A 144179-nucleotide genomic window follows, 5' to 3' on the forward strand; every position below is an offset into this window, starting at 1 on the left:
GGTAATGCATAATATTGAAGATCTGTTATTCATCTTAAAATTTAAGAGGCATTCTGTTGTGGAGGGATGTCCCTCTTATTACCTGTTAGGGGGACTATGAATTACTTTAGTCTTTATCACAGAAAGTAAACCAGTTGTTTACAGAAAACACAGATATATATAAATAAAATTGTATACAAATGTATATTTGTTATTCTTCCTGACTTTGTCAGGGCTACCTGCAGTAGTGATTTATATCCAATTGCTTGATATGGTTTATTTTTAAAATACGGACTTTTGAATAAAAAAAATTTGAAGTGGGAAAATTGTATGAATATGAAAAAAGTGAGTATTCTAAACGAAAATTAGTTTCTATGCTAAATTTTGGAAACCGGGACTTAATACTGTATGCACAACCTTTCAGTCAATATTGGAAAATGGAAGAGGGGGTTGTGTTCATCAAAAAGTTTTCCAAAGCAGTTCAAATAAGGTGATAGCTGGTGGCAACGGATGTGTGCTTTGGTTCCTGTGTCCATCCTGGTTTTTTGTTTGTTTTTAATGGATAGATAGCTTTTCTGCAGGACAAAGCACAAGCTAAGCTTTAGAATGTAGATTTCTTTCATTTTTTATGGCTAACCATCTATACATGTAAACACTTACCCTCATATTTGTTTGTCCAATCTTCTGGAAGAAATGGATTTCTTAGCTCAAAAGGAAGTTGGCCTGAAAAAGCAAATTTTTTCAATTGGATGACTTGATTGTTTCTCTGTTTTGAGAACAGTATATTCTCCTCAAAGCTCTCCTCAAAATATTTTTGTTTTACTCGAAAGCTGTTCCAAGATGCCAGTTTATAACTAAGTTATTCTGTAAACTTTGAGACACAAAAAACCTGCATTGATTGGAAAGCACTTTGTTTCTTTAGTACTTTGAAAGGCTTCAAAAGCATACAGTATTATCCCACTCAGGAAGTGACTGACAATTCCTAGGAGTAGCACTTTTTTCTCCCTGCCTCAGCAGTCAAAACAATATAATAACTCAAAACTAGAAAAAAAATCCAATGAAATACTGTAGTTTGCTGTTGTGATCTGTTAATGTCTGAAAGCCCTTCTTCAAACAGGAAAAGTCCTGGAATCTTCGCTCTTCAAATTGTATCTGGAAAGCACCTGTATGCACACCCCTCTTCTCCTGCTAGAGAATACGCAGCTACTAGTCTTGAAATAAATAGATGATTTTGAAAAAGGAAGCATGTCTGTCTAGCTGATGTCCCACACAGCAGTAACCATGACTGTGCAGATTAAACTTCTTCACTCTAACTATGCCTGTCTTACTGGGCTGTCTGTGCTTCTGTTACCTAGACACTGATTTGGTGGAGATGGCTGCTCTGTGCACACTTAGTCTGTTTCTAAATCATTGTTATCCGTGATATCATGTGATGTGAGGGAGATCAGCAGATGAAAGGAAATTAAAGGTAATTAGAAATAATATTCACATCTAGCTCTATAGTTGCTACATAGCAAACTTAATATTTTTTTGAAAAAAAGATGTAAAAACAGTATAACCAAATTGTTTTTAAATGATCCATTTTGCCTTTAGTAGTTCAGTCTCTTAAATGAAAGGTAGAAAGTAACGCCAATTTGAAATAAGAATAGAGAACACTGTTTTTTACACACACGTATGTATACAGTTGGGGTGTACATCTCCTTGTAAGAGGAAGAGAGCTTCAGTCTTAATGCCAGATTAATTCATGCTGCTCACTTGACTAGACTACATGCTTACACATGTTGATGCTTTTGATAGGTATTTAAGATTTTTGAGAAGAACCACCTGTGATACGGATCATAGGTACTTCTGGTGAAGAAAGTTTCAGTTTTATCACAACTTTTTGGGAACATCCATCTGTCCTTAAAAGCAAGTCTCTTTTCTAGTAAGAGCAGTTATTTAGTTTTTCTCTAAGACTTCATTCAAGCTACCCTTTAAAGGAGCCTAAGGAATGCTAATGACTATATGTAAAATACAGGATGCAGTGGGTCCTTCGTACATTTAAAAAAAAAAAAAAAAAAACTGACAAAGCTCTATAGGAAAGGTCAGCACTACTTAAAAATAGATGTTTTCCAAGCCTTCAGAATAAGGGGATGCTTTGCTAAATGTAAATGTGTGAAACAGCAGTATTTCATTCCTGTTGTCAGCACTATCTAGGAACATGTTTATATATAGATATAAATAAATTTTGCAGGAGCTCCCTTCTTCACTTTGGTAACAGAGTACCATGAATTTTAATCTTTTGTAGAGTGACATTAAGCCAAATATCGTCACTACAGGCAATTAAAAAAAAAAAAAAAAAAGACTGTTCCATAAGCTACATTGACTACTTCTAGTGTTTTGCTAGTACTGCAAAATCAAAAACATGAAAATAGTATGAAAACTGCATTAGAGAAACTTCAGGAAGTAGTAGGGGAGGAATCAATGATGACTGAAGGGTTTGCATTTTCCCAAGCCTGAAGGTAGAGACTAATCTTTGGTAAATAGATATAAAAGGGATGTGCTTTCATAAAGATAACTATCCCTATATAGCTGAGAAATGTACTGAGGTTTTAACTGTAGACAGTTTGTCTTCACCAGACAAAGTTAGCATGTTTTTAAATGTACAGAATAGAAGGAATTATCAGGTCAATATTGTGAAGATGAAGGAAAGTTACGGGCATATTTTAACTCAGTCAGGATAGTAGGCATGATGCTGACCACAGCTTCCACAGTGTCTCTGATGATCAGGCTGTTGAGTGCTTGCATTATTTCATTTCGTTTTCATGGCAGCTTTTTGTATCTGTCAGCAGTTACACAATGTTTCCAAACTTTTAAAGAAACAACCTGAATCTGTTTTTCTGGCAATACTTGCTTCCTTCAATATGGCGAAAACTTTCCTGAGGAAAAAAAGTTAGGTTTTAATCTGCTTTTATATTAGGATTGGAGGGGGGTAAGCTGTTTCCACTTAGAGGTTTTCTCTAAGAATAAAGTTAATTCTAAGACCGAAGACCTAGTTTGACAAAGGAATGCAGTATTTACCAATAAACGTGGATGTAAAGGGAAACAACGTGCATCAGTATCACAATGCTAGCTATTAGTTGAGAAGAGAGCTAATGCTCTAAGATGGTAAGAAAAAAGCTTCAGTTTTCTAAACTATAATTAATTAGGTAAGTAGTTCTCCTTAAAGCTCTGTAAAGATATTTAGAGAGAATTATCATTTTTAATTGCTAAATTTGTCGTTTAAAGTTTCAGGGGACTTCAGTTTCACCTAAATTGAAAACTACAAGCTTAGGATTTATGGTTTTGTGGGGTTTGGTTTTCCTGCTTTACTGATGAGATGAATCTAAGAGCTGAATGAGAAGAGTAGTAATGGTAGTGGATGCATATGTATGTATGCTGTGTGTAATGCATATATAAGACTGTGATTCTTCTGAAATGCTGAAGCTGAGAACATAGGAAGATTTTTAAAACAAAGTAAGGCCCCATCTCTGTTTTGTGCTTTGTGTTATCTATTATTATGATGTAAGTAAGAGATGAAGAAGCTCTGCTTCTACCTTGAAATATTCATCACTTTTTTGCTACCTTTGTTTGCTGGTCATGAATAATGCTTTAAAAAAAAAAAAGTTTGCAAAGCATTTTTGGTGCTTTGCTGGAAAGTCTTTGTTCTGTTGAGGAGGTAAATTTTGGAAAAGGAAATGAAAATCAGTGTTGTCTAAGTAGGAGGTTAATCTGAATTCAAAACCCAGGAGCTCCGCAACAGTGGAATCCACCACCAACAGGAAACGTCCACAGACAATGGAAGATCAATCCACATAACCAGTGTGATTAAAGTACAAAGTAAAGAATTAGTGTAAACAATTTATATGAATTGATTTCCTCTAGTAATAATAGATTAAATCATTGCTATAGTGGCTGTGAACTGAGTGAAGTTACTGATCTTGTCCTTCTAATTTAAGGACCCTAAAGCTTTATATGATTAGTTGATAAGACAGTTTGATATTAAAGGGCAGTCTCATACAAGCATAAATTTTGATTAGTTGCAGTGTTCCCAGTGATGCACTGTGTATAAAAGCAGCTTCTCTAGAACTACTTGAAGTCATTTGATTAGAAATAATGCCACTGATAATAGGACCTGCTTTTGACAAGTCAGGATGGGAGGGAGGTGTATGCATTAGCAGTTTGGGGCTTTTATTCAAGGGGATATTGGTTGATATTACAAAGTTGAGAGTCAGGACAATGAGCCAAAACCAGTAGGTAGCGTATCTCAATTCATCTACCAAATTTACAATAAAAATAATAAAAAATTCTAGCTAAACACAAATTTCTTGTCCTACAAGTTTGTTGTATGTATAAAAATTACTTGCCTTCAAAACATTCCTTCATGTGTGTTTCTCATAAACTTCCTCTAACTGAAAATATTTTCTCAGTGTATTTATCAGAAACTTGTTTGATCACCAAAGTTTTTGTTTCAGAATAAAAGAAACCACTTTCTAATTAGTATCAATGTTTAACTATTTTGCTTCAAAGTGTTTTGGAGGTGGGAAGTCTTGAAAATTATGTAGCTGTTCATGGCAATAAAGTGAAATACTTCCTCTTTCTTCTTTGAAATAGCCTTTAATTTAGAAATATAGCCTTTAATTTAAAAAGAGGCAAAATATTGTGGCAAAAATCCAACCACCCATTTGTCTTCATCTTCAGTAGGAAAACCAACAGCTATATTCGAAGTTGACTCTATTAAAGTTTGTTTTTTTTTTTTTCTCCCAAACTCATCAGTGCAGCCACCAAACCAGATCATTAGGACTCAGCTTGTTTTCTGCTTAGAATTGTGATATCTGGGATATCACCTGAACAATGCCCTGGAGTTTTATAGTGTGTCCTAACTGAGCTTCATGCTACAGTCCATTATAGTGCAAGGCAGAGGTAGAAGTTTATTTAGGACAAAGATCTGAGTGGAGTTATTACCTGACTCAGTTTCTGTATTGCAGAAGACTTCCCGGTATACATCTGTCAACAGGTAGAGAATACAGATAGCTACCAAAGTTACTGTTAAACAGTAGTTTGTCTTTACCGTGTTATGATGGCCATAGCTCATCTGCTATAGTCTGTTAGAAAAAGCAAATTATTTCTAATGTTAGTTTCTAAAAAGTCTTTCCAAACATTGATTCTTTTTGTGCATGTGTATATATTTCCTTTTTTGTTGTCTTGCACATTCTTTAGGAAGAAAGCTTCCTAAAACAAGAATGCCATTTAGTTTTCATTGCTCCTTTTCATAAAGCAAAGCTGTAACTTTACATTTTACAGTAGAAGCATATCTTTTTAAGTTATTTCTTGAAAAAAGTATCATAATTACATCCAACGGTTGTTTTCTTCTCTATTATATAAGTATTATATAAGGACACTTGTGCCAAAGAATACTTTTCAAATATAACTGTCAAATTGCTATGAAAAACTATTCCTACACCTGATATCAATACCTACACATAGATAAATCCTGAACAGTTAGTGTAAATAGAATACAGGAGGGAGATGTTTGAAGCATTTGGTGAGATGTCATTAGAACTGGGTTCAATACAACAAGAACTAGGATCAACAGTAACAAATTTGTTTTGTGACCATGCCCAAACCTCTCTGTATTTCACATGTCAGTTGAAAAGCTCTTTTCTTTCCTTCATTTTTTATTTGTGCACTTGGCCTGTAAACTGACTGAAGGATTATCTCTCAGGACCTGACACACCTTAAAGTTTTTTGTGTTTTCAGTCAGTATCAGTAACCTCCTCAAAAGCACAGAAGGGCTTATTTAAAGAGAGAAGTGAAACAGATGGGAAGCACACCAACTTCTAATGTCAGAGGTTTAAAAGGTAAGAACAAAACTCAACCTTATAAATTAATAAAATTTCTGAAGATAGATTTAAATATTTACAAAGCTATATTAAATGGTAACTTGAAAGAAAATAAAACCTACACAATAAGGTTGTATAACCTGTACACTTAAGGAGGTGCTTCTAAGGCTGTGTTCTCACTTTAAACAGCTGGGTACAAATTGGCTGTTCTCTCATCTGATTAAAAATAAATAAATAAAACTGGCACTTAACAGATGGTTGCTTTGGGGGAATGGAATTCCCTTGATCCCAATTTGCAAAACTTGGAGGTTGAGGGTTTTTGTTTGGTTGGTTTTGTTTTGTTTTAATTGCTGTCAGAAGTGAAATTTACGGAGGTATACAGAGTGAAACGTACTGTAAATTAATGTCAGTCTCTCTGAGTAGTTTCTAAAGATCACATTTGGCCAGGCTCATTCATTCCCCACATGTCCAACTTGTAACGTGCTCTCATCTTCATCTTCCCTTCCTTAATGTTCAGCTTTCTAAAGCTGTAGTTTGACCCCATAAAAGATGCCATATAAAGAGGAATGGAAGTATCAAAATCACGGGATAAAAGACTTAGGAGAAATGAAGTGCAATAAAGACTGTTTCAATCCTATCTCCTTGCTACTACAGGCTAAATCTTCCCATTAAATGTTTCTGTAATTTATCCCATTTATGTTTTATCAGATGCTTCATTTACTTGCTGTTCTTCCTCTTCGCATCAGGTGCACAGCAAAGAGCTGTGTTATAGCGCTGGAACAAATTGATTTACTTTCCACTTGTTTTTCCCAAACACTACTGAAAGACCAGGTGGTTTCAAAATTCAGCAGTATTGGTGGTGCCAGAGATCCTTGGTGCCATCCTGAAGCAATTTGAATGTAATACAGGTGTTTTCACCTGGATATTGTTTGAGGCCTGGATGGCCTTTTGACTACTTTTCTCCTAATCCTACAAGTTGATAGGCAGCTCTTCCTAAAAGAGGAGAGGGAGGGAAAAAAAAAAGAAAAAAAAGGGGGGGGGGGGAGAAAGGGAACATTTTATAATCAACAGTTCACTGTTCAACTCTTGTCTTTTTCAAACCCATCAAAAACATGAATTTTCAGTGTTTTTTTGACAATGATTGTAGAGGCATTTTTTCTCCTGTTTATAGAAAAATTTACAGAAAGTTTAAAGCATTCTACTAAAAGATTTATTTTGTCTAGGAATGCAGCAGACACTATCTAATGGGAAAGGCTGAAGGAAATAAAAATATGAAGTCATAAATGAGAAAGTGATTGGCCAGTTTAAAAAGAGTCTATAGTTTGGAGTATATGGTTTGGAGATACTTAGAATCATCTGTATTACCAAATACAGAGGAGAAGGAAGGGAAGAAAAAAAAAAAAGAAACAGAATGAACTTTTTAGAAGATTATGAACCAATGCGTTGGTGGTATAGTGGTGAGCATAGCTGCCTTCCAAGCAGTTGACTCGGGTTCCATTCCCGGCCAACGCATGTCAGTTTTTATGTCAGGGGGATTGGATTTAGATGATCTCTAAGGTCGTTCCAACTCCAGCCGTTCTATGATTCCATGAGATAACTGCTGAACCTTGTGTGCAAGAAGTGCTTGTCTGAAAAATAATTGCCATGTCACATCTAAACCCCCAAATACTGGTATCATTTGAATTTATCTTTGTTGGTAAATGCTGCTTAGCTTCTACATGTGGACCCAACTCTCACTCAGTTTAAGAAGCATTCTGGGCAAATACCCATCCTTGCTGATGGATACAAGGAAATACCGAAGTCCATTCTTTCTGCTTTGCTCTGCTACTTGGAAAGCTATCTCATGTTACTGGAGGGAAAGGTGGAACATAGTATACTGGAGTTTTATGTTTTGGAAAAACACAAGCAAACCATTATGAGGAATTTCACTGTTCAGTCTTGGGTTAGCATTGAAATCAGAAATAACTTCATCATGAGCTGACCCTCTTTTCCAGGCATATATGTTTGCTCAATTCCACTTTGAAACCAGCCTAATTCACTGGGACTCAGAGCTTGGTGCTATCTTCCAATTTTATGAGCTGCTTTTATAAAAGATACTGCCCCTTATTTACAAACCTGGCTTCGCTTGTAGCCATAATGGCTTAAAGATACATTACATGGTGTAAATTAAAAAGTCATCTCAGCCCTTCCTCCTGAGCTTCAATAAATACTATTAGTACTGATGTGATTCCTGCTACTGCAGATCACTGTTTTAAGTCTAAGATTTAAAATAAGGATATAAGATATGTCCCATGCTACTAAATGTATTCTCCTGACATTCATTAAATTTGATTGTCTCAAAAACTGCCAAGATCCTATGCATCTGCCACATCTGTGTGTGAAAGAGCCTTCCCTGCATAACTACAGTTAATGCACAACCTATTTTGCCATTGTTCACAACATTTTACAAAAATATGCAATTGTAACCCCAATATTCAAATGATCACCATATGCATTCTGTGGTTCGGTTGAGCTTTGTGCTACTGTGCATGTTTTCTGAAACAGAAATTGTAGCTTTGGCTGCTTTAGTAAGCATACTTCATAATGACAAACAATTTTTGCTAATCTTAGCTCAATGAACTTTGAGTAAAACTTGTTGAACAGGTGTAACATGCTTATTTATAGAATCATCTAAGTTGGAAAAGAACTTCAAGATCACCAAGTCCAAATATCAACCTTACTTACTGAGTCCCATCATTAAAATTTGTCCCTTACTGCCATGTCCACAAACCTCTTAAATACCTCCAGGGGTGGGGTTTCCACTACTTCCCTGGGCAGTCCATTCCAATGCTCGACTACCTTCTCTGTAAAGACATTCTTCCTAAAATCTAGTCTAAACCTCCCCTGACACAACTTGAGACCATTAAAAGATTTCAAAATATAATTTAATTCAAAATATACCTGGGCAGATGCAGGCTTCCAGGACCAAACATTTTAATGAGCAGGATGAGTCAGCAACGGACATCTTATTTTTAATTAACTGGGCAAAATAGCATAGTAAAATGAAAACAGTATTTAAAAGATTGTCCATGAAGCAGAAGGTTAAAATGATGGACGTAGAAGCCAGGCAGGAGTGTGAGTAGGCTTTGCAGTATTTTAACACTTTGTACCAGCAGACTAGAGAGGCAAGTAAAGGATATGAAAATAACACAATAGTTAAGTAGTTTTTCATGGTCTATTTTCTATTTAGAGTTCAGTTCCTCACACTTATCATTATTCATAAACACCTGAGCTTTGGGAGGGGGCGGGGGGGGGGGGGGGGTGAAGGAGGTGTCGAGGGGGATAAGGCAGAGTAAAGAATTGCATTAAGTTTTTGTGTTTAACAAGCCATCTTATTTTCCAGAACATTTAGAATTTTAATGAGCAAGCTTTGCTTGTGCATTTATGAGATATAGTCCATTATCCCAATGAATGAAACATCTTGTTTTTTCTTATCATTAGTATTTTGACTTAAAGTGTTCTGTAACACATTTTTATGTTCATGTTGAAGGCAGTGTTTATTGCATTCCTGTTCTGAAATGATAGATGAAAGATGCTGTATGCATTTTTTTTTCCAGAAAATCTTAGGTGTCCTTTGTTCCTCAGCCATTTAGACTGAGAAATGTTGCTCTGTTGAGATGGAGGTTTGCTACAAAGCAGAGGCCCATGTAAGGACAGCGCTGTCTGATGCATTTACAAGCATTTTCACTGCAGAGAGCAGCTGCAATGAGTTGTGGAATTCCAAACATATTTTTCCCCACTGGTGGCTGTGAAAACCAATCATTAGGTGTTTAGGCAGAAATGTGTCACATAATAAATAAATAAATAAATAAAATAATTAAAATAATGATAATAATAATAAAAAAAAAGTAGTGACCACTTGCTAGAATGAGGTAATGATGATTTGAAAGAGGTAATATGAGCTTGACCTGTCCAATATACACCTTCTATAGAAAACTGTGTATTCTACTAGATCCTCTCCCAATGAAATGTTAAAACCATTACCAGGCAGGTGGTATATGTGCTAGGATGCACCTGCCAACTGGTCATGTTATCTCATCTATTTACTGAGGATTCAGAATGTCTGTTCAAATGTTCTGCATTTCGCTGTTAAAAAAAATGATGAGTGAAACCAGAAGTCTAAACCTACCTTTGTCACTTGACAGCAGTGGTATTAAGAAAAGCAATAGTACTCATTGAGGGATGCATGGGGATGCTGGGGTAGCAGGGTTTTTTTTAAGTTTTATTTAATGTAAGAACAACAGTAAGAAAGACTAATAGCTAGTATGGGAGTTGACCTATTAAGGTATTTAACAAAATAAAAATACAAAGCTTTTCTTATAGAGGACTTGAAATTTCACTGAACATATTTTCAGAACAAGTTAATAGTAGGGACCATGGGTGTCCCTTTTTAATGTGTTATTAACACTTTCTTTTTTCCAGGCTTACATTTGTCTTAATGAGAAGTTCAGTCAGCCTTCTCCTTGTGTTCACAATTTCATCTACCTATAAGGGCAGTTTATTGGTTATTCTGTCTTTCAGTTCTCTGATTAAAAACTGGGGTATATGTTTTATATGTTATTTGGATTAAAAATAACAATAATTTAAAAATCCTTGTAACCTGGGGAAATGTATATATATAAATGTATTTTTTTTAAATGTACAGAGTAATATTCATCATAGAAACTGTTGTTTTTTTGTTTTGTTTCGTTTGTTTGTTTTTAAGTTACTTTGCTTTCTTTTCAGAGAGGGAGAGAGAGAGTAATTTATCTTACTCAAGGACCATTGATCACAAAGTAATAAGGGGTAGGAATTTCCCTGATCTATGGACTTTGGTACAGTTTTCTGATCAAAAATTGATACCTTCTTCATCAAGATGTCTTTGGCAGGATTAGTGCATCAACAAGACCTGATGAATTTTTTCAGTTTAATTCGATATAAATGGATCATGTCATGGATCGGTTTGTTATAACATCTGGTAGCTAATATGTAAGAATTTCCTCTTGAGAGTTGAAGAATTCAGGGCAATTTGTTCCAAGCACTTTCTTTATAATGAGGAGTTAAATTAATGTATTTGGTTTTGAGTGGCAGCTAATAAGCAGGCATGGAAATACCTGTGGGAATCTTCCACTTCCTTTGCAAATGTCTGACTAGAAGTGTTGCTAGAAAACTTAAAAAGCAGAATGAACAACTAAAAAGAAAGACGTAGTTCTGTGCTCCTGTCTGGGCGAGCTGGAAGATTAGTATTTTGTCCACCAAAGTTACAGATCTCATTGTCTTTCTACCTGTGCCAAGAGTGGCAGCTTCTTAAAGAAGTTGCCATAACATTGTGTGACTACACAAGAAAAACATGGGATATCGGTCCTTAAAGGTCTGTATATTAGCGATCTGCTTGCCATTTCCAGAGTGTCTTCAGACGAAATTTTTCATACAGCATTGTTTCCATTGTTAGTCAGGCCAAGAGTCTACAGGGAGGCCAGAGCTTCTCAAAAACTTTGATGTTTTCTATTTTGTTACTGCGAGATGTGGGGCTTCCCTTTCTCGAGAAATATTAGGAAAAAAATATTAGGGATAGAGCTGAATATTTTATCTGTTTTCATCTGTTGTGTTTAGCTTTTGCAAAGCCAAAGTTGAGTTTTGAATGTTGTTCCTATTGCATTTATTTATTAAAGGAACTTGGATTGAAATAAAATAGATAAGAGTATGGCAAAATAGGAAGAAAATGTTGAATTTTGTTGATTTTTGTTTTTCCAAGATATAAATAAACTATGTCTCCAGAAAGTACTTGCTGCCTTCTGGATCATAGTTATTTAGCAAATCAATCCTTTAAAACATTGTTTTGGCCTTGTCAATTATAAGTTTTCCTCTGGATATAGTTGATTGAAAGTAGTTTAAGCACAGTTAACATGTGTAAAGCTGCACAAAGATGCCTCTTCCAAGTTGGAGAACTCTGAATTTACCCTGCTTGCATGACAAGAAAAGGTATTTGGATGGGGAAAATTAAAAAAAAATAAAATAAAAAAAGAGTGGAGCAGGGTGGGGAATATTTTGTATTGATGAATTTATTTTTTTTTTTCAATTTTTGTAGGATGGGGAATATTTTGTATTGGTGAATTTGAATCCTTAACTTTAAACTGATTAATTTGGGAGAAAATTACATTGGAATATGACAGCTTCAACACTATCTCTAATGATAATATATAAGCAAAGTAGGAACTTTCTAGTGATTTTAGTGAAAACGGAAAATTATCAAGCAACATACAAGCAAAAAGAACGTGAAGTATGTATCGCAACAGCAGTAGGAAAAAAATAGAGAATGGCAAAATATAGCCAGCATAGGAGAGGAAAGCAATGAGTATCAATCCTGTTTATCACAATGCATTCAATAATAAACGTCAGGTTTACACAGTCCAAAGAGTTATGCTCCAGAGGATATTAGCTCAGTATGGTGAGACAAGAGTTGAAAACTCTTATTATAGCATATTTTTATGCTATAATTTGGGGGAAAGAGAAAAAAAGAAGTCTAAACTTGAGGGCAGTCATTAGAATCTATTTTCAAATGGAATAATTATGTCTTTTCATTTATTTTGCATTTTGTTTTCTCTTAGTTGTGACTTTAAATAAATACATGAAAGCTGAGTAAGTGAAAGTTGCAGCTTTGAAGTTCTTTGGCTCGATGTTTAATTTCTAAATGGTGTTATTTAGTCCTGAACTGTAAGGCCACTGTATTCTACAGGGTTGAAATTGTGAAATACACTGTTGCAAGAAGCACAGGAAAGCAGTTGTAATGTTTATTGCTGAAACAGACAAAACCAGCAACCTCTCTAAAATGCAAGTGTGTTTAAATTTGCAGTATGTAAGTGAATAACCCTCTCCAAGCCCTGCTTTCCATAGGCTTTCTACACACGCATACTGTGACTCTCTTCTCATTGGGAATGACCAAGCTGCAGTTATTTGTAGCTGGTTGGAAGCTGTGAAACTTTCTTCTGTTTTAACAAAGATTCTTTATACATTAAAGTTTGAGGACCTGTCACCAATCCAATAATCCTTAATAGAGAAATAATGAAGATAAATGTATAGTTCAACAGAACAAACCCACGCAAAACTTTTCTCTTTTGTAATAAGCAGTCCCAATAGACATTGGGAAGTACAAATCTATTTGTCAGTCTGGCATGACAAAGCTTTGGTTCTCCTGCCAGGGTCCTGTCCTTGGTGCAACTCCCTCTCTTCTAGCTAGCAGTGGCAGGAGTACCGGTGTACATTGGCTACAAATTACTTCATTTTTCACAGCCATCACCTCCAGGCTTGCTGTAAGCAGTGTTAAATGCCTTGTTAGAATATAATATTGCAGGCCTTGGCTGATGTGTTTCCGTGAACTATAGCAGAGGAAGAAGAAAATCACTACTCAAAGGCTAATATATTGGGGACTCGTGTAAAGGATTCTCAGGCAACTGGTAAGAGATAGAGTGCTGTGAATTGTCACAGATTTTTCAGGTGTGTTGTCATCATTGCAGCAGTGGTGGGAGAATTACAGATAACAAAGTACAGAAAGACAAAGTGGACAGCCTGATGTTGCTGGTCATTGCCTTCCTCTGCTGAGAAGGATGTTCCAAGTGACAAAGTGGCTGTCCCAGATTCAGGAGGGCGGAATTCCTCATATAACAGATTTTGCTTGTTCTTTGGACAGATAATTTGTGATGCAGTTTGATGGAGCAGTTAAAGTAGCAAATGCTGCTGAACAGGCAAATCTTGTCCCCTGCCTTAGGCCAAAGCCCAGACTCTTTTCTTGCATTAGCACTAATGTTCACCTGGTCCTGAGGAGAGCTGAAACAGCAGAAAATATTGCCTAACAGCAACAACAAAAATATGATAAGCCTAAAACAATATTTCAGCTGTCATTAGGGAGCAGAAGCAAATTTTCTTTCTTAATTTATAGTAGTGACAAAAATCATATATAGCTATCTGTGGATACATTGCATCTGGCACATTCCCCAGGTATACTACGTCTTTCCAAAGTTTCTTCTAATTCTCACTGGCCACAATAATATACTGTAATCAAGGGGATATAGTCACCTTGCTGCTCACCTCTTCCAGTTCATTAATACGTAGGTGGAATGTCCTCGGTCCAGTCCTCATCATGGTGCCAAGGTCACTCTAGTATTAACCTCTGTCAACAGTGAGAAATAGCTACTTATATCTACTTCTCTGCCACATTTTACACCACATTATGAATTTAGCCCATGCTGGTTGCTGAGTTTCTCCAATCACTTCTTGTGAAGGAGGTTTAAAAAGTCTTTGGAAAGTTTAAACATTTTCTATCTACAGTTTGGTGTATTTAAAATCAATCAGATATTGTGTAGGAAGTGGCAATAGAGAAGAAATAGCATGGGCTTTTTTTGGGTTCCTTAACAATCAATAATTACCTTGCAACTTTAAAGTTCTTCAGCTCCTTCAACTCTAACTTCAAAGGAAATAAGGGATGCAAGTATCCTTAACAAGTGGATAGATGAGCAATTAAAATCTGGCCAGAAGTTTGATTTTTCCCCAAAGACCTATTTTCCCGCAGAGTAAGCATCATAGTTTTTAAACTGTTCTTTACAAGGGTAAACTTATGCTTAGGGTAGTGATCGATACCTTTTCTAAATGAATGAATTGATTCCCTTCCCCCTACCTCTTGTAGCAAGAAACAAATGATCAGCTGCTGTTAAGGCAACTTCAATACATGACTACATCGCCATCTGACCTAAGTTTGGACAGATCATTGATATTGCAAACCCAGGAACAGAGTGAACTAGCATCTCTGCAATATTTTTAAGTTCTTTGCAATTGAAAATCCAATTTTTGCCAACAGTCTGACAGTTCAAATTGCATGGGACAAGCCACCAGGATGTCTTATATATCAATAATTTATCATTATTCTGTGAATATACTAGACAGTCATTTAAAAGTTAAACATACACTTTGAATGACGCGTAATCTTTGCTTGAGTTCACCACTACCATGATATCATGGGCAAACAGCTGAAAGCTATAATTAGTAATGCATGGTTCTTGTACACCATTTTGCGTGTGGGAGGTTTATAGAGGAAGCAGACACTTAGAGATAAAAATCTCACGGTCAAGGACAGAAATAAGTTCACATCCCCAAATTCTCAGCCTGATTTGCTGTTACCAAATCAAGTTAACTCTTTATAGTGGAGTCCAGAAGCCCCAGCTAAAGGCTGGTATCTCTTTTATTCTGTGATACAGTGCAAACAGGTAAAATAAATTTATAAGAAGACAATGTTTTACACTTACTGCTATTTCAGATAACTCTGACAGACCAAAAAGTCCTGAATTTCAGTAAGAACTCTGAACATGCCTTCACACACAGAGGAAAGCAACAAGAGTGATCAGAGGTCAAGAAAACATGACTGACACAGACAGACTTTCAGATATGTAAAACATGCCCCTGACTGTGGTAGGTAAGATAAAACAGATATAAACTTCAGTGAAGAGTCTGACATGAAGAATTAGATAATGAAGTTCTGAAACTGGTATTTGAGAAAGGTTTCTGGATGTTTTATTTCAATATTTGAATTTTAAATAATGTAACATTTAATGGTGTCAATATTAATAAACAGTAAAACAATATAAAAAAGTTAATCCACATACAAATCTACTCATTTTCTGATATATATACACCAGACTTTTATTAAGTTAAAACAACAAAAAAAAGGAAATATAAATGCACTTACATACAGATCTGAGAATACCTGGAAACATAATAAGGCTTTCCTTCTCTAAGACTTTTAAGTGTAGTTAATTTTAAAGTTCTCACTTTGCTTGTCAACTGATAACACATGAAATAGTTGTTTCCACACTTAACAACATCATTACCATAACATATTCTTCGTAGAATAATGATCCTCTGGGCTGTACTTGCCTCTGACAATCACAATCTCTGGATGCGATAAAATGCAGTTTCTCAATGTGCGTGTCCCATGCCACACGATTCCGATTCTGAATCATGTAGCTCTCAGTGTCATTTTTATAACATATTTTGTCTCATTCTGAGGCTGACAGAGGACATGAGAATCAATAGAAATACAGGAAAATAGAGAGGAAAAGAGAACTAGGAAAAATGGTTATGAAGCACTAGAGATATACATAATCTTCAGTGAGATGAAAACATTTTGGCCAGATAATTTTGACAGATAGCACACCCCCAGCCAGTGGTTGATCTGTGTAAGAGAATGTTTGTTGGTGATGTTATTTTCTTGTTTGTTTTTCCCTAGAGATCTTGTGTCAGTATCTTGAGAAGTTATTTCATCATTTATTGAAATGTTCCATATATCCTCATAATAAATAGTTAATGCTGTGATATTAAATGTCTGATGTCTGACATGAAAGGTCTCAGTTGCAGTTGTTGAGAGATGTGCACTTCACTTTTCATTTTTAGAGTGTTCCCTTAAAGATACATATAAAAATTCTCAAAGGTACTGTACGTCTCGTTTACCCTAAGCTAATATATATATATATATATACATATACATATATATATATATATTTCCCCTCCTGCTATTTTGGATATATTTAGTTGTTCTGTTTTGTTTTGTTTTGTTGTCAAACAGACTGTGTAGTTGATGGAGGTACTAAAATGCATCACATAAGACTGAAACTGAAGAAAGATGTGCCTATACCTCAGGGAGAAAAACTTTAGTTGCTTAACAGGTTTAAGGAAGGAACATAACAAGAGGATAAACAGTCTAGCCTGATGAAAAGTACCTTTCTGATATAACTAACATTAAAAGAAACAAGTTTAAAAAAAAAAAAAAAAAAAAAAAAAAGACAAGAGAAAGCCTTAGAGTACCTCAAAGATTTAGGACTTCTTGCCTTTAAAAAGATAAAATATTGAATAGTTGTTGTTGGTTTTGTTATTTTCTGTGTGTTCCTTTAATTACTTTTATTCTCATATGTAAAGAAAATTGGGATTACTTCCCAAAAATTCTGAGAGATCTCAGGTCCTAGGTTACCAAACTTAAAAGACTGGGTTTGAGATTTGTCTTTATTTCTACAACTTTTTTAGATGTCTGGAAAAAAATATGTGGAGTCTATAAACAGCTTATATTTAAACCAACCCATATTGTGATTTGGAGGGGAATCTATACTTACAGTCCCAGATATTTATGTAAGGTAGATCTTGGTTTATCCTTTACCAAAGCTTTACTGCTGGTAAGGTTTTCAGCTGAATATCTGACAATGACAAAACTTAGTTAGATTTGGAGATTTCATTTGAATGAAATTCCCAAAAGTTGAATCTGATTTTAAGCTGTATCTGAACTTATTGAAAACAGTGTTCCTTGGTAAGCTTTGATTTACAGGTATTTCTAGCTTAGCTAGAAATGAACATAGCTTATTTTGTGCCAGCCAATGTTGGAAATAAGCAGCAGAGGAGCCAACAGCAATGGCCACAAAATTATGTAAAAACAAACCAGCTTTATTTTGCTTTGTTTTTTGTAATAGTGGAGAAAGTTCCTTTTGAGTGTAGCCGTTGTCATCAGTTACAATATTAAATGTGAATTACTTAAAAGCCAGTTTCAACACATTTTAGGTAGCCTGACTACCCCATTCCATGAGTCAGTGATATCTAAGAGCCTTGTGACATATCATGCCAGACTTAAATTGAAGAAGGCAGAACTTTCTAAGGTAAAACCCTAAAGTAGGGCTCCAGTAATTCTGCTCCTCTCCCTGCCCTGAGTTTTCTAGCCCTGCTCCCTTCTCTGGCCAGACATTATGTGACTGATTGAGGAGGGACAAGAAAGCAGCTGAGCAGCTGAGCCCATGAAAATTCTTGAATTCTAGGGGAGGGTGCCAGGCAGAACTGCTGGCCTCTGATGGCCCAGACAAAAGGGCTGTTGCAAAGGAGTGGGTGAGAATATGTCTCTGTGTGACAGCTCAAAAATGGATCATGTGAAGTCTCCATGCAGCTGCACAATTATTTATTTAAGTATTATTATTAAAGTTGTTGCAAGCTGAGTATGGGCAAGAGACAATGTTTGGGTTCAACGAACAGGCATGACACTGAGATTCTGAATCAGACTGCCTAAACTTACACTTAAAGAACATTTTTACAGCACTTAAAATTTAGGAAAAATAAGGATTAAAATGCACCTTGACTTCAGTTTCCTCTTGCATTATTTTGTAGTGTTTGCCTAAAATAATCAATCTGGAGTAACACAAAGTCCTGGAGTAGTTCAGACAACAGCCACAACCTTGTGACCTCATTCAGGGGATTTTTTTTTCTTATTTTTATTTATTTTTTTATTTATTTTTCCTAATCTCATTTGATTGGGCACAAAGCTCTTTTTTTTTTTTTTTTTTTTTCAGAGAGAGCCTTAGTCTTAGCAAAGGCCTTCCCTTGGACAGCTCTGTGAATGACACCATTTATTACTCCAGTGAAGATTTCACCAAGTGGAACACTTTTCAAAGGCAGGGGCCCTCAGGCAGAATCCCAGCACTGAGCAACTCTTTCAGGTCACAGGTTGCATGCTCTTTTCATGGCTCTGTGGCTGACAGCATGTGCCTTCTCCCCAGTGAATCATCAATGACAAGGGAGAGCAAGAGGGTGCTTCTCTGTGCACTTTACATCTGACGTTTGGAAGGGCCATGACCAGGGAGCTAATACACTGGCTGCTGGAGGGCTCTAGTCACTTTATTGTGACTTATAGACAGGGAAAGTGAATCACATTAAAGACCTAACCTGCAGATGAATACAAATTTGGTCTCTCATTATAAATGACATCTGCAAAATGCAGCTCTGCTTCCTAGCAGGAGAAGGAACAATCAAACTTAATGCTAATGCAGCAGCCCCATCCTGTCCTGTGACGCATGGTGATCAATTGCTTGTTCTTCTGCTGTGGATGTAACACATCTTCAAGCAGGGAAACATTTTAGTCTAAGGTGTGGATTTAATTTGCCTATAATTCTTGCTGCTCTGTAGGATATGTTTCTGAGTATGGCAAAGAATATATTTATTTATTTATTTATTTCCAGAGACATTGGTTGGAAGTAATTTTTGATAAGTGTACAGCTTGAAAGACTTCATAACATTAATTGTTTTGTGTCCTGTTCAAGCTGCTCTTTCTGATGGTCAGTGACATATAAGTTTTATTTCTGCATTATGAAGTCACGGGCTGGGTGCAACATGGAATACCCTTTTTCTCTTGATTCGGAATATTTTATGTACAGACTGGAATTAGTGGGGGTTAGATCAAACTATGACTGCCAAATTTCCTTTTTCCTTCAGGATAGCTTCTTCCTCCCTAACATGCTGATTTGGTAAATTATGAGTCACATTTGCCTATTACTCTCTCTGGAGATGGCTTTGTTGGTGTGGTTTTTTGTTGCTGTTTTCTTTTTGAAAATGCCAGACAAGAGTTTCTCTACTGTACAATAAACAACTCTGTGATTTGGTTAGTTAGAGTCATCTGAAGGAAAGAGAGAAATAGATGTGTTGAAAAGCACAGCTCTACTAATTGAGTTTTATGAGGACCAATGAAAGCTTGCTTCTAAACTTCTAAACTAAAGTTTCAGTATTACTCAGAAGAGAGTTTGCACAGGCTTGCAGAAGACAGCTTGACTTTCTGAAAGCCTGTCAAAATTGCCTTACACAGGGGAGTGGTGTCTTTTAAGAGAAAAAAAAAAATTGTCCTCAGCATTAGAAGTGAAGCATGCAGGTGGGGTTTCCTTTGTGGTCACATATCTTGCTCGTTTGATCTAAAAATAAGAAATCTAACAGTAGATTTTACTGCAGTTTCCAACTTGTTCTCAAGTTCAGTCAATTTGCTTAAGCTTTGGAAGTGATAGGACAATTTGAACTGGAGCAACTAGCATCTGTCTTGCAAGCACATTCTCTGTTTGGGATGAAAAGCTGAGCAGAAATTGAAAGCAAGGGTTAATTATGAACAAAAGGGTAATTACCTGGATTTGGGGTTTTCTTTTTCTTTTTTATTTTCCTATTGCAACCTTTACTGTCCTATAGCTACTGTTAGTTCACTTTCCATTCTGCACTGATACCTCTATGCATTCCAAATGGCTTTGCCCGTTGTCTTTCTGCTTAAATAAAACCCTGGGGATTCTTCAGCCATTAAATAAAATTACAAAAGCCTTTGCATATTGTGCAATTACCTCTTATTTTGCTTTCCTAAAAAATGCATTAGACACCTCCCTGTCAGGACACCATAATTAGCACATCAATATTAACACATCTCCATATATAACATTCCAGTCCAAGGTTATATGTTGATAGGCAAAGTCACATTAAAAAGAGTTGTTTGCACCAGTACCTTCAGGGGAAATAAACAGGTAGTAGTCTCTTCATTCCTGTCATGACTGCAGAATCTATTACAGGCAGAAAAACATTTGTGATTTAGAACAAGAGGTTTCAGAGTAGGCAACCTCATTTCCTGTCCTGCACCCCACACCGTCCTTCTGATTCCCAAAGTCCTTCCACATAAGAGACACCCTCATCTGCACATTGCCATTGCCTGGAAACTGATATCCCTCTTCCAGCCTGGCTTTAAACAGTGGAGCTCTAATGATGGCATTCTCCACTCATTTTTTATCATGTTCATTTTCACTAATGAATATTTTTCCTGTCATACCTAAGGTGCAGATAGTGAACCCCTTCTGAGAAAATAAATAAATACACATATATGTGACTTCAAAAACAGATGTAATTCTGGGAAATTATAAGTCTTTCATGTGATGGTGTTTATGAAGGTTAAATATTCTAATTCAAACCCAGCTTTAGTTCTGGAACAACTAATTTGCTCTAGAAGTCAGAAATGTATCAGTATTTTTAAGCTTGCATACCAGAAAGAAGAAGAAAAAAAAAAGAGAGAGAGAGAGAGAGAGAGAGGGAGAAAACACTTTTTAAAAGCTCTGATCCTCCTTATACATCTACATCTACTGCCAGAGTAGATTGCAGTAGATAAGAGGTAGATGAAACCAAACAGCCAGTATAAGAGGGATCAGCAATACCCAGAGTCTGGTGAGAGTTTTCACTAAGAAGCCTTCCACGTCCAACCTCCCCACCATGACTCTGCAGAAAAGTCACGGCAAGCCTGGGAATTCCTAAATTCATAACGCTGCTGCAGACTGAAATCATGGACAAGACAAAAACGCCTTGCCTTCCAATCTTTTTGCAATCATAACAGGTAACTCTTAGCAGGGTTGTGCTCTGCCCCTTCTCAGCTGTTGTAAAAGCAATGGTCCTGTCTGTTTCTGACCAGGCTGAAAATTTGTATGTCCCAGGTCTTACCTTTTTTTCTTTTTTCAATGCATTCAATTGATTTTATAAAGCGTTTGACCTGTCCCTTCAAACCTTACTTCTCTGAAAAGATTAGCAGTACCGAGGACATTGCAGTTTTTGATGCTGACAAGCCATTTGAAGGGAGTTGGGGATGTATGTGTCTAATCCTGAGCAGCAGCAGTCTCTCTTTGGTTCGTGTGACAGAACAGATGTAATTTGGGCATACTTACAGCTGGATGGGGCTGCATCTTCCTCATGTTCCTTCAGTGCCATCATGCTCACTCAGAACTGGATACAAATTTCAGTGGAACAGATAAATACATGAAGTTTAGAGTGGTTAAAAGTGCCAGACTGGAAATGTGGATGCCTGTATTCCTGGTTATGCCACTAATACACCTGCAGTCTTGGCCCAGTCCTTGTGCCTTCCTCCTTGTGCCTCAGTTTCCTCATCTGTAAATTGTGAATAGTAATGTTAACATTCTCTTCACAGTAACATGAAGAAAAAAAATACAGAGGGCTGCTGAGCTCACTGTGGTCTGTAGGAGAAATCCTAGCACCTGGTTCAGAAGTCTACTCGGGGAGCACCACAGTTACTTTTTGGTTCCCCAAACATTTTTCTTGGCCTAGGTTTGCATGTTATCAGGAGATCTCAGTATTTTATCTACTTCAGGTGGTCTTGATCCACTTGTTCATTCCTCTTTCTTCCCTGCATGTGAAAATGTGAAGATTGTGAAGTTGTGAACTTGTGAAGATGAAAGACCATTTATTCCTAAATATGTTTTTTTTTTCTTTTTTCCTGTGCATAAGCAACATCCCACTGCTGCAGCTGCTGCACTTTCTGCTGCTGCTGCTAAAGGGTACCAGAATATTCAAACAAATATGTACTAGTGTAGTTACAGCAGAGAGAGAGGGCCTCTGACTGTTGCTAGACATGAATAATGTGCAGAATGAGAGCATGGATGTCCCTGCTCCTAGACATTTACAGCCTACCCAGGCAAATCAAATCACATGAAGAAAGAAGTGTGCTAGTCACCATCTCCAGAGAGCAGACAGAGCAGAATAAAAATAAAGGGATTTGCCAAAAACAGAGACGGGAAATGGAGGAAGAGCCTGGGACTTGGTTTGGTTTCCCAAGGAGCAGTCCAGCTCCCTTCCTTGCTCTGGCTTTCTGTCCTGCTTCCCTTTGCAGTATTGTTTGAGTATATCCAGTCATAGCATCATACCTCCTGGGGAGGAGCTGCTTATGTGCAGACAGAAGAACCATGTAAGTTATTTCTGGATGAACAGATAATTGGATTCCGAAGTGAATAAAGTTTTTGTTGTTGTTGTTGTTTTTTGTTTATTTTTAATTTATTTATTTTATTTAGCCTCATCCCCACCCCCCCTTTCAGTCTCTCTATCTTATTCTGTCTTTCTGTTTATTTTTTCAGGTCTGCCTTTCATATCCTTGTATTTGATAATGTTGTCCAGGGGTAAGTGTTTCTTCTTTGCACAACACCTGCTGCTTTTTTTTTGGGAAATGAGTGGAAGATAAAAATGTAGCAAGGCAGAAACACGAGGCAACCAAGCCCCAAGGATTATAGCCAAGCTCCCAAACAGGGCTCGGGCACTTGCACACCTTGCACCTTCCCAGCTTTGCTCTGCAGCTTTCAAAGTACATTTGCCAATTACAATTTGCCACTCTTTGTCTCCTGTGAAGTTATCAGGTGAAATCTGTCACCAACTAGCTGAACTCTGGTTACCCTGCAAAAGTGCTTGCAGAGTGTTGGTGCCAATTCTTTTTTCTACAGTGATAAGTGATTCCTTGTGATACAGTCTGCCTGAGCTGTAATTTTGCTCTTGCCAGAATAACTTGACACTGCTAGTAGCTGGAAACAAAACTTACATGTTTACGTTTGTATGCCTCCTCTCAGTGTTTGCTGCTGTTTGTTGTTCCCCGTGTTCTCACTTGTCTGGCAGTGCTCTGGCCGCTTCATCAGCCTTCCTGCCCTGCACCCCAGAGGCTGCACATTTCCCAGAGGAGAAGTAATCCTGAACAAAGAGATAAGGTGTGGGAGTATGGGCAGTAGTGCCGAGCAATTTATCAACAGCACTATCCCTGCTGGAAACAAGTCATCAGCAATAAGAAAGGGGCATGATAGTCCCTTCTCCAGAGCAGCCGGATAGCCCCGTGCTGAATGCTAATGGCTTCATGAAGGTCTCCTTGTCCTCCGTGTTTGCTCTGAAGCACAAGAAGAAAGCTGCTTCCACAGAGTAGCACTTTCAGCAAGGCCCATAGAGGTGTTTTTACATCCCCACTAAGGGTCTACAGAACTCCTTCGGCATTTTGGAGCTATTGAGGAGTTTCCACCAAAAGAACTCCAGCCTAAAAAACGCCTTCATGTACCAGCAGCCAGCTGTTTCAGTCTCACTGCATTGTGCAGTCATAGGCTCACTCTAGCTGTGGCCAAACACCTCTTTGCTGTTGCAGTACCGAGGACCACAGCACATGTGTTTGTGAACTACATCTCTGAGCCTGCATTTGAATCACAGCTGTCCAGGTTTCTGTTTTAGTCATAAAAGAAACAGAGAGTTTAGTTAAGATATTTTTCTTGCAAAGGGCGTGGGGGTGGAAGAACCTGCTCCTATCCTCTTGCCAGAAGTGCATTTCTGCAGAATTGTGCTGTTGATAAATTGTCACTACTGGTCTTCTAATCCATGCTATTCCTCTCCCATAAATCCCACACACATATGTCAGAGTGTCCCACTCCATTGCAGTGTGGGGCCTAGAGACCTTTCCTGTAAGGTCTGAGTCCTATGCTTTTGTGGATACATTGGCTTTACATTCCATAACACTTGATACTAAAAGTTTTTCCCTTGATTCCCCAAATCTCTAATTGACTGGACTTGAGCTGTCTCAGAGACATGTACTGCTTCAATGGCCAAAAACCACCTTATTGACTACAAGCCAGAACAGCAACGTATATATATATATATATATATATATATACACACATTTTATTTTTCAGATAGAGAGAGAGGTGTGGGACTGCAATGCTTCAAACCCTATTATCTGTGGCCCAAGAGCTAAAAACAGTCTCAAACATTTGGATGAAAATTTGCAGCTCATCTTGCAACTGTTTCTTCTTTAGCAGTAAGAAAAACAGTCACTTTTAACAGGGCTTATCTATCTAAATTTTTCTCTGTCTGTAACAGGGAAGAAGCTAAAAAACCTCAGTGGGATCACAGATTTAGACTAGCTACCAGATTTACAGTCCTGAGAAATGTTCTCATAACCAAGTGATGTATCACTCAAATATGTAAATAAGTTTTCCGTGGGGAGCTCTCAGTCTCTGCCTCAGAGGAAGAGTTTTGCTTAAATAAGCACAGAACAGCTCTGTTGTTGCAACTTTATGGAGCTTATCCCTTCAGGCTGCTAGTCCCAGAAACTGTGCAAGTCCTGGCCAGGCTCTCTGACAATCTAGCAGATGTGTTCAGCTGCAGACACTACCTTTCTTGCTCTGCCAGCACTCCTCTCACTGCTCTGTCAGAGGCTGCTGCTGCTGTGCTTTACAAGTAATGTAAAGTATTTTCCTTTTTTTTTTTTTTTTCCCCCCACAGGAGGGCATAGGACATCTGGGCTGTGCACAGTGAGAGACATTCTCAAAGAAAGTTTTCATGGGACTAAATTATAATAATTCAGCCTTTGGTTTGCTTTGAACTTGTGCAGTCACACTATAGCAGTTGTGGTTCATTTTCTTACCGAAAATACAATGTGAGTTGTCCCTTAAAATGACAATTCTTGCATGATCCCCTTTCCTGACAGAGAACAGTGGCATTGTTTTGTCATTATGTATGATAGAATTCCCACTTCTCCCTTTGTCTTTAAAACAGGGAGATTTGGAGACCTCCTGTGCCAGCATCAAGAAATAGATTCAAATGTAGAATTCAAAATTTCACATAAATTGTTTTCAGAAGATTTTAGAGGCAGATTCAGCTCAAGAGATGCAGAGAAAACAGGAAGGAAAAGCTATTCGTGCATGGAAGAAAAGGGAGGAGAAGGCATACAAAGCAGCAGAGGAGATAGAAGCCAAAGAGATGGAACAGAAACTGAATCAAACCTGGATTTAAGAAAAAAATTACATCTCTTTATTTTAGTGTACAAAAGTACCAAATCCCAAAATAGGACACTTTAATGACAATGATCACATTATTATGAAACTTGTCTTTGGGGCAAAAGGGATGAATATGTTCAGTGGCATTATTCCAGCCTTGTACTTAAGATAGCTTTTCTTCTACTCCCATTTCAAGCAAGTGCTATTACAAGCCACATTTAGGCACAAACAAAGCAACTAAGAAAACAGAAATAGGCATTATTTCAGGCCATGAAAACAGAACAAGATGCAGATGGCCTTCTTCAAAATCTGGCTTTCTTTCAATGCATGTCAGCACAGCTATATATCTTTCTGAGCTACTGTGACAAGAACTGAGAATAGATGGATGGCTGTTTTACTGCAGGTTTTGATAGCAGTTTTGAGAGATTAGGGCTGTTTTGGAAAGACAAGTTTCAGAGTCTGCTTTCTGAAGGTGCTTGAGATTAGCAAGTAACTTTAGCAACTCTGATATCTCCTTCAGAGACGATTGAAGGTTGAAGGAAAATCAGTCATGAAAGAGAATTTAACTAAGTTTCTTATCCCCTCATGTTTGTTTAGGGAGGGCATTTTCAGAGGACTGGCAGAGCCAACTTCATAGGATGCATTTCAACAATGAGAAAGGGCTGTGATCAAAGGGAATTAATATACTCTTAAACGTGAAACATCTACACTGACTTAGCATGTGGCCTCTTGCATTGGCTGGAAAGAAATGGAATCAGCAGCCAACAAAGCAGGCAAGTTTTCTTTGATTGTTCTTATACTTTTTTTTTTTTCATTGAACCTTGTGTGGTTCTTGTTGGGTTGCTGGTGTGCTAGGTTAACCTTCTACTCTCAGTCATTAGTCTCCTTGTCTCGATGGCAGTCACTTCCTTCAGCCAATGTGGTAAATTTTGTGGGGGTGATTTCACAGAAGAATTATGATGAATGCTGCTAGTATTAATCACTGTCTTCCTGAATTAAGGCACTTGAAGTAAAGCACTGTCTGGTGAAAGGAGAAGAACCATCATATCTGTGTGATAAACTGCTAGTGCTCTATTAATGCCCAGAGAGAGGAGCTGCTTAGTTCTGTAATGACTGGAGTCTCTTATTTCATTTAAGAATATATTTCTCTTCCTTCTGACATTCATGTCTGCTTATTCATATTAGTATACTAAGTAAAATTATGCTTTCTGTCATATTTGCATTACATCCACTGAATACAGTGGTAAACGAGGGTGTCAGACTATAAAATATGTGTTCCTTAAACACTGCTGAGAAGGGAAATATTAATGTGTCCATCAGCAGTTTTTCTTTTTCACTTGTGCTATTCATGAGTGATACAGCAACTTCCCCTGGCCTCACTCTTCAGATAATTAAATTGTGCTGTAACTCCTTATGGTGGGTGACTACAGAACTGTACTTCTGGGAAATCAATTGGTAGGGAGAGGCACCATCTTTTACTAGAAAAAAAAAAAAAAAAAAGTGCTATCGGGTTCCTCTAGATGACTCTGTGCTTGAAAATATTCTATATCCAGCCTAGTAATGGATGTGAGCTCTGTTCTAAGTCTTACTTTCTCTGGCTGTCACACCTACAACAACACTATTATAAAGCACACAGAAAATTGTACTTTCCTTCCTGGATTTCCATAGGCCAGAAGAATGACAATTCTATGTCCCATAAGATGTTGGGAGGGAAGAATCAATGCCTTTTGTATCAATGGGCAATGATTTTTCTCCAGCTGGTGCCTGGCATTTTCTTCTGATCACTCCAGTTCTCACTTGGTTCTGGATACTGCCCCCACACAACCCACCATCAGGCCAACAGCTTCTGCTCTATTTAGACCAACAACTCAGACACACATTTCATAGCCATCAGCTTCTGGTATCAGTTTTATAGACATGCAAAATAGCTTTCCTTCCCCCAGCAACCATATGCTGAACTGCCAGATTATACAGATGCTTTTTTGTTTGTTTGTTTTAATTTGCAAAGTCTCATTAAATTGAGAATTAATTGTGAGTTTTGAGTTAAATCACTTCTCTGGCTGAATCAATGGTACACTGCTAAATAAACCCTTTTCTGGGATTTGGACAAGTTGTTTTAAGACCTGGCTAATGCTAGTTGTGAAGCTGTAGATCCTTGACCCAACATTCCCTCTTCAGCTACGTGGAGCTAAATACCTAAATGCAATTTCAGAGAAACCATTGTGCTTAACATCTGTACCTATGTAATCAACCTTACATGTTGAAAAGAAACAGAAGTCAGGAGAGAAAATGGTGGCCACCAAAAGAAAACAGGTTGTCTGAGGTCAAGCAGAGGGTTGGAGCCAGGGCAGAGCTGTTCCAGCCCAGCTCAGGTCTTGTGCCCCAGATGTTGCTCATGAGCTGCCTCACTCCTTCATATTTTCAGACACCAATTTATTATGGCTTCACAAGTTGGTTTCCTGTGCTTCTGTGGGACAAGGATATTGGTAAACAAGAATACAGGACCGTGTGATTTTCTCACTATAAACTAGAAGAATAGAGTTTGTGCTTGGACTTACATTTATTCATGACAATTTTGCCAGTATGACGTAACATATTAAATGTAAGTATTTATACTAATGCACTTTCATAGTCCCACTTGGGCCATGAAGATGAAGAATGTTTAGCAAATCTGTTAGCTACTTATGGCTGCTATTTTTCTCTCAGGGTTTTAGTAGTGATTTGTAATGTTCATTTAAATAACAACAACTTCCCATCTAAGACAGGCTGGCATCCTGACTTCAACGACCTCCTGTTCACAGAGAAATCAGTTGGGTTATATAGTCTTTGCTATATATGCACTTAACCTAAATACACTTACAATGTTGGAAGAGAATTGTGACACAGCTTAAAATGTTTTGGGCCCGTGTTATACAAGCTGTTTCAGCAACCATATCACATACGTATGCCTTCCTAATGTTTTGGTCAGTATGCTTATAGCTACTCCAGATCTTTTTTTAGCAAAAAAATCATAAAAAAAAATCACACCTGTAAGTACAAAATTACCTAAACTAATAACTGTAAGAAACAGGTTTCACATTCAGTTTTATGCTTTTTTTTTTCCATTTGTATTTTCAGAAGAAAAAGTAGGTAGCATCTATGAACAACCCATTGTTTTGCTAACTTTGTCTTCATCCCAAATTGAGAAGCGTTTCAACCAATTGGCCACCATAGTTCTATGTTTGGAGTTAATACATCCAGTTAGGGCAGAGTCATAGCCTTAATCAAGAGTGTCTCCTGATAGAGTCTTCTCTTTTCAGGTTGCAAGATTTCAAAAATTAAAATGTATTCATGCCTGAGTACTCCTTGGATGCCATTTTGTGGTAGCTTTATAAAAAGCATGACTCAGAGCATATAATTAATCCCTAAAGCATTTCATACTTTTTCAAGTTATTCAACAAATGAGACTTCGCAATAATGGTGAAATAATTTTATTTCCAAAATGTAAGACTGAGTTCAGCTCTAACAATTCTTCTGGGTGTATAGAAATTTATTTATTTCTTTGATCAGGAAAGAACACAATAAAGATGGATATATTCCACTTTAAAACAAGGAAAGAATTATGAGATATAAGAATATGTATATATATATAGTTTATTATACACTTCTATAGTTAATTTTATTTGTGATTTGTTAAACAGGGAGAAGAGCTGAAGATCTTACTGAAGAACTTACCAAAGATCTTAAACTGAACATTAATGATTTCTTAATGGACAAAGACTGTTGAAGCTCTGGGACAGTGGTCACAATATTACCTACCCTGCTAGAAAGTAAGTATCCATATTGCTTTCAAAGTCTTGTTCACTGAACATAAGAATGACAGTACAGCACCAGAATAAAGATTAATCTAGGTAATTTGCTGTCTGGGATAGTAGCAGATGCTTAGAGATGAGCACGAGCTTATGGTTTCATAATACATAGAGCCAAGATAACAGCTAGGTACTGCCAAGAGAGAAAGGTCCTGCTCTTTCAGCTTCTGCACCCCCAGCTCCTGGATTCATAAACTTGCCTGTGCAGTTCTGATGCTTGTCCAGTCACACAACACACCAATTCACTCCAAATGACTGACTGAAAGGGTAGAGAATGCACTTAAAAACAGAAGGAAAAAAAAAAAGTGCATTTGTATTTGGTGTGTTGAGCTGGCTAGCCCTATGATCAGTCAGGTACCAGAGCCAGACTGAGGTGTCAGGCATCTGGGGTCAGCTAATGTGAGAGGAAAGAGCAAGGAAGGCTGGATAGGAGGAGGAATTGAAGTAAATCTCTTTCCTGAATGGAAATAGCTAATTTAGAATTTATAATCTATACTACATATATCTTTTTTTTCTTTACCTAAGTGCATTACTTACAATGTATTGCATTTGATTTTCAATTTTTTTTTTCATTGGCCATTTTATTATTTGGTCACTCAATGTCATGCAGTCTTTCTGTGGCAGTTCACTGTAGCTGTCACTGTAGGCAGCATTAGGTCTTAGTATTCAGAACCTAGGAGGACCATGACAGTAACTGCTTTCCATCGTCAAAACTGACCATATAGTTGAATGCTCTCTTTCCTACTTTTTAAGCAGTCATCAGTCTTTGAGAGAAACTTTCTTTCCAGCCTGAGAGGTCTGAAGGGCTTTTGATAAGGAGAGCTGTTGCCACCTTTTCTGGAAGATGGCAGATTGACCACTTGGGCACTGATTCTGTCCATATGATGGATGACTTGCCTGAGCAAAAGTCATGTTAATACACTTATTTACTATTCATTCACTTCTTTGTTTCTCTCACTGTCTCTTACAACAGCTGGGATTTTTTTTCTATGAGTTTCATGCAGGGACAGGGAGCCTTTGTTAAAGATTGGTGCCATACTGCCACCTTCTACTCCTCAAGCACTTTGTTGGTGCTATGCTATAGATCACACCTCATGGCAGTTCCATAGCTGAGATGCTTTAAGCTCTTGAATAAATATCATCTGTTCCTGGTAATTTTTCATTGTTCAGTTTCTCAATTTGTTCCAAGCCATCTAATATTGATTCTTTAAGTTGAGGCCATTCTTTCTGGTGAAAAATGTCTCCATTGTAGGAAATTCATGGACACTTTTAGGGCCGTTACATACTTCTGAAAATCTTTGAGGTTCTTTTATAGCTTAGTGATATGTCCAAATATAAACATTTAAAAAATAGTCATTATGGTAGGCAAAAAACTCCTCTAAACTGGCAGCAGATAATTGCATGTATGCACATATGTGCAGGATGAATATCTAAACATCCTGGCTGCAGGAATATCGTGGAAATAGGGGAGATTTATAGCTTGAGAATTGGGACCACCTGAACCTGATGAGGTTCAACAAGTCAGAATGAAAGTTGCTGCGCCTGGGCTGGGGCAATCCCAGACGTGAGTACGGACTGGGATTAAAACTCATTGAGAGAAGCCCTGCTGAGAAGGACCTGCGGGTTCTTATGGATGAAAAGCTTGACATGAGCCAGCAGTGCGTACCTGCAGCCCAGAAGGCCATCTGCATCCTGGGCTGCATCAAAAGAGCGGCCAGCAGGGTGAGGGAGGTGATTGTCCCCCTCTGCTCTGTTCTTCCGAGGCCCCACCTGCAGTGCTGTGTGCAGGCCCAGGGCCCCCAGCACAAGAAGGATGTGGACCTGTTAGAATGGGTCCAGAGGAGGGCCACGAAGATGATCAAGGGGCTGGAGCACCTCTCCTACAAAGAAAGGCTGAGATAGCTGGGGCTGTTCAGCCTAAAGAAGAGAAGGCTCTGGGGTGACCTCATTACATCTTTTCAGTACTTAAAGGGAACTTATAAAAAAGATGGAGAGTGACACTTTGCTTAATCAAATAATGACAGAACTATTTCTATTTATTTATTTATTTATTTTTCTTTTATTTTCATTACAACAGACAACAGTAAGTTGAGGCTTCTTTTTTTCCTTTATGCTCAGTCTTGAAGTGCACTTTCAATGTTTTGAAATATTGCTTTTAAATTAGAAATACAAGAAACCTATTATTTTGAGAAAGGCTGTATATTCCCCTATTTACCTGATTCCCATAACTGGATAATAAATGAAAACCTTCATTAACACATATCTTGCCCTAAAATTTGAAGAACTGTCAGTACTGGACAATGAATAAAACTGTAAATGTAATCAGAGCTGGTGCTGCAACTATTTAAGCTGAAAATGATTTTCTAGGGTAGGAGTACATCTAATTGAGCTGTATTTTAAATTCAGTATGTTTTATTCTGTTCCATTAAATCACAATTTGTAAGCCAAACTTATATTTATTCTACTGCAAAATTAATCTTTAGAAAACCAGTAAAATTTTTTCCAGACCAGAACTATATAACAGACTACAGATTGAAGTTTAATATACTGACTTGTTGGTTTGTGTTTTTGTTTGTTTTTTAACTAACATTTCATTTTGTGGAATGGTTATAAAGCATAATTCATGGTCTTTTTCCTATTCAAAAAAAAAAAAGGCATTTCTGAAAATTGGGACCATCAATGCTTATTTAGGTACACAACTAGGCTACATGACATTCAAAAGTGATGAACATTTTCAGCTTTTTTGCTGTCACTCAAGGTCTATTTCTTGTACTAGAACAGACGGGCAGTCTCTTGTTTTACTCTGTCATATTTTTGAGTCTCCTGTCCTGAAAGCAGGACAGGAGCTATTTCATTACACCTGAGTTGGGTGCTGGCAGTGGTCAGTCCTTAACCCTGCTATCCAGCACATCAGTGAAGGTAGGTTCCATTCCCTAGCCACCTCACTTCAATGCAACGAGTCTCATACCCCAGAAGCCTTCACTTTGAATTCAGCTCCTGGGGCTGACTGATAGGCATCTGACTTTCTTGTGGGCACACAGAGCTATAGGCAGATTCAGAACATCAGCTATTTGTTCTGATAAAGCTAATCTGGAATGTCAATTTGATTTGTTAGTTAATTACCAGCATTCTGCTTTTTTTCTTGGAACAATTTTAGTTTTGTTCACACTGACCTGCAGAAACTGCCTACTTACTCATTTATGTCTTCCAGTCAGCAACATAGAATCACAGAATCATAGAATATCCTGAGTTGGAAGGGACCCATAAGGATCATCAAGTCCAACTCCTGGCACCGCACAGGTCTGCCCAAAAGTTTAGACCATGTGACTAAGTACACAGTCCAATCTCTTCTTAAATTCAGACAGGCTTGGTGCAGTGACTACTTCACTGGGGAGACTGTTCCAGTTTGCGGCCACCCTTTCGGTGAAGAACCTCTTCCTGATGTCCAGCCTAAACTTCACCTGCCTCAGCTTGACACCATTCCCGCGGGTCCTGTCGCTGGTGATAACAGAGAATAGGTCACCTGCCTCTCCACTCCCCCTCACGAGGAAGTTGTAGACTGCGATGATGTCCCCCCTCAGCCTCCTCTTCTCCAGGCTGAACAGGCCAAGTGACCTCAGCCGCTCCTCATATGTCTTCCCCTCTAGGCCGTTCACCATCTTCGTCGCCCTCTTCTGGACACTCTCCAACAGTTTAATGTCCTTTCTGTACTGTGGTGCCCAGAACTGCACACATTACTCGAGGTGAGGCCACACCAGCGTAGAGTAGAGCGGGACAATCACTTCCCTCGACCGACTAGCAATGCCGTGCTTGATGCATCCCAGGATACGGTTGGCCCTCCTGGCTGCCAGGGCACACTGCTGGCTCATATTCAACTTGCTGTCAACCACAACCCTCAGATCCCTCTCTGCGGGGCTGCTCTCCAGCGTCTCGTCGCCCAGTCTGTACGTATAGCCAGGGTTGCCCCGTCCCAGGTGCAGGACCCAGCACTTGCTCTTATTAAACTTCATATGGTTGGTGATCACCCAGCTCTCCAATCTGTCCAGATCTCTCTGCAAGGCCTTTCCACCCTCAGCCGAGTCTACAACTCCTCCAAGTTTGGTGTCGTCAGCAAATTTGCTCAAAACACCTTCTAGTCCTACATCCAAATCATTTATAAAGACATTGAAGAGGACTGGCCCTAAAATGGAGCCTTGAGGGACCCCACTAGTGACCATCTGCCAGCTGGATGTGGACCCATTTACCACAACCCTTTGAGCCCTGCCCGTCAGCCAATTGCTCACCCATCGTATGATATTTTTGTTTAGCTGTATGCTGGACATTTTGTCCAGTAGGATCCTATGGGAAACCGTGTCAAAAGCTTTGCTGAAGTCCAAAAAGATCACGTCAGCTGGTTTCCCTTGATCGACTAGATGGGTGATATAAAAAGAAATCAGATTTGTTAGGCAGGACCTACCCCTCATGAACTCATGTTGGCTGGGACCAATGACTGCATTGTCCGCCAGGTGCGCTTCAATAACTTCAAGGATCATCTTCTCCATAATTTTACCACGCACTGATGTAAGACTGACGGGCCTGTAATTGCTAGGGTCTTCTTTCTTACCCTTCTTGAAAATTGGCACATTTGCCAGCTTCCAGTCTACTGGGACCTCTCCAGATGCCCAAGATTTCTGAAAAATAATTGAGAGAAGTCCCACAATGACATCAGCCAGCTCTTTAAGCACCCTAGGATGAATCCCATCTGGACCCATGGACTTGTATGGATCCAGGTGGAGCAGCAAATCCCGCACACGTTCAAGGTCGGTTGGGAGTTTGTCCTTCCCACCATCATGGTCCTCCAGCTCAGGGCACCCTGGGTCCCGAAGCCCATTATCAGTGTTTAAGACAGAGGCGAAGAAGGCGTTAAACGTCTCTGCTTTGCCTGTGTCATTGTCTGTGAGGAGACCTTTCCCATCTAGTAGCGGACCTATGTTTTCTTTGGTTCTCCTTTTTCTGTTCACGTATCTAAAAAAACCTTTTTTATTGTCTCCCACAGACACAGCCAGCTTCAACTCTAGTTGGGCTTTGGCCACACGAATTTTCTCCCTACAAACACGAACAGCATCCCTGTATTCCTTCCTTCTCGCCTGACCCTCCTTCCAGCTGCCGTACACTTTCTTTTTTTGCCTAAGCTCCAGTAGAAGTTCCCTGGTCAGCTAGGCTGGCCTTCTGCCCCGCTTGCCTGACTTCCAATATTTTGAAATCGCCTGATCTTGTTCTTTTAGGAGGCAGTGCTTAAAGACTGACCAGCACGGATGGACGCCAATGCCTTCAAAAGCAGTTTCCCAGGGGACCTTGCTGACTAGTTCCCTGAACAGCCTGAAGTCTGCTTTCCCCATATCCAGGGCTGAAGTTTTGGTGACAGTTTTCCTTCTGTCACCATAAATTCTAAAATCAACCACTTCATGGTCACTATGACCGAGACGGCCGCCAATTGCCACGTCTCCCACAAGACCCTCTCTGTTCTCCAGCAACAGATCTAGGAGGGCACCTTTCCTAGTTGGCTCTCTTAGCACCTGCACCAAGAAGTTATCATCTAGGTGCTTTATGAACCTCCTGGACTTGCTCGTGTCAGCCATGTGGTAATCCCAGTTGACATCTGGCAAGTTGAAATCCCCCATTAGGACAAGGGGAGTTGATCTTGAGGCATCTCTTAGTTCTGCAAAGAATAATTCATCTGTGTTGTTGTCCTGCGTTTGCCAGGTCCTCTGTAATAGACTCCCACAACGACATCCCCTTTATTTGTTCGTCCCTTAATCCTTACCCAGAGGCTCTCAACTTTGCCATCGCCAAGTTGAAGTTCCACACAGTCCAGCCCATGCTTCACATACATCACCACCCCACCATGCCGCCTACCCTGCCTGTCCCTCCTGAAGAGCCTGTAACCATCTATTGCAACACACCAGCCACAGGACTCATCCCACCAGGTTTCGCTTATGCCAATGATGTCATAGCTGCGGGACTGGGCCAAGACTTCTAGCTCATCCATTTTATTCCTCATACTTCATGCGTTTGTGTAGAAGCACTTCAAATGCGCCTCCCTACAAGCAGCACCTTGTGTAGCCGACCGAAGGGCCTCACTAACACACAGTCCGTCTGATTCTACGCACCATCCCTTAGGTCATCACTGGCATGCCTGGTTTTATCCCCTCCCCCCTTCGATTCTAGTTTAAAGCCCTATCTATCAGCCCTGCCAACTCCTGAGCAAAAATCCTCACCCCTCTCTGAGAGAGTCGCATCCCATCTGGTGCCAGCAGGCCCGGTGTCGCGTAGACCTTCCCGTGATCAAAAAGCCTGGAATTCTGCCAGTTGCACCAGTCCCGAAGCCACGTGTTAATGTGATGAGTCTGTCAGCATCGATTCCCCCTGTCGGAAGGACGGAGGCAAACACAACCTGTGCCCTTGATCCTTTAAGTAGTCTCCCCAAAACCCTAAAGTCCCTTTTGATTGCTCTCGGACTTCCCATTGCTATGTCGTCATTACCAGCCTGAAAGACCAGTAGCGGGTAGTAATCGGTGGGCCGTACCAGGCGCTTGACTTTCTTCGCAAAGTCTCTCACCTGAGCCCCAGGGAGGCAACAGACTTCCCTGTGGGTTGGGTCTCGTCGGCATATTGGGCCCTCTGTCCCTTTCAAAAGGGAGTCCCCCATGACAATAACACTTCTTTCTTTTTTGACAGTTGATGTAGCAATGCGGGGGATAGGTTGCCTTGACTTAGGCATCCTCTCCAAAATAATGAATAGCAGCCAACATCATTGTAAGGGTATTGCAGATATTTTCAAACTTTATAGTAAGCCATATACTGAGATTTTTCAGTGGAATTCAGAAGTTGATAAGAATAACAATACATACCTGGGATTTAAATCCAGGCTAGTGATAACATAGTGATTTTAACTGTGAGAATGCTTGATCATTGAAACAAATTATCTGTTGATTAGAATGGATTCCTTGTAAACTAAAAATGCTCATATCAAGATTGCACAGGCTTTTAGAAGTATGTACTGGCTTCAGTCTCAACAAAATGTTTATAGGAAAGAGTGGTGGTAGGAATCAGATTATTTTATTGCAGGATTTTTTTTTCTTTTGGTCTTAAAACTATTAATTTTATTTCTTAGAATGGAAATGTTTTTCTTCTGAATTATTTACCGGTGTACATTTTTTAGCATCTTTCCTCACATCTTCACGAGCATAGTAAAAGAATAAATAAACAAAATATTTGTACCTTTGAATCCAGAGGGCAGAAAAAATCCCCATTGTTCAAGCCATGCTCAGCCTCCCCCTTTCTTTCACCTCGTATGAATCACTGATGTGCATAGATGTATGTTCCTCTCCTTCTCCCTAAACACGTGCTGAGCTCAAATAGTCCATGTCTCAATGTGTCATAGTTACCTCTGGAGATAACTGTTATATGCCCGAGTGCTCGGGAGAAAGGACTGGGTTTATATGGGATTGGATATATATATTTTTTCTGCCTAGAAGGATGGGTAGGAAGGGTAGAAAATCAAACAAAATTAGTATGAACCCTACAGTGGAAAAAAACTCATCCAGCAGACTGAACGTCTTTGCCATAATAAAAAGATTTTCTTGCCAAAGTCCAAATAAGAGCTCTGGGATTTTTATCATGCTCAGACAGTTTTACCTCTTTGTCATTTATTTGAACCTGTGATTAGTTCAGCAATTCACTTAAGGAAATGCTAGTTTCTGTTCAGTTCCTCGTAAAAGGAGGGTATTCACCTCACACCACCAGCTATCACAATGGGTTAGCACCTTCACCTTTGATCTTTCCAAAACCACTGAACTCTTGCAGTTCTGTTGAAAGCTTTGATTTCACGCAGAAAAGTGACCTTTATAAGGATTTACATGAACATACAGGATACTGCTTCTGTACTTGTTCTTTGATTTTTTTTTTTAATACCATCAAATGTTTCATTTCACACTAATTTTATGTTCATAGTGGTCAACACTTTCCCTTCCAGCCAAAGTTCCTGGAAGGCAGCACACAGTATGGCAAATGCCACCTTAACACTTTAGCTTGGTTCTTGATCAAGTGAAGAGGGTCTAAGTTACCACTGGAATTCTCTAAAGAGCTCTAGTTTCCTTTAACAGCAATAATCAGTGTAATTTGATTGACTCTAATTAAAATTACACCTTAAAACTTTATTGTTTCAAGCAAGTGCTCCTGGTCAGAATGCAAGATTTAATCAATAGTTTCAGTGTTAATAAGATGCAGCCTTCCTTAGCCTTTTGCCCTGAGAGACTAATCAGACGACATGCCACTCTGTGCTTCCAATGGCAATGAATGTTTTTTTCTTATGCTGAATAAAAAGTGAGGAAATTTGTACTCACATTTTCTTGCAGGTAGTTTCCAACAGCCTATTTGTCTAACCAGCTGTTTTCTCAGTTCCCCTCTCGTGGCTTTTGTAGCAAATGTGTTGTTTTGAAGATTAAGATTTTGATGATGGAAAACGGGAAGTCCCTAAGTCATTGTTTTCCCGCAGTCTGCACTGCTGTCTAGGGAGCATAAGATGTGCCTACTTGACAATTTAGTGTAAGGGGTTAGAACGAACCAATTTATTTTCCACTGACAGCTGAAAACTTCTACTTTCTCTCCCTTTCCTGCCTTCCCTGTCTTTGCTTCTGATTGCAAGAGTCACTGCAAACTATCTAACAGCTGTGCTGTTAATTACTTTATTGGCTATCCCAAACTACCCCAGTAGATAACATTTTTGCTTGATTTCCCACCTCTCTTTATGTTTGCCCTTGTCCCTCAAGTGGGAATCAACAACTTTCCCAATGCAAGAAGTGAATGTTTAAAATAATAAATATATGTTTTTTTAATTGCAAAGGGAGGTTTGAAGTGAAACAAAGTACAGTGATGTCAGACATACTTTGGTACTTTCTCTTTTTGATTTACAACCTAAAGGAAGTCATTTCTCTACCTATGACCTCTAAAAAGCACCATAGTCAGAGAGTGAGATCATGGTGATCTGAAATTGTCAGTTGTATACTGATTACTGTCTTCCATCCCCTAGAAAGCCAAATTTTATAGGGCTATATGGCAATAAAGTCAAATATTACAGGCTTGTTATAGGGATGTATTTATGAATTATAGAAAATATACAGTATAAAAGCAGATACAAAGTAAGATTATAGTTTTAAGACTTCATTCACTCAAATAGATCTGATAAAATACAGAATTGTCAGGGCTTGCACTAAACATGCCTACATTGTGTGGTTAGACCAAATACCACACTGATTTTCTCCCCAGTTCTACTACCTATATAAAAAATCTTGTGCCGATGAATCAGTTCATTCCTCTCCGGGAAGGCTGTGGGGCTGGGGGTGGCCACCTTCTGGGTTCCTGGTGGATGCTCTCTAGAAACTGATTACAAAGCAACAAGGACACAATTCTTCAATGCTCTTCCTGCAAGTTCCTCAGAAATACAGGTAGCTTTTCATCCAATTAGTAACCATTATATCTGCACCTGGGGTTGTAGGAGCAGTCTTTGGAGGCAGAAAGGACAGCTACTTAAGTGGGATTTTGCTATGTGTGTTTCTTGCCTGTATTCTACTACAGAGGCTGTCAAACATCTGTGTTAACACAGGTATTAGGTTTTTGCTTGAGATACCAGCCCTTTCCTAAAGCTTTTGTTCTGTTCTCTAGAAGCATGTAATCTTTTAATTTAGACAACAGTTTGCAAAATAAAGCCAAGGAAGATTTAGAGTTAAATTAAATTTAAAAGAGAAGGAGAGAAGTACAATATTCATTAGTAAATAACTGAAACCAATATCTCAGAGTGGCTGCCACCCTCTTCTGGTAAAACTCCTTCCCCCCAAAAAAAGAAAAAGAGTACCAGTGAGGAAACAAAGAGAGCCCCCTGGTATGTCCATGCCCTTCTGAAGTCAAGTTCAAGTTTTCTAGAAAAGATAAAGGGGAAGTGAAATTATGTTTCATGAGTGAGGGTGTTTCTTAAATTTAACTTTAATTGCACTGAGAAGAATGATGATAAAGATTCCAACCTCTTTATTGCTGAAATATACGTATATATATTGTTAAAAGTTTAATAAAACATATGAATAATTTGCCTGGGGGAAGTTCTGCTGTGTCCATTATCAGTGGCTTTTAATAATACATTAGACTCAGATAAACCATCTGTCAATGTTGCTGTAGTACAGTAGATCCCGCCTTGGGGCAGATGAAAAAACTGGTTGATTTACTGAGGTCACTCCCAACCCTTATTTTCTATGATTGCACAAGGAAAATGTTTGCTGTGCTCATCACCCAGGTGAAGTACTTGGGGCTCTTCTACATGTCTGAAGCCTTTTTATGTGCCTAATACAATGAGACAGTATGGAGCTGAATGCTCTGCTGGTTGTAGTGGTTGACAAAACTAATGCAATTCTGTCCCCAGCAATTGGCTGAGCCTAGGCTGCAGTGTAGATGGTAAACCACTGGCAACTTCTTGATAGGCAGGGAAGTTGAGAAGGCAGACATTTCGTGGGACATCCATAGTAGCAATTTCACTGTTCGTTCTGTGGAAAAATGCCATAAATTTGAGGGAATATATCTGCAGTATTGTATACTGCTACACTACCTATTTATTTTTCTGGTATCACAGAATTGCTCAGAGACTTAATTCATATTTTTAATTAACTTTGTGGTAGTTACCAGCAGGTCCAAGAAAATCCATTCGTTTTCTGTTTAAAAACTCTGTAGTTTATAGAATGTAAAATCACTGGGAAAAAAATAAATCTTTTAAATAGTTAAAATAGAAGGTAAGTTAGATTTTCATAGGGTATTACATTTTTCTTCTATTTTAAATTTGACTTATTTTTGAGTTCCCTATACACATTGCATACCCATACTAAAAGCTTCTTAAGTGTGTGAAATGCTCTGCCTATATTTCTGAGACGAAGAATGGGTAGATGCTGCTAGCAGCTGATAAAGAACATTTCACTTAAGGTTCATTTGTATTGTTTTGTGTCATTCTAACAAATTGCTTGGCATCCACTACAAAATTTGTACTGGAAGACAAATCTAGTGCAAATGTAGCAGTAATGATAATTAAGCTTTCTTAGTATATAAAACTTAGTGTGTCAAAAAACAAAAAACAAAAAAACTATAACTGGATGGACTCAAAGCAGAAATTTATTCATGTAATTCTTTCAAATGTAACATTTTATTGAAAGAAGTGGAGTCAAATGAAATTTAATTTAAAAAGTGTTTCAGTTTGAGAAGATTACTGTAATTCCCTCCATTTACATAGGACTGTTCATCTGGAAGAATTGTTTCCTATACTGGTTTGCATTCTATTCACTTTGCATACATACCAAAATGCTAATATAAGTTGCAGATAAAATGTTTTAAGAGTTAGACTTCTACTACTGCACAAAAGGAGTAGAAAGCTAAAGAACTACCTGGAAAATAATTGTAGGTACATGAAATTCATTGATAGTCTTCTGTTGTCAGTTAGGATCTCCTTGTGACCATTGCTTCAGAGATTAATATCCCTTTACTCTCTAAGTGTCTTTAACACTCAATCAGCTAACCTAGCCAGTCAGGAGCCCTCTGTAATGTACAGAAGGCCAGGGATGTGTCTGGGAGGTGATGTACCTCATATGTCTGGGCTGCTATCACAGAATAAAGTATGGTCCAGGAGAACCTCTCTTCCCTCCCCACTGCTGGTTATTTGTGACTTAGACCAGGCCACCTAGGTTTTGGAGGGCTAAGAGGTAGTCGAAGTGACCCAAATCCTGACTGGTTCACAGACAAATAAATCTTGTCTATTTCCACACTTTTAATTTAGACTCCTTATATACCTGAAAGCCTTTATCAAAGCAGGGAAAATCAGAGCATGTGGAAGTTGCATTGGTCAAAGTAATTCCTAGAAGCTTATTACAGAAAAAAAAAAAAAGTTCTCTAAAAAGTCAAGTATAAATTTTAGTGCCCAGCAGGCCTATTTTCAAGAGCAGCAGAACTTAAGGACAAAATTTCCCTATGTATTTTTCTTGGTTTTACTGCAAATGTCAGCCACCAGACACTGACACATAAATAAAGAGAAAAAAAAAAGTGAGGTACATTGCCTGATGTGCTTGTATTTCCTGCTGATGTAGGTGAACCATGTAACAACCACAATCTGTGCTGGCTCCTTTTCTGCCTTAGGGAAATAGTTACTGAAACCAGTCATTTGCTAGAAAAATTAGATGATTGAGCTTTGAAGTCTCTGTCTTCTCTGCTTCCCTCTCACTTGTTTTTCTATTCTTCTCTACTTCCCTCTCTGCTTTTCTATGAAGTGCACGTAGAGCTTTGTGTTGGAGAGTCCATACAACCCACAAAAGGAAATAAGGAAGCATATTGATAGCATTGCTGAAATAACATCTCTCAAGGCATGAGGACCATTGTAGGAACAGAGAGGATGATGATGGAGAGGACAGTCATTCTCTTTTTAAATTTAATTTTACTAGGTACTTTAACAAATATTGAACTTCAAATGTGAAATAGCCCATTTAAGCCAAAGTAGAATCCTGAGATGGGACCTTTGTCAACAGAGTTTTTTATGTAAGAAAACTTCCAGAGAGTGCAGTGAATTACCGCATGTACTAAAACAGATGAGCTGGTAGCCTCTGGCTCCCAGAGGGGAATAGCTTGCAATCATTGCATGAGTCATGGAGACAGGCAGATACAAATATTCTTGTTAGCTCAAAGGAAAAAAGAAGTTCTGCACTGGAGATCAGCATTCCCATCAGGCCACCACCCTGCCACATCTTGTATACATTCCTTGCTCAATGCCAATAAATAGGTAATTTGGGAACAATGTACTCCAAAGAATTATAAAACTGTAGTAAAGGGTATTAACTGCCACACTACTAATTTTTCTAATTATTTTCAAAGATACTGCTCAAAGGTTTGGGTTTAGATTTAAACATACTATGTCTAATTCAAAGTAGAAATTCTAAGGTAATGTGATTGCAGCTTTGAAAAGGTTTGCACATCCTTTCACAGATTGACTGTAGAATAGACAGCCCTTTAGAATAGAAGTTGGTTGCTTTTTTTTTTTTTCTGTTGTTCTCTAAAAAGAAGTCTTTTGGCTTCTCAGAATGAAGGTTTATAATGCTACCAGGGGGAAGAGCAGAGAGAAGGAACAGGAAAAGACTGATGGACCTTTCTTCCATGAATTTTTCTCCTTGCTTCTGAACTCTACATATTTCTTTGACCTCCTCAGCTTCCAAGACAAGGATTTCTACAGCGTAAAAGTTCTTCCTTTTGTGGTTCTTCCTTTATCTGTTGTCGTCTGACTGCCTGTCCCAACCTGCACCCCGCCTCCCCCCCCCCCCCCCCCCAAAAAAAAAAAAAAGACCTTTTAAAGGCTGGGGAGATGTGTTTGGTTTTGCTAATGTTCATGCATGTTACATAGCTGTTGTTTAACAATGGATGGATTCAACTTTTTGGACATTTGAAATGATAAGTAATGAATCATTCTGGCTGGTTACCTGAGTTACATATCCATGAACACTTGAAATATAATGCATACAGAGAAGAGGAATGATACAAAGCACAACAGTACAGCCAGAGGCAGGCAAATTGGAGGAAACTAAGTTTTGTCTAACTGCTTGGCAATTATTTAAATAAAAACATAGAATTAACTAACAAGGTACAATAGTAGTTTGAACTAAGAGGTTGTCTTTCTCTTGTCATGTTTCTCTTTCTTTGGTTGTTTACATTTTTGAAACTTAGAGACATAAAATTAGATCTCTTTCAAGAACCAGAATACAGCCCTTTTCTTCCAATCCCTTTGTTCTTTAGGGACAAAAGCACTGACTGATTGCAGATTCAGATCAAACAAAAACAAGGTACAGTAACATAACAGAAAGAGCCTCTTTTACTGTGCAGTTTACTATGTAATCCCTTGAGTACCATGCAGAATATCTCAAATAGGCTGGCTTGCATTCTCACTCTTCCAGTATGCCACACATGCCCTACAAATGTTATTGTGAAATTTATTGTTATATCACTGATGATGAGAAATGCACCAGAAGCTTGACTTCTAGAGACTTAATATTACTGAATTGATTTTTCTCTTTATAACATTTCCTATCTTTTTAAGGGATCTTCTTGACATTTCAGAGTTCTCAAAAAATGTGTGGCACCTTCTTGACTGAAATAAACAGGGTTTCTGTCACTGATAATGGCAAAATGAAATAAAAATACAACAGAACCTGGATTTATGGCCACCCTGAGTGAAAACTTTCTTTGTACGGTTTTCATGTGCTTTTCATGGAACATAGTGAAGAAGTGACAGTCAAAAAAACATAGCATCATTGACTGTCATTAAATTCTAAGAAAAAATATCCCCATTTGCTTATCCTGACCAATAAATTTTAAATCTTACCAATGTTCATTTGTCTTTGTCTTTGCTGAACTGGCTGTAAGGAGAAGTGGATTTTTGAGACTTATTGAGACACTTATCTCAGCCTGAGCCAGTCAGATGTTACTGACTCTTTGAAATACCTTCCATCAGACATGAATTCTAATCAGCCACAGATGTTTATTTTCATTCACTGAAGACTTGAAACCAAAAGCTAGAGGTGGCAAAGCTCAGTCTTGCTAATCTCCTAGGTGTCCTCACTTTGCTAAATTTAATCAGTGGCTGCTGGTACTGACCTTTCTTTCCTTGACATCAGGAAGAGGATGGACCTACTGAATTCATCTCATCCAGCCTGATGAGGAGGCCTACAGTTCCAGAGTAGTACACTCCAGAGAGTGTAGTATGTAGATAATGACATTAATTCCTTCTCTAATGATCAAACACAAATGACTCCATTGACGCTGTGATTGTGAGGTGGACAAAAATCCACAATGGAAATGCTGGAGTAGAAAAAAAGTGAATGCAGCACTAGTGCAGATCCTTCCCTGCAAGTGAAGAAAAGTGGAAAAAAAAAATTGTGCATGGATACAGAAAAAAATTACATCCTGGAAATTATGGATATTATTTTCTCTTTTTCAAGACTAACTGGAATGCATGTATTTTTACACATGAAGTAATACAGAATGTTATAATAAAGTGTATAATTGGAATCGGTCTGACTGTCTGAAAAATGAATTAGAACATGATACAAAACTCTGAGGTCCATATTCATTCATATGAGACTCTCAAATAAACATGATATTTTTTTTTCCCTTCTCTTAGATGCCTGACAACTCCACAAAAGACCACAATATTTGATGATTATGGAAGTAATAAGGGAGAGGAACAAGAGAGAGGAAAAGTTGAAACAGGCTTTGATATACGTTTGTGTTCTAGAGGAAGCAAATTAGCTCCAAAATATGGAAATGAAGACACAGGGGTAAGACTTCACTCTCTAAGGATGTATCTTGGAGAAACAGCACTTTTGTTTGGGAGCTGGATCTGAATCAAGCTCAGTCTCTCTCTTCTTCCCCTGCCTCTCCTCCTCCCCCCCCGCCCCCCCCCCCCCCCCCCCGATATAAAAGCAAGCTGGATAGGGATTTAAACTATGTTCCGAGTATGATTGTTAGTGTTTGTTGGTTATTGTTTGTTTGTTTGTTTCCTTTTAAATGTAGTTTTAGCTTTCTAAACAAGAACATCGAGATTATGACTTCATAGTGACAGTAACTCTAAACAAAGACTTGTTGCACACAAAATAGTTGAGAAGCTTAGCAAGCCAAGACAACTTTTGTGATCCCAGATTAGAAACCATTTTCTTCAGCTTGGTTTGGTAGCTGGTTTTACCAGGACTTGGGAACAGTTTTTCTGACAAGCAGTATTCATATCCCTTCAGCCCAGGAGCACTTGAGACAAGGTACCAACAGCTGCAGGAATAACCCTTATTGATGTATCATGTTTCTGTCACATCCAGAAAGCTTTTGTAGGGTTTCACTTAACTCGAGTTATTTTCCCCATGGACACCTATGTCTGCATTCTTTTGTATAACTTCCCTGTGAATAAGAGAAAAAGACATCAACCAATTCACTTAAACTCAAAGGGACATGACAATCAAATCATGACAATTTAACCACTAAAAATGTTTGGTTTCATTCTTCAAGTACAAAGGGAGCCTAGCCAAACATCTAGAGCTAAGCAAAATTAATCTCAGCCTCCAGCAGGAGGTACATACATTAATAGATGACAGACTTAACATTAATCAGATCATGTGCCCCACATACCTCCAAACATGCTTGAGTGGCAAAACAGTGAAAACATTATTGAATTGTTCAAGTATATGCCAAAAAAACCCCTTCTGCAGATGTAGCTATGATATGGCTTGCTGTTTCTCCAGAAGAAGAATTCAGTGGTTGCTGGATGTTAGCTGGGTTCTGTGTTTTTTGCTTGTGGCAGCTAACCAAGTGGAACACACAAAACACAACAGGCCTTTTAGGCCTGGTGTCAGGCTATGAAATGACCCTATAAACTGGGCTGTGGCTAACTCTTCTCATGCCAGGGTGAAGAAATCAGTCTGGCATAAAACTTTTTTTTTTTTTTTGTCTTATCTATTCTCATCCTCTCAAACCAAGACACTGCCCTGCATCTGTTTGTTTCCCATAAATATACATGTCCTTTCTCAAATGTAGCAATCTGAGTATTATTAGCATAGAAATGATATCAAGAAGTATATGTAAAAGCCATTTCCTTTACTCTCTCCTTGAAATTATGATTTAACTGCTTCAATAAACAGCAAAATCATTTCTTGCACACATCATTACCATTGAAAAGATTAAGATAGTCTGGCGATCAGAAAGAGATAAATCTCCCGCACAGAAGAGCAACTTCTGCATGCACCCATCCACCCCAAATTCCAACATGTTGCCCCTCCTTGCTAAGAAATGTCTATAGCTTTCCAGAAGCTGTCTTTTGGATGGTGTCTCCCTGCTTCTGGCCAAGCAGCCCTGGGTATGGAAAGAAAAGGCAAAACCAGGTCATTAAAAACCCACCATCAACACACACACATAACTGGGAAAGTGCTCTGCTTGTAAACTGCCCAGAGCTCAGGAAAATAAAGAAGTCTCTCATATGATTTCCACAACCAGGGAAGAGGCTGAGAAGGGCCAATATTTCAGTGTCTAGTCCATTTTTTATTTCAGCTGTGCCTGTTTTATTACACAGAAGAATGTGTTAGGATTTGCAATGGGTAGTGATAGTTTATTATCCCAAAGAATGTATTGGACAGCTTCATTACACAGACAATAGATTCATTTAGCTGGTGCCTATCTTTTGTGAGACAAGTTTTAAGAGCAGTCTATTGCTTCCTGTGCATTTGATGAAAATATGTTTAGACTGTTTTCTCTAAACATAAGTTCATTTGATAGGTTCCATGTCCTAATTATAACATTTCACTGCACATAATATTGAACTCAAGAAAGAGCTATTATCCCTTCTCTGCTCAACGCTCAGTACAGTGAGGTCATTTTCCTGATTGAGGTCTCACCACTCTGTTATGATGCAAATTATTTTAGAATAATAATAGAAAAAATATTTCTCATTGATTATGAAGTTTAAGCTACTTTGTAAGGAATATACGGTAGTTTGCACTGTGTCTTATACATCTACGCAGAGCAAAATTGCAATGATCCCTATCTTATGCATAATGCTATATATGAGGTGTAATGTTTTTCTTGAGCCTGCTGTGTCTTTGTCTGTAAGTCTACATTGCATTACAAACACTCATTTGCTAAAATAACTTTAGGTATGTCATCCAGAGCTATGTACTTGGCAATCTCACATTACTGCTGAAAGCTCAGAGTCTATTCTGGCAATCTTTGATTTCACTTAGTGAGCTCCTAAGCTTGCAGTGATGTTGGTAGCTAGCTGGCAAATGAGCTCCAGCAGTATTAACCAGAAAATCCAGGCTGCACACAAATACTCTTCTGCTGTGCACATCTGACCTTCACTGGTCAAAGCCACACAGGCACAAACTATTGGGTAATCTCTGCTGTTTCTCACATTTTGTCTGCCTCTTTTTCTTTTCTTCCTTTAAAGGCAGGAAAGTAGTGCAAAGAGAAGGCATTTTTTCCCTGACCTCATTTAGATATCAAGGACAACTCCTATATCCTTAGGGAATAGACAAGTATGTGGGTTGAACATGCTGCTTGACATAATTTGTCTTCATGAAAACACTTGACTTGTCAAAAGTAAACACCTGCAAAAAATGTTTGGGCCTACTATAATTCTGTTGCTAGATTGGCCTTATTAATTACTTCTTAAGAAATTTATGTTGTCTCTCGTAACTGCACACTGCTTTGTTTTTGTAGTTTATATCTTTCTTATGCTGTTGTCCCAGTGTAGTCACAAAACCTGCAGTATTCAAAAACCCAACTATTACTGTGCTAGGCTAGGCTAGGGTAGAAGACAAGTTTCAAGGCTGCTTGAATTAGTTGGTAGTTTCTTTAGACTTGGAGGTTTGAGGGTTTCTTTTTTCAGCATGTTGGTAACTTAACACCTTTTTCTATATTCAGAATGGGCTTGGAAAGTGATGAGCCACAAACAAATTGAAAGATTTGTTTCCCAGCTTAAACATCATGATCAGATTTGTTTACTCTTGTGACTGCAGCATCTCCTATTATGGGTGTGTACACCAAAATGCTATTTGAATTTTATATCCCAGGGTAACTAGGGATTACTTCAGAGACAATAACTGCACAATGCTATGTTTTTGTTGCTCTGTAGCTTTAGATATGTTGGATTGATATGGAGGACAGACAATATAATTGGATCATTCAGAATTTAAGGTTATTGTTTATCATCAGTGGTGATAAACGCCACAAATTATGTTTAGAGTTTTAATATTTGTGCTTCTGTAGGGTAGAAAAATATTTTCCTAAAAGTAATTCCTGGGGAAATACTATATTTTCCCTGGATAATAGTTCTATACAGTTGTTTGAGTTAAAGTTGTTTAAATGTCTTGCTTGTATTTCTTTATCATAATATGCTTTAATGATTTATTTCTTAGCATTTTGTTACCAGCCCACACATTCAATTTTAAGTGAAATGTTATTCCACCAGGTTTTAAAAATAAAATATTTATATTTGAGCACTCTAAATAGCGTGACAATATACATTTAACATGTTAAATATGACAGATACCTTTCAGTATTTCTAAGGATCTGTTGATAGTTATGTTCATTTTTAAATCTTTTAATTAATCATTTTTAATTCTTTTAAATTCTCTTCTGAGAGTGGAAGCCCCAAGGCAGTGCAAGGACAATGGCACATGGTGGACAGTGAAAGCAAGTTCACAGCAATATCAAGTCACATGGGAAGCATGAGGCAGCCAGTGGTGAAGCCCTTGTGTAATTTGCAGTTGCTTTGCTGTCTGGTATGAGTAGGGTATGTTGTGGGGTGTGATAACAGAGTCATTTCAGGAATAGCTGCAGAGGTGTAAGAAATGACCCTGTCTGTGCTCTTTAGCCACTCAAAATGAAGTTACCTCCTCCATCACAAAGAAGGTTTCTAATCCAATTCACTGCAAAGTCACCTGGGTTATGACTTACCCTTGCTCATGGTCTACCTGCTGTTACTCTGAAATGGAATGGGAGCGTGTGTGTGATTCTTCACAGTGTATTGCAATCTCCAGCCTGGTAGTGTCTTAAACCATTCTGTCTAGACCCAGAAAAGCTCCATTAGTGAGACTATGCTATATAAAGGAGGTCAAAAAACCCATGTCCCAAACAACTCTGTACTTAAAAACTTCACTGTTCCTAACTTAGTTCTGGCAGTTCTACCTTATGCAACCAAATACCAGTTACTGGAAAACCTGTGGTAGAATTGCAAAAGCTACCAGAACTCTGAGATGAGCTTTTGTACTGGTAACAATGAACAACACTGACATTGAACTATTCTTTTTTCTGTTTGGGAAAAAATAACAGCTCAGCATAGACACTCTTGGAAAGAACAAGCCTCCTCTGTGTCTAGCTTGGGGCAATCAAAGTTGCTTACATACCCTCTCTGTCCTGGCGTAGGAGGCAGATGCATCAACGCAGTTAATCCTCTTCTGCATCACTTTTCTTAGTGTCTCCTGCTTCTGTTAGATCTGGAAGATGGAGGGGAGACATGAGTACAGGTGTATTTATAGAGTCTCAAATGTAAGAGACTTGCCCTGTGAGTGGATATTCATGTTTTACTATGAACAAATCTCAATTTATCAATATATTAGCAACCAATTCACTACTAAATACTTTCTTGCAATCTTACCTTCAGCCTCTGCAAGAACTGAGGACAGTACAAAAGACATCTAAGGATGATATATCATCAGCATGCCTATCACCTGGAAAATTTGCTGTTTGATCCCATGGACTTTGAGTAAAAGCTTTTAAGATGTTCCCAAGATCTAATAATTCCTCAGTCTCCTCTGTCATAAAGACTGAGAGACGTACCAGTAATCACAATATAAAATGTCACTTGCCTTTGAAGGTTCAGTTGCTTAGACTTGGTATCCTCAAGTGTTAATGTAACATCACTACAAAACAAAGCCTTCTATATACCCAGTTACTGGCAGAAGAAAATAGTGGGGAAATGTTTCTTCTTTTTCTCTCCAGCCCTTAACTGTACAAAAGCAATTGGGACAGCTATAAGCAGCCTCCCAAGAGTAAGACAAAACAAAATGCCAGCTATGCTCAAGATCTTCTTGAGAAATATGTGCTGGTTCCCAAAGATTCACACATGGCTTTAAAGTCAACTGCTGCTGCTGTGACAATTGGTGAGTGACCAGCAGCCTTGGGTTGCATGGTGCTGTTAGCTCAGGACAGTGACTGAAACCCTTGTGTCTTAAAGAAGAGATGGCTGTGGTTCTTAAGGTTAGTTTGTCTCTATCCCATCTTCTCCTCAGTGAAGATCCAGCAACATGGAGCCTGGCTCTCCCCACCTCTTTCCTTTTCTTATTGCCTACACATAAGCATTTTGCTTTGGGGAAGATGGGAACATCCCATCTCCACTGCTGTGGAGACAACAATGAGGAAAGGTAAATGCAGGTTGGAAGTTTCCTGGAGCTTCTCACCTTCCATCTCTCCAATGCCCTGCATGCATATTGGACTGCTCTTCTTGCTTATTTTACCAGTGCTGATCCATCCCTTCCAGCCCCTGACTTAATGCTTCCAATTTCTTTAAAGATAAGCTCTGTCAGAAGTTTGAGTCTCACGGTGGATTCCCCTCTGACAATGCCTGTAAGTTAGGTTTTCCCTGTCTTTCTGCTATCTCACTCCTCTTATATGCACCATATATCAACACTGGGCCCCAAAACAAGCACAAGGTGATAAGAGAAGGAAAAATGATGAAACTAACGCTAATAAATAAATAAATAATAAAAAATGTAGGGTTTATCTATTTCTTTAAATAGCTTGACTTTCTAAGACCTCCTGGTATGTAATTACCACAAGATAAGCTCTGCAGAAATCCACTCAAGCCTCATCCCAGCAACATATAGGTTTGTCTGCAACTGCTCACTCTAGCAGATTCTGGCTTTGTTTACCTCTGGGCAGGATGACTGGACAGATTAATGGACTGAAGATGTGTGACTGAGATACAAATCAGCTTATGTAGCACATCCTAACATTCTGCTCCCTTCAAGGAGCAGATGTTATATGTCACAGCAAGATAGAATTTTGGTGTAAAAACAGAATCCTGGCCTCTGCCCTTTGTAGAAGAGGGATTTTCCTTAACCAAGTTTGGAAACAACAAGTGCAATGAGGCAGTGCTCTTTTGCCCTCCCAAAAGTAAGAGAGAAACAGAATTGTGACTTTGCATCCTTCGTTTCTAATTTAACCACTTTTTTTTTTTTTTTGGAAATTACTGTAATGATTTGCGTATACTGGGTTGTGTCTCTTAATTTTATATTGCTTTCAAGTCTACTGCCTTTAAGTCACTGTGCATAGTCTCAGCTGTGTGTACCTGTATTGGGAGACTTACCCAATAAATAAGTAAAGTGATAGGCTTACTAGATGTGCTACACAATTCATACCTACATCAGTGTATTCACAATTTTATCTGTGTTTCCCAGTGCAGCTAGTTTCTTCTTTAGTTTATAATAGTGTGATAGTGATTGCTGAAGTTCAAAGTCCTATGCACTTTTTCTCCTGTGTCAGCCAATCTATCACTCATTTTTTAAGGTATGAGAATAACAGAAGTTAAAATCAAATTATTTTTAATGCTCACTGATAGCAGATTTAATCTTATCTCCTTTTAGAGATAGAAGCATAAAGGTCATACGGTAAAACATTCTAGAAACAGCTAGAAAAAGCTTTTCTTTGTCTTTGTAGACCTAATTGTGTGATTTCTTCTCTCATTCAGACTGATAACTTAAGAGAAAATAATAATAATAATAATGATTAAAACAAACAAACAACAATTCAGCTCTGTGGCATGGGATTCTCTTATACTGAAGAGGCTGAGACCTCATTGAAGATGTTCATTCTCATTGGTAGCACTATAGGAAGGTATCACTGACAAAGAGCCAGAAATTCTTACCCCTGTGAATAACAACACCTCAACAGATTTTCCCACTGTTAATTTGCTGTAGGTCCTTAGAACAACTTCTGTCTATGTTCATTGTCATTTAGTTTGTCTCCACCCATGCAGAGCTGTGTCTTACAGTCAGGACAGGCTGTAGAACTTTGAATAGTCATTTCACAGTATTCTATATATGTTTTTTTCCTACGAGATACTTAACATGTGACAAATGATGTAAAATAAAATCCTTGTAAAACATTTGTCTGTAGGTTCCATTTGAGTTAGTAGATTAATATTGATAGTTGGTAGGGAAAGACATAGTTTAAACCAGCCTACTAATTTTTGTGGGAATTACACACTGATTTGTCTTCACCTGAACTTTTATCTAATATTAATTCCCATAGTACAGGTAAGAAGATTGTGTGGATCTTGTTTCTTCTCTTTCTTTCTGAGAAGAAGACCTTATATTCTCCTTGAAGAATTGTATGAGCCCATCCATGCATTAGGTCAACAACTAAGTTAGAGGTTATTTGTCTTGATTTCTTCTGGAATATTCACCAGACTTGCTCAAAACATATTAAAGTGGGCAGCTTTTCTTTTAGAGATATCATAAGATCAGAGAGCAAGCTGTACAAGCTAGAGAGTGATCAAGCCATTGGTTGGTGGCAGATGGCCTTCCTGATTCCTGAAAACCTCAGTGACTGCTGTTTTCTGCAGTGGTCTCATTCATTGTGCTTACTACCCACTCTCTTCACCTTGAATCTGTTTGCTCAGCACCCTTTTCCTATAGGCTGCTGACTCCAAAACATCCAAACTCTTATGCACTGGGGTAGCTTGCTTATTTCAGGAAAAACATGTCTGTTCTGGAAGTTATGACTCTACTTGACAGCTTTACCAGATTGAGACCAAAATACTCAACCCCTTTGAGAGTGGGATTGTCCTGGTGGAATCCATGTGGTTGCCAATTAAATTAAGGCTCTGTTGCATTTATAATAAAGAATCAAATCCTGATTTTGTACATGGAAAGGTGGGAGTTGAACAACTATATAATAAACAATAAGGAGTCACAAACTTGCCTTGGAACTAATTCCTGTTTTAAGTAAACTCTGTAAAATGCCGGCTTTCAGTTCCAGTTTATACATCTCCAAGAAGTACAACTGTTGCTGTCAATACCACAGAGCCAGAAGAAGTTCTGTTTCCCCTCCTGCCCTATTACTCAGCAAAGGACTATTCATAACTGCCCAAAATAAATATGACTTTATAACATAAGGCCTTTACTATGTCTTGCCATCCATCTATCTTTTTGAAATATTTCACTATTTATTTTTATGCATTTATTCTCCCTCTTCTAGCATACCGCTTTTTAAGTAACATTGTCTAGCGCTATGAATTCATGTATAAAGGAAAACATTTAAGGACTTCTTCTTATTTTCTTTAAGTGAATGAGAAAATGCACGGTTAATGCAAGCAAAAAAACATCACCAACACAAACCAAAACAACAACAACAAACAGACCAAAACACTGGTATACTTTTCCATCTCTTGCTAACAGCACCATTATTAGTCTTTGACCATATTGGCAAAAGAAGGTAAGGGGTACATCAAGGAACAAGAAAATACAGTCCTGCAGGTCAAAAGTTGGCTTTCAGGAATGGTGTCAGAGGCAAACTGCAGTACCTGTTCTCTTTCCTCTAGTGTTTGCTCTGCAACAGAGCTCAGACCTTGACTTCAGTCCTATTCCAAAACAAAAAACATTGATTATTTCTCTATAATTAAAAGAAATTTCCTCTTTCACACAAAACATCAGGATGCATTTTGTTATGTAGCTTTGTATGCTCATTTTTTTTAATAAACTTTTTTTTTTTTCCACCATTTATAAATCATGAAACATAAAGGTGTTCATTTCTTTCTTATTCTCAGACGTAGTACTGACCTGAGTTCAGGAACAAGAGAGTTGCAGGCAGGATATTGATATATTCTGATATTGCATCTTACAGCAGCAAAGGGAGAGAAACTGTTGCAGTATTTTGGATATTTCTAATATAAAATAAATAAATAAATAAATAAATAAATAAGAGAGAGCAACAATTTCAAAGCTCAGAGAATCTTACCTTCCTCAGCACATATGATATTCTCCCTTGCATAAAATTTCTAATGTTTTCTGCAATATAGAAATCTCCCTTGATTTTTTTTTTTTCCCACTGGGGGAGTAAAAGACTGGATTAGTATTTGGGCTGTGTTCTAGGTCACTAAATTAGTGATATTACAATGCAATGCATCTGATGCTACATGCTACACCAAACCATTTTTTAGTTTGGTTTAGTTGTAAAAAGATAACCTGGGGAAAAAAAAAAAAACACAGGTGGAATATATCCTCCAATGTAAAACTTAATTTGACTCTACTATAACTCTAGTTAGCGCACCTCTCTGATTATATTCCTCACCTCAGAGGGAAAGCAAAATCAGAATTGTGTACTCTTCAAAGGTAAAATCCACAGAGAGAAATGTTAACATTTATATTATTCCACTGCCCTTTAATTCAGATCCAGATTTAACATTCTAAATTACCATCTTTAGGTGATCTATTCTCTGAAAGTCAGAAAGTCCTATTATGTATGCTCATTTCAGTGTTGTTCAGCCACTAATGCTCACAACAATATCATGAAGTTATGATATGGTTCTTTATTTGCCAAGATTTTAGCCTTCTTCCACTCAAAGTTGGAGTCACATTGGAAAAATCAGCATGGCACTTGGGTGTGGTTTCCTTCAGTATTCAAATGCCCAATAATAAACTTTTTATAATGTCAGCTATACACAACTCCATGAAGCACAACTGGCTTTTGTAAAAAATCCTTGACCATGTATAACAACATCTTCTTTCCAGAGAAACATAGCATTTATAATAACCAACAACCAGCAGTAATGTGACATAGTACTCTAAATGTGGATCAACATTTCAGTGCTCCAATAAGATTTGATTTGCCTCTGAGGTGCTGCTGTGTCAGTGTGGATCTGGAGCTTTTCCCTTGGGGTACGAGTTCCTGCTCTGGCAAGTGAACACTCCTCCACTACATCCATTCTTTTCCAAGAGCAGTTCCCAAATGTGCCTACAAATGATTTGTCTGAGTGAAGGGTGCTTGTAGACACTTGAAAGTCAGGTAAAGGGAAGTCATCCAGTGAGGTCTTCCCAACTGTAAAATTAAGTTATTAATCTAGTCACCATATTGGATGATGTTTTGGGATACCCGAAACCAGGTCTTGCATTCCTTTCTGCCCTGGAAATGTCCCCTGCCATCCACCGTGTTGGATGAAACCATACAGCCCTGTGTTTGGTATCCCTGAGTGCAGAGGTTAGTGGCTCTTCTCACCGCATTCCTCCTCTCAATCTCACTGGCTCATTTCACCCACTGTTTCCTCTTCCTGCTCAAGCTGGCATTAGTGATTTGTCAGGAAAAGGTTTAGACTAGCTCTGCTTCCCTGGACATGGTGCAAACCAACCCATTGAGGTGAAACAGACTCTCTGGTGATGATGAGGGTCTTCTTCTTGTAGACACCTTGGATGGTCAAGTGTTCACTCGAGAGGATTAGGTGTGCCTGTGAAAGAAAATGAAATCTCTCCCTATCCTTCCCCCTGAAAATGATAACCTTGCACAGGAGGAAACTCAATGCTTATGCTTGAGACACAGGAGACACAATATTGAAATCATTTTCACTCTTTTAATTCTTCACAAATTGAATACAATTTGAATCCCAAATGATTAGAATGAAGAAAAGCAGGAAGGAAAGACTGTAGAAGAAGACTAAATGGGAGAAAAAAAAAATGCACACACACACTGCTAAAAACAAACAAACAAAAACAAGCAAACACCTCTCCCTTAAATTTAAGTACTTAAAAGGAAAGTTAAAATGACATCTATCCCCTCCACAGGCACATTTCTTCTCTAGGGCTTGCTGGGAAAAATGTAGTGGCAGGAAGGTAACTACTGATTCACATAGACTTGCCACAGATGTCAAGCAGGTCACCATTTTTTTTACTGATGCCTGTATTAGGAGTTTTATCCCACTATTTACGTTTCATTACAGAGAAGAAAGAAAAAAAAAAAGTTATTTGGTGGTATAAAGGTGGCTTTACATGCTCTGGTTTCCATAAGATGTCACTGCTTATTCATATACCTCTCTGTGGGTCTTGAAAGAAGGTGGGATTGAAGCAGTAGGTGAGGGGTGATAGTGTTCCTGAAATTACCTGTACAGTAGATTCAAAAGCATTATTTGAAATGCCCTTTTATTTAACTGACAGCAAAAAGTAGTTTTAAAGGGACATTTTCTCACCCCTACCTCTCTCCAAATGAAGTAGTCGGAGGGCTCTGACCTCTGGAGACCTGATTTGAATACCTAGCTTTGACTAAGAGTGTTCTGGGGTATGCTCATACTGTTTCATCTGAGGATCTTTGTCCCATGCTCAGCCATAGTGCATACAAACTTGTTCTCTCCCTGGATAACAGCTGGACTGAGCCAACTTGCTTCTTTCAGAAAGAAGGCAAGGTGCCAGCAGCAGGATCATTTGCTTTAGGTCCTTTCCAGATTAGAAAGATCAGACGTGATCCAGAACAAGTTTGTTTCCCTCCCCCAGCTCCTTCTCCATAGATATCTGTGTCCTTACATACGCCATGCCATACATCAAGATAGACTACACACCTTGAGCATTCTGTAACAAAGAACCTGTTGGAGGCTGCATTACCACCCTTTCATCACTTTGGACACAGAAAACTTACAAGCACACAAGGCCAACAGGGACAGCAAAGAGTAGAGGCAATATAGACCAAGGCTTAGGCTGTAAGCCCGTAGCCGGTGCACTCTAGAAGCTGTGAGCTTCTAGTCTTTGACAGCTTGGAAATGAACCACTCCACAGTATTGTTTTAGGGTCTGTGGTCATCCTCAGATGACCAGGCCCAGTTTGGTGATGTTCCCCTGTCTATAAAGATGTCTGTGCTCTCCTGAAGAAAAAAAGCATGGTTGGCCTGTGAATTCAATAGCATTGCTGGGTCTGTTACAGTCACCCAAAGACTAAAGACAAATGCACCAACACACCAAGTTAGGAAAATCTATAAAATCCCGCCAACCCCCCACCTCCCCGCCCCCCCCCAAAAAAAAAAAAAAAAAAAGCATTGAGTCAGAAGGTGACAATGTAGCAAGAACAAGAGTAAGAACAAGGGTTAGACTGTTCCATCCATAGAAGCCAACGCTTCCCTGTTTGACTGACTTCTGCCTGACAGACGTGAGGCTAAGGGTGGGGTGTGTGTATCTCTTCTAGGCTGCTCAATAATTACCATTCACCTGAGAAAGAATATTCAGAGGGTTGTGTGTTAGTGGCTCATGCTTATGTAAGTGACAGAAATTATTAAAACCTGGACTCCTGACAGCATCTTACCATGTGGCTTTATGTGCAATCAGCTCGTGGCTTTGACATTGTCTCATGTGTTTCACTATCAGTAGTTGATGACTTGAAGAACAGGGTTATTTAAATATTCCTTCCTTTAATTTTGCTCATTCACATAGTGATTCCCCTTGCCGATAGACGAGACTAGGCTGTGAATCTGTGAATCAGAATTTCCATCCCAGAGGGATTGGTGATATCTATATATTTTTTTTAATAATAATAATATTTTGGAAAGTTAAAATGTTTTGTTTTGACATTTTTGACTGAACTGAATAGTTTTTGTGTTCCCAAATTAGAATGTTTTGTTTGCTGAACTCAGCCAAAGCTTTTTTATTTGAAGTTCATTCAAAATTAACATACCTCTTCCAATGGTGATGCAGATTGCTGGCTTGCCAGTTGTTTTGAGAGGAAGCTGCAAAGTGTGAAGGGAAATAGAGGGTGGGATAAAGGAGATTGGCCTGTAATGGAGCGTGAGAAATAAGTCATGTGAATTCTGACATAATAGAATTTAAAGTGTTCAAGAAGAACATGTTTCTGAACAGAATATTATGCCCTATAGTCATTGTGTCTGGGAGACAGGATCCACTGACATAGCAGAGGCAAAGGAGTGGGACATTCTGACCCAGCCAGGAACAGCACTAAGTCTCCAGGAGTGCTGTCTTCACAGAGGTAAAACTTCTTGCAGTAGGTCCTCATGTGTTTTGTGCCAAAAGGCAGTCATAACAACCTTTAAAAAACAAAAGGTAATTTTATGGCGTAGGAAAGGGGAAGTGGAAGGGGGAGGGGGAGGGGGAGGGGGAGGGGGAGGGGAGGGGAGGGGAGGGGAGGGGAGGGGAGGGGAGGGGAGGGGAGGGAAGGGAAGGGAAGGGAAGGGAAGGGAAGGGAAGGGAAGGGAAGGGAAGGGAAGGGAAGGGAAGGGAAGGGAAGGGAAGGGAAGGGAAGGGAAGGGAAGGGAAGGGAAGGGAAGGGAAGGGAAGGGAAGGGAAGGGAAGGGAAGGGAAGGGAAGGGAAGGGAAGGGAAGGGAAGGGAAGGGAAGGGAAGGGAAGGGAAGGGAAGGGAAGGGAAGGGAAGGGAAGGGAAGGGAAGGGAAGGGAAGGGAAGGGAAGGGAAGGGAAGGGAAGGGAAGGGAAGGGAAGGGAAGGGAAGGGAAGGGAAGGGAAGGGAAGGAAAAATTAGTGATGCAAATTAGTGATTGCAGAGTTCTCTATTTACCATAATAGAAAATATTTACCATATTACTATTTACCATAATAGAAAAACTCAATACTTAAGACTTTGGTTACTAACTTTTCCAGATCACTGGCAAATGCTCTTTATCCTAAGAAACCCTCAGACTATTTTTTATCCTATTCCAACAGGAAAAATAGTTTTTGAAATTTCCTGTAGGCATTTCCTTGTTAATAGCACAATGCTTATTTTTGACATTTTTTAAACTAAGCTAAGTCCCAGATTTCAGGCTGTTAAATTCCTTCCTTGACCACAACCCCTAGGACATCTAAGTTGTCTTGCAACTGGAGCACTGGGAGTTGAGATTCCCAGGCTCTGTGGCTCTACAGCCTAGCAGCTAATTGAGTCTGTTACAACTTTCACTTCCTCCCTGTATTGACAAACTCTTCTTTTTACTGTATTTAGCCTGAAGTTTCTGAGTGCTTTGACTCACACTGGGCATCCCAGCATTTCAAGCCTCTGCTGTGGAGCTTGGAGACCAGCAATGACTAGAATCTCTTCTAAAACCCTCCACCAACAAGGTACAAACAGTCCAACAGATTAAAAACCCTATTTAATTGGTGGAGAACTAAGACACCTAGCAGAGAGTCTCAGGTGATACTGAAAGCCTTTGGTGGAGCTTAGCCTTTAATGTAACCTGTGAAGTAGAGCACTGTAGGACTCTTTCTCTCACTGAAATAACTACTAGCTATATGTCAAAAACTTCCATACATAAATTACTCGTTATACAGTAAGAATAATATCATCTGTCACTGGAAGGAGGTGTTCAATGCCTTTATACAGTATGAAATTCTCATGATCAAAACCAGCAGAATCACATGGAATAGAGAACAAGTTTCATCATTCCACTGACTTCTCCTAAGTACGTTTCATACTAAATTGGGATTTTCCCTCTGTCTTTGAAGATCACGTTTGATAATTGTTTTTATTGAAGAATGGGCCACAGAGCACCTTTCAAGTCTCTAGGCATGTCTATGAATCAAGGATGGTCACTCAAATGGATTACTAGGATGACAGTGGAAATATTTATAGATACTCATCAACAAAATATTATTTACCAATGCTGGCAAACTTCCAAAGACCAGATTCTAAGTCATGCTGTTCATACACAGTACAGGCTAGAGTTGGGTGGTATAAAGAGCTCAAAATTGTGAATGTAATTTGAGCTACTAACCAAGGAAAATTGACTGAAGATTTGGTACATTTATCCACAATATCCAAATATTTATGTAGGACCATACATTATAAGTTTTGTTCTTGGGTTGGTTCAGAGAGTACAATGCCAGAAAGAAACAACTGCAATGGATGCTTAACAGCAGAAACTAAAAGACATTTCAAATATACTTTTGCTTAAAGTAGAGCCTACCTTGAAATAAATAAACACAGCAAAACATAGCTCATCCTTTACATACAGGATGAAGTGCTCACCTAAGGAGCACAGTTCTCAAAATGTGTTCTTCAAGCATCACACAGTAAGTCCATAGAAACCCTACCTAATGGTGATATGGACACGGGTTCTCTGAGGGCTGGGAAAGTGATGGAGGAAGTACAAGAGGTTATGCAAGTTTTTCTAAGGGTAAATCCAGGTAAATCAACTAATTAAGAGTGAAATAAAACAATGGAATTCTACAAAGTAAGTTAATTTGCTGTATTACTGTCACATGCTGAAGGCTTTATGTGTTTTAGCATACAGTGTACAGTTATCATATGAAAAGTGTGCCATCTTGTGGGAAAATACAAAAAATATCAAACTATGTCCTCGCATTCTGTATACATTATGCAAAATAAAGATTGTGAACACATGTTTGAAGGAATATTCAGGTTGTCGTTATTGAAGTCCCCAGGCTGAAAACTAAAGGAACAAAACCTTCAATAGACAGGTTCAACTTTCTGACCTAAAGACTTACCTGGGTTTTGTAATTCTCAGATTGAGATGATGAACTCAGACAGAATATTTATTACTGAAAATTCCAGACTGGCAGACTTTTCACAGTCAGCTGTGGACTCCCACAACAGGCTAATTCTTACCCAAAACAAATCAACATAACCCAGCTAATTCATACCATCCTAAGCTGTCAGCTTTTTAAGAAAAGAGTATGTGTACATGTTGATCAAAAGAGACAGAAATAAAAGTTAAGGGAAAAGGAGGAAAACATAAATACTTGCAGAAAAAAAACTTATATCACCAGGGCCTCAGTCTCTGTGATTCTTGGAAAGAACAGGCTGGAAAGATTTCATATCCAAAAGACTCTGAAGATATTAGCAGAACAAAATGAAAACTAAACAATAGCAATGAATGTCTTGGTTAGAGATCAAATGCTCTACATCTTATCCTTGGATTGATGTAGTTTGGATAAGTGATGCTTTTCAAAAAGATGTTTGGATGTAAGTATTGCTGGACTACTGTTGCTAAGGAGTCTTGCTGTGAGAAGCATCATGAGGCAGTGAAGATGAGAGAACAGCAACATCCATGTGCGGGGTCAGGGCAAACAGGCAAAGAAGAAAGGTAGCGGAAGGTTGTTCTTTAGCAAAGAAAATAATAAATAGTAGATATCTGTGAGAAAAAAAAAAAAAATCTATGTTGCATTCTTTTTCATCCCAGCTGCTAGAGTGTTTTCTCCTCTGGCGGAGTCTGCCCATGGCCCATGCTTGCATGGAGGGAACTCTAGGCCACTGCTTATCTCCTCTCCTCACAGCTGGCTCAATAGCTTTGGCACAGAGCTTCTAAAATATGAGGTTAATCAGCATTTTTACAACTCAGGTTGCTCAAGCCTCAGAGTGGGGCTTACCCTTTGACATGAAAAAGTGTCAGATGGGTCTCATTAGCTGTTCTACATTCTCATAGCCTTTAAAAAAATATATGAAAGAAAATTCCACTGAAATGAATATAAAAGGGAAATAAAACAACAAACAAAAACACAGGTTAGGACAAAAAGCATTGCTATAAAATGATATTTGGGACACACATGCTTCAAATTGAAACATGACTGAGAGATGCTAAATAGTGGAAAGAAAAAAAGATACTACCAACGACTGTCAGAAAACAAGACTGTCAGAAGTGTTAACAATGAATAGAAAAGGTATTTTTTTTATTTTTTTTTATTTTTATTCTTAAGTCTCTTCAGACACAACAGTGTCTGATGTACCAAGAGAGATTTTTTGGTCTGTTTTTTTATTTTTGCATTAAGCATGCTAGTTACAAAATAAGGAGAAGGTCCAACATCTAAACAATCAGAGAATTCATGTGATATGTCCAAAGTATTGGCAGAACTTAATCTGAGTGAGTGTAGATCCATAAAATGGAGCAAGATTCATAGAAATGTACTTTAAGTCCAGATGCCAAAGTATGGAGCTTAATTGCTCTCAGTTCCCTGGAAGTCAATAAAGAGAGATAGGCTCCAGAGATTTCCAAAGAATTTTAGTTAGTCTGAATTGCTCTGAAAGGAGCCTAACTCTCCTGACAGATCACAGATGTAAATTAGATACTTCATTTAAATGTCTGAAGTTAAGCATATTGAATCAGGACTTCCCTGTGTCCGTGTTCACAGTAGGGATGTTTTGTTCAGGTAACAAGACTATATCTAGTCCAAATTAAAACTATGTAGCAGTTAGAGGGCATCCAGCAACATAGTCTTCAACCTATTGATCTGCCCTGATTGTGAAAAATTATCACCCATGTAGATGTTAACACGTGTTTGCTGATGCAGCCACTCAACAGAGAAAGTCAGCCTGGACCGAAAGCTGAGTAGGCAGAGTTACACTGTCCCCAGGCTGAGTCATGCAGAGAAAGTTCAGAAAATACTTTTTGTAAAGACCAACATTTCTTGTGCCTGGGTTTGCTAGGAAGAGCAATGAGTGTCAAACATCACAGTCCCCTCAGCTTAACTAAAACATCTGTCCAACACTCTGCTTTGTGGCATGTGGGCTTACCCACTGGCTGACATGCAGGAAAAGCTGGACCAGTGCTGACAATAAGGCTACCCACAGATGTAAATTTTTCACTTAAGTCAACAGTGAAGAATGTTGCTTTTGCTGGTACAGAAGAATGTTAGTCTCTAGCAGCAGCACAGTTGTTTACATCAAAGTGCAGTGGAGCTTTGGTAAAGCAAACAGAAAATGAGCCACGAAGATGGGATCTGGCCTTGGTATTTAGAACAAAATAAAATAGAACAGAACAGAATTTTTCAGTTAGAATGGACCTTCAAAGATCATGTATTCCAACTGCCTGATCACTTCGGGGTTAATAAAAAGTCAAACCATATTAATGAGAGCATTGTCCAAATGTCTCTTGAACACTAACAGGCATGGGACATCAACCACCTTGCTAGGAAGTCTGTTCCAGTGTTTGACCATCCTCACAGTCAAGAAAATTTTCCTAGTGTTAAGACTTAATATCCATTGAGTTTTTTTCTTCTCCATTGAGAAGAGAGACAGAATTAGTAATGAATCAACATCAGCTCCATGCTGGAGGAGTTTTTTTACATGTAAAGATGGATTATGTAAGCATAGGCTGATCACATCATGCCATTCGTGACCTTCACTTAGGAAGGTTCAGTGTCTTAGTTATATTAATTGAGTCTTCCTTTGATGACAGATTCAATTCCAATGAAGAGAGAGGGACTGTATTTGAGTAAAGGTCTAATTAGGCTAGTAGCAACTTCATATTCCCACTGCTGAATGGCCTCTTTGTCAGTTCAGCACAGATGTTTGATTGTATACTGATTTCTTTTTTTATGCACAGCCTCACTGGTTCTTAACAAAACAAAACAAAGAAAAAAAAAAGGTGCAAAAACATTGTTGCATATTTACTCTAAATTTCTGTCAGTTGGTTTTAACCTTTCTAAAAATGTAGCTTACACAAAGTTTTGACTAAAGATTACTTTTTCTGCCTGTAGTCCGTGACTAGAACAGGACATTGTAATCATTCACTGACACTAGGGAGCCCATGGCAAGTTCTGGCAATGCTGGGGAGGAGACAGAAAGCTCTTTGGAGGAAGAAGGATATTAAAAGATGTGAACTTATCTTTCCTTGAATTAATATAGGCTACCATGGGCCATTAGGTGATGTGCACTGGCTGCACGATATACCTCTAGTTCTTTGTTTCTCCTGGCAATTGACACTGTGCTGGCCCCTTTCCCGGACCAAGCTATTCAACTTGAGACAGCTACAAACCACAAAATTGGATCCAATTTGAATTTCCCAAAGCCCAGGACAGGGTTTTAGTCCCACATCTAGCTAGAATGCTACTTCTCATAACAAAATAATTTCTTTCAAAAATGTATCTTATGTTGATGACATGTCTACATATGACATAATTTCAGTGTTTTATTTATTTATTTATCTATTTATTTATTTTCAGTCTAGTCCAGACTCCCAAGAAGAACCGACATACAGCTGCACTAATACTTGCTTCCTTGGACTTTCAATTGGGTTTCGTGTTTAATTTTCTCAGCAGCCTTGGAAACTTCCAGTCATATGATTTTTAAAAGGCTCACCTCTAAGGCAGATTGCCTCTTTTCCCTTCCCCGTCTCTCTAGGAAATCTCCCTTCTACTCTTTCTAGTGTTGATTTCTTAAAAACAAACAAACAAAAAAAAAAAAAAAAAAAAAAACCTGCAGCCCTTTTACATGGGATGTACCATATTTTCCTCCTTGCACACACATGGAATGAAATGGAGGAGGGAGGATATGTTAGTCTCTTCCTAACCCACACATACATTACAGGGAAACTAATTAAGAACCCAGAGAATCATTAAAGGTGTGTTATCAATGTACTTGGGCCAGTATGAACCTAAGGCAACCACCAGCCAATGAAGGAAAGAAGTTATTGAAATTGAATTACTTAAAACAAGTTCCTGGAGGTTTTAGATCAGAACTTCAAAACACTGGCTGGCAATATTTTGTCCTTTTTATTCTGTTCCAGAAAGAAAAACTAGGTGACCTTATTTCAGTTCCTAAAAGTTTTTGCAAGCCACAGCACATTGTGTAAGAAAGCTTTTCCCTGCTCTGTCTGATGACAGCATCTCTTTTCTGAACCTGGGTCTTGTTTGTGCTAGGCTGTGCTATGGATGAATTGCACAGGCAGTTTCCGTCTCTGTCCTTTAAACCATAACTTTTTTAAGAAGTAACCCACAGTATTTTTTTTGGCTGTTTTTTCCAGACTGTCTTGAGATTTCATTTTTGCCAAATTTTGTAATCACAATAAGTAAAATTTTTCACTACATTTATTCGCTCTGTAAGGAAAGCAAGCTCAGGGCCCATTCATTTCTGAAGACTGAACATTATGTAGGATATGTGTTGAAAATCTATGCTGAATTTATGTCTTATGGACAATTTTATAATGCCACCTAAACTTCTGTGCTATATAGTACTGTTCTGTGCTATTCTACAGACCTATTTAGAGACTGTAGCTTATAGTATTTTCTTTACGTTTCTCCATCAAGATATATGCTCCCTGACAAATTTATTGCTTGTTGATCCACGGATCCTCTGAATTCCTGTTTCTTCCACATTCTGCTCCTTTGAGCCCTATCCATCTGTAAGAGAGTGCAGGAAAGAACAGGCTGCACAGCAGTGTTGTCACTGTTGCCATACAAAGCCCTAAGAGAATAAAGCTAATGGAAGATCACTCTTCCCCTTCATCTCATCATCCCAGGGACTGCAGTAACTCTCAAGTTTCCCCTTTCAATTTCCAGAGCCTTAGTTAGATGCTGAGGTTTGATCAGGAGTTGGCATCATGGCTGACGACTCAGGTATGGTCGAGTTGTGAACCTCTTTGAGGGAGCCAGCAAATAAAGATTCTGTGTGACCAACTGAGAAGAAACTACTAGAGGCATTATTCTGAAACACAAGTTGCAAAACTCTAAACAAAAAACTCTAAACTGCAAACAGGGAAACCCTGTGACCAGACACTTAGCATGGTCACCGATGGACAGCTGTCTTTTAAAACCAGGCCAATTCCACTATAGCTCCTCATTTGTTATTCTTCCCATGTTTCCCAAGAGTTCAGGTCAGTCTCACTTATAAGAGTAAATGCTTTTAACTGTGCCTCTGCTCCCACATATTCAGCAAGGAGAGAAGAAGTGTCGTAAAAATTCTCTTGCTGACTAATGACAAGAGTCAGGATGTCCGAACCCTAACAGCCAGTCTAGATTAGGAGCCAGGGTAAGGGATGAATCTGATGAAATCTGCGAATAAGCTACATATTTAACTGCAACTGACTTCAGTGGGAGTCTGATCCAAGGAAGAGCTGCTGGATTTGACCTGAGCAATTTAAATAATGCGAAACAACTTTGTCAGTTTCTTAATTTTCATTTAGACAATCCCTTTAGATTTAACTCAATTTCATTGAAAAGTCTCTTTCTCTATACTGAGAAGCCTGATATTGGGCAAAAGGACTATGAAAAAGCATTTGGGGGACGTCCTGTAGTCAGAATGATCCATGATTGTGATACTGATTAAAAAAAAACTCTAACAGACACTAGAAGAAGTGTCCATTCTTGGATAAACTTGTTAAGACAAGACCTTGAGCCACCTGCTCTTGTAGCTGACCCTGTTTTGAACAGGGGTGTGAACTAGGTGATCTCTAAAGGTCCCTTCCAACCTTCATTTTCTTTCAGTTCTATGAATCTAGTGTTACAAGAAGACTCTAGTACACTATTAGGCATTCTTTATATGCTATTCATGAATTTCAAATGATGATTACATCACCTCAGCTCCCGTTCCAGGTTTCAGTACTTGTGTGACTTCATCGGTTTCTGGAGAATCAATAAATGAGTGAGACAGTAAAGGGTACATGATACACCTGCTCAGACTTCACTAAGATGAAAGAATAGACCAAGTATATATGATAGTAAATACCTGTTTCACATAAACAGTTTGGAATTTAACTAACATGGTCACATGGTTTAAAGCATATGGTTACATTTAAAGCCTTTCTGATGCCTGCCTGGCTTCAGCTGTTCTGTATACACTTTAGTTGTAACAAGCAGATGAGGCAAGCTAAGGGATCATTTAGTGACTTGACTCAATATCCCTTTCACCAAAAATGAGACGAGCTAAGATAAAAATAATTTTGTTCATACACAGATGATATTATATCTTCTTACCCTAAGACAGCCCTAAGTGTCCTGATCTTATAAGTGTTTATTAACATTTATATATGTGTAGTTCTCCATTTTCCATTGCAATGTCAATATGCTGGATGCTTGGTCTACAGGATTAAAGACGGGGCAGTTGTGAGTTCTGTGACTAATGAGAGTGTCAAAACTGTTTATGTGACTTCAGGCTGAACTCGCTAAGTTATTTAGACATCTAAACATGGAGAGGAAGACCAAAGGGAGTTTTTGAGAGCCCCTCTTCTGACTGGGTGCAAGTATCCAGATTTTTAAAGGTCCAAATCTGTGAGAGGATGTTCATATATAAAGTGAAATTTAGGTGCCTTGTTCCAAAATTTATGTCCTGATCATCTGCTACTTGTTTGAAGAAGCTCATATATAGTGTCCTGACAAGTAGGTGTTAAGGTACATACTGAAGAATATGTTTTGTCTGTTCTTTCTGTTGAAGCAGTGATTTTGTTTGGAAAAACTGAACTATCCCAGGCCTAAAGAAAGATAGCAAACTTGTATTCCCTCATTGAGTGAAAGATAAGACAAACAAATACACTGAGGAAAAAAATGAATTTATTTCCTGAAAGTGTGAGTGCTGAGTCCTTTTGATTATTTTACAAAGGAATAACCACCTCGTCAAATGTGCCTTAGGACTAGTGTGAAAGTATAAGCAGTCAGCTAGAAGGGTCAAGGCTCTAGTTCCTAACCCCAGGATTACTTTCGCTCCTGTTAAAAGATTAAAATAATGCTGCCTACCTCTTGACTTTTAGCTGGGCTATCCAAGGCAAGCCTTGTCTGCCTGTGAGAGGGAAAGGTCACCTGCTGTTGAGCCTTTTGTGTCACTGGACAGCTGTTGGGCCTCAGGCACAATGGGGCTTTGCACCCAGGCCCTGAATAACTATCCAGAGCATAGGCAGTAAGCCTGAATCTTCCCAGAAGCGTTGCTCTTTGACACGACTGCAATAAATCAGCAGTCCTCCCTTTGGGGATTTGTTTACGAAAATGTTACGAAGAGTATTTTTACTGGTTTTATATTTAGTTATTTATTGGTATTATATTTAGCTCCTGAGGGGATGAAGTTGTTTATTTTCTCACAGCTTAGTGGCACTGAGAAAAACACCATTTTTGAAAAACTTATTAAAAGTTATTTCATATCTTTCTGTTTGTGTTTATATCAATATTTACTGTACCAGTTAATAAACACGTTTTCTTAATGTTAGAGGCTCTTTTTTACTGTTGCTTTTTAAGCTGCTGCCAGGTTAGCAATCCACCTTTAACATCCAGTCCCTATTATCCTGATCTCAGTTACCACAGAGAATAAGAAGCCCCTGCCACAGAGATCTCAGGTCCTTTGCATTATTCACAAACTTATGTGGAGTTGGTAAAGACCAGATGCAACAGGGAAGGGAGGTTTTTTGTTTTGGTTGTTGTTGTTTTTTGTTGTTCTTGTTCTTGTTGTTTTGTTTGGTTTTGTTTTATTTGCGTAAGTTGTTGGTGAGCTGCTACGAAGGAAGGAGCAAGGGCCTATTATCAGCAAACATCCACGAGGTAGGTTGCTGAGAAATGCATATGGTTTTTCTTTGATTATTTTTAAGAGGAAGCAGATGTAAAGTTCAAATGTTAATTTCCAGTCTAATGTGTGCCTGGAAGAGAGATAGCAGTCTGCTGGCCTACTTTATTGCTCTGCTAGATGAAACCTTACTCTTGCTCCTTTTCCTGAGAGAAGCAAGGAGAGCTGTGCTATGCATAGCTAGGCAGGACAGGGCATATAGCAGAAGTAACTAGTAAGTAACTGGTAAGTAACACTACTGCTTGAGGAGAAGGGTGACCTGAGTTCTCCTGTTCTGTTGCAGTTTTGACCAATATTCATAAGCTGCAGACAGGAGGGATGCTTTTGCAATCATGTGAAAACCCAACAGTTTAAATACAATCACATCGTTTCAGGATTTAAAGAGGTTAGTGCAATATAACGTGGTCACTGGGCTGGCTAACTGGCCTTCCCAGCTCACCCTTCTTAGCCTTCCCTTCACTTAAATGACCATGTGGGGAGGGGAGGCATCATGATTTTCTCTATCAGCTGCAGTTATCTCACCAGGTCCAACAAAAGGTGAGGTAATTCATTTCTCTTCCATCCAAGAGCATTGAGAGATTTTCTATAGACAAATGTCTTCCCCAAACCATTTTTTTAATGAATCCCTTAAAACTAGTTGGTCTATATGCTTAGTTGATACCCAAGGACTTTCTGTTTCCTGCTTTTTGGAGAACTCAGGTCCTTCAGGCTAATTCTGTCTCAAAGCAGACCACTGCAAATCTTGAGTACTCCTCACCCTCTTTCAACAAAACCTCTCAGCTGCACGGCCTCTTTGATGGCTGACTTCGGTACTGGCAGAGCAGATGGTGTGGTACCTCAAAACAGGCTATTATCCAGAAACTATTTCCAGTCCCACCTTTTCCCCAAGTTGCTGACAGAGAACTTTTCTATAGCATTCAATTTTTCCAGTTTATGTCTTTCTAATCCTCCATTAAGACAGAACAGTGTGTTCACACATTGGTTTAATAATCCTTTATAACTGTATTGACCAAAGCTGATGCACAGTATTATTAATTATCACACTCAGGCTATTCTGTAATGACATCATGTCTATTATGGTAAAAACAGATATATTTGCTTTTCTAAATAGATCACATTGGTCCTTTGACTTAAGTATTGTCCTGTCTAGTAGGTGGCTCTGCTTAGGGAAGAACTTCTGTCACTCATACTATTCAAGAAGCTATTCTTTTTTGAAACATCAAGAAATTTTTGTGTGTGAAGCAAAGAAGTACTCCTTTCTGGATGTGAAAATATGTGTTCAGTTTCATTTACTATTCTATGAAAAAAAATAAATAAAACTAATCTCACAAGAGTCTCTCTGTTCTCCATCTGTCCCTTCAAAATACATGTACACACTATTCCTTTGTATCTTTTTAAATGATGCAGCTATGGGATATGATTTCTGGACTAATTGGTTTAGCCAAAATAAATGATTTTATTATATTCTTGTTCAAATGTCATTCTAGTATTTTGTTTTCCAGATACTGGGCTTTTCAGAGTCTATTTGATCTGTAGCAGGTAGAATCAGTGTTCTGCAGTTAGCTCCCATGAATTCAGTTAGTTTGAGTTAGTGACCTTTCAGCAAAATACAGCAATTTTTATTAACTGTACTTTGATTAGAAGACTGACTGGCTTCACTACTTTTTGAACATTTGCAATTTCATCTTAATTACCAGCATGTGTTTCAGTATAACTTGAATGTCAGCCTACGTCCTCAGGCAGGTGAGAAAGACCTGGGAAAAAGCCTCTCTGAGCCCAGGTCTCCAACTGAGGCTCAGTGCAAATTAATATTACAACAAAGACAAGCTCTCCAAGCTCTCCATAAGACACCAGTGCAATGAAGCTTGTCCAGCCCATTAATTTCAGTGCATTTGTCTGTCAGGCAACAAGGCACTGATTATAGACTAATAAATAAATACTAAATGACTAAATAATTTCATATATAGCAATATATGCACATATACCAATATAATAATAATCTATAGAACTATTACTATAGTGAATTATTTCTATATGTATAAAATAAGTCACTAAGTACAACAGAGTAACAACAGAGATCAGGCTTCCATTCTTGCATACACAGAATGAAGGTGTTAAATCTAGTTTCTTGTAAAAGGCTCATGTTTAAATTCCCAGCGTAAAAGTCAAAAAGTTATTGCAGAATAGTAATGTGTGTATGTGTGTATGATTATTAAAACCAAGACCCTATAAAGAACATTGCTATCTGAAGCCTTGTGCTTCCTGAATTTTCAGTGCTGCTTGAAGAGAAGCAACATGTAAACATTTTGATAGTGACTTCAGGATGACAAGAAGGGGAGTCCTATGTTATTATTGCAGCATAGCTTACAGATGTATAACACCACATAACAGATGTTTTCTCTCTTTTCATTGTTTCACTTATCAAAACATGATTTTTATGAGAATTTGGTAATGTTGTCATTGACCTTTTATCCTGAAAACATTTTCTACAACATCCACCATCATTATTCCTTTCATTGGCACATATGTATAAGGAAATATAAGTCTTTAACTTAAGCTCTTTATATACTGATCTTTTTTTTTTTTCCTGTTATTTTTTGACTTAAGAAAAGACACTTTAAAATGATCAGTAAACAAAGCATGTGAAATATGTCACCAGGAAGCAGAAACAGTCCTGGAATGCAGAGTTTTAAAAGAGGAAGAAAAGGAGAAATATTTTACAACCCAAATCCCCCACCCCCGAAAACAAAACAAAAGAAAAGATACCAACAGAAAACAGCAACAAAAGATCAGGTGTTTTGTTTTGAATCACAGGTTTTCATTCTACTGAATCAACCAGGAAAACAATAGGCCTAGGACAAGGGTAGCTGCTTTCTGTTAGATGACAGAACGGAGGAAGAACTGAAGATGTCACCATACCAGTGAAAGAAAAATAGCCATTTCCTTGTCAAATTTTGGGTTTATTTTCCATACTGTATCTGTGTTTTGTTCTAAACTTGTTGTGGAGTTTGTGTCAGAGAAGGTTTCCCAATAAAATGCTTCTTTAAGACAGCATTGTCTAGGGGCTCGAATCACTTGAAAAAGCAATAAAATGGTTTTCAACAAATGGCTTACAGGCTAAAACAACAGCAGCTTTGAGAATAAAATTATATACGAGGCTTAAGCTGATCTAATGATTTCCTACCACTGAAAGGGAAATGTCTCTCTTCCCAGCCTCTTAAGCTGCAGCCTTTGGGCTCAGCTGCACACTCTCAGTGTTGCACCAGAGGGTTTGGCATGCCTGTTGGTGACTCAAGGGACCAGAGGTCTCATTTGGCTAAGCAAAGGGTCAAATGGGCACCAGAAGTGACAGAAGAAAGAGCAAGGTCATTCAGTTGGAAGCAGTCATCACAGGAGAGAGAGACAGTCCTCCCCTCATTTCAGTCTGGAGTGAGCTGTTGGATTGACACAGTTATTCATACTGTCTAACTTAATCTCAGTGTTATGATGTAGGAAATACTCAACTCCATTGTTATTCAGGTGCAAACAAACAAACCCTCTTATTTAAAAAGAAATAAATGACTTTCATCCCAGGCTATGAGCTGTGGCAGTGATAGGAAGGTTTTCTTTTTGCTTCTGCATTTATGGTGTTGTTTTTACATCACTGTAAGAGAAATATTAGGCTATCAACATGACAGTATGTGGCAGGCAACAAAAATAAGCTTGGAACACGGAAGGACTATGGGGAGTAAAAAGACCACACACAAAACCTTTTTTATATCCCAGATATCTGTCCAGTTCTGTTATATCAAGAGACACTCCTCGAGAGGGTACATATTTAATGCTTTGCCATATTCTACTCCTATTAAAGTCTATGAGTTCTGAAAATGTTCTTCCCCTGCTCTGTGTTCAACATTTATTTCTATCACTAAAAGACAGCCATCCTTGACATGGAACACTAAGGCCATTTTGTGCGGTAAAAAAAGCACCTGTTTAGTGGCTGGAAGGGATCGTAAAGGTTTGCTCTCATACAACAGTCCTACACAGTGGAGTTAGACTAGTAATGATTGTAATTAAAAATTACTGATTTACACTGTGCAATATGATTAAAAATGTTTATATTTACTATAGGTCCTGTGAGTGCTGTTGTGCATTGTCATGAGGTTGGTGGTTTTAAATATCTCATGAGATTTCCTGTCTTTGTGGTTGTTTCCCATGTTTCAGAAAGCACTGGAATTTTCTTAGTGACATACTGCAAAAAATCAGCTGTCCAAGGTGTATCTTGACAAAAGATACACATAAATATTTCTATGCAGTTAATATCTACCTAGGAAATGTAGCTTTTTGTTCTCTGTGCTCATGTGTTTACTCCGTAATACAAAAATATTTACCAGCAAAAGACTCATGCCTTGAAACTGGACACGGTCTAGATGCAGCTCCACTGGTGTTGTGAATGGAATAATCACTTCCTTCTTCTTGCTAGTTACTCTTCTGCTAATGCAGACCAATAAACAGTTCAGTATGTTTCTCGTGTTTTTTTTAAAAACCTTATGAATTGGAGCTTTCATATTTGTCTTGAAGGTTGATATTTCAGACTTCTTTATACTACCATGAAAACTGCAGAAATGGTGTGGATTGGTTTTGTTTTGTTTTCATATAAAGGAGAGCCAGGTTCTCTGGAGAACATTAGACCCTTGCAGCTCATGGATTAGAGGAAAACATCAAACATCTCAGCTATAACTACGGAATTTGGTACCACGAAACTTCTGCTACTGTAGGCCTTGTAAAAGGAAAAACAAAAAAGCACCTTGGAAGGAAAATGAAGTTACATACATGGTTTGAAAGGCAGCATTCAGACACTGGGGATGCCATTCAAACCAAAGCTGTTTCCACACATGGGGAACTGTGTATAGATCCTGACACAACCCCACTCTTGCAGGGAAACCAAAGAACATAACAAGTCCTTAACTGTTAAAATTTCTTTTTACCCATTCTTCGGCCCACAAGTAATGTTTCCTTTACCAGGAACTGAATCAAAATGCCAGTACTCACCAGGAAGAATGAACTAGCAAATGGAAAGCATAACATGAGGTTTGGTCTTCAGCCCAGAATAACAAAAGCTCTTCTCATCAATACGACATCCCCTTTTCCTAGCTCAAAATGGAATTGCCTCATTTTTTTACACAAACCCATTTACAGTTCCTTTCAAAGCATTTCAGAGCCTCTAAGACAGTAACAATGTATTTTTACAGTGACTGTTATGATGTAGATCAATACTGGAGTGTCTGTTCAGCTAAGACATAAAAGGATTAACCCTTTTTCTCCTCCTACCTGACAATATGTCACCTTTTACCATGCCCCAGCATACTTGCAAATCTTCATGCTGATGTGATTTTCCACAGTACTCACAGATCTGCAATGATTCTATGATTCTGCAATCTACATTATGGCTCATTCAGTCTGTGTTGCTGAGGGGTTTCAAGATAATGATATAATAAAGGCAGCACCATGTATCTGAAGTTGTTTATTTGGTCCCAGTATAGTGCCTTGATCACCACAAAATCACCCTCCTTCCCCCAACTTAACATGTACCCTCAGTACAATTTATCTGTTATAAATGTACACCTTGTTTACTGAGAACAGATTGCTGCAAAGTTTCCTTAGTACATTTTTTGGCTTTCAGTTAAAATTTTTCTTCTTGCAAAACAAAAGCTAAATTACTGTAGACATCCCAGTACACCAGAAAAGCATGACAAATTATCTTCCTCCTGAAATGGGGTTAGTAATTACAGTGCAACAAATAAAAAGAAGATACAGACATCTTTGTGTGTATGCTAGCCAATTATAAATGCAGTTAATAAACTGGAGAGATTAAACATAAGGTGTTTACAAGTGTGTATGTGGAAGGGAGAAAAATACAAATGAAGCATCCATCCATGCCCTTGGTACTTGCTGTCATTTCTGTATTGAATCATTTCTATTTCTAACTTGACTGTATTTGGTCAGTGATCAAAGGGAACATTGAAACACTCCACAACTAAATTACCCCCCAAATCAACATGAATTCAGCCTTTGCTCACCTACTGGAGCTTGTGATTAAGACAAAATGCTGTAATAACAGCTGCCTGAAACAGCCCTTGGAGTCTTCATTTAGACTTCCATTTTCTAGGAAACCTTGTGAGTCTTAGGTTAAAAGCAATAGACAGAAGTGGGAATGCTCTTCAAGTATGTGATTGTTTATAATTTTATTCTTTGCTGTGTGGCTTTAAATTAAATGTGATCTTAATAACGAGATGTAATTTTTATAAGGTGAATTAATCTCAGCTGCCCTGTCTGAAAGGACAGTTGTGATGGGTAAGGCCCATTTTGCTTTGCATACCCATAAAAACAGTGCAACGCTGATGTCAAATATTATTCATATAAAGTGGCAGAGACAAATGCAGAGTATAAATTCTTTTGAACTCAGCAGGTTTTGTACTACTGGGCTTATCCATTCACTCTACTGCTGTGAAAGGTATTTTACCTGTGCCTGTTTACTCATATGATTGTGAGTCTTGGTATCCTCTCTGTAGTTCATTTTAAATTAACACCCATAGGACTATGCAAATTCCACTTAAGCAGTGATTTGCCTTGTTTTTAGAAAGCCTTTTTTGTAGTGACATCTGGCCTGTATGAGCTCAGATTTGGCCAGAGATGTTCTGGTAGATGATATGTTACTGTTATCTTTAGAGCTACTTCATTTTGGCAAGGACTTCTGGTTAGCTGGAGGATGTACAGGGCTGTAATGATGAGGACAGTTAATTTTGGAACAAACTTGGAAGAGACATGATAAATTCACCATAAATTTGCATAAATTAACCAAGATGGGACAGTTTTCCAAGGGTGTAAGTCAACCACATATCAATGGAGCAAACATAAGAAAATTCCTGGATCCAAATCTGTGACTGGTGCTTTGCCATAACTTTGTTTTAATGACTTTCTCGTTTTCTTTCAAAGTTTTAATAGAATGATTAAATTCCAAACACAAAGGTGACCATCATGGTACTTTCATTTCTGATCTCCATCCAAAGATGTCTTCTCTGTCCACTCAGCAATTTGTCAGCATCTGTGGAGAGGTATAGGGAGCAGTGGGGATTACAGCAGTAATGTCATGTGCTTTGTTTGGAGGGCTTGCAAACTGGCATTTGATACATCTCTCTGTATGTGGAACATCTAATTTTTCCTTGGTTATGCAGCTGTGTGGAGGATGTCCTAGAATATTTAGCATTACAGCAGGGAGTAAGTTTGATTTGACTGCAAAGCATCATAAGTCACATGGAAATGAAATATGAGTCAAATAAAAACAGGAATATTTGAATATTATTTAAATTCAGTTTTCCTTATAATTACTTGCTTTTTAGATAGTTTTTAGATAATGTTTATAATTTTATTTCAGAAAACATTAAAGTTTTAAAAGCCTTAAAAAAACTCATCTGTAACCAAATCCACACTCCCCCCCCCCCCCCCTTTTGTCTCAGCACAAGGAATGTAGCATAACTAATTGTTTCTTTTAACTGTTTATAAAATAAGTCATATGAATTAGAAGTTTAGGGGAAGAGTATTTTTTTTTGGTCCAGAAGTTGAGAATACAGATCAGGTTTCATGACTGAGAAAATATTTCAGAATAGGTCATTGCACATTTCAATTATGGTGTTTATTAGAAATATGTTTTTAAAAGTTTGTAAATGTTTTCAAATGTTTTTAATGTTTTCAAAAAGTATACTTACGGTGGTGTCCAAAATGATAATTCAAGTAGCTTTTCTTTCTTTTCTTTCTTTTTTCTTTCATCGCGACTTCAAACTGATGACTTGAAGATTACTTGAATTTTAAAATAGGAGGAACAGAACTTGTTTCTTTATTTCATGAAAAAAAAAAGCTATAAAAAATCTTCATACAAAAACTGAAATACATTTTAAGTTAGTTCCAAAGCCTAGCACCATCAGAAGGTAGGAAACACAATATTTAAATGAAATAACCTCAACTCTGTTTGTACTTAAATATGAGTTCCAGCCTCTTCAATTTAGTCAGACTTTGAAATTTCTGAAAACTACAAGGGGACAAAATGTTCATCATTGTATTTCTCCATTTTTGGTAAGTGGAAAGTGGATCCCTTTCTGGCAGGGCAGACTTTGTTAACCAGATCTACAGCCTCCAGGACTCCAGTCCTGGGCTTGGTTGGTGGGCAAGGAGCAGCCGCAGCCCCACAGATGCCAAGCAGCCCCCAGGCCAAGCCTGGAGGTCCACCTACCATGGGTGATGTTCAAGATCATGCCCCATACCATCCCCTGGACACAGGCAGCACAAGCCCTAAGAGGGAGAGAAAGAGGTTGGAAAGGCTGGGGGCTCCCCTGTGAGGTTTCCTCTTCCTCCAGTGTCAGAGAAGCCTCCAAATACCATCCTGACCTTAGCTGAAACCATGCCTATATGCTAGCTCTGCTGTCCGTACTGCTGAGGTGTACCTCCCTCAGCACCTAATCTGCGTGGAGGCAGATGGCTTTCCAGGTGAGAAAAAGGCTTTCCACTTTAGTTCTGGTCCTACAGGCAGGATGGGTACACAAGACTCAGGTCTCTACTGACCAAGCTCAGACCTGAAATTTTAGAAAGAGCTACCGAAGGTGGTACTGAGCAGCACCAGCATTTCACACTTTTTTGGTAGAAGCTATCCATCCCAGTGAGACATTCAGGAAATATTTTTCCAGTGCAGTGCATGCTCACTTGAGTTACCTTGAAACATAATATTTTCTTTCTACCACACAATTTGAGATTTGCTTTTACAAATTCTTCATAGTTTACAATTACTATTTTATTTCTTAACCTTTTCCAGTGGTTCTTCAAATATTGATATGTAGTCAGCAAATACTTTCTTTCTTCTGATTATGTGTAGCCCTCACATATTTAAAGATATTTTTAGAAGGACTTTCACCCTGTAGGCAGAATTTTAGTCTTGCAATCAGTCATACACTGAAATTTTTTATTTCTGGAAACAGGAATTCTTTGTCTCCAATTGTGGGCCAAGATATTTCAAGTTCAAAAATAGACATATATACGCATATATATATATATATATGTACACATATATAAAACAGCTGGCTTAAAAATAGGCATTTCAAATGTATTGCAGAGGTGTTTTCTTTGTCATCTCTTTTAAGCACATTTCATAACTACCTAAACAGAAATAGCTCCAGGCCTAGGCTAATGGTTATAAGGCTCTAAAGAATATGACATTAATTTTCTTAAGACAATTTAAACCAAATGCAATTCATATCAAACAACAATATACCTTCCTAGCTGGCACAAACACTAAACATCGATGGTCTCATTTTCTCACCACAAACTGGTAATTAAAAATAAATAAATAAATAAATAAATGATATGCAATGCCCTCTTGTAAGAACAAACAGTTCATTTAAATAGGATTCATAGCTTTCATGACAAGTTTGAGATTTTGAAGATTTAATTTCTCTATGGGAAGAAGTGCGCTTCTTTTTTTGCCCAAATGCAACGTTCCTCATTTGTAAAAGGGGCCTTTCAAACCACAGTGGGACTTCTACCTTGGTCTTGCAGATGACCTGCCATGATGACAGTGGGAACACATGCTGCCTATTCCCTTTCAGGTAATAATGCTGCTGCAAAGCACCACTACACAACTAGCCTTCTGAAGAGCTTCTGTTTCTCCAATACCCTGTCTTCCCTCCCAGCTAGGGGGGGCAAAAACTTACAAAAGCCAAAAACAATACTGCAAGTTGCATATGTACAGCATCACAGCAGTCTGGTGTTGTCAAATGTCTCTTTGACTGTTTCTGTCACTGAAGAATTGCACCTCTCCTTCCACCACTGTATATTTTGTTTCCATTAGCTGAGATGGGCCTTGGGTATGTCCCAGGACACCGAAAATGATGTTTAGTTGATTTTGACTCCTTGGTGAACAATTCTTTGTTTTGTTGTGACAGGAGTGGAAAGTGAACTGTTGGTAAAAGGGCTGTGGATGTCCATCCACACACATAGGTTGATGTGTCAGTGAGGGAGAGAGGCTGACACCCTAAACCCAAGCAGAGTGCAGGCTTATGACCGCAGCCTTAGAAAACCTCTAATCCAGGTCAGAGGTTGCTCCGGATAGAAGTCTGCTTTAACTGTTCAGAGAAGACTCAGGCTAAGACAGCCACAAGATATATAAAACATATTTTTTCCTTTCCCTGTCACAATGGTGAAAACTAATTTTAAAAGTATGTGCTCATTATAAGCCTGACCAAGAGCCCACTGGGCGTCTTCCTAATGGCTTCAATAATCTCGGGTGGGGCCTTGGATATTTCGGTCACCTTTTTTTGCCAATGGGGTCAGCTGCTTCCTCTGTGGTGATGTGTGTGCATGTGGGAGTGGGAGATGGCAGCAGAAAGGCGTAGGCACATATGTCTTCACTGTCTATCCTGGAATTCAGTAACGCTTTAGCAGCCTATTAGGCAAGCCACAGGGAACCACAGGGAACAGGCACTTGCAGATATTCTAATTGGGAGTAAACTATGGAGAGATTTTGGATGAGGAAAGAGGCAGAGTAAACAACCCAGGCAAACAGTTCAAAGCCACAAACCTGGCATCCAACATCTGCCTTCCAAGCCTGCTCTGCTCCTGTCATTCACCCTGTCCTGGGGGCTGATGCTAGGAGGAAACATGACACTGGTCCCTCGAAGGGGAGACTGTGGGATACAGAGGTAGAGAAGGAAAGAACAGAAAGCAGAGCAACTGTAGATGCTGGAGAGAATTTAAATCCTTCCTGCTTTGTGGCTTCCTGTGGACCAACAGCATCTGAATGTTGTATCTCCTTTCTGGAAGCCAAACACCAAACATAAAGCTCCTTTCCATTCAGCTATCCATAAAGACCTAACAGGTCTATTGCAAATATTATTCTGTGGTTAAAATGGGACTCCTGTTCTGTGTAAGGGCCCCTTGCCTATGAGAGTGTTTCAGGACCAAGCCCTACTTTACTAGGAGAAAATTAGAATAACGTCAGAGCTATTATCTCCCTGGGACACATGCTTGAACCCATTTATCTGCAAAGTTTCTTTCTGCTTTCCAACTAAAAGCAGCAGGAGATGTACATCCCCGGAGGGAGGGAGTGGAGGGAATGAGAGAGGTTATTGTCACAGAGGCAGTAACCTGCAAAATCTGCAAAGCTGCCTTCATCTTTTCCCTTTTCTGTCCAATGTTTCAGCAACTTAGCTCAGCTGTTGGTGTTTTCCATTAGGCTTACTGTCAAAATAAAAATAAAAAGAGAAGATAGTGGCTGAAAGGGAGAGAGAGAGGGAGAAAAGAAGAGATCAACCATCTTTAATTTATAATTTCAAAAAGGATTATGTTAAATTCCCTTTTTTATGCTTTCCCAGTTTGCTAAAGTTTACATTTAATCTCACTTTAATACTTACTAATATCTGCTTTAGCATAATTTTTCTCCTACCCTCATTCTCCCATTTTGACTAAAATGTGGCATAAACACTAGGTCCAGCTCTTAAAGATACACAACCGTATTTTGCTTTCCCCTCAGCTACGCTGACAACTGCCAGTGTTATGTCAGCAGACAGTGGGACCTTCTAGAAGAGAAATGTATACCCTCCACACATCTGGTCCTGTTGTTATACTTTAATGATCAAGATGTTATGCAAGTTACAAGAACAGGTTACCCAATAAAGAGCTTACTAGTGATACAGAAGGTATGTTCAGAGATTACTTTGGCATAGCAGTTGTCTCAGGAGGGACTGTGTTTGGACATATTTTCCTACTCTTTTTTCAGTGCTGTTTGGTTTCTGAACCACCTTCAAGCACACTCTATGCACAACTCTGTGGTTTTCACCTGTGCTCAGATGGAGTTTGTCCCACATGCTTTCAGCATCCAGCCACCCCTGCACCCCTTCATTAGCACAAAGCAGGAGATCTCTCCTGGGGAGAACCAGCTCCAGGCCAATGAGGCCAAGGAGTTCACAGCTGCACCAGCCTGACCAGTTGTTAATCGCACTCTGTTACTTGTACCTGCTCTCTGCAGCCTGTAGGTATGAAGCATCTGACTTCCCTGCACCCTGGGTAGCCATACCACTGCACCCTCTCTATGCTGAGCACTTCCAGGCAGATCCATGTTATTAGAGAGATAAATTCTGCTTGATGGAATCTGATATCTGAAGCCTGACGTAAAGACAGGGTGTTCACACAGCTGTGTGAACACAGACATATGAAAGACAGAGACAGATATGCATCTTGTTTTACATTAGGCATTTGCATATTTCTCCAAAAAGGATATTCATAAAACCTGTATCTGTAGATAAAAACCTACCACTGCTTTCTGTGGAGCCTGACATAATGATTTGGCTCCAAGGGAAGCCAAACTGGAAGCGTTTCTTCAACCGCTTGCATAATTTTTCTGAGCTCTGTGAGCTCAACTAACAGAAGTACTAAATCCAAGCCATCTTTGGTTTGGATTTTAGTACCCAAACCATATTTAATGGTTTCTATTAAGCCTAGTTCTGCTCATCAGATCTCCTGTTACAGGGGCACAATTAATGGTGAGTGAAAACTAGGCTTCCTTCCCTGAAAAAGTTTTATCTAATATCAGAAATACTTTATCTCTGTTAAGAAAAATCCAACACTTTTTAGAGAAAGAGAGAGGTGCTACCTCAATCCTCTTCTTTTGTGAAAGGGGTTTCAGTTTTTTGTAATTAGTCAGTAAAACGAGTTAGAAAGGCATTACTCAGGGTTATAACATGAGAGGTAGAGGAGCCCAGTTTGGCTTCCTGCCTCAATTAATATTAGTTTACGTTAAGAAAATTGACTGCTTACAACAGAGGCACCTGAAGACTTCTCTCTGCATGTAGTCAATAGACAGATAAGGCTCTTGTCTCAAATGTGGGAGTAACAAGGACTTGAATCCAGGTCTTCCATATCTTGTAACTATGCACTGGAAGATTTCATTCATTCACTGAGGGCTGGATGCCCTATCAGATTTCCCCAGAAATTCCCATTTGGGGCTTAGAAATATTTCCTCACAGAATTTGTACACACATTTTCCATACCTTGGAAAATTTCAGTTTCTTTTAATTGATGTTTTCCAAGAAGAAGTATCCTCATCATACAGTTCCCTACTACATTTAAGCTACCTGAGTTTTATTGATTTTCCTGTTTACAAAAGAGAGACAACAGTTTCTCCCTCTACCTTTGCAGTATGTCTGTCATTGCCTATAAACACTTTTCTTTGTTTTAGCCACAGGTGATGTACAAGAAATTGGTCAATGTGACCTCAACCACCATTTTGTAGTACACAACATTGTGTAATACAGAAGCAGCTGGGAACAAGGGTAGTGGTCCAAGCTCCACCAAACTAAAGCAATTTAGCAACAAAGAATTGTCCAGCTTAGAGACAGTAGCTAGATGTCTCCCATGGTTGCCAGTACCACCAGTTCACTGGAGGTTTGGTGAAAGCCTAGAGCTAATGAGACTGTTCTTTTGGTCTCTTGGCACTTGATAGCACAGCCCAGGAGTGAAGGAGCAGTTGATATGGATTTTGAAGGACAACAAATGCAAATATTGCAGAGGTAAGGTCATTGGGGTGCAAGTAATTCCACGCTGCCATGTTCTGCAGGGATGAAACCTGTCTTTCTCATGAGGGGAGCAGTTCTAAGCAGTATACTCACTCTCTCCATATGTGTACACACACATATGCACATAGACTTATATGGGCAGTTCTGGAGGGATTTTTTTTTCTTTCCACTGCATTTGCTCTCAAGCTTTTGTGCCAAGCTGAGGGAGGAGAAAAATGAGAGAACATCAGAAAGAAACTGGTCCACTCCCTTCTTAGCAGTAAGAAAGGTAATTTGGTTTCATTGTCACCAGTGCACTGTGCCATACACAATCAAGAGCTCTTGGCAGATAATAACCATCACGTGCTATTAATTTTGGCAGTTCATGGGTGCTAGGCAGAGGAGAGGCAGCCAGTTCTTGAATGGGTCAGAGAAATACAGCGGGCTGCTGCACCACAAGCTAGATTTTCCCCTGAGGCAACGTCTGACACAATTGGCAGCTCATTTCTCCTGCCTTTGGATGTGAGCTACTGCTGAATGCCTCCCTTGTGCTAGGGCTGGTACTGAGCTAAATGTGGGCCTTGTGCCAATGATTACAGTTCCCATTAACTGGAATATACATTAACTTGAAAGATTGTGGACCTCTCAAGAGAGGGAATGGCCTGTTGTATGCATTCACTCACAGAATCTGTTTTGTTGTTGTTGTTGTTGTTGTTGTTGTTTTGTTTGTTTGTTTGTTTGTTTGTTTGTTTTGGGGGGGAGCAAAGGGGGAGAGGGAAACTGTCATTATTGAAAACAGTTCCATAAAGGCCTGGGGCCAATTTCATCACCATACAGCAGCATTTTAGTCTGTCAAATGCCGTGGCACAGGACAGATGCAGCCTGCTGGGGATGAGCAGATACTCCAACAATAAGCATCTCCTCAAGCCCTGCAGAATAGCCAGAAGCTTGCATCTTCCTCTGCTCCATTGTGTGTGTATATACAAGACCCTGGGAGCCTGATCAGAGAGAGGGATTACAGCTGGGAAGAAAGTCAAGAGAAAGTGCAATGCTTAAAGCACTTGTGAGAGCTTCTTTGAACCCAGGATGCTTGCTATGGTTTATACTCACCTCTGATCCTTTAACCTTCAATGAATCTGCCATCCTGGACAGGTTTTAGCTATAAACATGAGTTGTTAAATCAATGTGCTGTCTCTCCTCCTGAAGCCTATAACACAGTCTTGGGATTTAAGACGCTATTCACTTTATATATCAAGAAAAATCTTGGTCAACGTGGGAAAAAATGTGTCTTGAACTACCTTCCAACACTTCTTGTGTTCAGGGTATTGATTTCTAGTTTGGCCTGTGCAGCCTAGGAGATTTAATTGGTCTTGACCTCCTTTTTATCTCCAGCCTGTGTGTTATTTTCAGTGTTGTCAGTAAAACTGTGTCTCAGCTGTTATCTCTAGAATCAAGTTGCCGTTTCACAAAAGGGACACCAAGTCCCTGGAAAGTCCTGGAGAAATTAGAAGCTAGTATCTGCTGCTATTTTTCTGCCCTCATCATCTTCCAGCACAGAAACAGGTGTCTTGAGCTTTAAGTTCAAGGAGATGGTCGTTTTTTTGCCCCCTTAAGCCTGCTGAACAAATCCATGTGCTAAATATTACAATAAATTACATCATTTGGCAATAAATTGAGATGTGACCTGTTTGAACAAAACAAAGTGAAAATTCCTCTGTCACTCCCTTTTGTCTTTGTGGTTAAATAGGAAGGCATGACATGGAGGATTGATTGGATGCTTAAAGGCCCCAGCAGAAGTAAAGTCCCGCATGTGCTTGGTATGGCACAGACAAAGGACTTACAGCTTAAAGAGGTAAAGAGATGAGGACCAAGTGCAGAATAACCTTTTCTTTTTTTTTCTTTTTTTTTCTTTTTTTTTTTTTTTTCTGCACACAGGGAATCAAGCAGAGAATAGTCAATTATTTACTCAGAGTTTGCGAAAAGGCAAACTGAAGTTTATACCACACAGAAAGAAACAGAAGAGTCCCTGAATTCCTCTTGAAGACTTTTGCCATGGAGTTGCTCTCATATTTAAAAACTTTACTGCTTTAGGGAATGTTTAATTGCTTCCCTGAAAGTCTGACAGATAATCATACTAGCAACATGGAAAAAAAATAACTCTGTGAAGATCTGCATGTGTTCAGTGGATCTGACATGTCAGGCACACATCAGGCTTCCTATTTTTGGGGGATGTTATGATTTCCTGCATCCTCCCTATCTGCAAGTCTGACTTAAGAGGCTTATTTAGGCAACTAGAAACTATGAAAATTTCATTTTGCAGCAGAAATTCAATTGCTCTGTGATTTCTGAATGTAAAAAATCTTTCTGTTGGCAAGAATGCTCATTTTGTAGTGGGGAATGGTTCAGTCTACAGATCAAGGTATCTTAAGTCTAGACCTTGCTTTACAGGTCACCTGCTGCATCTCTCATTGCTTTGCTTACGTGTCTGCTTGAGGAGAAAGGAAGAGCTGGAATACTCTATTTATTTGATCTGGAGGGTCTCACACTGTGACTCTAATCTCACAGTTTTACAATTATTAGCCAGAGTATTAGCCTCTCTCCTTTCCTCAGGATAATTCCTTTCACAGTTTTAATAAACTGACGAATCTAGGGTCATACTTCAAGTAAAATAGAAAATCTGCAGGGCTCTGGTCTGGCTGTTCTTTGTAATGAACTATGGTAATGAGCTTGTATTTATAATTTGGTGTTTCTTTCTGCTCCAGTGATGGCATCAGTTATTCTTGGTTTTATGTTTTCAAGTTCCATTTTTCTTTCTTTCTCTCTTTTTTTTTTTTTACTTTTTTTTTTTTTTACTTTTTTTTTTATTTAACATTTCATGGCCATATTTACTAAAAATACATTCTTCTGCTCTTCTGAGGATTTAATCGTAAAACTCCACATGTGAATGTTCGCTGCTGTCATTATTGACTTTCTAGGCTGAAAGGCAGGAAATTCTCTGCATAGCTGACCTTCCTTTATGGTTTTAGCAGTGACTTGTGACACAAAATTCTTGTCTGCTTCATTTCAGACTTTGTCTTATAGTAGCACAGTTAACAGCAATTTCTGTTGCTTAACTGCAAGTCATGGACTTAATGTTTGCATTGGCTATGTATCATTGGATCATTGGAACTTATAGCAATGGCCAAAATGTTGAGGAAAAAAAAAAAAAGTGTAATTGATGGAATGCTTTAAAAAGTTTAATTTTCCAAAAGGACTATTCTGTGTTACCCACCAAGGACTAGATCCTTATAAGCTGTTGTAAATCGGCATAGATCCTCTAAGATAGGTGGAGCTCTGGTGTTTTTCAACACTCTGTCTAACAATTGTTCAACACAACACAAAAAGAACCCCACAACTGTTTCAACAACTGTTGAAAAACACAACTGTTTTTCAGCAGTTTTCAACAACTGCCCTAGCAGCTACAAGGAAAATTAATTCTGTATTTATAAGGCGCAGCCAGCGAAAGAAGTCAGTCTTCCATCCATGACTTTCCATGACAAGTTCTGTATATCTGTGCTGACTTCTGTATTTCCATGCTGACTCCTGTGTCTCCATGTTCCTTCCTCTCTGGGATGGCTTGAGTACCACCATCCTGACTGATGCTTGAAGAACTGAACAGCAATAACAAAAACAACAAGCAAAAAAACAAAACAGCCAAACAAAAAATTCTTACATGTTCTCTTAACAATTTTGGGTACAAAATTTAAATCCTTAGTTTTCATGTAGTGGCATACACAGTTGACCAAAACAGCCTTACTAGCACGTCAGTTTTATCAAGACAAGATTCAGGGGAGACCCTGGCTCATCATTGCTGTGCTTAACTCTGAGCATGCTTAAAGTTGCTCTGAACTGTATTCACAGCCCCATTTTCAGTTTTTAGGCTATCTGTATAGTGCCTGGGGAGAGAGTCTGATGTCTGAGAATGGTTCACATAATCCAGGCTGAAAAACAGAAACGATCTACGCTAGTCAAGAGGAAATACCAAGCAGAAAGGGACATATTAAATTTTGTATCTCTTTCAAGCTTCAAGCTAGTGGAAGTTATTTGTCTCTGTTCAGGTTCATAAACATGAATTCTCTCCTGACTTTTTGTATCTGAAGCAGGAGAAGGATCTCTTTTCAGTTAATTAGTTAGTGCACATGACTAGGATCCAAGAACCTGTATTCAAATACCATTCAAATACCTCTTCTTCCTGAGGCAACTTGATCTTTCATCCCCCCTATGCGTCAGGTGTCTATAATGTTATCCTGTTAATGGAATGAATGCTATTTCCAAATTAAAAAATGGATATCAGAGTAGGTAGTAAGGCCTGCATCTCCTGTGTGGGTCTATGATCATGGCAAAAGAGTCACCCTCACGTTCTTTCTCTTTGCAAGAATGAATATTTTATTACCTCCTGCCCATGGGAATAGATTCAGCAATGGAGTTGAAAAGCTCCATCCCAGAAGATCCTACAATTTAGGGCTTAGAATCCTCTTCTATGATATGTATTCTCATCTTCCCAGGCAGAGGAAGGCTTTGAACCAGGATACATTATAAAGTGGGAAACTTCTTGAACAGTAAAGTCAAAGAGCAAAAGATGTGGCCCATCTGCTTCCTGATTATGAAGAAAAAAGACTGATATTTGCAGCATGGAATTTGAGAAGGGGCATTTGCAGGCAGATACTTCTGTAAATATTAAGACAAGTCTCAATATTTTTTTTTGAAATATGAAATAATATGTAAGCTGTTCCTTGTTTTCAGGGTAGCTACAGCAATACAAGCATTTAAGAAACTTCACAAAGGAAGCTTAGGCACACAAGCAGTTCAGATATCTGCAAAGCTGCATGAGTAGAATTTAAATTTTTGTTATTTAAATAGCGGTCTAAATTATCAGTTCAGCATCTAAGTGTTCTTGTGAATAAGAACTCACACAGCTACATCAAGGTAACTAGAGAGCTCTGGGGCAGAACAACAACAGTAAGATGCATCAAGGTCCCTTCCAACTCACAACTCCAGAGTAGCACTCTATGGCTATGCAAGGCTGATCCTGGCCTCTTTACCAGTGGCTTGGTGAGATTCTGTCATCCAAACTGTTACTGCAGGAAAAGCATCAGCTGAGGGGACATTCATCACAGATAGTAATATTCATCTGCCCAGTAGTCTGGTTTTGAAAAATATATGTATATATGTCTATATACGTATAATTTTTCCTCCCCTTATGTGCTTCTAATTATGTGGTTACTACTTAGTTTCTTGAGTAAGATTCTTTCTCTTCTTGGTAGATAACATTGGTGCTGCTTTAGCCAGTGTATTAGCATGCTGGATTGGGACCTTATATTTTGGGCAAAAGAATAAAAGGACCAGCACTTAGTTTCTAGACCCATCTCTACCATCAATTCATTCTGTGAGTGAGTCACTTCATGTGTATGTCTCAGTTTATCCATCTCTATTGTGGGAAGGAGACCAATGTCTGTGTCATGCATAGATGTCGTCCCACTGTGCTGGCATACTAACAGGCAGATGTCTCATGGCTGGTTGGGCAGGACAGAAGTCTGGCTGTAAAGCAGAGCTTCTGGTTCAGAAGAAGTTCCTGCCCACACATGCTCATTTTTCAAATTGAGCCAAGAAAAATTTAAAAAATAATAAATAAAAAAATATGTCTGATAGAAGATATGTGAGGAATTCTCTCAGTGACTGAGGTGTCAGGACAGACTGGAACCCTGCCTTGGGTTTGGCAGAAGTTCATCAAAGCTAAAACTGAACTGATGTAATGCGCTGGTATTCTCCAATGAAAAAGAGATTGTTTTTCTTGGAAGACCCAGCAGGCTGCTGATCTTGGATTACCTGGTGACTTCTTTCTCTTTGAATTGTCTTTTTAGTTTATAAATTATTCCATACAACAAGCTACTAAAGATAGCGCATAGGGACACCTCACTTGAAGCATTGGTAACTGCAGATCATCCCCTGGGAAATATGGAGTTTCCACACTCCCAATATGCTGTAGTTGTCCTTCCACCATGACAGTACCTGTGGGAAGGAAGGACAGCTTTGGAGTACCACTACCATCTCTCTGTTTTCACTTTGCATGGACCACAAAATAATAGCTCACTCCTTCCATATTTAGTCTTCACCCACACCCTTCCTTCCTCCCCTATTTCCAGGTTTCTCAAAAAGACTGTGGTGGAGTAGCAGTGCATACGGACACTGAATGACAGCATCAGGATGGAAGAATTGAATGGAAAAGCTGCTCCCTTGGAGTCTAGTCATATTGCTAAGAGTTACATGAATGTTCATTTTTACTCCAAGTAACCTGCCAGAGGCAGTAGTTAGTCACCTCTTTCCTGTGCCTGAAAGGTCTCACAGATACTGGGAGCACTGGAGGAATCACAGCTGCAACACCTAAATGTTTAAGAACCAACAACACATAAATATTTACCTTAACATGACTGTGACAATGTCCAGCACCACACTGCTTTAAAATCTGAATATCGACTAGCCTGAAGACCAGCTCTTTGCTTCCTGGCTTCAGCAGCATGATACCCTCTCCCAGCAGACACATCTTCAAGATGAATTCTTCACCATAAAACTCTTCTGCCTGATACTTCCAAAACAATTTAAGTGTGTTTAATATTTCTAAATAGTGAAGATTTCTACACTGTTTCAGCATTCATTATAGTTGCTGTGTTTCAAGCCTCCAGCAAAGCCAGAAACTGCCTTGAGCTGAAACTGGGCAACCATCTAATAAACTACAGTCACGAGATGAATAGAAGCTATAGAGCTGAAGTTCCTTGTGTGCATGTGAAAGATTTATCTCATGGCTTCATCTGGAGGGCTCTTTAATATGGAGTATATGACTCTCAGTGTGTATGCATCCATATGGGAGAGAAAAACTTCTACAGTTTTAAATGGAGAGAAAGGGACATTTACACTTTTTGAGGAGATGCCACATGGAGAGCATTCTTTATTTTACATAGACTTGTTATATTTACAGCTGCATTTCCTGTAAAACAAACAAACAATCAATCAAACAAACAAACAATACAGATGGACATGTATCATTCATAAAGTCTTAATATCAAATTTGCCCATTTGCCCTATGGTTGTGATACACACAGAGCTGCAGTCTAAAGTGGAATGCCTGAAGATTCCACTAAGTGGAGTCCTGACCCACAGATGGGGAGAACTCATATTTGAGTTCAAATAAGGACAAGGCTCCTAGAGAGGGTCCTGTAGCTGGACTCAGACTAAGGAGAAATAAAAATAATAATAATGAAAAAAATAATAATAATATCGCAGATAATGTAACTTCAGAGCAACTTCTCCAGAGTCTGAAAAAGGAGAGATTTGTAATCATTTCATGCCCTCATGTCCATCTGACCTGTATGCCAGTCTTATCACACATCTCTCCTGTCTCTCCCAGCTGCTGCTTCTCTGTTGCTCCTGCAGTGCTTTCTCTGGAGGCTGGAGGTGGAGTAGAAGATTAGGGAATGAAATTCCTGGGATTCTTCTCCTTTTCCTTTTCTAGACAGTCTATATTAATTGGTGACATCAAATGATCATAGGAATTGTCCTTTTGCTCACAGACAGGAGGCAAAGCCATCCTGCAGGGCTCTTTCAGCAAAATACGGGGGGACAGAGCCAGGCTGAACTCCTTCATCCTCTCCTATAAACAACTTTTCCTTTAGATATAAACAATTACATGATACAGCACCTCAGAACATCTTTTCCACTCCCCATCCTCTATCCAGCACCACTAAAAATGTGTTCCTTAATTACCCCATTGGATTTTGAGTTTTATCATAGTTTTCTTTCATCTCTCAAGGCTGGAATGCACACCCTAAGTGAGGCAGTGATGCTTCTCCCTGGTCTACCTGGCTTTGAAACATCTTGTTCACAGCCTCTGCTGGTATTAAGATCTTCATGCTATGGTAGCCTGACTGATACACTTAAGTTAATGAAGCCGTCTATTCCCACTTTGTTAACTTGCTAGAAGTTTTTCACTAAGGTGGTTTACTAATTTAAAGTGTACTTCCTCACTTTTTTCTTTTTTTTTTTTTTTTTCCTCAACAGTTGGCAGATCATTACCCCCTTACTACTGTGCAGTTTGCACCTTCTTGATGCAAACACATCCTCCCAGAATTGGCCATGCCGATGACTTGATTCAACTTCTCCAGAGAGCACCTGTTCTCACTCCTAGTTTTAGCATTGTATTCAGATCCATCCCTAACACGTTTCGGTAAGAAGAGTATATAATGAGAGAGATAGTTAGCCTCTCTCTGTTTTAATTATACCGTTTGCCATCTTCTTGGCATGCAAAGAGCTGTCTTACATTCATGTGCTGCTCATGTGGGAGTAACCTCAGGCAGTCTGAGCATAGGAAAATCCGTACGTGTAGGAAAAGAAGTGAAGTCGCTTTAGGCAAGGCAACCTTATTTGACCCTCCTCCTTCCTTGCAGCTGGTGTTACTTGAAGCTGGTACAGAGAAGAATAAGGGGACTGAGGCAAAGACCAATGTTTGGCATGAGCAAGGCAGGAGCTGAGCAGGTTTTCTCCTGCCTTCCTGCCAGCGCTCATTAATCCTGAGCCACAGTGCCCTCTTCATTCCAGCTCTTGATCCTTCCCCTTAATTCTGCTATTTATACCTTCTAAGCTGGACTCTGCTCTCATATATGTCAATTTTACACCAGCATAAATACAGTCAGTGGATTTTTTCTGGCTTTCGTTCACCTATAAAAGAGAATTAGACACATTACTTTGAGGCACTGAATGGGGTATATCCTGTCCCTTGATTCTGCTAAGTGCTCTTTATATCCCAGTTTTTCAGCAGCCTATTCTGACACACAGCAATCTGCTGTTATTCCAGTGTTGTGTTCCCACCAAGCACTGCCATGTGCTCCCCAGCCCTGTCCTGAAGTTGCTGTTGGAGCTGCACCACAGACAGTACATACCCACAGCTCCCTCCATGGTGAGTCTCTTCAGGATAATGCTCCCAGTGTCATCTTCCCTGGGGCCAGCATCAGGGAAGAAACATCTGTCAGTAGCCTTTACGTTCAGCATCACCTCTCCACATTCGTCTTGGGTATTATAGATTGTCCCCATAGCACCGTTGAGGAGAGCCAGTTAAGGATTTGGACCTTCTTGTGCTCTGCACTGGCCAAACAGAGGAAAAGGCCAAGACTTGTCTCACAGAACTGAAGTCTAAGTGCAGCATTATATGTTCCTAATAAAGGAGTGATTATATGAATCACAGTAGCAAAATGTTCTTGCAGAGCATATGCTCCACTCCCTGACTTAAGTGTCCAAGTGCAGCTGTACATCATTCCAGAGGAGCTTTCTGCCTTAGATGCAGGTTAATATACAGCCCCCTGTGTTACAGAGAAGTAGCAACAGATCTAGCACTCAAGGGTGTCCTTTAATGAGGTCGCTTGTGGCTGTTTATTGGACAAAAATAAATTCCAACTGGCCCATATAACAAATGAAAATCAACTGCAAAAATGTAATGATATTTATTCACACAGCTGCCAGCAAACTCACATGCACCATGAGTCATTCCAGATGTGGATAAAAACAAAGTCTGTCTGTGAAAGTAAGTTTCCTGATCCCGAGGAGACTTGGTTTGGGAGAGGAGCTGCACACTGACTTCAGCTGCACTCGGAAGATCAGACAGGTTCTCCTTCAAAGGGGGAGGGGGAGAGGAAAAACCATTTATTTATTCCTGAGAAGAAAGGAGGTAGAAAATAAAGAAGCCAATACATAGCTAGACATACGTATTTTAAAGAAAAGGATGCTTTGGAAGACTTTGTTGCTGCTGCTATTCTATTACAGTGCTCATGCCACTGTGACGTACAAATGGAGCAGAGGTAAGATTTAAGCATGAAAAAAACATTTAAGAGAAAACTTTGAGTTTGTAGATTTGGTCTGTAATAATCTTCCATTTTATATATGTGTAATTTGATCCTCACAGATCTGGAATTTCTTTTCTCTTTTAAGTGGGTCAGTTAAATAATTACATAGACAAAAAGAAAAATACACATGCATAAGTGAATAAAGGTTAAATTATTTATATATTCTGTTATAATAAAAAATACAAGATATATCCCAAGAACCAAAATTATGGTTTTTGCTTACTTTCTTCTTTCTCTTTCTCCTTTTTCTCTTGAATTAACAGAAAATACAGGTCATGAAACCTTAAAACAAAAACCTTTGCAGCCACAGGTGGCATGATTTTCTGCTCTACCAGGCAGATATCTGGTAACGGGAAACACAATAAGGCACAGATTGTGCAGGATGCTTGTGACACTGTGCTGGTAGACTAGCACACACAACATATAAAAAGATACCTAGGGTGTTATCAGGCTTCGATGGCCAATGCTACAATACATAGTCATGATATATTTGTATTCAAGTGTGTATATTTGTATTCAAGTGTATTCAAGACAGTAACTTATGAAACAGTTTGGGACTATTAGACTGCATATGAGATGCTTGCTTAAGAGCTAGTGAGGGTGGTCTTTCCCTCCCAAAAAGGATTTTTTGCTTCAGATACTGACATTTACAGATTTTTAAAGGAACTGGAGTCTGTTAAGTCAACCACTCAGGTGCCCTCTCCTACCCTCCAGCCCCAATCTTCCATTTCTTTCTCATTATAATTCCTTTCTAATCTGCTCTTCGGACTTGGTTTGAATTTTTTATGAGAGGCAAAGTCTGAATTCAGTAATGAAGAGATATACAATTCTGTTAAGTCTGTACCGATATTTAATTGTTCCTTACAGTCTTTGGGGCTTGCTGACAGGGCATCGACCCGAGACTCACAGTGTCAGGTTCTTTCCTTGGCTTTTACATCAGCCTCTTCAATGATACTGGATGAGTGATTGTGCCTTCACATACCTCACTTTCTTGTGACTGTACAATAAAGGTAATGGCACCAATTACCTTCATGAAAACCTTAATTCTCTAGATAAGTGTTTGTCTTTCCAGTGAAGACATATAAAAAGGTCATGAAATTAGAAGTAGATTTGCATATCTGAAGCATATATATATATGTAACATATATATATATAACATATATATATATATATATCCTACCTTTTGGAAGAATGAGGACATCCTATTTATGAAGGGGCGGGGGGGAAGGTGGGGGGAGAAGGAGGAAGGTCCATTTCCACAAAATAGTCACTACACAACTTAAGGACGTTCGTTGTTTGCTAAACCACTTACTTCAATTAAAAAACAACAAGACAACCTTCAAAGAAACCCATGCAATTATTAAAATCCAGTTTTAATCACCATGAACATTTAAAGGAAAACATCAGAACTCTGTTCTTCTTTTTGTGAAAGCAGATTATTTTCAAGCTGGAATCTCTACAGCTTGTTTTTTGAGACTTCAGAGGGAAAAGGAGATTCATTCACTGTTGTGATTAGGAGTCTAATACTCACAAATATTATATAGAGAGACCTTCTCAGGAAGAAACCAGACTTCTCCACAGCTGATGGAACTGTGCAGATGCAAATACGTCTTAAGGGCATGACTCCTTCAACAATAGCTGCTTCAGAGTACCTCCACTCCCTTAAAATATCTATGTGTCAGCCTAACCAATCCCATCCTATTCTGCAGTATCAAGGAGGGGAAAAGCACCATCCTAAGTTATGAATTGCTCAGAAACCTCAGAGGAAATTTGACTGAGTACCGAGGCATGACACACCCTTTTGCACACTCATTACCCTTCCCTCCCTCCACAAATGACAAATGACTTTTGTCTGGATTAAACCTCAGTTATTTAAGTCTTGTCCAACTCCCTATCTCTGTTTTGCAATAGAAAAGCAAAGACAGATCAGCATCTGGTGTGATGGAAAAGAAATACAAATCTGCATATCAGCTCCATATTGACTAGTAGTCCAGTTTGTTTACAAAACAGTTGGACAAGTAGTCCTGCTTTTATTACCAGCAGTTTTTGTTTGTTTGTTTGTTTATTTTCCCAGTAGAAATGATCAGTGAAAATTGGATAAAGCAAAGTCTAGCTTTTAATTAATTCATTTTTTTCTTTTCACTGGGGGCATCGGGGCACTTTGGATGTCTACGCCCTGTAACCAAGTATTTAGTCTTTGCTCAAGAACAAAGTCATGTGAGGAAAGACGATTGTGCTTGTGCTTAGTGGTGAGTGGGAACACCAGTCTGCCACCTCCCTGTGCTTTTATGAACATTAGTAAATGGAAAAAAAAAAAAAAAGCATAAACAAATCTTAGGTTGTTTTGTTTGTGTTGGGTGTTTTTGTTTGTTTGCTTGTTTTTTTTGTTGTTGTTGTTTTTCTTTTTTACTCCCTCATTCATTTGCATTAAAAATGATACACAGTCCTCAGCCTGCTGAGATCCAGCTGTGGACATTGGTACAGAAGTTACAGGCATACTTTAGTCACTAGGATAGACATGTTTAGAGTATTAAAGTAAGGATACTAAGTGAGCACAAAATGTTTTGTTTCATCAACACAGATTTCCTCAAGCCTTCTGTAGCCTTATCGGTATGATATTAGGCTCTTGAATTTTATAAACTGCATGTTTAGGGAAAAAATATAATGTTAGGTCTCTAATGAGTTGCTTTCCCTATGGAATGGAAGAGGTGAAGTGATATTAATTTCTGAAAGGCCGAAATAACAATTGCAGTCCTTAAAAGATGTGTTTGTTATAGAGACCAAGCAACAAACCCTGCCCTTTGACAATAAATAAATAAAAACTAACAAACAAAGAAAAAAGACACATACTGCTTGCCACCCAGCTGCTTTCTTCACACTGCTCTGATGAGCATCAGTATGTTGAAGAGCAGAAGTGAGCTTCAGATCTGCATTATAACAATTGCTTATTCCCTGAGGGGAAAACCCAAAGGCAAGTCTTGTTATACATTTCATCTCAGCTGGCAACATTTGCTTTAAGGGCTTCCTAATTCAAATAAACAGCACAAAAACAGTGGCATGCCTGTTATGTGGTTGCTTGGGGAGTGAAGACAGTGTGATTCCTTGCAGTTGTGGCTTCTTGGACAGCGAGAAAGAGATGCAATGGTAAGTGGGGGCTGGAGAAGGAGATACTGGAAGACAGAAAATTGAAAGACACAAAAAAAGAAAACCTGTGTGAGGAAAGGATATATTAGCTATATTAATACTTATGAGGTTTCATGCTTTTGGGAATGGCTATGCTGTGCCCTCCAGACCTTCAGCATTATTACAGTCACATCCAGATTTATCTGATCCACTTTATTTTGTACCTCTAGTGCTCAGTGAAAGTCAAAAGGTTGTTCCATAACACCAGGTGAATACTTCATTCTCCTTAGAGGCTCTCTGAAGAAACAGTTACTTGGAAGAACAGAAGGCCCATCCTCCTTGATTTCCCAACAGTGCAAACCTTTAGTATTTGCTCTAATGTTGTGGCAACTGAGTTTGCGAGTTTGATGGAGCAGCTGATACATGAAAAACTCTTGCAGGCTGCTTCTGCTGCTGGGCTTAGCTGCAGCAGGCTGGTAGCTCTCCAGTGCAAAGAGAGGGGGGACTATGCAGAAGAGAAAGAGAGACTGGCTGATACTAGAAACCCAGCCAGTCATTTTGTAAGGAAGCAGAGTTTAGCATTTTCTATGCTATGTGATCATTTGCTGCATACTAGGTTGCTGGTGATTTTACCACGTGGAAAAAAGATGAAAGCCTTGGAATTAGGGTATGCACAGCATCTCCACACCTTTCAACCTTATTTTCCTCTCTTCCACCTCATCTCTTATTGCACTGTTATGGCCAGGTACTCCCAGGCAACGTCTGGGATTCCACCACTGACAGTACTGCTTGTTCAACACTTTTGGCTTGGATGGTGTGAGCAAAGGGAATGTGGCTTGAACACAGAATGTAATTATGACACAAATGTTCAAACACACATATTCACCTAGCAGACCTCAAGGATACCAAATTATGGTTTTGGCTTCTTTAGGACATGTTGAGGTTTCCAAAGGTCTGGCCCAAGAGCGAAGGCAAATTGCACTAGCATGACTGGGTACAAGAACTTTTTAAAGTGCAACATCTATTTAACTTCCTTTGATTTTCATAAAGTTACTGTTATCCAATTTATAAAATAAGTATTGCACATAAAACACATATTACCCATGCCTGGCTGTGTAAAGTATGCTTCTTCTTATGGATAAAAAAATATTTACCTTTTCTCCGGCTCCTACATGGTCACTTGGAAAATTACCTCAGCTGCCCCGACTTCCCCGCTTGTAGGACCCATTCCACTGACCTTGATCCACTTGATCAATCTGCTGTGGATTTTCTTCCCACCTACCTTGAGTCTATTTCAGCAGCCTGTACCAATTCCTGTGAACACATGTTTATGGGCTGGAATGTCCTGGTTTGGGGGTTCATTTGCCTGATGCAAATCACTACCGCACTAATGATCACAGCTATACCTGTAAAGAGAAGTAGGCACTGTGTGAAAGGGATTGAAATTCAGAAGAATTATTAGCTTTGAAGACAAATAACCCGAAGAAGACAGCTTTTATAACTATGCTTTTATTTCCTCAGTTCCCTTGCAAAGAGTTGTAGAACAGATGAGTGTAAATGCAAAGATCTAAATAATAGATCTTTGAAAAAAAAATCCCACACTGTAATAAGTAGAAAGGAGTCATTTAAAGACTGTTTCCTGCTCTTCAAGAAATTAGAAGTAGACAAAGACAAAAATATGTTTTGAAGCAGGAAAAAAAAAATGGGAATTAATGAATGAAGGAGGCAACTAGGACATCTGCATGGCACAGTGGTGTGCAGAGCAGAGATCACAGACCCAGGGTGGAGGCAGCACAGCACAAGGCGATGAAGGGTCCCTATCTGGAGTCCGACCAAGGTGACAGTCACAATGTGGCATGTCCCCAAGGGAATGAGCTGTGCCTTTCAGCAAGGGTCACCTGTTTGGACCTCGTGCTACAATGATATGGCCATACTGTGTCTGGCTCTGACATGTCTGCCCTACGCTTTGCTGTGCAGCACAGATGTGGTCCTCCTGTTCCACTTAGCAAATCCCTTGGACATCAGCCACAGTGGGAGTCTGAAACTATAAAACAAGGAACTATTGCAGGAAACAGTAGGGAGTAGACTGAAGAAGGGGCTGAAAAGGGATTAATTCTTTGTACCTGTAAAAGCTGCTCAGTGTTGCAAAATATAGCTAGACTACAATAGCCCCTGAATGAATTTAACCTGAGAAGGATAAATATCCAATAGGGTAGGGCTGCAACTGTAATCAAAATCCTTTCTAGCATGTCCTGATTTCCCAAATGCTCCTCTAGAGGTAGTCTTAATTAATTTAAGCTGTATGGAGTATGATCCATGAATCAGGATTCACTGTGGATACCTGACGCTGAAAGACATACAAAGGGTGCTTAAAAAATCAAAGTTTATAATCTCTTCTAGGGCAATGGTGCTAAACTGTGATGATATCAGAGGAAGGATAGATTATAGTTTTTGCATTTTAGTAAGATCACAGGTGGATTTTGTACTCTATAAAATCAGTCATGCTGTTAACAGGGAAGGATCTAAGTGATTCTGAGACTCCTATCACCACAGAAAGCAGCCCAAAAATGGCTAAACCTTACAGCCCATATTGTCATAAATTGGTTGACAGAATCAAGTTAAAAAGGAAAAGAGCTCAATAATTTTAATGAAATCTAGGTAAAAAACATTAGAACATTGAAAAGAGTTATGAAGTAGAGCAGTTTTCAGTATTTGCTACACTAAGTGAGAAGTAGAAGATGAAAGTGACCCAGTAGAATCTTCTCAGTGATCCCAGGTCCATCCCAATACTGAGGACTAGTGAGCCAGTAAAACACATGCTGTTACTTTCATTTTTTAAATTATTTTTTCAGGATTTCTGCATGCCCCACATGTATTCGCATAGGTCACAGATGTAGAACTGCCATGGGATCTGGATCAGTATACACACTCCTTATCTCCCAGCCAAAGGACAGCTCAGAAGAACCTCTTGCCATCCAAATCCCTCCTTACACTTTCAGACTGAAATAGCTCTCTTCATCTTACTTTTACCAACCCAATCGCTGCTCCAAATGCACACTATTAAGCCAATGCTCTCCTCCACAGGCGAAGCAGCTCTGTTATGAATGAAATAACTCATCTACACTTGCAAAGACTGTAGAGCACTCTGTGAGTCCTATCCTGATTATCTTTTACTCCACTGCTCTGGCCAGAGACCCCACTAATACCTGACCTCTTGCAAACAAACATAGGTTAAAAATTTCCCTTCTCCAAAGAACTTTCAGTGTAATTAAGGAGAGTAAGTGTTAACATCCCTTTTCTTTGTGAGGCACAGAGTAATTTAATCATTTGCTCTGGGTTTCTTCAGGATGACTGCATGTGTGTAGTCCTGTATATTGGTTAGTGATGATTATATATTTTTTTTTTTTTCATGTTTCTGAAGCATAAAGTGCTTTTCTTGTTTCCTTGGGTAAATCATTCCAGATTCAGCAGGAAGGTAATGACTTCTCAGGCAGAATGAAATCCTGTCAGAAGCACTGAACAGTACAGTGTCATTGAAGAGAAAGTCAGCAGGTCTTAATGAACATCATCAGGCTGCAAAGGCTCTGATTACTCAGATTGTGACAGGCAAGATGTAAATCACTGAGGTAAAACATGGAACAGTGGAGTAATTAACTCTGCTTGCAAAGCCAGTGCTCAGGTTCAAGGCAGGACAGGACTTGTATGCTGGGCTGCAGTCCTGGAGACTAAAACTGGACTCTGCAAAACCATGCACTCTCCCTCTGCACCCCACTGAAGGGAACATCTGAGATGCAGAGAACCTAGCAGGATGCATGAACCCTGAGTTTTTAGCAAAACAGGGAGCCATCAAGGTATCACAAAAAGGAAGAAAAAATCAAACAGGATGAACTACAAGTAACATTTGTGCGAAGACACACAAAAATATATGTGGTATATCCGCCACAGCATACTCACTCATTGGGAGACATTATACCAGCCTGAGTCTGCATCCCAAGTCATGGGGCTCCCTGGCCTATTCAACATTTTATCCTTCACCAGTAGTTCTCTTTAACCCCCCACCCTCAGGTGCTGCAGACTGCAACCATAACCTGGGTTTTTTTTGCCTTGCTTCTGCTGCTATTGTGGCAAGCAGAGCTCCATACTGGGCTTGAGGCTAAGAAGAATGCAAGGAGGAAGAGAGCAGAGTTAAATAAGCTCCACTATTCCCAGTTTCCACTAACATTCCTTTCCTCTGGTGAAAGCGTATGTGGGGCCTTTCCTGGCTCAGCATGCTGGCTCGGTTTGGCAGCTCCCCAGTTCCCCTGAGATCAGCACGCATACCGCTCATCCTCTGGAAATTCCTCCCTGGCCACAGAGAAACAGGTCACCAGCCAGGAGCTGGGCTCCAAACTCCAGGAGTCTCTCTCTGCTCAGAAGGAGCCAGGTGGGTAGCTGAAAAAGAGTTGCTGAGAAAGAGAAAAATAAGCTCTTCAAAGCTCAGAGGTTATTTGGGAGGAAATGGGGTGGCAGAAGGGCAATGCTGTCCTGCAAGCACTTGATGGAGACCCAAATGCACAAGGTCTTCTGTGTGACCCACCCACACCCTTCCCTGGAATGGCTGTGGGGGAGCAGAACATTTAGGTTAGATTTTGCCTAGTTGTGAAGAGAGTAAACTGCTCCGGACTAGTTGTGGATATCTGCTGAGATCCAAAACATCAGGATTTCATCATTTCCATCTATTTGGCAGGTGGTGGCATACCCCAAATGGAGATGACGCTTCTGATCTCTTGTCTGTTTTGGAAAAAGTACAGACTTTCTAATCTGACAGGACTTTTTTGAGTAACTGAGAGGGAAACGAGAAGCAAAAGGAAAAGGCAGAAATGCTAAGAAAGAAAGAAGAGAGAAAAAGCTGAAGACAAAGGTAGCAAATTGGAGGAACGGGCATGAATGAGAGGAAAAGAAGAAAAGAGAGGAAAAGTTGACAGAGAGAGAAAATGTGATAAATGTGGATGGGAAAGAATAAAGCGCAGATTTGCTTAAGAATAGGGTAGCATTCACCCCCTTGTCAGTGTGATATGCATCCTCATTTGAACCTGCTCTTCAACAGATGTCCATCTGTCACAGCTGGTCTTCATCTTATCTGTCTACTTCTCAGGCTCATGGGCTGGCTGCATATATCTGCCTTTTCTCACATAAGCAGGACCCACATTTTCTTGTGGTCCTCACCGACCTGCCAATGCACCAGGATGGTGAGATTCAGTAGTCTGGGCAATTCACCACTGGTCACAGTGTAAAAGGTAAAGTTACTGCTGCTGAATCAGAAAGGTGTCAAGGTCTCCACATATCTCCTTTTGTTTGCCTCTCTCTGAGCTTTTTAAACTACGTAGGTATGAAAGGAACTCTTCCCCACTTCCCAAGAAACAGCCTGTTTTTTCCATGGAAGTTGCAAGAAGGTTTCTCTTTTACAAGGTTATAGAGCTACAGCATTCCCCACTAATACCCGTCATCTTCTCCCATTAACATCAGTCATAGCAGCAGTGACACAGTGGCACATGTCCCTGTTTCCCCCCTATCAGTCCCTGGAGAAATGCAAGCCAGTTCTGCAAGGCCTCATTTTCCTCCCTGGTTTTCATAACGCTCACAGCCATGACATTATGTTTTTGTTTGTGCCTGGCTCTAAAGAGGCACAAAGTAATTTTTTTATTGAATTTATTTATTAAATGCAGATTCTATGTCTGAGAGAACTGTTTGTGACTTAAACCCCCTCCTAAAATAAAAGGCATTTAACGCATGCTTCATTTTCGTTTACTGCTATTGTTCATGACTTGGCACTGAACAAGCTCCATTTCCAGTTAAATACTACTTGTAGACATCCTAATATAGTACAGCATGTTTTAAGTGAAACCATTCATTTGTCATAGTCACAGCAGCTTCTGGTTTTCTGGATCGCCATGCCAATTTGGCAGAAAGGTTTGGAAGGTGATAAGTCTAACGATAAAAACGTATATAAAGCTTGTTTTATTGCTTTCTTTCACTGGGGTTTTTACTAAACAGAGCTCAAAGGGGCAGACTTAGCTCAGCTTGTACTTAGTAAGCCCAAAGATCAGTTGGGTCCACACAAAAATACCCAACAAGTTTTCCTCAGTTGTGTGCCCCATTACAAGAATCTCATACAATCAGGCCCAGTTAGGCCCAAGTCGCAAGGGGAAGTGTCAAACAATAAGAATAGCCCAAACCTACTTTCTGTCTCAAGTCTGGGGTTCTTGCCGTCATTGCCTAACCCTCCTGCCTTTCTGCACCAAGTTCCTGTCTCTCACCATGCCCTGTCTCTCCCCAGAATCAAACCCAGATGCACAAAGACAGCAGCTGCTTGGCTGAGGCCTGAGCAACACTGAATACAGTGGATGGAGGGAATCCTCCGGGAATGCAGGGAGCTGAGAGGAAGATTCAGATATTTATCAGTGGGGCTGAGAAAGGCAAGGCAGTCACAAGCCATACATCACACAGACTGAGGGGTTGTCTTTTTAGGGTGTTGTATTTCTCACATTCACAGTGAGGAAATGTTGTGGGCTCCAGGCTCCAGATTATGAATAAGTATTTCAAGAGTCTACCTGGTATATAGCTAACCATGAGAAATTACATTTCCCTAGAAAGACACTTTTTTTTTTTTTTTTTTTTTCCAGAAATAGTATTTAGGGAGCAGGCTGTTGGATGTTTGCTGGGAAGTTCTGGATGCCCTTCAAACCCTGAATGACTAACTACATGTACCACAGACCATCCATCCAGCACAGATCCTCTTATGTCAGCCCAAATCTCTGTGCGTGCTGCTCACAGCCAGCACTGTCCAGCTGAGGTGAAGTCTAAAGCAGAATGAGATGTTCATATATTTCCTACAGAGGAACATATGGGGACTCAGGCAAAATAGCACCATCAATGCAGAGCTCTATTTCTACTTGCACACATTTGCCAGTGAGGTAAACATAACCAACCCATCATGTGTGTTAAATACTCTATACTCATTCCTGCTTTCTACTCACTGGATCAAAGAGATGTGTGCATCATTTCCAGCTGGCTTGTTCACTCCTGATTGAATTCATGCTGCCAAACAAGACAACTGTCAAAGAAACAAATGAGTCTCCCGACACCTCTGCATGTAAATGCTGCTGAACCTGAGGCTGGACTTCAACACCCCCTGAATGCCTGCTTGCTGAAGTGGAAAAGAGTGCTGGTCCTTCAACAGGGAGCAGCTATTTGAATATATTTCATTTTACTTGTCTGTTTTCAGACTACAGTGCATTTCTTTACAGGTGCTTTTGTTGAAAAAATAAAGCAAACATTATTTATATGAAGTTATAAATCACCTTCTGAATGTCCCTTTCACAACAGCCTAGAGTGCTGTCTGTAACCCAATGCAGCTGCTAATCCAGTGTGTCCTAGGAGTTCAGCCAGCTAGTTTGCATTCTACTTCATCTTTAATGTCTGTGCAATGCTTAGAGGTCAAAATGGAACTTAAAGAGTACTGCAGCTCCCATTTAGAAACATAAATATGGGGACAAGTTGTCCCTACCTCATTTTGTGGCCATGTGAAATGTCAATCTACCACTATAAAAAATTAGTTCGGTGTGTGTGTTGTGTGTGCTCCAGTACCTCAGACAGTAATTGCCTCGAATCTATAAGGTAGACCAATAATAATATTCCCATAATATGACAGAAGCAAGTTAGATGATGATGGCATAAAATGAATATCTATCACATGCTCAGACCTAGATGATCTCTATAAGCTTCCCTAGTGATCATCATTACCACCAAACTGAGGAAGAAATGTCATGCAGAATTATCACACAACGAAGTCTGGTTTTCATGAAGAGTGTTTCTCTAGACACAAGACCACAGAAGTCAGAATGACATAAAGATTTTTCATTAGCAGCTTATAATGACAAGCAAATGAGTGTAAACATACTGGAAAACTTTTCTAAGCAAACATATTTCATTGTGAAAGCATCAAATTGTTCAACTTAGTGAATCCAGGAAAAATCCAGGAAAAGGCAGGTTGATATTTACAATGTATCACAGCAACTTGCCTAAATTGCTCTTCCACAATCATAAAAATGTCTTCTCTTCCAGTTCCTTCATACAGAGGAGTTAAAATGAAGAATAAATTCCCAGCTGGTTTCAGTCAGCAACATGCTAGATGTTTTCACTGGAAATCAAGTCTTCCTTCCTTACTCCAGTTTTACTCTTCCTAAGTATAGAACATGAGATCATTAGCATTTTTTCCTTAAACATTTACTTAGACTATTTTCCTGGAAGCAAAAATCCATTTTACAAGTTCAGCTCAAAAGAAGAGACTGTACGGAAAGGAAGAAAAGCTCTGACTAATATCCACAACAAACTGGCAGGGTACTGTTGCCTGGGAGCCATTGGGTGATGACATCTGTAGGTGACAGGAGAGGGAGCAGCAAAAGATGCTGAGATTTGAACTTTCATTAATTTCAGAAGCAGCTGTCAGCATTTGGTTCCTTCCAGTTCCTGTCCTCAGAAGACAACGTATTTGAGTAATTTTGTTGACTGTAAGATTTCTGGAAGCCCGAATCTAACCTTCTTCTCTTCCTGTTGATTCCAAACATGCCTTTCACAGCACAGGGCTCTCTGTGACCTGGCTGCCCACAAAGCAGCATCACAGGGCTGGTAGTGCTAGTTCAGGTCATCTGAGGACCTCGTCCATGGTGTCCTGCCTTTAGCAGTTTGCAGCACTCAAGGTTCTGGCAGGACTTTCTGTATTTAATAGTGAATCCATTTGTACCTCAGTCTCAGCTTTATTTCAGCAGATTGTGAAACCTGAAAGGTCTAGAAATATTCAGATTTTAGGAGAGTGTGAAATAATAAAGAACAGTAGACAAAGGACAGCTTTGTAAAATGGAAATCCCATATATGTGTTTGTGGAGCGGGGGAGGCAGCTATAAAAATAAATAATTTTGCATCCATCCTTCAGATTACTATGTTTCTGACAACATCACAAAGATTGATGAAATTCTGTTGGCCCACCACTACATCTGCACACAATGAAATCCAACAATTATATTCTGTTATATTTGAGTTCTGTTAATTATTTTAGTAATATTTTCACTTAGATGCAGAAAATAACAAAATAGGGTCCAGACATTCATGCAGGTGTGAACCTGACAAAACAGATGTGTTCTTGTGGTAACCCTCCCTCACCACTCCAGAAGAGACGTGGTCCCCTCTGGCTCTTCAGCAGGGATACTGCACAGGTTTTCGCACTCCGTGTTCTGCTCAGGTGGCAAAACAGCTGTACCAGTTCAGTTCAAAAACAACGTGAATCCATCTTCAGCTCTGTTACATTCTCAGATGTCTTTTTTTTTTTTTTTTTTATCTTCACTACTAGAAAACACACAATGTTTTGAAAACGCATTGCTTCCAGAAATAATGTATTTCTTCACAAAAAGGATATGATATCCCCCTGGTTTTTGTTTATTGGGCAATGCTGATTTATACATTTTCTCTATCCAGCACATATTCATGTCGTTAAGAAAAATAGTAGCAGGTGCACTGACATTTGGAGCTCAATGAGCAGCTGTAAAAACAGCTGGGTCTGCCTTGGTTTTGAAGAAAAAGTAAAATCTTGGAGCAGAGGAAGCAGAGAAGTGGGATTTATGTATTCTCCTCTTACTGATTTACTTGAGCTTGGATGGGAATTGAAGGAAAGGGGAAGAAAATTCTGATTCTTTCTATTCTGAGGGAGAAGATATGATGAACACCGTAACTTTTATTTGTCCTTGGTTTTGAGCTGTGACATTGATACCTAATGAGTCTGTGGAGTAACTTGTCATTTCACACGTGTGCTGCTATATGTGGGTGAGAAGTTCATGCACAATTAAAATAATAGATAGTTTGTTATCAGTTTAATAACTGTTCCTAGATCCACAGTTAACTTCTGGAATTTATTTGCTGGTTGAAGGTATTCACAAATGGCTTAAGTGAATTATTGTAAGGTCCCTATCATTTCTTCTGTTTTCCTTTCCCTCAGCTAACAGTTCCATGATCTCAGTGGGACAGTTCCCACACAATAATTCACCACAGGACAACACAATCAGCACCAGCACTAATCCCTCGTTATTTTTCTTAATCTGCAGATCACATATTATGATCATAATATAATGTATTATGATGATATCATATATATTATGATCATAATATCATGATCATAATATCATATATTATCATATATCATATCTTAATCTGCAGGTCATATATTTTAAGTCAGTAGGTCCATGTATTTTTAAATTTGGACACCTGCACAGAATTTTGTACAGGGGCCCTTTCAACAGATCCAGTGCACTGTGTTTCGTTAATGCAGAGAAGGCAGACAGATTGAACTGGAAAACATCAGGAGACAGAAATCTAATTCTATTGCTAGCATGTGGTAGGGGACAGCCATTCTCTCAGTTAAAAAGGCAGGCTAATCTTGAAAAGAGCACGTAAATATATATAGTATTGGTTGTCTAGATAATATACATGATATTGTTCCTATTCTCTGAATAGACATTTTTTGGAACTGGCCAACAACAGCAATACATACTTCCACTGAAGAATCTGAGCTGTCATTCATGATTATGACAAAATCCATACTGCTCTCTGCTAGGTCTGTAGTTCAAACCAGATGTTTGATATTTTTTCTCAGCATTCATTCTTAGAATAAATTTGAAATATTCTTTGTGCCAGTTGAATTTACTCTGTTAAAAGTTCAGGAGAGTGTAAGCATAGAAGGGAAAGGAATGGTCAGTGGCTAGTGGTCCTGCAGCCTATCTTTATCTCTAGTAGGAGGAGTAACTGCACTGTGTGAGATGGCCATCCTCAGAAAGGAGACCATGAGCTTGGTGGTTAGATCAAGGGTGTGTAACCATGAGGAATGTCCTCTGCTTTTCCTAACCAGGGCTACCATCCATCCTTACATCATTCAAGAACTGGAATCATCACCAAATGTCCTAAGAGCACTTGGACCGCACTTTCACTGGGAGTTGCTCACAAGGAGGAGCACTGCTAGCGTAGCAGCTGTGATGGGAAACAAGGCAGCTAAAATCTATCATGTTTTTTTTTTGGTTTGCTGTTAGCCTTCATTCACAACCAGCCAGATCCCTGACTTGGCTCACCGTGTGGCCACACGACGTAGTAGTGTCGGCACAAAGGGGAAGAAGGAGAATGTGGGGAAGGCATACAAGACAGCTTCTTGCAGCTGCAGCCATGATGAGGTCAGCCTCAGAGAAATCCTAGCTGCACAGACACCTTTGCCTGCCTAGAAACCAAGGAAGCCTGACTGAAAAAGAAATTACAACAAAAAGAAAAAAAAAAAGAAAGAAAAAAAAAAGAAAAAAAAAAAAGGCCTTTCATACTACTTGGTGCTGAAACACCAACCTAGCTGCACATCTTCCCTCCCTTGTTCCCTTCATGGGAGATCTGGAAGTAGACCTAACCATCATTATATCCCTTCACTTGTAACAGACATTTTCAAAGCCATTTAATTAAGATTGCTTAATGTTTTTCTCTCATACAAGAGATCTTGGAGAGAAGTTCCTGTGAGCAATGTGATACACACAGGGAAGGAAAGGTGGCCCTGCAATGAGGAAGGAGACATAAAGCACCGTTTCATTTTCCACCTCTGCCTGAAGTTTCACAGGTTTCTAAAATTCCTTATTGCCTCTGTGTTAGGTCTGTGCAACAGTGTTAGTATCTCCCTTCTTTACTGTTGCCCTTTGCTCATGTAGTGCTCACCATAGCCCATCCCCAGTTCCTGGGACTATGGCAGTAAACCGAAGGACACAACTTTTCACTTCTTCTTTCGTTTAGTTAGTGTGTGTGTATTTCCTCTCTCCATTTCTGCTGCAGCAGCTTTACTCCAGCACATTAAAGGCTTTCTTGGCTGTTTGCATGTTTTTTATGAGCATAAATAATTCTAGGGGGGGAACATCCTCTTTATGACCAAGTGAAGAATAAATAACGCAGCATACATTGCTCCAGGCCGGGAACTGGTAAAAATGCTGTATAATAAAAATTCCATGTGAGGCAATAAATTCTGAGACCATTTTAGTTGATTGATGCTAGTCATATCTTTCAAACCATCTACTTAAATCATAAAAGTTAAAATCTCCTCCACCTCTCACAATCACAGGCTCAGGTGGACTGTTTCCTTCTCTAGCAGTCTCCATTTCTATAAACTGTTTTTTTCTTACTTATGTTAAGTAACTAGAAAGGCTATTACAATTCTTGTTTAATATAGGTCTCTGTTACACATTAATTTAATCTAATGTAGTCTAATCTAGTCTAATGTATCTCAGGATATTTATGAAGTGCAGAAATATAAAGTGGATTGGTCAAACTTTATGGAACTAAGACACCCATTTAGAAAATGTGTTTCTTTAAAAGTAGTTAAATAATAAAAATTAACTTTGGAAAAAAATGATTAGGTCATTAACTAAGTAATTAAATACAATCTGTTAATAATTCTAAGCTGATTTTTTTCCTCTTTTTTACTATTTTTTTTCTAAACAGTGTTACCTGTTACTGATTTTAGTAGGAAGATCTACTTCTTGTATCGTTATTGACAAAATTCAGACTTTCAAGATGGAGCTTTTTTCTTTTAACCTTCCATTTATAAGTAAAGAAGAAACAAATCTCTATCCTCACTTTTAGTCAACGGGCAGATAAAAGGATGGATCATTGACATTATTAATTTTATTCTTAGAAGCTAAGATACCAATGATATGGAGCTGAAAGTACAGAGAGGAAAATTCTCTTGGTAGCTGCTTTTAAAAATGTGTTAGTTCATCTTGGTTTGTAATTAAAATGTCTTCTCCATCTCTCTGCTGTGTTCTCGTAAGGGGCACTGGGATTTCAAGTCCCTGTAATGGAGATTTTAATGTATTAAAGCTGGAATGTACAAGTTTTGCATAGTACTTGTTGTCATGGGAGCTACTTTTGTGAGTAACTGTAATTCCACATGCAGGTCTCAGAAGCTGGCCTATAGCACTGTGATGATTTTCCCTAGTCTTTCTTTTTTTGTGTGTGTGTGTGTGTGTGCGTGCTTGTGTGTGTGGTTCCCTTCTTTCTGTTCCTCTTATTCTTCCTTCAGCTTCCCACTCATTTTATTTCTCCTGTGCTAAAGCAAAGTGTTCAATCATTTCTAACACCACAGTTTTATGCATGAAGACAAAATGTCTGGAAGTATTAAGAAACATTGCCTGAGCACGCTCCATTGCAGTGCTGGCCAGTCAAAGCTCAGGTCTTTTCTTGGCCGAGAATGCAGGCCCAGGACAGTTTAAACACCTTATGGGTGATGAACCCACAGGGGACAAGACAAGTACAGGACAAGAAGTAAAGAAGAATGGGATTACTGCACATAAACCTGCTCATCATTATTTTCACTGCCAACCACACTCTTTCCATAGGCCAACACCATTTCACTTTGGAGGAAACAATGCTTCTCGAATCAAGATCTGTCCCAGACACAAAGTAGGTAGTTGCTTAAGAAAGCAAAATATGTATTGCCTTTGTATGACTGCAGAAAAGTAAGGACAGGAATTTCACAATCAACCTGAGGCAGTTAACTAGGGATTCCTGCACCAGCAATGGAGCAACTTAACTAAAACTAAAGCTCTTTATGTATAAAATATACTTCTTGGCTGGTTGTAAACTCTCATCAGTGAGATAATCAAAGTGAAACATGAAACAAAAAGCTTTCCTCAAAGGCATGCAGACTTTGAGACTCATGTCTTTTTCTCTGTAGTGTATAGTCAAGGAAAAGCATAGAGACCAAAGTCAAAGCAACACTTCTCATACACCATTAAAAAAAAAATCCTCTTGTGAGAATTTAAGATATTTGCCCTAAGATCCAAGGCAACAGTGACCCCTGAGAACTGCCCAACAGCCTCCACAACAAGTTCAACAAACCTAGATCACTAATAATTTCTACATAGCTTTATAATGGCTGCTGCATCTGCATATACAACTACCTTGTGGGCAGTGTTCAGCTCATTTGCTTTTGCAAATGCTTGAATTCTTCTTAAGTAAAGAAGAAAACAGAAAATCTGTTATCAGGTTATCAACAAATATCTTCTCTTGACAGGATGCTCTAGGTATGCTGAGATCCATTTAGTGCAAATCCCAGGCAGGTGAGAAAAAAAATGTCATGATACCAAGAAAATTTCTAGCTCCCCAATGGAATTAACATATGCTCCAGGCTGATTAAGAGCAATCTTAAAAGGCTTATGCGTCTGGCAAAGGAGCTATTTTCTCTCTCTCTCTCTCTCTCTTTTTTTTTTTTTTTTGACTCTTGAAGAAGCTAGCATATATATATACATGTAAAGGGAAAAAAAAAAAAAAGACTGAGCAAGTTTACATATTTGTTAAATTTTCTTTTCTAACCATGTGATTTTTAGGCTACCACTGGAGTATGATTCAAATGCTGTGTTATGCTCTGTTTCTCTGGGCTTGTTATAGGACAGAACAAAAATAAAAACCAATGAATTAATTAAAAAAAAATGTTTTACGTACTTTACTGAGCCATCATGAGCAATAACCTATCAAGTTTTACATTTTCATTTCCTTCCATGTAGTGGGTAGCGTATTTGTTTCCATGCACTCTGAGAACTGAAAAGTTCTTTTGTAGCAATAACCTTTATTCTCTGGTTTACTAATACAATGCATCAAAATAGAGAGAAATTGTTCTTCTTATAATATGGGATGCATTCATTTCCTCCCATTGAGATCTAGGAGTCCTGACTTCAAATGTCTTTGGCAAGAAAGGGAAACTTTTGCTCTGAGGAATCAAGTACTACAGAGCTTGTACCAGTTTCTCACTACTAAGCAGTGGTTGTGATCTTGTAATAAGAAGATGGTTATGGTGATCTGAAAGGATATGGTTTTACTACAGTTGCAGGTAAAAATGTAAAAGAGTTTCAAAGATGGCTCTTCTTTTTCTGGTGCATTACTGCCTGTGCAACTGCTCTCTTCCTTGTAATCTCAGAAATAAGGAGTTGGTCTCAAAAATCTAGTGATGCCCAAATAAATGATTTTCACTGCTTTCTTTGGAGTCAGGCTCTAATAATCTAAGACAGAAAGACAAAACTAGCAGCTGCAGACTTGAATTTGGCTTGTAGAACAGCTCCACTTGGGCCACTGCATTCACATATGTCAATAGGCAAATGCTGCTTTCAGGAAGTCAAGCACAAGCCCTCTTGTTACTCTGCTCCTCTTGTCCTTCATTAAAAGGGTCCAAATGAAGCAATTAGATAGTCCTTTTCCATGACCCTGAAGTCAATCAAAATAATTCCTACTGAGTCATGATCCCAGTTAAATTGGGTTCATGTCCCAGGAACCCCAGGGAGGTGTACATGCTTTGCCAGGATGGCCCCCACAGGGCCTGATTCATGCTCTTGGCTTGATACTTCTGGTTTTTTTTTTTTGTTTTTTTTTTTTTTTTGTAGGGGAGGAAAATGGCATTGATGACGCACAGACAATTCAGTAGTCTTGCTGCTATGCTCTGTACTTGTTGAGCAAGCACATCACAGTGCTTGAATCAGGAAAAAAATGCCATGAGCAGGAGCAAGTACTGGAAAGCAAAACCAAACAGCTACACTGTCACCAGTGAAACTGCATAGAAAATCTGGGAGAGGCTCACAAATGTCTATCTTGTGGATACTGAGGTCCAGAAAATCCTTGCACAGTTCTTAAAAGAGATGAAAACATCTTTAAAATAAATCTATTGACAGCTTCAGACTTGACATTACATTTAAGCAGTAAATAAGTCTCTAAGATGTTGTGAGCTAAACAGTTAAAAGCAGGCCAATGAGTTGGTGAACCCTGCCATAGCTCTTAGTAAAAAACCTGGGTAGTCCTTAAGGAGAAGTGGAGCTGAGCCAGTAGTTGTGTGAGAGTGGTCACACTCCTGCCATGAGCAAGAAGACGGGTACGCCTCCATTTCATTTTGTGGGGCACTTTCAGCTGCCCTTAGGACTAGACTTGTTGGCTGCCCACCACCTTCAGGCATGAGCAGTGGTGCACTCCAAGGCACAGATTCAGGCTGCTCAGGGTCAGGCGGGTGGGCTGGGAACAGGTGACCATGTTCAGACACACTGCTCTCATCTCCCTCCAGCCCTGAGGCCTCTCTGTGCAGTGCGGGTAGGCAGATCTGGGAACACTCCTAACACCTCTCTGAAGAGGGGATGCAGAGGAGGATGAGTGTCAGTACACAGATATGTAATAGAAAATGTTTACAGTAATATTAATCAAAACCTTATTTTTCTTACCTTATCTCCATGTATCAGAAGCTTTTCATTATGTGACCACTCAGCCCTTTGCACAGAAGCACCCATAACTCAGTTGGAGATCTCTCAACATATTTGTAACACAAGTAAAAACTACAAATCAACAGCAGCTTATCCATTGCCTTATAGCTCTAGCTTGGGCCTTCTATGGCAGTACTGACTGGGGATCTCTTCTCTTCAGACATTCACAACTGCTGCCACTAAAATGAATTGAATTGTCCGAATCAGCACCATAAAATAATGCACCCTGTTCTGAATCTTGCTATGACATAGGGGAGAAAATAGATAAGATACGGTAACTCTTCAGGAGAAGAAAATGGTAAAGAGATGGTAACTTTCTTTTGAAAAAGAAAACTGTAAAGAGATGGCAACTCTTCTATTTATTGGTATTGCCCAGCTAACTTACATCAGATCTAGAAGTAAATGCAGGAGGAAGTAAAATCAGCAGAAAAGTTTTAAGTGGAATTTGTAATCACCAAATGTAGAAATTAGCTGCAAATTTTTATCTGTCTCAGCTTTTTTTGCTAAACTTACGTACATGTTAATTTAGTGTGATAAAAGTCAGAGAGTACTTGCTCTAAATGCTCACATGATCTCTGAGGAACTCGTGAATTCATGGAAAGGATGGTGGAGGCAGTGATGGTGGAAGGATTTGACTACTGTGCAGGAAGAAGGAGAAAGGAAATGACTGGAATAAAATGTGAAGCAGGAAAATCAGATCATCATGACAAATACAAATGAGCTCAGAAAGAGTTTCTGAGTAAAGTTTGTAAGAACTGTAACAAAGTTTAATATGTTTTGGGAACAAGATAATGAGATCAGGGAGTCAGTGCTAGTCTGGCCCCTACAGAGGATGGTATGATTCTGATACGCATACAAAGCTGTTTCTCACAGTGTAGCAGCTCAGACCATTGTCCCTTTGAATCTCCTAAAGTAATATATGTCAACCTGAGAACAGCATGTTAGGAAAACCCAGCTGCCTTTCAAGACGTTACTTGTGATTCTGCAAGTGTGTCAGTACTAAATCAATAATATGTTATTCAATATCCTGAGGACTCCTTAAGAGAGTTTTTTTCTGGGCAAATGGTGATGGGCTGGATCTGATGACTCCTCACCAAGCCCCACTGTAGGAACCTGCACTTGTCTGAAAGCTAAGAGCAAATAGTGTGGTGACAGAAAGAATAACAGCACTGAAACAAAATGACACAGACAACTTTTCCATGGCTCAGGGAATATTTGAGCTGTGAACCATCTGCATATGCATAGGTACTTTGTACACTGGGTCTGGTTCCATTGAAAAGTCATATAAAAGAGATAAAAATGAATCATCACCACTATGGACTGGATTTCTGCCAGCTGCTTAGAAATTAGAATTTTAATTGCCCAGTAATAAAAGTTTTAATTACTCAGCAATTAGTGTTTGAAGTTTCAAGTCCTTCACAAGCACTCAAATGCATTCTCCAGCTGCCAATAGTGAAAGATGAAATAGCTCCAGTATGTCTCGGTAAAGCTATGAGCAAGAATGATGAACATCAGTGATGGAGCAGCAGCAGAAATTGTGGATAGTTCCACAGTGCCAGTGGTCAGCCAGTTTGGCTAGGTCAAACCCAGGCTGTAGGAAAGCTGTGTTCTCTTTCCAACAGCAGGAAGCAGATAAGGATTCTAGCAAGGAGGTTGTTACCAAGACAGGGCATATTGACTTTCAGGTGAAGAACGGACCTAGGAGACACCTGTCCTTTTGATCACTTACATCATTCCTCCCACAATCCTCCAAAAAGCTACTACACCAGAGCAAATTGAGCAAATCTGAGTTGACTCCTCACATGAAGGCAAACACACCTGCAGAGCAGAACTTGCAGACAGCTTTTGACGTGTCCCAAGCTCACCACCTCCTCAGCTGGGCCAGACAAGATGGTCAGGTAGTAAAGGCGTCATGGTGGGGGAAAGACTACTGCAGAGACCAAGTAGTTGTCTGCACTTCTGTTCCTTTACTTGGTGCATTTTCTCTTTCAGGATTTTAGTCACATATTGTGCAGGTACCATTCAGTTCCTTAAGGAAGTTTTAATCCACACTCATATGGATTTGATATTAAGCACTGAGCCTTATATGAAGAACCGTGTCTTACCAAAATTTCATGACACCCAACACTGTAGGATGTATTTACAGTTAGTAGTATCCAGCTGCAGGATGTTTTTTGCAAAATAGCAAACTATTTTACCTATACTATATTCCCCCATTAATTCAAGTCCAAAATACCTTTTCCTAGATCAAGCATGTATTACTTTATACCTGGTATTATCCCAAATAATTTTCCATATGCCAGATAGCAAAGATTCTAATTAATTAAATCTCTTAGGGTCTGGTTTCTTTCTCATTGTATTATAAGAACTTAAACATCATTAACAAGTCAAAATTTAACAAAGTCAACAGCTGGAAACAGTCCAGGAAACAGGAATACATTCAGGCTACAGAGTTTAAAAGAAACTATAGATTTTTGATCTGCTTAGGTAATCAAAGAAGAAAATTCTCTGAGGAACTGTATGGTCAAGGAGCAGAGACAATTTTTCCATAAAATTAGAGTTACTGCAGAATTTTTTTGCATGTCCAGCATAGAGAGCTTTAAATAACATTGAGATCTTCTACAGGCAGCATGCAAAATCCATCACAAGAGCTTTGGCAAAAAAAAGACAAAATTGAGCTAGTTAAAATATTTCATGGAAAAAATATGGTAGATAGAGGGTGGGATGAAACTTCTCAGAAATTTAAAATAAGTTGAGTGTCCCATTAAATGTTACTAGTAACTATAGAACTGTTTTTTGTTGTTGTTGTTGTTGTTTGTTTGTTTTAATATATTTAATTTGGGGGGGGTGGGATGGGGCAGGAGGGTGTTCATAATGCCTTTTTTTTTTCCTCCTTGTCTAAACTAGTTACCAAATTTACTTAGTGTTGAACAGCTAAAGTTTTGAAATGAAGTTCATGAGAAAATTCACCAATAATCATGTCAGCACAGCTTTAAAAACAAACAAACAAACAAACAAAAAACAAGAACCAAAAAAACAAACAAAAAAACACCTTCCTGTTTCCAGATATTAGAAGAAATCCAGCAAATCCAAACTATGGTTACCATATCTAAACATCAACATCCAAATCATATACCTATAAAATTGAACAAAATATTTTTTTTTTCCTGAACTCCAAAAGGAGTTTACAACTCTTACTAATACCTAGTTAGTAACTCAAAGCCTTTTGGTGGTCATCTTCCAGCATCAGACGTTTTCTGTGCTCCTGACTGCACAGTTCATTGTTTCTGTAAATGTTTTACCACACTGGGGTGCTGGGTTCAGGGGATATATGTGTGTTTTATTTTCCTAAGAGAATATCCATAGTGCATTTTGCAACTGTGAATAAATGCCTAACTGTGACAGACTGGGCTGTGTCTAGCTATAAGGCTGTGTAGTATTAAGGTCATAATAAATTGGGATTCACCTCATTGAATTTAGCTGTCTTGTTCAAGCTGGTACCAGGCTTAATGAAGAGACATAGCAATTTCAAAAGGATGAGTCACTCCTTCCAGACATAAATAGCCAGGACAGATGAGGTAATCTACTCTCTGGAGGTGCTCACTGTCAACTAAAGAGAGATCAACTTTTAGACAGCTGAAACCAGGAGAAATGTAGGTCTTAGAAGTGTGACAGCAGGAGAATGGCCTGAAGAACATAGGCTGTATGGAGGGTCAGTATTGGTTTCCCATTGCAGAGCCAGGAGAAGAACACAAGTTTCAGGCTATATTGTTGGTGCAGTTGTCATTACTATTCCTTATTCTGTGGCTGCATCTCAGAGTCCCAGGCCTGGATGACAAACCACTCTGCACTGGGCTCTCTACAGATAAGGAACAGACAGTTAACCTCTAACTTGATTTTTTGATTACAGTCAAAACAGTCCATGTGGCCCATTTTATTTACAGTGAGAAATCATACTTTCCATAATTATTTTCCAGCTATGCTTTACCCAGCTGCTCAGCGATTGAAGAGGTCCTCAGCTGCCTTCCTTAATCCAGTGCTACAAAACTCCTTGGAAGACGTGGTCCTGCTTTATGAGGTTCAGTATATGGGAGCAGATGGTTCCTCTATCTCTAAGCAAGACTGGGGTTACTTTTCATAATGGGGTTATCCATCATATGTCTTCATACCTTTACTAATCCCAGCTTTAAACCCATTGCTGACTATATAGTAGTTTACCAAAAGGGAGGGAAGAGACATATAGACACCAAATGCAGCTCTTTCAGCACTTAAGCAGGCAGCAGCTGCCTGCAGTACCTCAAATGTGGGTTCTAGCTCACTCACAGGCAAAGTGAAAGACGGAGTAAATGTCTCTGAAAGTAACTTTCTTCCAGAACAGTTATATATTAAAAGCACGATGTATTTTAATTCTTTGATCTGAGTCTCAGTCCCAAACTAATTGTCCAAGCTATTAAAACAACCAGTATCAATCGCTGCAGAGTAATCCCACAGGCATGACTCTTTTACTTCAAAATTATTCAGGTCCCCTTTTTCCCATCAGTGGAGACTGCAGATGTAATACAGAGTCCAGAGCTGCTGTCCCTGTGAGTGTAAATGAGCTTTCCTAATTGTATTGCAGTCCCCTCCTCTCTAATTCTCACATAGCACTGGCAGCAACCTCTGCCTGTTTTGGACAACAGGAGACTACCTGATTTTCCTCTTCCTTTCTCCTTTCCCCATAGCCCGTCTCTAGTTTTCCCAGGTGGGTAACAGAGGAGTCCAATATTCACATAGAGACTTTCTGGTTTGCCACACCACCAGGCAGTGCTCTGAGAGGTTTGTCTCCATTTGACCTGTAGCAAAGACCTCAGAATACGTTGTTAATTTGTGTTTGCTTTGAATAGAGTCTCTTGGAGAAGATAAATAGCTTTCTGTGTTCTGATTTTGTACCAGTTTCTTTTAGCCGAGCTTGACATTGACAAGAGTCAGAGGATCTCTATCAAAGATGAGGAACTGGCTTCACTGAGGAAGGCTGCTGAGTTTGACACCATCTGCAATGAGATTATCCCCAAGAGCATCACAGAGATCCGCAGGCTGAGTAGCAGGCTGTCCTCCTACCCGAGGGTCCTCAAGAAAGAAGACTTTGAAAGGACAGTGCTGACCATGGTCTACACAGCCTACAGGGCTGCTCAGTCCCAGGGGCACCAGAAGGACACTTGGGTTGAATCTTTTGTCAGTCTTTACAAAGCCCTGAAGCACGACCTGATGTTCCCATACAGCAAAGAGCCATCATAATGGGAGACTTGATACAACAACTCAGCCATCTCTTCTGGTTGATAAGGGACACATGTAGCACGTCCACCACTTTATTCTATAAAGAATTTAATAGCCTGCTTCATGAAAGATTATTTGTTTTCTAGCTCCCTCTTGTGGAATCGACTTTATAGATACAAGTTAAATGGGGAAAAAATGTTATTTTCAGTCCCCAAATTTTGTTTTTGTGCTGGCTTAGAGGCATGTTCTGTGACTGGAAAATAAGGGAGTCCCAGATGGGTATGCCCGTATCTAATCTGCATGTTTCCTATAAACAATACATAAGTACATGATGCTTATGCTCCCATACTTATGTGTATGTGCTGGAAAATGCTGCTTTCCTAGCTGGGAAAACAAGTTCATATTTCAGCTGCTCAGTAAAAGAATATTAAAAAGAGTTGCAAAGGTCCTCTGTGAAAGGGAGAGGATTCGTTACTGTCAGCCTCCAGAAATTATGGAAAATATATTAATTCCAAATATTCTTGTAAATAAGCACTGTCTGACTCACTTCATTTGGCTGAGCCAATTTTTAATCACAATAACATTTGTGGAAGACAAAGGGCATTGTGAACACCAGCAGCAAACAATGCCTGTGAACATATTCCCTGCTCCCCAGAACTGCCCTTCCAAACAGTCTGCAATGACTCTTTCACTGTTTGCACATGACTTTGCTTCTGCTCCTTTGTTTTTGAATAGAACGTGGATTTGTCCTCAGTGGAGTCAAAGGCAAAACAAAAGCCCTGTTTAATTTAACAATGACAATATTTTCCTGATTCTATCACTTGAACACATATCATCTAAAGTAGTGCTTCAGAATCCCTCTGAGGCAAGGGAAGAAGGTGGATTAAAACATACCTGGTGCTGAATTCATCAGTGTGGCTCATTTTTGATTGTAAATTAAACTGTTCACCTGTGTATATGTGTGTGCATGTTTGTGCATGTGTCTGTATGTATGCGCATGGAATAATTCTTTTTATTCACTCAGGGAACAATTATATCCAACCATCTAGCAGAAGAGGCTGTTCATCAGTCCAGCATTGGAAATCATGAATTTGTGAACAGAGGAAAAACAGTACTTGTTTATAACAAAACCTGTTTGTAGAATTAGTGCAGCAGATTATTACAAATTGGAAAAAAATATATATATCATGGAAGATGTGGCTGTAATGGACAGGAAAAGGAGATCTATCTTGTGACACAGGTGACTAGCAATGAAAGATCTAAATCTAAACTTTTCTACAGCAAACCCACAGATTTTTGTCAACAAGTTATACAAATGCTGTTTCTCCATCAATATTAAACGTGTTTCTTCTTCCAGAGTATGGGGAAAAAAAAGCTGAGCATATTTCATTCTTTCATACCAGCACTCTCTATCTATTTAAAAAATATCTTAAGGAGATTGGTTCAAATCACAAAAACATGAGACTCTACAGGGCAGCTGAAGACCCTAAACCCAGTTCTGAGACATGTTTAATTGCTTCTGTATCACTTGAACAAAGGAGCAATAAACTCCATGTCCTTTAACAAGGATACTCCAACGACTGGAGCTGAAAAAGTCCATCCAGCATCACCTGGTTGTAGCTAACCAAGTGGCTGCAGCAAACCAACATTGCAAGCAGTCAGAGCATATTGGGCTTGGCAATCACCCATGGGAATGTGGAACTGCAGCGGCCTTAGGGGCAGGCTAGAAATGGCATAAATAGCTGGAAAAAGGGCATATAAAAGTCAGAGTCAATCCTGTTCCTCCCTAGCAGTTACAGTATCAACATGCATGGGTGTACATCATTGCATGCATACACGCATATGTGTAGATGCATTTTTACACCTTAAGACTTTTGCTGGCCATCTTCAAAACCTTACTGGTTTACATAAAAAGAAACTGGAAACCTCAGCCACAAATATATCCATTTTCTGTACTTGCACACACAGTTCAGCACCCTCAAAGCAGCCTTGTGCTACAACTCACATGCCTTTTAAAGCCTTCAGTATAAACTGTTGATCTGTTTGTGTTTTCTTCCTGCCCTATGCTTTACAAACAGGGGGAGAGGGAATGCCAGACATTCCTGCCTTTCGAGCTCTACTGATTCTTGGCTTCCTGAATCACTGCTTGCTGGAAGAACCTGGAACAGCAACTCTTAAATCCCTCACAGCCAGTGACTCCAAATATGCAAAGAACAGAAAAGAGCACCACAGCAAGTATTAGTTGCTGGCAGTGATCATCCACAGAAATACTTCCCAGCTACCCTCCTCATCCCACAACAGAACTGTAAAGCAGTGAGGGTTTAACCATCAGTAAGTATCATAGGCTCTTTGGAAAAGAATTAGAGATAGTTATGAAAGATGGGTAATCATCCCCTATGGTGTACATACCTTGCAAATTGGTAGTTGAAACCTTTATCTCCTGAACAGAAAATAAAATATTTCTGAGTTTGTTTCAGCCCTTGCATTACTCTGCGTAGTGTAGGAAAAGAGATTTATTCCTCAGGAATGTGCTTGGACTGCCCAAGTTAATTTAACAGAAAAACGTTAATGTAATAATAAAGATATTTTGCATAAAACTAACTGTTTATCCATTGTATTGATTTCAGCAGCAGATTTGCTATTTAATGACTGGCAGAAAGGAAAACAGGTTATTTCAGTCTGTGAAACTGTGCAATCAACAGTACAGGAGAGAAGAGAGCATAGCTCTTCCCTCTAAGGAGCAGGATGAGGTAATAAATGGGAACAAGGGTGTCTCCTTTTTCCAGAGTTCTTGTGGGAAGGAACACTCTGCCTCAGGGCAGATCTCTGAGTTTAGGGCAGCTTCCCTCCCTTAGTATTGCTTAAGATGCATGTGCAGGTTGTCTGCTCCTAAAAGAGAAAGATAGATAGAAGATTGTTGGCTATCCCTAGCTCAGCTTGCTTCTCATTTCTTCAGACTGAGTCATGTTTACAGATGGTCCTTCTTTCATGGAGTAAAAAGTCATTGTCTCTAATATAAAATTTTATCCAGCCTTTGACCTTCCAGATCTTGAAAAAGTGAAATAACACATTTTAAATTTATAATAATGATAATAAATTTTGAGTATTTTAATAATTCTTTTGGGTTTTGTCTTGTTTTTGTTTGTTTGTTTGGTTGGTTTGGTTTGGTTTGGTTTATATATTTTTGTAAAACAACTGCCAAAAAGAGACATAAATTCCCTGGCTGGATTGTACAACCCAAAATCTTCACATGAATTAAATTTTTGCTTCCAGATCTAATTGCTAAACTTGCCTGAAGGCTCTCAAGGTGCTGTTGCTTGACATTAGTTTCAAGGCATAGAAACATTACATAGTCTCAGATACAGTTATGAATTTTAGGAAGAATTCAAGCTGCACATCAGACTCGTACGCTGAGGCAGTCTCATCTGGCACAGGTCTGCCTTTTCCAGTCCTCCAGAACTCAATGTCACAGTAGTATCCCAGCTCAGCTGGGGGAGCTCATCTTCTGTCTGATTAGCAGAGTGTGGGGGGACAATAGGCAAGCTGAATAAGTTTGGGAGCATGGAAAACCCCAGGTGCATAACTTCTAGTGAGATCCAGGGCAAATGGATGTCTGCAGGTTGTACCTGGGTCAATGTATTCACTCATAATTCTGCAGTACTTTCTCTTCCACAAAGAAACCACTGAAGAGCAGTATAGTAGAAATGTTCCTCCAAAAGACCAGAGTAGAGAGCCTAAAAATTCTGAGTTTGAGTTGGGATCCTAGTGTTACTGAAGGCACATGAATCAATGTCCATGCTTTATGAATAAGAGGCATTCAAGGGTCAAGATGAAAAAACCATGAAAGACAAAAGGTACTGTCCAGAAAACAATGATTATTTGTTTATCAGTACTGGAACCTTGAAACAATAACAAACCGTTCATCAATTGAAAAAAAAATAAAAAAATCTTTTTCAACATTTGTGTATGTGTCAGAAAGAGGAGTCTGCTGATTTTCTCAAAATTTGTGACTGCGTTTTGGATAATGGGTGGAGCAAATACAGTATTCTGCAGTCCTCATTGGCGAATTAAAGGGGTGGGGAAAAAAAAAAAAGAACAAACCCTTTTAAGACTTTTTTTTTTTTTTAATCTTGAGACCAAGTATAATCTGTGTTGGAATTGCTACCCTGTGAATTCCAAGCTCGGGGCAAAAGTGGGCTAAAGGTAGATTCAAAGTAGAAGCCAAAATTATAGCAGAGACAAAATCTGAACAGAGAAGATATAAGGAGCTGGAGTTAGTTGGTTTTTGTTTGTTTGTATGTATGTTTGTTTGTTTGTGTGTGTTTGTGTTTGTTTGTGTTTTTTAAGAAAAAAATACAATTAATTATTTTCCAGCAGAACAGAAACATATGTTTGAGACATTCAGACTAATTAACAGGAGAAAAAGAAGCATCCCAAAAGATATCTCATCCAGTCTATGAAATAGGAGTTACATTGCTGGAAATCAGATGATAAAAGAAAAAAAAACTTTCAAAACACGTGGGTAAGGATGAAATACAGCTATATCTGTGATTCTGAATTAGAAGAAAAAATGTCAAAAGACCATTATGCTACAATTTACAAAACTCTGCCTGCTATGTTGTGATAATCATTTGGATGTGCTGATGAGCCCTACATAAACTGAATGCCTTTTTAATAGAAAAATCATTAGGGTTTCTTTTCAAAACAACAGCAAGAATAATAAGTAAATTAAGAAAGCTGTTTGAATTGATTTGGTGGAAATAGGAAACGAGGCAGAGAGAGCCCTTTCAGGGAAATCCAGGCAAAGGTGAAGGAAAATGTGGAGTGGAAACTGGACTATCTGAGGAACCCAAGAAGAAACCCAAGGAGAAGAAAGCCACTGGGAATTAAAGGAATATGGCAATGGTAAAGGAGATTCTCCGATCCAGAAATCTCTTACTCGTGGTTTTCATTCCACTTCTGCTGCTTCCTCTGCCACTGTTATACACCAGCAGTGTAAGTACATTTTCTTTTTCTTTTTCACAAACCTCTGAGTACAGTAGGCAGTTTTGCTGGATAAGCTTGCAGTAGTCAAAAAGTAAGGCAAGGATTGAGAACAAACAAAAAAAAAACACAACAAAAAATGCTCTTAGAAAAAAGGGCTCGAATTTGAAGTAGTGTGAAATACAAGTCATTGAGCAGTCATCACAGTAACAACGAGAGATAGCATGAGTAATGTCACAGGCAGAGCTGAAGAACCAGGTGAAGCACTATTTTAAGGCAGAGACACTGTATCTCTTCTTTTTCTACAACAGTGTTTGGTTGGAAGTGGAAAACAGAACATTTCCAATAAAATTTTCTTTAGAGAGAGGTGTTTAAAATGAATACTTCCAGTGTTTTAGTTTTTAATAACAAGTATGCATGGATGGACTTTAAATTGGATGTGAGTTTAGAGGACAGCTGTTCAAGTGAGTGAAGAACTAGGACTCAATGACAGACATGTAGGACGAAACATGGCATCCACTACTGGCTACAACTCCTCTCTGTGCATGTCTCTGCAGTTGTCAAACATTTAAAAAAAAAAAAAAGTTTCCTACCTTATAGAGATGGTGATGTTTAACTTATCAGCATTTGCAACATGTTAAATATTCTGCAGCTGTGGCTTCCACAGAGCTAGACATAAATCTGGTGCAGCAATTTCCATTCCTTCCTCTACCCTGTTAAAGATTAATTCTTCCTTCTAGCACCAGAGGATTTATGAATACTACTACTTTATCAAATTGAAATGCAAAGGATTAGAAATTGTATAGCAATTTTCAAAATTAAAGATATAGGTTTTTATTGGGAAGGAAAAAACAGGATTCACAGAAAGGAAATGCTAGTACAAATGATATGTTGCAGTATGAATGAGTTTTCCTGCTTGAAACTTCAATGTATATCTCAGCTGCACTCTTATAGTAGCTTTTCATCTCTTCTGTCTTGAGAAGGAATGAATGACAATCATGCCTTCTCCAGAGAACAGTAATGCACACTTTTTTACAGAAATGTGTGTTTAAAAGGGTTTCATCTCCCCCAGTGTCTCTGAAAGGATGACATGAACAGATTCTCTGTGATATGCTTATATGGCACTGTAATAGTAGCATGCTTCATATCCCTTGAGAACCTCTCTTAAGCAACATGAGATTCACTGCACTTAATGTTGTTATTCATGTTCACTCCCTGCTGGAATCAGAGGCACAGGATGTAATAAGGAAACTCTAATAACCAAGGGAATTGTAATAATATCATGTGGGTTTTGGAACAGAAGTTCACTGACAGTATTGCTGCAAGAACTGCTATTATACAGCATGTGTTCCTCTGCACTATTATTCTGCACCTTGTAGTGTTGCTTTACTGCAAAGTGATATGAAAAGTCATCAGATGATGCTTTAGATTCACTTTGTTTATAAGCAAATGACCACAGAAGTTAGAGCATAGCTGTGAACCTGACCCAGAGCTGGACAAAAGTTTGTAATACCATTAAGAAAACATCTACACCTAATAAACTCAGTTAACAGGACACTATTCAAGTGTCTTAGTGTAGTATTTACTTTGTTACAACCCATTGACTAAGATTACTTCTTAAACCTGAATATTAAATTTGTTGCCTGCTGACTTATATTTTCACTCACCAGACAATTATAGTAGTTTTCTGTCTTATAGGGTTCAGAATGGCTAAGTGAATTATACTTGTGTTTCATCTTGCATCTTCCTTGTTGATATCAGCACAACACTGGAAATGTCAAAGTACCATTACATGTGTGGTAGCAAGAGACATCAAAGGGAGCACGAGGACTCAAAACTGTTTGGAGATAAGATTTACAGGAAATTATATACACATTTTCTTTTCTAGTATATTGTGACCAAAAAAAAAAAAAATGATTGGAAAAAAATACACCTGGGAAAAAAATTTTAAATTATTCTTCCTTTCCAAAACTTATACCAGCACTATGACTTTTATAGCAAGTGTGGGGCACCCATAAGCACCTTTCAGGCCATGACACGTACAGAAAAACAAACGAACAGTCTGTGCTTTCCGGTATATGGGTCTTTTTCATCCTGTCTTAATTTGCTTCATTGTTAACAGTAATCGGGGAGCATTTCTACCTTATTTTTTATCTTTATCTACATTTTTTCAAAAAGCCCATAGTTATACCATAGAGTATCACATCAATAGAGTCAGTAGTGGCCAAGATCTCCTGAGACCGCTGATCCTGTGCCAAACCATGGGCTCTTCCTCAAAAGGCAGCAAGAAGTGCTGTAAGCTGTGAGACCTGAAGCATTAGGTGATGCTGACAGGTTGACATGCCACATCTGGGGGATGAAGCCTGATGCACAGAACAGTCTGAATAGTAACAGATGGCACATTTTTGTTCACTTTTGTTTTTATGTATACAGGCTGAAGGGAGGGAATTACAGTGTGATCCTATCAGCTCAAAGACAGTAGACCAGACGCGGAACTGAACTGAGGTTTTTTTTGTTGATTTTTTTTTTTCACGGATCAAACACATGCATGCATGCAAGATGTGTATTGTTCATCCTTAAGTGGGCAAATCTGTAATCCAAAATTTGTTTTCAATCACTCTGAGATCCTCAGATACTTTAGTTATTAAAGTTTTATGCATGATCCTTGTGGAAGTTTTAGCCATGACTTCCTAATCTGCCTTCTTTTCTGTCCCCTTAAGGGACTGACTGAAATTAAGTGGTAGACCCTCCAACCATCACATATGAGCTCACTATGTTGTGTTTTCCTATCCTCTGCTTTAAGCCATGAGGTGGGCTTAACATTCATTTTCATCTGTACAACAGGAAGAGTGGTGACATTTGAAATTATACTGTTTTTACTTCAGTCCAGTAATTAGTAGCTCTGGTAACCATTAACTAAATATATAAATTCAATTCAATTTACTAGAAGATATTAATTTAGTTAGTGTTGGAAAAGAGCTAGTTTAGAGCACTGAGAGGATAAATAGTGCAAGTAGGAAATAAGTAACACAAAGACTTAGCTCCTGCCCCAGATAGTTTTTGACAGAGATGCAATTTCCCTTTGTTCTGTTTCACTTCCACTATTATTCTGTTGCTACATGCAGACAGGCAATATAGAATAACAGTCTATGTTCAAAGAGTTTCAAGACAAATATAAATTTGGAAGGAGAAAATAATTTGGGATTGGCTTAAGATAAAATGAACACTGGGAATTTTGACAAAATATATATCTTGGATTTTATATCTGCACTGATTTAAAATAAAAATTAATGTTGTTTCATTAAAAAGGACTTGTTTCCTCGAAATTGCTGGACATCATACAGAGCCCATGAACACATACTAGCTTGTTAGCAGAAATTAATGAGTTAAAATATAATTGTTAAAAAGTGTTAAATAGTCATTTGGTAACAAAAAGGACCTTTAACTTTGCTCTTTGTGGAATATTAACCATGAAGTCAAATGCAGTTAAAATTGACTAAGCGGCAAGCTGGCTAATGTTTATGAGTCCTGTGACTCGTACATAAAATAGTTTTGCCTTTATACTTGAGATTACTAAAAATGTCTGATCCCTGCATTCTCACTTTTTGAAATGATTTCCATTTTAATTCAGAAATTTTTATCGGGGTGGTCACTTCAAGCTACTACAGACTGAACATCAGCCCTTCAGAGTTTCAAAGAGTGTAGCAATGCTATTTTGTAAAATGCATGCTCCATAATTCATGAATATTAAAAAATAAAAATCCCCCTGATCCCATTCATTCAAACACAATCTCCTCTAGCCTCTCTTACAAGTTCTTCTCAGTAGCAACAATGCTACAAGTGCAATAAAATCTTTTAGTGTAATATTTTGTTGAAGGACTTGATCATAGAGGACTAATGAAATCTGTTTTGGCTACCTTAAAACCTAAACCACTGTTTTGTAATAATTAAAGAAGAGAAAGAAGTATGCATGTTTCTGTGTAGTTCAGAATATTTCAGAACACTCAAAAATACAGGTACTTTTCTACCCATGAAATAACAATACAGAATTCAATTTCTCAACTTGTCTAATAGCATTACAGATAATCTTAATTGTCCCTAACATCATTAGACTTTACCCGATTCAAGGAAATTATTTTTCCTGATATCATCTTTTCATTTAGTTTTGTGGCCCTAGTTATTTTAATTAGAACTACTTCATGTTATACTTTTCTGAAACAGGAGTCGGAACAAAGTCTGGCAGCTAATTTAAACCCAGGTTTCTGAGTAAGCTTGGCAGCAATTTCTAAGCATGTGAAGAAAACAATACATAATAGTCTATCTTAAAATTTTTCTCTGGAATGTGTCTGCCTGTTATTACTATAAGTGGCTGAAAAAGAAAAAAGGAACAGCTGAATGTGTATCTTCGTACATTAGGGGTATTGTAAAAAGGAGATGTATAAGCTTGAATTTAAATACAAGCTATTGATTCATTCCAGTGAATACACATTTCTGCATAGACTTAGCTTTGCCACCTTGTTCACAAAACTGATTAAAAAAAAAAAAGTGTTATACATACCTAATGATTTGCACAAGGACACGTGGGAATTTCTTGTGTGACTTCTTGAAAGCTGATTAATTTGGGAATCATCCAGTCAGGAAACAAAAGTAAAGAAGCTGTACTTGAATACAGTGAAATAGCCATTTATGAACAGTGAATTTTCTAAATAATAGCCATTGTGAGATGTGAATCTTCGTGACTCAGTATGGTCATATGAAACATCCAGGGATTGATGAAGAATAGGAAAATTAATAGCTGGTGTAAATCAGCTTCCATAGAACAATATGAACTTCCATAGTTAACCCCAATGAAGGGTCTGGCTGCAAATTTGAGAAAAGGAAAAGAATAACTTTTTCTTTAAGGTAATTTCTGTAATTATTAACAGGAAATATTCCTAGGTTTCTAAGCATAGCAAACTGAGCCTAAAGAGAGCCCTACTGAATGACACAAATAAAGACATATCTTTCTAAAAAGTGGACCAGACTTACTCCACCTTTCACCAGCTCTCTTGGAATGCTCAGCACAACATTGTCATGGCTTTGTTTCCCAGAACCCTGGACAGTAGCAAATTTTCTTGATTAACTCTGTGATCGAGTGGCCCCTAAGTCCTTTGGGACCATGGTCTTTTCCCAAGGGTCTGCAGAAATTGCCTGAGAAAATAAAATTGCCTGAAAAAAAAAAAGAAGTATTTCATAATGCCTAAAAAAGTAAACTGTCAGAGTATTTCCAAGAAGAGACATTGTGTAGCTTTATCGATGCTACTGCAAATGCAAATGTTCTCATCTGCTTGAAAGCTCCTATTTCCTTCACTTGCCCAATACTGGGGAAAAAGCCAGGTAGATATATTACAGGCTTCACAGACCCAGTCTGAGGAGTCATGAATATAACTTTGGTAAGTATTGGGTTATTTAAATCAAAGAAAACCATCGGTGTACTCGGAACCATTATTTTGCTGATAAATGAAGTTACCCCAAGGTTTTGCCCTAGTATGTATGCAAAGACTTTCATTAGCAGCATCTTCTTTAGGAACTGTCCTTTCAGGTGGTAGCCTAGGTTTAATACTCAAAAAGATGTAATTTAGGAGGTCCTTATATAGTTCTTGTTGAGTTCTTTTAGTCCAGACACCCACAAATTGATGAGTCCCATGAACACCTTCACAATAGGTGGTATGGCAGCAACATGTAACCTCAGTGCTTTCTCCCTACAGGAAGCCTCATGTGCCTACGTGCTGATCGTGACAGCTGTATATTGGGTTTCTGAAGCAGTACCTCTGGGTGCAGCAGCCTTAATTCCTGCTTTCCTATATCCACTTTTTGGAGTCATGAAGTCCAGTGAGGTCAGACCAGTGTGCACTTTTTTATCATTTCAACTTGTTACTCACGGTTAATTATTTGAAGAAAACAAATGTTAGTGGACTAGCAAGACTGGGAGGAAGAAGTGTACTTCTTATAATGTGTAACTTGGGCCAACCAGCACTTTCTTCTGCGGAAGAAAGCTAGACATAGGAAAGGCCATAGTAGCCAAGAGGTGTGTCCATCCTATCAGCTACTGCATCACCAGCAATGCCCATTGCCTACTCCACCTAAAGATATGACATTTCCCCTCCTCCAAAATTGTATAAACAGCACTTATGGGATAAAGTGGAAAGTTTCCTTTTAGTAATAGTTGGAAGATTTACATGACTTATAGATGATGTGTAAAAGCATGAGGCTACACATTCTAAAAACTATTACCATTTGCTGTATAAAACTAAATAATTTTAATATCCAGGTAAATGTTGAATCCTTTTTCCAAGCTGTAACCCTAGAGTTGCCTTGTAGTCATCAGTTCTAAGGCAAAGGAGTAGCTGTATAAAAAAGTCTCTTTGATCAGTTCTGAATTTGCTTATTTGAGTTTCTCTTGAATGTCATTTTCTTTCATGATATGCCAAGAATTTCTTTGATTTCATCTACAGATTTTTTCTCACTTTTCTCTCTTTCTCTCAGAAGGGGGGGAGGGAAGGAAATAACACTTGGTTTTTAAGGACTAGAAATACAGGTAAAGAACACAGAAGAATATAAAGAAACCATAAGGTTGTTGAATTTCTAACACAATCTGATACCATGCATGTCCATAAATGGATTGAGTCAAGCATTAACCAAGAGTTTTATGACCTGTCTTATTCCTCCCAATGGTGTAACAGCTGTGTAATATAACCATGTACATTTCTATGTCAACACAGTTAAATATTTTCAGTTGATTTTTTTTTTCTTAACAAAAAGTTAAAGTAGTTACACTTTTTCATTTCTAAACTCTGCAGCATATCAGAGAAGGAAAATTTAGGGGTAGCCTGACAGAAATTCAATGTAATATCAAATTAAATGGCAGTGGGACTACTGCAGAGAATATATTATTTACTTTAGGAACATAAATAAATAAAACCCTGTATTTTAAAATAAGCAAGGCTGATGATGCTGCAGTATTTCCAGTCTGCTCTTCTGCGGTGCCATAGAAACTAGGCCTCAAGCTTTGCGGTTTGAGCCACACATAACTCACAGGGGCTTAAGAGCATGAGCCTGGGTGTTATATGCGTCTACATGTGTATTAATAAGAACATTAGTATTCACTTGTTTCTCCAAAATGACTGTGAAAAGGATAAAGTGAAACAGCAGATTCTTTGTGCTGCTGATTCGATGGATTCCTTTCATTCAGTTCAAGATTTTTTTGAACAAAGTAGAAGGAAAATAAATAAAGTTAATGAGAAAGTAACCAGTGGAAGAAAGCCAAAAAAACCTGATATTTAAAATTTCTGGCACACAGACATGATGGCCAAGTCTATTTAGGTCACCATGGGGATTTGTTAAATATAAGTAAATGCTTAACACTTACTGTAACATTCACAAAATATTAGTGCCATTCATGAACTTTTATGGAAGAGGACAATGGAAGAAATACTATTTCTACTGATCTTAATTGCTTTAAAATACTTGAGTCTACATTTTGTTACACCAATAGTTTTAAACTGAAGAGCCAATATTTAGAGAAAAATATTCCAGAAATAGTTTGGAAAAAAATTCATTGGAAGGAAGAAAAAATTCAGCTAAATTCCAAGCATCCAATTATATACATTATTTCTCCCATTTAGCTTGTTTTCACACGTAAGTGTGTGTGCGTGCATGAATGTTCTGGTTTGTTTCTTGTTTGTTAATTTTGTAGTAGCTTCACAGAACATTTTCTCATGTCTTAGTAAGTCCCACATTCAAGAATTTTGTTTTGGAGTGTTTTCTCTGCATGGTCTCTGAATATTTTCCTAAGCCTTTTTTTTTTTTTTTTAAAAAACTTCACCTTCTTTTCCTGACACAATGCAGGTGTATTTCCACTGTGAAAAGTTCTGGTGCAGTGTCTAAAGACCATCACAATAACCTTTGCTTGCTGTATTCAGAGAGACAATTGAACATGAGAAATACAAATGAGATAGACAATTATATTTCCATAAAGAAAAAGCAGATGAAGCACATGAATAAAGTGCCCTCGATGCAGAAGTTTGTGGCTATTTCAGTGTGGACCTCACTGCATATGATTAACTGCAAGCAGTGAACATCCTGCCCAAAGAAGTAAGATTTCTCTCAGTCTCTTCAAAGCTGAGAAATCTACAGACAAGTGGGCATGGAGCACTGTTATTTGTAAATGCAACATAAAAGAAATTAAAGAAAACATGAATCATGAATTCTTCATTTTCTCCATCTTCCTCTCATTCTTCTGGTGTAAAGGCAGAAACCCACGATATGTCTTGTTATTCAGCATGTTCTCTGTGTAGGATAGTTACTGATATTTTTAAATTGATTATTTCTCCCTTGCCTTTAATGCAGGTGGCTGCAGAATATTTCAAGAACACAACTTTGCTCCTCGTGGGTGTGATTTGTGTGGCAGCTTCTGTAGAAAAATGGAATCTCCACAAAAGAATTGCCCTGCGAATGGTCATGATGGCTGGAGCAAAGCCAGGCATGTGAGTGAAACTTTGACTTCAGGGTAGTCTGAGGTTCACAGCAGCAGCTTGAAAGATAATATAATAACTTAAATTTCTCCAATCCACAGGGAAAAGCTAGCTCAGTTTGAGGAGACTGTTCCTACCCACCATTATTTCCAGAGTTTGAAAGATTTCAAATATTCTCAACTTCTATTTATTTATTTATTTATTTTTCTGCCACCTCTTACTCCTTGGCTTATTTTTCTATTGCTTCCTATTTTATACTGATTCCTTGTTCCTAGTCTCTCTGTTCCTTCTTTGCCTGTTTAGCAAACACAAAAGGATTCTTAAAGTATCCCTCGAAATGCTGAAAATTGGCGTTTCTCACATCACATGATGGTTTCCAAGTGAGGCAACAAAGGGCTTTCAATGATACATGGTCTTGTGACAGTTATTAGCACAAAGCAGCATTTTATCCAAGCACAGAATAGTATTTTGGTACCCACAAAGAAAAAAAGAAAATGACCTTACATAGTTACCATAGGTCTAACAAAAATGTTAGGTAAGAAAACCTTTAATATTTGTGAAAGTGCCTCAAGGTCTTACTGTGTTGTACTCCAGGTTGCTTCTTTGCTTTATGTGCTGCACCACGGTGCTCTCCATGTGGCTTTCCAACACATCCACCACAGCTATGGTGATGCCAATTGTGGAAGCAGTGCTCCAGGAGCTAGTGAATGCTGAGGAGGAGCGTGATGTCATCAGTACTGCAGGCAGCACCATTATTGAAGAAAACGAGCCAATAGGTATTTGCCAATGTTGGCCATTCTTTTCTTATTTATCAGTGACCAGAGAGAGTCATTGACACACATGAGTCAAATTCTACTGAGGTCAGCCAGAGCTGTCTGATTTGTACTGCCAATGATACTAGTCCATTCTTTTTCTTTTAGCATGATGATATTTCTTTCAAAACTGAAAGAGAGTTTCAAGATGCGATGGGAGAAGTGGAGCTGGGAAACTATTTAGGCTGAATTAGGAGACGAGATGGAATCTGTGTGTCATAAACTCTTAGGTCATATAATTTTACAGGGTCAGAAGGAAATCTCTGTGAATAAAGTGAAAAAAAAGTCTTCTGGACTGATAAGAACTTTAGAGGCTTTTAATGTTCATTCCTTCCCAGAAAGCAGGATTTGGAAAGAAAAAAAAAAAAAACCTCTTCTTTCATTTCAAAGATTTCAGCCTGAATAATGTCGTCTAACTTTTGTCAGAAGTATGTCATGAGGACAATACAACACAACAAAATGCTGCATAACAGTCAGAGAGTACCTGAGAAGGTTCAGACAAACAAGATTTTTTTTTTTCCTTTTTTTTTTTTTTTCTTTTTTGAACCTCCAGGTTCAGTGGCATGGCCCAGGGGCTCAGATCAGTTCTTACCCCAAGAGCTGCTTTCTCTTCCTTCATTACAGATCTCAGCAACAAGCATGACCAACCTTCACTGGAGCTTATCTTCATCAATGAGGAGTAAGAATGAACCCTGTACATCACGACTGGAGATTTGAACCCTACACAGGTTGCAATGAAATGAATCTAGGAATAGAGCCAGGAAGGGCAATCAAAAGCTTAAAAGTGAATGTTTTAGATGTGACTAACAAGGAAGGCTTATATGAGAAATAGGATTGATGTAATGGTCTGGATCTCATGAAACCTTGCCAGGATTCATTTATTTTATTTTATTTTAACACTATGGCCATTATAAAGGGAAAGAAACATCCACTTACAGAAGATTCTTGAGAAAACTCTGAATGCTAAGAACATGCAAGAGACAGATGACAGAAGAGGGAAAAAAAAAAACAAACACACACACCTGTAAAAGATTTCTTTTAGTACAGCCAAGGTTATTCCAAAGTTTGAATCACTAACAGTTTCAACCAGGCCTCTATTTTGGGTAGAATAAGGGCAGATCAAGGAAAGGACTAATTTCAATGTCAAGTTATCAAATTAACCAGCCAGATAGGAGAATATATGAAGTTCTTGTCCTCAAACTATACTACAGGTAAATTCCGAGGAAAATCTTCTTACAAGATATGAGATTGAAATACACAATTGTTTCTTGAATTCCTTCTATTTTATCTCTAAGAGTTCAAAATAAAAGAAAAACAAGCTATGGTCACACCATTTAAAATTTGCTTTAAAACAAATATTATCATCCAGATGGCTCATGTTGATGATTTTAAGTTACCTTGCAAGTTCTGAATAGTTTTCTCATTCGTTTGGGGACTACTGCCCTCTCCAATATTTTGTCCACTGTCTCTTTTAATCCTAATCATATTTTCTTCAGTATAGAATAAAACTTTCAGTCTGACATTATGCCATTAATTCCTTTAAGCCATATTGAAAAATATGTGAGGGATATTTCATAACAGAAGTTTCATAACAGAGCTATCATTAAAATAGTATTACTTGAAAGAGAGCTTGAAATTTGTTTGGAAAAGAAAAGCAGACCATCTTCTGGAATTAAATATGATTTCAATGACAAAGTAAAAGTTCATTGGAATGTTTGCATGGTCCATATGACATGCAAGAGAGATTTTAGTGAAAACTTTAATGTGGAACAGGAAGGTGCTCAGAAAGTGTTGAAGAGGCTGGTGGAGGAAAAAGTAGAGTACAACAAGACAGTGGTAGCACTGGATTGCCCAGTGATTCACTCCACTGTGGATGGAGTCCATTCCTAGAATGTAGTGTACACTACCAAGAATACTTATTTTTACTTACATGGAAGTGGAACCCCATTGCTACTAGGTTAGAGGCAGAGCTATGGAACATAATGACTCTTCTAATATATCTGCCCAAGATACCACAAAAGAGATACTAATAAATGTTATTCCTCACCATTTCAGTAGGCACTAGTTCTGCAGATATTGCCCTTCCTACCAATGATTTGTACCTTTTGGGGGAGCTGGGTGAAGAGGCATTTTTAAAGCATATTTTCCTTTCTTTATTTTTAGTGCTACTACTACTGACTTCAGATCCTTGATGAATTCAAAGGTATTGTCATAGGTAGTACCTGTATCTTCTGAGCTACACTGCCTGGTAATGCCATCAGAGCACAGTCTACATAGCTCTACAACAAACTTAGGTTTCCTTTATTTAAAAAAAAAAAAAAAAAAAAGTGGTTGTTGGCAGAAAGTGAATAGTACAAAATGTCCCACTTTGTATTTAACCTATCAGCCTGCTTGCACAAATCAAGATGGGGAACAGTAACTTTGTAGGGTTTGTTGTATATGTTGTTGGAAAGCCAAAGACCCAGTCAGAAAATTAACAACTCCATACAGACTCTCAAATTTTACCAAGTTCAGATAAGATCTTTTAAAGTCTAGTTATTGTCAGTCTCTGCATCTGAGATGCTTTGATAGATTAGAACAAACTACATTTCTTACAAAGCCATAGTCTCTAGCAAGGGATCTGTTAGGTTCTCTTACATGGCAGAAGGAGAAATCCTAAACTTATTATAATCTGAATTTTAACATCACTTTAAAATAAAAACAGTATTTTAAAATTATATGGGTTTTTTCCAGTATAAAATTTATAGCTGAACTTTTAGAATTTTTTGTTGTCATTGCTGTTGTTTGTTTTGTTTTATTTTGTTTTGTTTTAAAAGCCCACAGCCCATGACCTTTGCAAAGCATCATCTGTTGTAATCTAAGTGTCTCCAGGAACAGAAGAAAAGCTAATCTAAAGGCATTTGCCTCCCTACAGAGTATGAATAATGTGCACATGATAGCCAATCCTAATGGAACGGTGAATTCCAAGAGCAACGGGCAGCACCTACCTCAGGTAAGGAAACGTTAGACGTGGAGGATGAAGGAAAAGACAGAGATGAACATATCTGCTCACCACTGCATCAACGTTGTTCCTTGTAAGCCACTTTGTATGGAATTACTTTCCATCAACTTAACAGCAGTCACATTTTAGCCCTATGCTGAGCCCTATGCTCCTATTTAGACACCCCCAGCACAGATATTTTTGAAGGGCCTTTCCCCAGTAAGATATTTCCTAATGGCTAGTACAATTCATTTAGCTTTATCTTCAGTTTAATGACCACAAGTTTCCCTTGTTTGATTGTTCTACCCACTTTATTTCTACAAAGTCTTCCTGGAAAATACTGCAACACAAAAAAAAACATCATTTCCTGACACACAACTGTTGTGGTTTAACCCGGCCGGCAGCTAAACACCACACAGCCGTTCGCTCACCCTCCCCCCTCCCTCTCTGGGATGGAGGAGAGAAACGGGAAAGTGAAGCCTGTGAGTTGAGATAAAGACAGTTTATTAAGACAGGAAAATAATAATAACAATAATAATAATAATAATAATAGTAGTATTACTAATAATAATGTGTACGAAACAAGTGATGCACAATGCAATTGCTCACCACCTGCCAACCGATGCCCAGCCTATCCCCGAGCAGCTGGCCCCCCCTATATATTGTTTAGCATGACGTCAGATGGTATGGAATACCCCTTTGGCCAGTTTGGGTCAGCTGTCCTGGGTCTGTCCCCTCCCAGCTCCTGCTGCACCCCTAGCCTGCTCGGTGGCAGGACAGAGCGAGAAGCTAAAAAGTCCTTGGCCTGGTGTAAACACTGCTCTGCAACAATTAAAACATCAGCATGTTATCAGTGCTCTTCTCATCCTAATCCAAAACATAGCACCCTACCAGCTACTAGGAGGAAAATAAACTCTGTCCTAACTGAAACCAGGACAACAACATACTAACAGCAGACATGAACCATTTAACTGGGTTTGGCAGTCTTAGTATCCTCCTCCTTTCTGTTCTGCCAAATATCCTCTACCAAAATCCTCCATTACATCACTCCACTGCAGTATTTCTACTTTTCCTGAGTGGATCCAATGAGTGGCTGCTGTTTTTTCTACAGTTACATAGTACCTAAATGGCATAAGTTGATGTCCAGAAAGGATTAACCTAAACTCAGCATATGTATTTTTATTAGCAGTTCAAAAGAATCTAAACATGTGTTTCTAAAATAAAGGCTAATGCACTGCTCTTGATATTTAATTTCCTCTTACATCCATTTTCCATTTGCATTTAATGGTTATTTTGCCACTAGTAAACTTGTTTCACTTTTAACCTACAGGGATGTGAACCAGAGTACCCTCACAAGAATGATGAATTTACAGCATAACTTATTTTATGACCTAAACCCAAATCCAAATTAACAATTTAACAGATTTGTTAACTCCCGTGTTATCTTTTTCCTGATTCTAAATTACAGCCTAGGGTTACATGCTAAGTGCTCTGAAGTGCTGTACCTTTTTTTACCAATTTCCATGTGCTTGATTTACTAACATGGAGTCTTTCCTGTCACTATTAAGAAAACTTTTGGAGCAATATTTTTTTCTGTAGCTTTTTCTTTCATATCAACATTGCTCAGCCTGTTTCATGCACTTTCTGAGAGTCCTAACACTCCATTCTTAATGAGAGGCCCTAAGCCAGTATGAGTGCAAATAGTCCACCAAGCATTTGTCTGGTGGCTGCTCATAAGTCTCAAGGATTATAAATTCCTTCTACTGCAGTGCTGGCATCCTGCCTCTGCAACCCACAAAGGCTTTTGGTATCCAGCTGAGACTCCAGTAAGAACTAGAGTTGACCCATACCACGGCCAGAAGCCTGATTACTGTTTGTCCTACATTTCTGCCTCAGGACAGGAAACTTCAGGCTCCTGGACAGGTTTCTAGCTCTGATCCCAACTAATACTGATGAAGAAAGAAGCTTGCTCCCTTTTATGCAAACCTATTGTTTCTTTGGGACCAGTAGCACCATGGCATTAGAAAAAGTTGGGTTGCTGTTCTAAACTCCTGTTCTCCTTGGTTGGTGTATCTCCTCACAGGCTCAGATACTGGTCCTGCCTCCTAAGCCCTCAGAACCGGACCTGAGCACTAAATACCGGTATCAGTCCAGACATGACCACATGGTCTGTAAATGCCTCTCACTAAGCATCTCCTATGCAGCAACCATTGGGGGACTGACAACCATTATAGGGACTTCTACTAGCCTCATATTCTTAGAGCATTTCAACAAGTAAGTGACATTTTGGGTGTGTGAGAATATGGTTGGGTCATTATCATCTCTGTGGCATTCCCCATGGGTTATTTATTGTCTCAGGGAACTCTTCTAAGATGGTCTCTCTGAAGACAGTTTTGTTTCCTCCTCTACTCTAATTTTTTCTAATGATTAATGGTTGAAAGAGGAAGCTTAAGTTAATATATATCCTTGTCCTTCTCCCATGCGAAATAAACTCCTAAGCGTGTGATATTTCTTCAGCAACTTCTGTTGATATTACAAACCAATTATTGTGAAAGTAGCAGACACCCTGGAAAACTACTTGCTAGAGCCATGCAGACATAAGAACGAAGACAAAAGGAAATCTATGCAAAAGGTGAAAAGTCATAAAACCTGCTTCAAATATTTTTCTATGGGTTATTAGAAAGCCACTTCTTGTGGTGAATCTATACACATCATCGGTGTGCTGTTCAAAATATGGTGCAAAAAAAATGACGAAATTTAGAAATATGGCCTTACACCTTTTCTTCAGGGAAGATGGAAAGCAGCTCTGTAATTAGCTAAATACTCCCTTTATCATATATTCCCAGGAGTCTCAAAAACATAAACATTAACTCTGTGAGAAGACCAGTTGAACTTCTCTTCATGCACAGATACGTAACCAAGCTCAAAGCTGATTCTGATCATCTGATGCTGCCATTGCTGTCATAATATGCTGCACTTCTCTCTCTGAAATGGTGGCAACGAAGAAAACTGAATTCAGAACTCATCCCTAGCTCAATAATTTGGATTTCACAGCATTTCCAAAGACCCTGTTATTATGATACTTCCACAGCAGACACATGGCACATAGCAGACATCTTTGTCTGAACTTGGTAGAATATAGATTTTATTTTTATCATCCACAATAATACACACAAAGACGTTCTGGGTGAAATCATTCTTAGGCCTGTTGATGCTTAAATGATTTCTAACAATAACCTCAGGTAGGGACAGGATCTCATTCCTGGTAACTGTAAGAGTTTTTTGAAGTTGGCTGGACAATCCAGACCACCTGATCTTAAAGGTGTGAAGTGCTGTATGGCTCATCTCTTGGTCAGGCATGGTCAATGACTGACATTCTTTGGTAAGTAGCTTTAATATGCACATGTATTGTAGCTGTCACAAATATATGCTGATGAAAATTTTCTGTCATGTCGTGACAGATAAATGCAAGTACATGCATGGCCATCTGTACATATTGGGGGTGTTTTTTATCATTCTAAACTCTTACACACACACTTTTTTTTTTCCCCTTTACAGCCACTACCCAAATGCTGAAGTGGTGAATTTTGGAACCTGGTTTTTGTTCAGCTTCCCAATCTCCCTCATCATGTTGGTCCTTACTTGGTTCTGGATGCATTGGCTGTTCTTGGGTTGCAAGTGAGTGCAAGTTGTTCAAGAAGTACAGATTCCAAAAGCAGGGTGTCTTTGACTTTATTAGAATAGGTCTTATTAAAGCATTTCTAGTTGCAAATGACAAAAGCTAAGGTATTTCTTTCTTCTTGGCAGAACAATTACTGGAGGAAGTCATATTTCTTAGCAGCACTGGATAGGCAGCAGTGAGTGTATAGTATTGCTGCTTGAGAGTAAAGGTATTGGTGATAGAAATCTTTACTATGCATTCAGCTGTGGTGTGGTTGTTTTTGTTTGTTAGTTTTGTTTTGACTCATAGCTGTGTCTTGTTGTGGAGCAAAAATCTTGTCAAAAGTTCTTTTGGAAAAATACAACTGAAAAGATGAAAGAAAAACAAAACAAAACAAAACAAAACAAAACAAAAACCACCTGGAATGGAACAAGTTACTTTTCAGATCAGCCCCCAGCTCAATGAAGTTAATGCAAGACAAGTTAAAATTAAAGGTAAACTGTCTCCATTTATATTTGTCTTTAAAGTGGAAAGGACTCAGCCTAAGAGGTGAATATCCTCTGATACCAGCAAGTCCCTGATCCCCCAGATAAGAACAAGGCTCAGTCTCCAAGTTCATTTGTACCACGTCTTCTCTTTGCAGAGGTACTCAGCAAAGTTAATGAAAATTGACTAAGTATGTGCATTTAGAGTGGATTAGTTAATCTGCATTAAATTGTGGTACACACACGTTTACTCAGAATTAAAGTGTCCTTAATTTGATTTAGTTTACTCTTAAAAGTAAGATGAACTGACATCACTAATTTCTTCCATGAAAGGCAACCAAAAATACGATAATGAATTCTGCTTGCTGTTGACCTCGACTAGATTTGAAGAGGTAATTTAGAGGTGAATAGTTTCATGTCCTTCTCTCAGTCATTCCCCTGAGCCTTGTAGTTCCAAATTAAAATGCTAACATAAGTCCTTTTTTTTTTCTTCTTCTCTTTCTAGAGGAAAAAAAAAAAAAAAGCTTGAGAGGAAACAAGCCCTAACACTACCCTCAATAACATTTTTTTAAATAAAAGTCACTGAAATTCCACATTGTATCCAAGACCTCATGCTGATTAATGTTTTTGTAGATAATACCACAGACTGAAGCATTATTGACTTCTTGAGAAGTGCTGTTTGATTCCAAGCCTCTTAAGTCTCTGTTTATTGCAGTTCATTAAAGAATATATTATGTTAAGAGCTTGATTACAATACTCTGCCTTCACATCCTCCTAAGCCTAGCAACATTGACAACATGTTGAAACAGCTGTTAATGTCTGTGCATAAATGTTTATTAGACTCCCATGACGTACGTGTTGCATGTTCTCTTCCTAGGAAGCCCAGTGTCACTAGGCTGTGACTTGGCCCAATTGGAACAACATCTCAGACTTGGATTGTAGGTTTTTGACTAATTCAAAGGGGATGAAGAATAGATCCACCAAACAATTTTTGCCAGAAAAGCAGGGCTAATAACATAATTGTCGCTATAGAACTGACCATTACAAAGCGTATACCTTTTTTCTTCCAGCAGATGCATTACTGCTGGTGGATTTAATGGAGTTTAAAAACAAGTTCACAAGGAAATTTAAATACTTATATGTGTAGAACTGTACTAACGGTGCTTAAAACAAGTGTCATATAGGTGTTTGATTGCAAGGGACATGAAAAAAAAGTTTGAGACTTTTTTTTTTTTTTAACCAATCAGGTGTTATTTGTATCTTTAGGTATGCAAATTCCTTTGATAATTTGACCTTAACTCTTGAGGGAGATACTAGTGCACTGTTTGGCCATTGCAGTAGCATAGATCTCTTGTGGGGTAATAAATGACACATTGCAGGAACTTTAAAACCAGGCCATTATGCTCTCAACGTACTTATTATGTTCCAGCTTCTGAAAAACCTATCTTAGACTGGCTTAGTTGCAGAAGTTTCTTAACTCCCTCCATAAGCCCCTGTCTGACAGATGATACAGCTGAAGCAGAAAAACAGAACTGTGGCTCAAAGCACAGCAAAGTGACACTACTGGAAAGAATAAACGAAAAAAATGTTTAAATGAACTTGCAAGTGTATTCATTTCAATTAGGAAAGTCTAGTCTTAAAACATGAAGGCAAGCTGCAGAAACTAAGGGCTTCACCTAATTTGTATATGAATGTATGGAAGGTTTATATGTGTTCAGATGTGAAATGTGCTTGTGCTTGCATTTACCTCGTGGAAGTACAGACTTTTTTCAACAGGACAAAACACTATTGCCTTGGCCTCTGTAGCAGAGGTGATGTAGTACTACACTAATTGTGCCTAGTTTAGAAACTGCTAGGAAGAGTAGAAACAGACAAGCTGTGAAAGCTACTTTGATCCCCAGCATAGCTTTCACCATTAGTTATAGTGAATCCTAAATATTCAAGTCAAACTTGTGCTCAAAAGCCAGACCAAACCCCACATGTTTTGGCTATCCTTGATCCTACTGGGAATTATACAGTTCCTTCACAGATATAAACTAGCCGTAACCTTTGGAGTTTTCAGGCACAGCAAAAAACTAGCCACCGCCAGACATTTGAGGAAGTTTACAGGAAGGAGTCCAACCATAGTTTGGAGAGGCTCAGCGATACCAGTCAGCATTAGACAGGCACCATAGGGACTTTCATACCATGACTAGGATTGCTTCTTGGAAAACCTAGAAACCTGACCATACGAAGGTGACAAGCCATAATTTCCCTTCCCTTTGCCATCAGACCTTGTCCCAGTCGTATCTTCTCCCAAGAAGAATGAAAAGAGGAATTTTCAGCTTGCCACTTTGTTGTTATTTTTTACAACTTTTTATTTCACTTGAGACCTTTGTTTAATTTGACTGTGCTATCTACCGTAGTTTTAAGGAGACCTGTTCTGTGAGCAAGAAGAAGAAGACCAAACGGGAAGAAATGTCAGAGAGAAGAATTCAGGAAGAATATAAGAAATTGGGAAATGTTAGGTAAAACAGATGTGATTTACTCAGTAATTTGCTTGCCCAAGCAGGACCATCCACAAAAATATTTGTGCAGATTTACTTTGTCAATTGCTCTTATGCTTATTATACTTTTTAAAAATACAATACAAAGTGTTTACAGTAGAATGGTAACATGAACTTTAACTCATTACCACATTTCATCGGAAAACAGTGCAAATGCATAACAAACATTTATGATTATGTTCCTTTAGGATTTCCCCATTAATTATTGAACGGAAAAAACAGATAATGATATCTTTAGTTCATTTTTTTTTACTAGGTTTAGTTGGTTCACAGCTGAGAGTAAAATGTAGAATTCTTTAATTCAGATTAATCTTCCTTTCTATTGCCCTTATGGTATATACCTGTTTTGTGGGAAACATTTATAACTGCTTAATTCATTTGGAATCTGCTCTCGAGTTTTCAGACAGACCTTGGATTTTACTCTCGTTTGTTTGTTTGTTTGTTTGTTTGTTTTTGTTTCTAGCTATCCTGAGATGGTGACTGGGTTTTTATTCATTCTAATGACATTGCTTTGGTTTACTCGTGAGCCTGGCTTTGTACCAGGCTGGTCATCTTTCTTCGAAAAGTAAGTTCCCTATGTAACTGCAAAGGAGTACAGCCTAGCAGCTTCTGACTTTCTGCCATAAATTTTGGCTACATACGTCATTAGCCACTTTTAACAAGGTGGCAAAAAATGAAGTTTTTATTCAAATTTAGGATTTTTGCTTTTTAAATCACATCTCTTCACATGGCAGCAAACTGTGTTCTTTCTGAGTAAGGAAGAAGGAATTAACTATACAAAACAAACATATTTCATATGTAATAAATGGGAAAGCCACATACTGAAGTGAAAACATTTTAGTGCATTCATAGAGAAGCTGTCTCTGAAATGTATTGATGTTATAATTCAAATTAAAACTTTTGGGTGCTTTTTTTTCTATTTTATTTTGAAAGATTTTTTTTTTCTCAAAATAATGTATTTTTTTGGAGATAAAGTTTATTAAGAAAATATTTCAATTAAATATTAGAAGATTGAAACAACTGGTATTTTTTATTTTAAATAATATTGAAAAGATTTCTGTTTGAAGTAACTTTAATAAACAATGCATAGCAAAGACTACATGAAGTTAAATTTTCTTCAATTTCTGCTGCATAAAATTATTTTAATTTGTAATCCTAATTCTCACTGAAGAACAGCTGTTAATATAGTATTGGGATTTCCTGAGGATCTTTGTAGTCTGACATACCTTGAAATACTTTTCAGGCTGAGTTTTAATGTCCAGTTCATTTCTAGAGGATTATTTGGGCTTGGCTTTTCCTGAGAATGTATTTACTATTTATTCTTTTTGGTAAATAAATTATTTTACTGTACCTCTGAGTTAACAGATTTGTAAATCAAAAGGGATCTCTTTTTATTCTTTTTATTACTAGAATGTTAAAAGTATATAATAATAAAATAATAATAATAATAATTAAATTAATTAAATATAATTTTTTTATTATTATTATTATTATTATTATTACAGGTAGTTAATGTAGACAATTTACTATATTGAATAAAAAGTTTTGTTTGTATCCTTGATGTACAGACATATTTTTCTAGAAGGCTGTTGCTAAGACGTCAAATGTGGAAATAAAACTTCACCTATAACTGTTTGAGTGGCGGTTTGGACCAGATGACCTCCAGCAGTCCCTTCCAACCTTAACCATGCTGGGTTTCTGGGATTCTGTAACTGCTAAGAGTTATGTACCTAGTTTAAGAATGTTTCTGTAAGTTTTTATGATAACTTCACCACTTCTTTCTTAGGAAAGGTTACCGGACTGATGCCACTGTCTCTGTTTTTCTTGGTTTCCTCCTTTTCCTCATTCCAGCAAAAAAGCCATGTTTTGGAAAAACAGAAAAAGGTAGGGTACATATGGGAAGAAAGAGCTATGGCACATTTTATTTTAAGAATATTTTTCTGGTCTCTGTAAAATGTTTGAAGAACACATTTTGTTTTTCAAGTGGAAGTGTATTTTTTTTTCCTCTGATACCATCCTTTCCTACATCAAACTCCACTTTCGTCCTCTGCTTTAGTTCATGTGGTCTCATCTAGTAGATTACTAACAGGTAATAGGCCACAGATACACTACTAGGTCTTGTAACAATAGCCATCATCTCTTCTGTGTTTACAGAGTTTTGAAAATTTATGACTGAGCTTTAGGAAAGGTTGAAATGTAGTTCCATATTGAGAATGATAATGCAGAGATTTGCAAAGTTGGGTGAAGGTAAGCTCTAGTAAATTATTTGGTCATTCCTTGTATGTAAGAAGTCATTGATAATCTCATCAAGTAGATGTAAAAAAGGTAAGTAAATATGTGACAGTTGTAATTTTTGGTAATGCTCCTTTTGCAATCTTCCTGATAATAACAATGATCAACATTTCACGTTCATTTTTGGATAGCACTCAGAAGTATCGATCGGTTTGCTGTGCCAGGCTTTCAGCAATAATGTATGGAAACAGAGCTCCCTGCATAGTCTTATGTAGAGATTACAAGTGTATATAGATATGTGTTTTTTTGTTTGTTTTGGTTTTGGTTTGTTTTATACTGAAATGCATGCAACATTCAGGAAAAATAACACCCTCTGGCTTCTACTTCAAGAAATTATTCAGGGACATAAATGCATTTTATTAAGCTTCATGACTTAGTGGGGAGAGAGAAAATGTCCTTTAACAAAATAAACCCATTTTAACTTCATCTTTGTAATTTACAGATAATTTTCACAGGTATATACACAGCAGACAGTCCCTCAAGAAGCTGTATCATAAAGCACAGAGTTTTGTAACTATTGACATCAACAGAGCAGCCAAGGGGAGGTCAGGGTATTGGGAATCAATATGCTGCATTTTCTGAGGCTGAGCTAACCAGAGAATTAAGCTATGCTTTTCTTCTTCATCTCTCTCACAGACAGGTCTCAAGATAACTTCCATGGTTATTGCATTATTGCTACTAGCATGAAATGTGAAGATCTTTGTATAAATGCCAATGTAAAATTGATCACACACTTATTTTCATATAGGAGATGTTGAAAGGTCAACAAACATTAACACACTGGATCCCATCATTACCTGGAAGGACTTCCAGAAGACTATGCCCTGGGAAATTGTAGTGTTGGTTGGAGGTGGTTATGCCTTAGCAGCTGGATGCAAGGTACTGATTTAGATTATATTCCCCTTCCTAAAATGAATAAATAAATAAATAATGCAAACTTTGAATTTTATCTTTTTGTATGCTCCTCAGATTGGAATTATAAAGCAGATACTTTCAAGTTTGTACACGAGCTAGCCCCTACTCCCTAAACTCAATGGAAAGATACCTAGCTAACAAAAGAATGGGTAGGGCTCAAGTCAGTTGTGTAAGCATAGGCACCTACTGCCATTTCAGATGCTCTAGTAGAGCTAGATATTCCTACAAGGCTGGTAAAAATGACACAGGATCTGAGGGAAACCTCACCCTTTCTCAACTAGCAGCTAGCTAGCTGTGGGAAGAACATCTCAGCTGCCACTGGTTGCTCATATTTAGGCAACTGAGTCAAACACCCAGCATTGATAAAACAAATCATGCTCTAGGCTATACCGACTGTATCTCCACTCAATACAATTCGTGAATATACACCTAGTTCTCCTACAGACACCTATCTGTAGGCAAATAAATTTGTGTATGAGTTCTACCTACACTATGAAATCCTTCATCACCAGTTTGCAATACTTCAGTTTGCATGCTGAAGAAAGAGGAAAGATCAGCCTTGGTGCCAATTCATGTTATTTATCTTTTTGATACTATGGATAACTGTTTATTAGACACTACAGTGAAATCCAGTTTACTAAACAAAAGGTAACGGAGAAAGCATTGATCTAAACTTTGTTTATTTGCTGGTGGCATTCTCTGATGCAAACTGCCCTGAAAAGAACAAACTGGTTATCAAACATCCCATGTACTTAGTCATTCTTGTGCTTCTGTCCTTTTCTCAGACGTCTGGCCTCTCTACGTGGATTGGACACCAAATGCTGTCCCTGAGCAGCCTTCCCTACTG

General features: G+C 38.7%; 2 protein-coding genes and 1 long non-coding RNA gene across 6 annotated transcripts in view; all 3 read left to right on the forward strand.

Moving 5' to 3' along the window:
* Positions 1 to 22579: 22579 nt before the first annotated feature.
* Positions 22580 to 69297, forward strand: LOC310904168. Of its 4 annotated transcripts, none has more exons than XR_014588091.1 (6): positions 22580 to 22624; positions 25844 to 26023; positions 28931 to 29055; positions 44321 to 44477; positions 57583 to 57692; positions 58657 to 69297. It is a non-coding gene; the product is annotated as an uncharacterized lncRNA (long non-coding RNA). The 4 variants fall into 4 exon arrangements; XR_014588093.1 differs by lacking the exon at positions 22580 to 22624 and having other exon boundaries at positions 24181 to 26023; positions 58657 to 58772; positions 63612 to 69297; XR_014588094.1 differs by lacking the exon at positions 22580 to 22624 and adding an exon at positions 24181 to 25718.
* A 21785-nt stretch (positions 69298 to 91082) lies between these two features.
* FAM180A (family with sequence similarity 180 member A) lies at positions 91083 to 117054 on the forward strand. The gene is made up of 3 exons (XM_083833172.1): positions 91083 to 91384; positions 114870 to 114970; positions 115825 to 117054. The coding sequence occupies exons 1-3, from the start codon at positions 91309 to 91311 to the stop codon at positions 116164 to 116166; spliced, it is 519 nt and encodes a 172-aa protein (XP_083689298.1). The 5' UTR covers positions 91083 to 91308; the 3' UTR covers positions 116167 to 117054.
* Positions 117055 to 119339: 2285 nt separating this feature from the next.
* Positions 119340 to 144179, forward strand: part of SLC13A4 (solute carrier family 13 member 4) — a 27602-nt gene continuing 2762 nt past the window's right edge. Inside the window, exons 1-14 of the mRNA XM_083833162.1 lie at positions 119340 to 121140; positions 126876 to 127004; positions 129517 to 129653; positions 130236 to 130417; positions 131078 to 131132; positions 132617 to 132656; positions 133368 to 133445; positions 135517 to 135707; positions 136992 to 137111; positions 139985 to 140086; positions 140589 to 140690; positions 141912 to 142009; positions 143166 to 143296; positions 144118 to 144179. The exon at positions 144118 to 144179 is cut by the window's right edge and continues 100 nt beyond it. Of these exons, the coding sequence (XP_083689288.1) occupies positions 121042 to 121140; positions 126876 to 127004; positions 129517 to 129653; positions 130236 to 130417; positions 131078 to 131132; positions 132617 to 132656; positions 133368 to 133445; positions 135517 to 135707; positions 136992 to 137111; positions 139985 to 140086; positions 140589 to 140690; positions 141912 to 142009; positions 143166 to 143296; positions 144118 to 144179 (1526 nt within the window). The 5' untranslated portion in view covers positions 119340 to 121041. The remainder of the gene's footprint in view (positions 121141 to 126875; positions 127005 to 129516; positions 129654 to 130235; positions 130418 to 131077; positions 131133 to 132616; positions 132657 to 133367; positions 133446 to 135516; positions 135708 to 136991; positions 137112 to 139984; positions 140087 to 140588; positions 140691 to 141911; positions 142010 to 143165; positions 143297 to 144117) is intronic.

This window comes from Anser anser, assembly GCF_964211835.1.
Source record: "Anser anser genome assembly, chromosome: 1".
In the NCBI taxonomy this organism is placed as follows: Eukaryota; Metazoa; Chordata; class Aves; order Anseriformes; family Anatidae; genus Anser; species Anser anser.

Coding starts and splice junctions, on each gene's coding strand:
- FAM180A (XM_083833172.1), top strand. CDS start 91,309: ATGCTTTGGAAGACTTTGTTGCTGCTGCTATTCTATTACAGTGCTCAT. Junction 91,385..114,869: donor GACGTACAAATGGAGCAGAG/GTAAGATTTAAG, acceptor ATTATTTTCCAG/CTATGCTTTACCCAGCTGCT. Junction 114,971..115,824: donor ACGTGGTCCTGCTTTATGAG/GTTCAGTATATG, acceptor ATTTTGTACCAG/TTTCTTTTAGCCGAGCTTGA.